Here is a 121,896-nt window from a genome sequence, read left to right as displayed (position 1 = left end):
CAGATCCTTGTCATTTGATTGGTGGAACTCACATCACGTGACATTCGTTATTGCTCCCATTCACGCCGCGGCTCAAAAAGTACTATCCGCCCATGGAGAATGGGAAATACTATTGAACAGTTAGGATCATCCTTGTTCCATGACGCGGTATTTGTGAGTAAATGCATGCTGGTGTGCGCGTTCAGCGTTGCGCGTAGCGCGTATTGTTCCAAAGAGCAGCGCTACAGCGTTGGGTTCAAACATTTTTGTGAAGGGGTGGTTTGGAAGAGAGAAATACATTTTCCTCCAGTTTTTATTGAAATAAAAGTTCATATACATCAAATGACAAGGATCTATATGTCAGTTATATAAAACAAATATTGAGCAACTTTAAATTGTGAAATGGGAGGAATATTATCGCTCGGCAAAATCTGGACTTTTCCAATTCACTCGGCTTCGCCTCGTGAAATGGAAAAGTCCCAATTTTTACCTTGCGATAATATTCCTCCCATCCCAAGCTGAGCCACTCAATATTTGTATATTGAGAAATAGAGGACAATAGAGTCCCCAATTCCCCAACACTTGTGTGTGTGGGTTGGGGGGCAGGTTGGGGTTGCAGGGGGGGGAGGGGCACATCTGTTTGACTTGAGTTGCATGTGGTCCATCACTGCTGAAGAGATGAAGGTTGGGTATCCGAACCCTGTGTGATTGCAACCCCTTGCGGTTGCCAAGTCCCGCCCTGGCTTGGAAAAACAACGGCCGTCTGCGCAGACAACTGCGACATGGGCACACTGTCCGCACTCTCAAAGTCGCAGACGACCTGCAGAATCCGGAGTTGGGCTGCGGTTTTGTACCGCTCCGGCAGTCTGCGCATCTTAGGCACCAGACTCATACAGAACATCATGTCTTCATCGTGAGTGTTTGAACTGCCTCTGTTTTCATCCGCGACTCTCCTGGGTGAGTTCACGGCCGCCAGCATGGGACGCTTGGCCTTTGACTTCACGTATTTCTTCATCGATGACGGGGAGGAGTGAAAAGTGCGCTTTGTTGCCCTGGGGGCCGCGTGGCTTGGACTTGGAGCGAGGCTCATTGCTTGGATGATGCTATTCCCCTCGGCATGGCCAGATACTGGAAGGTTACAAAGAGAGTAAAGAATAATAATGGATTGTTTCATCATGGAGATCTTAACATGTTACATTCACATGCCACTGTTGAAGTCAGGGAACCAGACCTAATTCCAAAATGCAGGTTTTTAAGTAAGTGTTTGAAACTTTGGATTTCTTTTCATCTCCGCCATCTTAAGAATCAAACCCCTGACCTGTCGAGAGACACATCTGCTGCTTCAGAGACGTACAATCCCAACAAATATGGGCAATTCTCCATGGGAGAGCAAAAAATGTCAAAAATAAATATTTACATATTAAACCTTTTTTGTACTTTTTCCAGACCTCAATTAAATGGGGAATTCAGTTCAACAAACGAAGTTGAAAAAAAATACATATTTCTGGTAAAAACAGTGATTTTTGCAATTTATGATTAAAAACGTTCAGATTTGGTAAAAAAATAAAATTTTGTGTATGTATTACTTTCTGAATTATAGGGAAAGATTTGATTTATTTTATGATGTTACAAGTTACTAACATTACTCAGGGTCATTAAAAAAATTAAAAATATAAATATATATATATATATATAGTGTAGGCCTTCATTTAAAAATGTCAAAATTACCACGTAATTCCGTTACCGAAAAAATGGCAAAAGTTACTTATTTCACAAATTTTCTTGTTTTTTCCCTTCAAATCATGTATGTTGAGAAAAGACCCTACTACAAACATAAATGAAAAATAAAAACTTTAAAATAGTAATTTCTTGGCATTTTTCCAAGTGGTAACGGAATTACGAAACGGTAACAGAATTACGGTAACGGAATTACGCATGCACAAAGTATGCACATTTCCTCCAGATTATGTACATGACATATTAAATAGGAGATTTGCATGTAACCTTGGACAATAACTTTAAATACTAAATTACTTGTTAAATCATTTCCCTCTTTAATTTGCTATTATACAATTAAAAATAATCAGGTGTTCCATTGATTTTTTTACTTTTACTTTTTCTTTTTTTACTATTTAAAAAATGCTAATAGTTGTTTGGATGCTTAAAGGGAATATACAACATTTGCAAACATCAGAAAATAAAACTACCAAGTTTTTACGAAATACCTTACTAGGATGTTGGTAAATGACAGTCTTAAGCATCCTGTAAAATTATGACACCTGGTATGAAGTAATTTTCAAGAAAATGATATTTTTGTATACATTTCCAAAAGTGGTCGGCCGACCACAGTTGGAAAAACCTAACTATTTTTCAACTACTGCTCCAACTTTACACTTTTTCCATTACAAATTTTGTTTGCTACCAGGTATTTGTTACATGTTCATGAACGGGTGTAGGCCAGCTAGTCTGGTTCCCTTACCCTCCAATTTTTAGGCATTTATAAATTGACCAATATTACCTTTAGTGGAGTCAAGGAACCAAACTACCTGAACAGTTTTGTTTTTCTTGATTTTTCCAGCATTTTCGAACACAAAACTTCAAACATGTCAATGTAACAATATTTGATCTATTATACTAACCCCTCAAATAGTTCACTTCTGAAAATTACAGCAAAAGCCAATGATGTACATTCCCTTTAAATATGTGTTGCCAAAGCCATTGTCTGGTACCCACAGAAAATATATTCGACAACAAGTACATGTATATGAAAGTTGAGTACTAGACTGTACTTGTACTTCTACATGTTCTACTTGGCATAACTTAACATCTTCCCTTGCTCAGAGATGCCAACCAGTTCAGTTTTATTGTATTTTCCACGATAAACTAGTGAAATACGATAATACAAATGTTCATAGTAAAATTCGATTTTCGGTAAAAAAAAAATATACGTCATTGCTAACAGGCAATGCAGCCATCACCAGACTGCTTTCATTTGACCTTGACCTTTGACCTAAAAAATGAAGCCCAGACATGTTTAGGCCTACATTTACATTTTGATCTGCTAATTTTATAAACTTCTAAAATTTGCATTGTGATGAGTTTATATTGAATTCAATGTTAATGTAGTGCATTTACCTATTACATGTAAACCTATGGCGTAATTCCGTTACCGCCCAGGCGTAATTCCGTTACCGTGATTAAAATGCAAATTATGAAAAGAGTGATTATTTTTTCAACTTTGTTCTGCATTGTAGTTAACAACACCCCTGAACTCTACAAATAACAGGAAGTGTCCAATTTTAAAATTTCCAAACTTCAGAGAGTTTTAAATCTAAAAATTAATGTGGCCTGACGTTGCGAACTTAGCAAGTTCTTCTTCAGAGGCTAAAACAGAAATGACAGAGGTACATACATTAACATGGGGGTGCACACAAACATGCAGGGATGAAAGAAGAAACACAAAAGGAGGATTAGGTGGGAAAGGTGTGGAAACTGGAAGGATGCAGGGGAGGGTGGATGAGAGAACAAAGAAACAAAGGGACATGGCAAACCACAAGGGGTCTGGTATGAACAGGGGAGGGACCAGAAAGGGGAAGGATCAAAGGTCACAGGGAGTGTTAATGGACAAAAGAGTGTGGGAGTGAAGGGGGATTATGCGGGGGGGGGGGGGGGGACAGTATGGAGGTGGAAAGGGATGAAAGATGGGGGAAGATGGGTAAACACAAACAGAGAAGACCAGGTGGATTATCTGTAACAGAAGACAACGGAGGAAGAAAACGATTAATCATTTCCAAGTTGGATGTTGAGACCATGTGGTTGAATAGTTCGAAGACGATTCATCCACACTTTCTCTCTGCTGAGGCGAACTGAGTCCTTGCGATGCCCAAGAGATTCAATGCCCTGCAAAATCATATCAGAAATGGAGTGGTTAGGCAGGTTGAAGTGATGACCAACAGGGGTGTCTAGTTTCTTGGTGTTGACCGTTGACCGGTGGGCATAGAAACGCTTCTTGAGCGTATTCTTAGTCTCACCTACATACTGCACTCCACAGACCCTGCAAGAAATGAGATATATGACATTAGGGGTGTTACAGGTGATGTTACCAATGGTTCTGTGGGTAGTGACAGAAGAGTGGCCAGAAAAGGAGTCAGACTCCTGGATATGAATCTGGCAGACAACACATCTGGAACTACATTTGAAAGTACATGTACCATGCTGGGTGGGAGGGGATGCATCTAAGGATGGAACTTCAGCTCGAACAATCAAGTCCCGTAGATTTCGAGGACGCCTGTAAGCCAATGTGGGGCCGTTGGGGATGGCGCGGGCAAGGCGATCTGAAGTATGGAGGATGTGATGATTGTCATTAGTGATTTTGCGAAGGGGAGGGAGATTGGGGTGAAACGTGGTAACCAAGGGAATCATGGGTTTGGCCATGGCATCAGGGGCCTTTCCCATGAGAGCTAGATTTCTGGGGATAGCTTTAGCTCTGGCAATGGCACGATGAACTTGGCGAGAGCTGTGACCCCTGGCCACCAATTTGTTCCTCAGTATCTGTGTATGGCGGGAGAAATCGGAATCATTAGAACAAATTCTTCTGAGTCTGAGTGCCTGGCTAAACGCTATGCCACAGAACCATCAAATTCACATCGGAGTTCTCGGCTCACCAAACCCACCAAACCCACTTTCTGGATGTCACCATCCGCAAGCAAGGCAACTCACTAACCACTGACCTGTATTCCAAACCCACAGACACCCACCAGTACCTCCACTCCTCCAGCTGTCACCCCAGGCACTGCAAAACTGGCATAGCGTTTAGCCAGGCACTCAGACTCAGAAGAATTTGTTCTAATGATTCCGATTTCTCCCGCCATACACAGATACTGAGGAACAAATTGGTGGCCAGGGGTCACAGCTCTCGCCAAGTTCATCGTGCCATTGCCAGAGCTAAAGCTATCCCCAGAAATCTAGCTCTCATGGGAAAGGCCCCTGATGCCATGGCCAAACCCATGATTCCCTTGGTTACCACGTTTCACCCCAATCTCCCTCCCCTTCGCAAAATCACTAATGACAATCATCACATCCTCCATACTTCAGATCGCCTTGCCCGCGCCATCCCCAACGGCCCCACATTGGCTTACAGGCGTCCTCGAAATCTACGGGACTTGATTGTTCGAGCTGAAGTTCCATCCTTAGATGCATCCCCTCCCACCCAGCATGGTACTTTCAAATGTAGTTCCAGATGTGTTGTCTGCCAGATTCATATCCAGGAGTCTGACTCCTTTTCTGGCCACTCTTCTGTCACTACCCACAGAACCATTGGTAACATCACCTGTAACACCCCTAATGTCATATATCTCATTTCTTGCAGGGTCTGTGGAGTGCAGTATGTAGGTGAGACTAAGAATACGCTCAAGAAGCGTTTCTATGCCCACCGGTCAACGGTCAACACCAAGAAACTAGACACCCCTGTTGGTCATCACTTCAACCTGCCTAACCACTCCATTTCTGATATGATTTTGCAGGGCATTGAATCTCTTGGGCATCGCAAGCACTCAGTTCGCCTCAGCAGAGAGAAAGTGTGGATGAATCGTCTTCGAACTATTCAACCACATGGTCTCAACATCCAACTTGGAAATGATTAATCGTTTTCTTCCTCCGTTGTCTTCTGTTACAGATAATCCACCTGGTCTTCTCTGTTTGTGTTTACCCATCTTCCCCCATCTTTCATCCCTTTCCACCTCCATACTGTCCCCCCCCCCCCCCCCCCCCCCCCCCCCCCCCCCCCCCGCATAATCCCCCTTCACTCCCACACTCTTTTGTCCGTTAACACTCCCTGTGACCTTTGATCCTTCCCCTTTCTGGTCCCTCCCCTGTTCATACCAGACCCCTTGTGGTTTGCCATGTCCCTTTGTTTCTTTGTTCTCTCATCCACCCTCCCCTGCATCCTTCCAGTTTCCACACCTTTCCCACCTAATCCTCCTTTTGTGTTTCTTCTTTCATCCCTGCATGTTTGTGTGCACCCCCATGTTAATGTATGTACCTCTGTCATTTCTGTTTTAGCCTCTGAAGAAGAACTTGCTAAGTTCGCAACGTCAGGCCACATTAATTTTTAGATTTATATATTTCAGGTCCATCCAGTCAGTAAGCAGTTTGCAGCAGTCTTACTTTTTTTCAGAGAGTTTTATTAATTTATGCGAGAACTCAAATATGCTTGTCCTCTGTCCGTAATTCCGTTACCGATATTAAGCTCCGCCCCTTAAAGGGAAATCTTGTGGGATTTTTTTTTTTTTAGCGGTCAATCAATTCTATTGGGTCTTGGCTCCCTTTCCATGTTTAGATTAGTTGCCTAGCATAGAACATATTTTCTTGGTAAAGAATAATCCTTGACAAAGTGACAAAATTCCGTAATTCCGTTACCAAAGAATTGCCCATATACAGCCAAACTTTAGGATAATTCAATTTGGGGAAAGAACGTAGTATCCAGACGCCAATTCAGCAGTTGTGTAGAAAGCCTATGGAGAGTCAAAAATATTTTCAAAGTATTTCCTAACAGAATTGGAAATGTTTCTCAGTCCCAGATTTATGTCTTTTCAACATTTTTGCAATGACTAACCCTCATTGAGATGATATATGAAAAAAAAGTGGCGTCAGGATCTGGATGCAACATTCTTTCCCAATTTGGTTTTAAAAAAGAAAGATTCCTTCCATTCTATGATTTTAAAGGGAATGTACATCATTGGCTTTTGCTGTAACTTTCAGAAATGAACTATTTGAGGGGTTAGTATAATAGATTAAATATTGTTACACTGACATGTTTGAAGTTTTTTGATCGAACTGCTGGAAAAACCAAGAAAAACAAAAATGTTCAAGTAGTCTGGTTCCTTGACTCCACTTAAGATAAAATGGATCAATTTCCAGATGCCGGAAAATTGTAAGGTACGGAACAAGTCTAGCTGGCCTGCACCCATTCATGAATATGTAACCAATAGCAAACAAAATTTGAACTGAATTAAAAATGGTAAATTTGGAGCACTTGTTGCAAAATAGTTAGGTTTTTCCAACGGTGGTCGGCCGACCACCACTGGAAACGTGTACAAAATTACCATTTTCTTGAAAATGACTTCACACCAGGTGCCATAATTTTACAGGATGCTTTAGACTGTCATTTACCAACATCCTAGTAAGGTATTTCGTAAAAATATTTTTTGATGTTTGCAAATGTTGTATATTCCCTTTAAAACCAGGGATGAAGCCAAATTTAGAGAATATAGCAAGGTTCTAAAAAAAATGTAGCTTTTACCTGAATCTTCAAATCCATCTGTGATCAAGACACCAGACCACGTAGCCGTGTCTTCTCCCTCATCAGATTCTAGGGGTTCTGCAATGATGGTAATTTGATCTGATTTTATTTCCAGACGCCAGGATATTATTTTGCAATAGAATTTCTGCGGGAATAGGCCTATATGAAATAACAATGTAGGAGTGGGGGAGATTTTCAAAGCTTGTACTTTGTAAGATACTCGGCCTTGCTTTCATAGATTAACAAAAAATATATTTCATAGATTAAAAAGGGGGGGGAATGCAAATAATGATACAATTTTTGAACGATAAATAAAAATAGGTAAATATTCTAGCACAACCACTACCAGTACCACCCAACCCCTATCCAACCCCTGTACTGTACATAAAATTACATAATGTGACTGCCCTTTCATTGTCATATCAGCCCCCCCCCCCCCAAAAATTGCTTTTATAAATAATAATATGCCATTTATAATGTACTGTTACTTGTTTGCATAATAAAATCTGGTACACCCCCTGCCCCCCCCCCATCCCACGCCCCCCCCCCCCCCCCCCCCCCCCCCCCCCCCGCCTCCTCGACTCATAGAGCAAGGAAGGACTAGCCCATGGATGGAGCGCCTGTCAATTAAAGTTTGCGTCAGAGCTAGGCTTTAGTTTTTTTCACAACTTTAATAGGCATACCTTGTTCCCCTACGCAGTTTCTTGGCTTAATGTGAGCGATCAGCCATCTCAGATATTCAAAACCATCTTTGATGGGGACGTCCTCCCCAAGTCTGTATGTCCCGGGCCCGCCCCCTCCTGTCTGTTGCCGCCTGATCGTCTTGAGATACCGCGAGAACACAGTCCGTATGTTGCCGTATCTGTTCTGCGCCTCCGCGATGTCGATGTTCAGCTCGTCCGCCACCGCCGCCCAAGCGTCCTTCTTCAGCATTTTGCCATTTTTGTGGTACTCCCCGGTCGAGTTGTAGATCGCTTCGTACTTGCGAATGGTCTCCATCAACTCGTAGTTGCTGACGTGCGAGTTATTTCGATTGTCTGCGGCCATTTCGGATGATGTTGCGATTGGATTTTTAGACTCTGCCGCTGCTTCGAGTTATCTTTTACGATTGTGTTGTGCAAAAGCTAGCGCGGCGCTATGCATTGTGAATTTTGTATACATAATGCATACACTACATGTACAAATTGTACATGTACATGTACAAGTACACATGCGGTATGCGTAATGTAAGCTATGCATACACATGTAATGGCTGCTCGCAATGCAGTCTGGGACATATCTGCGACGTGACGCACGACTCACGGTCATTATCTGCGATTGTACTATTTGCCCTACAAAACATAGACTTGACTCAATCGCTCCATCGCAAATCCGTCGACCTAGCTCAAGAATTTGTGCTGGTATAAAAATTTAACTAGGGCAAGTGGCGTGTAAAGGGCCTATGTATACTTTGCAGGGGATATGAAGGTGCACGCAATGGGTTTGGACAGTTTCAATAAATACGAATCTTAATTTTTGTTTTTCTCGGCGAGCAGCTGTAGGGTGCCTCTCGCGCCTACACCGAACGGAATATTACTAGGACCCGCATGATTTGTCAAACTATAATTATGAGCAAATTAGATTAGATTAAATTGATTATATTATAATATAGATTTTATGTTTTGGACCTTGTATTTTGCTGTCTTTATGTCAGTGTTGGAGTGTATTCCTCTTAAGAGAATACTTTGAGCTATTTAGGTTTTTGCTTTTGGCCTGTCGATCGACCCCATAAGCCGGTGGCTTTATGAGCTGGCAGACATTTTTTTTCAATTTTTGTGCCCTGTTTTGTTTTAGTAGTATACTGTAATTAATTGTGCTTTATTTTCTTGTGTTCTTTGTCTTTACGTGTTTAAATGTATCAATGTGTATTATCTATTTTTTCTATTTTTGTGTAAGTATCAAATTAATCAAACCAAGCCAAAACCAAAGCAAATCTATATAGTCCTCTATTGCATTAGAAATGTCACCCTAAAAATGTTGCAAGCATGTGATTCGTTTCACTCATATTCAGGGTGAGTAAAAAAACAAAACGAAACCCAAATGTCGGGACTATTGTTTTAGTGAAGTTCTGCATGTAGCACTTTCACAATCTAGCATATGAAAGCCCAATTCAGAAGCTTTCTTTTAGTACAAGAATCATTCAAATCACTCATGTACTTTTCAAGTTACAGAATTTTAAACACAACCACCGTTTTAAGGTTCTGTCCACGGATCACCAAAAAGTTCAGTGTTCTTTCAGCAAAACGAAAGCAAATCACATAGGGATGTGTGTGGAATTGTTTTCGTTTTGCTGAGAGAACGCACACCTTTTTTTGTGATCCGTGGACAGAACCTTGGACGGTGGTTGTGTTTAAAATTCTGTAACTTGAAAAGTACATGAGTGATTTGAATGGTTCTTGTGCTAAAAGAAAGCTTAAGAATGGGGTTTTAATATCCTAGATTTTGAAAGTGCTATAATATGTAGAGCTTCCCTAAAACAATGGTCACAACATTTGGGTTTCACCCTGTATATTATTTCCTTATCATATACTTAGGCCTATATATAGCAGAAAGTGTAGACCTACCCGTATTTTTGTAGAGCTTGAAGCATGAAGGCTGAGGTTTGCAAACATTCATCTCAAGGAGAAATATAAAGGGACACAATCAGTAATAGGGTCGGGGTTTTTTTGTGAGCCGGTTTGAGTGCGTGGTAGGTTTCTTTTGTGCGTAAAATCCGTACCGTAAATCCTGCGTTTGAGGCGTCATGGCTGAACGATTTTATAGAATTTGCAGATTGTGAATGTCGAAAGAAGCAAAAAGGGTTGGGCAAAGCCTATGCACTGTAAATGTTGCAGTTACGGCATATTATGGTTCGATTGTGGTCATGTCCAACTTGTGTATGAAAGTTAGTCGGCTAACGATCGTGATGAAATCCAGTTTGCTTCATACAAGTTAGTTGCCCATATATGGAATGGTGAGTGTACTATCTTTAATAGCTCTCAGTGCATTTTTGACCTCAGCAGATAATAATTTTAAGCACTATACTTCATGGTGTCGATTGAGGCAGCAGTTAATGCCGTTCGTACGCGTCCTGATATTACTTGAAAATCGCCCAGAAAGAATGTTGTATTAAACCTGACGCCACTTTTTTTTCATATATACACTTGGGTCACTCATTGCCAAAAAAGTTCAAGTGAAAAGACATAAATCTGCATGGGACTGAGAAACATCATTCAATTTTGTTAGACACTTTCACAATTTTCTTGATTTTGTACACAAACGCTGAGGGCAAACGTTGTACATAAACGCTATTCTGGACACTACATTGCATGTACTTTGTTGTGTGTTTCATCACCATTATCGCACTCACCACATCATGAATTATCATGTCACCACACCGCTGCCACACGTTCCGTTATCACCTCTGACACCAAATCACCACTATCTGTCTTCACGACTACCATCTTCATCACTAGCCCCATAAAATGTGGCCAATTTACTGGACTACCTCCGTAAATAAAGGCCACACTTCCACCATGTACACAAACATGTCGAACTTTGTCAAATTTTGATTTTCACATTCAGGCTTAGTTTGTAGTTTATTTTTGCTTTAGAAGCATACTCGCCCTCTTTATAGGCTAATCAGAAAGTGCTGCCTTTTTTCAGATGTCTATTTTTCGTAAAATGTCAATATCTGCACCGTCCTTAAATTTAATATGCACCATCAGTATATCACCAGCTATTCGCCCCGCGGCCACACTGTTATCACCCATTTCAACATCTGTCAAAAAAACCACTACTCTATCAATTCCAAAATGTTAATATCTTCATGATCAAAAACTAAAAAAGGACAAAAATAACCATGGTAATTATAGTTATATCCGGTCGATTAATCAATTACATCACAACACGTGCAATGCTATCATCAGCCTTGCCAAGTATTATGCTAATGACGCAACTACGAAAACGCAACTACAGTAATTAGAATAGACGAGTTATAATAGTCACAAAAATACAAGCTGCTACTTCGCATGTATTATGTACGGTGGCATTTTACAACCAAATCTGTCACCCATGACGTTTGACCTCCAGAATAAATGCCATTATTCTCACAACAATAACTGGCGCTTGTTAGTTGCCGAGCCACTGGTATTATCACACAATGATGTTATTGAAACGGTGTATAGAATAGACGTATAATCATGGTTGAGTACAGACAGCGCGAAATGGTTCATGATATGGCGTGGTCTTCAGAATCAATATCGTGACGGCATATTTTTGTAAGTGAGTGCATTGTTTTTGACTCATGTGTTGTTTATTGATCAGGTTTGATATTTATCAGATCGATAGGTTTGTGCATTTTTGTACGGGACTATGAGGAATAACAATTTTGTGAATAGCTTCGTTTTATTCTTTTGATCAACAGATAATTGTGCGTGTGCCTTTTGGAAATGTATATGGTGTGTTCTTCGTCAGACTCCATGCGTGTCGCAGGCTATGCGATAAAGTCATTCAGCATATCTTTGTGCTGTTGAATTTTAACTTCTACTGGTAGTACGGGGTATATTAGATATGACAAAAAGTAACGTGACTGAGCAGAAATATTGTGTGTTTGCAGTGCATTGCTTTGCATCTTGGTGTTGACTCACCACAATGCAGACACAAAGTGTGTTTTCCTGTGGCGTACGTGAATTGTAGAACTGTAGAACTCTGCAATGATCTGGATGTACATTTTCCGCGAGGTATTTCAATCTTAACATTTTGCATGTCATCTAGTTTTAGCGTATGCCTGGATAGGGTTACATCCAGTTTGCATGCACAGAAACTGGAGAATTGAGCTTCCAAAACGAATGGGACATCTTTGTGAGACTCTTGAACTTTGACCCAAAAGAGAGAGAGTGTCGCATTCAACATGGTTCTTAATCCGAAGAAGAAACAGGAGAGTATCCCTCTTGTTACCAAGGAGACGCCTTCCATCAATCATGGCGGTACAGACTCCTCCTCGGTCGACTCCTCCCCTGAGCACCACGCCCCTAACTCCAACCCCCACGCTTCGGAAAGCCACGCCCACTGGGAGTCGGACCACCCGCTGCACCGTCGGGCCTACACGCAGATCCTGATCTTCCAGAGTCTCATTTCAGTCGCTTTCCTGGCCGTCCAGGAGAACATTGTGTTGTACTGCACGGAGGTGTTGTTCTACGTGGATGGAGGAGCGCCTAAGATGATCGAGGTGTACGCGGCGCTGGTGCCTTGCTTGCCGGTTTTCGGTGGGCTGTTGGCCGATATTTACGCGGGAAGATACAAGATGATCAAAATTGGAGCCTTCACGACGCTAGCAGGTGAGTGTTTTACTGGTTTTTATTTCTGGATAAAATGAACAGATTTACCAAACTTGTAGTTTGCAGAGAGGCCATGTGGCAGCAAAATGACGAAATGACTTGCCCATTTTAAAACTATTCGCTGACGATATTTTTTTTGATCAGTTGCCTAATAACAAAACTAAAGACCTTTTTTTTTCAACTGAGCGATGTATATTTTGTCATGGGCTTTGATAGGTTATTCGACTGCATCAAAGTTAACTCAAGTCCTGGCTCTTTTAGCACCTTATCTGTCGTGAGTCTGAGTAAGAAGTAAACTTGTTTCGTTCACTAGCTTGGTTATATATGCGTCGAAATTCAGATTTGTGATCAAGTCATCACAAGCCAGTCACAAGTCATCACAAGTCAATCACAAGTCATCGCAATTAGTCATCGCAAGTCATTACAAGCCAGTCACAAGTCATCACAAGTCAATCACAAGTCAATCACAAGTCATCACAATCAATCACAAGTCATCACAGATCATTACAAGCCAGTCACAAGTCATCACAAGTCAATCACAATCATTCACAAGTCATCACAAGTCATCACAGGTCATCACAAGTCATCACAATCAATCACAAGTCATCACAAGTCATCACAGGTCATTACAAGTCATCGCAAGTCATCACAAGTCAACCCTCCGTCTATTCCCTTGTCACTTACTCACCTACTCTGTCGACCCAAGTGGCTGCTTGAGACGAGCGCGATGACGCACACGCCACACATCTCGACTGTTCATGCAGCTAGCAAGCTCATCAGTCGTCTCAACCCCTGCATCATTCTTCATCGTCCTCACCACGGTCTTGATTGGCCTCCCTCTGCTTGGTGTCAAGAGCTTAGGTTCCCACAGGATCACCCGAGCAGTTCGCAGCAAGGCTCAGAAGTTTTGACTCGAAAAAAAATCCCTTGTCACTGTTCAAACTTACCCGACTTGTGATTGACACGATTATTAAAATGCTGAAAATTCAGACCTTTGATCAAGTCATCACAAGTCATCGAAGGTGATCGCAAGTCAATCACAAGTCATTTAATGTCAACAAATGCCAATTGACCATGATAAAATACATTAACCCCCAATAGGCCTTATTCACGAGTTGGCCTTTTTTGTTGAGTTCCCTGAATGTATTTCATTAATTGTTAACTGTTGAAGGGGGTGTCGCCAGACTATTTATGCAGGCACAATGCAGTCTTATTTTACTGGGTTTTTTTATATGGCTTTAAATATTGGGGAATGTTTAATTACAAATTTTAAATATTTAATTGAAGCCGAGTGGAATTTATTATGAATTAATTTACTTTCATTTCTCTTCGCAAGTTCCAAAAATTAAGATTTTACCTAACTTTCAATTCAATATGGCCGACTCGTGACTAAGGCCCATTGCTTATGACTGCATGGCGATTGATTTGGATATTATTCTGATGACATTTCTAAATCCAAATTTCTTTCCTCTTTCTTCAAGGATTGCTCCTGCTGACTTTTGACATCATCCCCTTCGAGAACTGGTTCGCTCGCTCCATCTCCATCGAAGCCAAGCGAGGCATCTTCATTTTCGGCTTCACGGTCATGTTCCTGGGCTTCGCTGGGTACGGAGCCAACGTGGGACCCTTCGCTGCCCGCCAAGTCGAACAGGCTGGTGAGAAGGCAGTCAGGACGCTGTTCCACTGGTAAGACACCTTGACAATTGAGTCTTAGTCTGGTTCCCTGACCTGCTGATCCGTCCTGACGTCTCTTCATAGATTATCAAATTCACCAAAGAACATAACGCAGCTAAGCTCTTGCCTCGTCTGAGTGCATACTCAAGGCAAAAGGAGTGGACTTTCCTGGACGTTACGTCTGGTCTTGAAAATCGGCAAGAATCCGTGCCAAGCCTTGTAATTGGTGAATATTTCAAAACAGATAACAATGATGACAGGTGTTTTGTTGGTGTATACTTAGAATAAGCCAGCTCGGTATTCCAAAAAAGTCTGGTGCGCAACAAGATTCGACGATTTTTTTTCGGGATAAACGCAGCAGATAAATGCACACTATGCTATGGGAGATACGGGTTTTGGGGGGGTTTTTTTTGCAAAATGTTACTTCAGAACACGACGATCTCTTTAATTGTGCTGGTACCCGCTATGCTTTTACACGCATACGATGAAATGTTGATCCCGAAAGAAAAACCGTCAAATCTTGATGTGCACATGCGCAGTTGGAATACCGAACTGGCTTATTACTAATCCATTTTATAAGATCAGTTTTAAAGGTGCCATGCCATAAGTTCACCCGAGTCTCACAATTTACTTGTTCAAGAAGTTCATACACAATTGGAGGCCTTCACAAACTAAAGTCGAACTTTTTTTATAATCTCAATTTTTAGGTTTTATTGGTCAACGACATTAGGCCTAGCCATAGCCTTACCGATAGCTGATTACGTGGACAGAGTGATCAACTTCGGTGTCGGCTTTGCCATCCTGACTGTGTCGCTTGTCATTGGCATCGTGGTTCTCATGTGTCTCGGGAGCGACTATGTTGAAGTGCAGCCACAGAGTGAGTTGTTGAACACCGTGAGATATGAGCTTTGTTTTGGATGAGAATGAAGCCAATATAAAGGCAATATGCCTTTATGAACGTGTTGAGTAATGTAGTTGTTATTCTATAAGAGCTTAGCCAGCACTTAACAAAAGATGCGGCCTTAAAAGATTTACCGAACGAAGCACATTTTCCAAAATATATAATTTTGCCAAAATGCATATCAAAACTATTCTTCAGCAAAGATACTTTAACCCTAACCTTCCCAAATCCTCTTTGCAAAATGGAGAATTTGGAAGATTGAATTATAGCAAAAATGTTTGGCTGATTTTGGAGCATGCACTGTGTCAGGGTCTTTGGCCGGACCTTGTGCTGCACGTTGATGACATCACCACGGCCATGCATGGCGGACAAGAGAGTCTGGAAGAGTTTGGTTGCATCCATCTTGGCTGCGGCCGCCCAATGATGATTATGTGTTGTTTATGCTCAGCCGTGCATAAATTTAGTCCTATATTGTACAAAATGCACTTGAAATCCTCCGCACTGCTCCAGGATGTCACTGGCTCTGCCTCGACATATTGATAGTGATTGCTGGAGGATTTTGCAGGATTGAGGTTACTGGCCGAGACGGCAATATTCCTTTCAGACCTTCAACATTATTCATAGCCCTCGTAAATTCTCCAATTTTCAGGAGATGCTCTGTTTAGGGTCTTCAAGATCATCTACCAGGGTATCAGGAACCGCGTAATAAGTTCGCAGCAGGAGGAACGAGAGACAGACAGCAGCCGGGAGAGACCGGACGGTACGCTGGACTACGCCAAGCAAGAACACGGAGGCAGTTACTGCCGACTAAACGTAGATCAAGTCAAACACTTGCTGAAGACGCTACCAGCGTTCCATACTGTCACCATCTACGCCATCGTTTACTATTTTGTAAGTTTCACGATATTGTAAATGTTTTTAAGTTGTCAACTCCGCCGAGGAGGTTATGTTTTCATCGGCGTTGGTTTGTCTGTTAACAGGATAAACAATGAAAGGTTTGCGGAAACACCATATGCGAATAATTTCTCAACTAAGAGAATGGTTCTGAAAAGAACCAGAGGTATAAACTCGACGTTCCGGTCAGTATGCTCTGACCGTCTTCAGGAGAGATTCGGTCAGAGCATACTGACCGGAACGTCGACTTTATACCTCTGGTTCTTTTCAGAACCATTCTCTTAGTTGAGAAATTATTCGCACATGGTGTTTCCGCAAACCTTTCATTGTTTAGTATCTCCACCATGCAAAGTCTCAAATCTTACTTAACAGGATAACTCAAAAAGTTGTGGACGGATTTTCATGAATTTTGTTTTTTAATAGGGGTGGTCCTGGGTACAAGTACAAATCTATTAGATTTGGAAGCGATCCGGATCTCTGGGTCTGGATGCAGGATTTTTTTTTAGGATTCTTCACATTTTGTGTGTGCGAATATGCTATGTGTAGAGACGTGTGAGTGGGTAACGCAGCGTGCAGTCTATTATGAGCGCATTGAAACCGTTGAAACCAACAGGTCAATGGACTCGACCATTGATACTAAGGAGGAGTTGGGAATGTACAATAAAATATGGAAGTCCAGTGGATATGCGAGTATTTCTATTGGGTGTACTGATAATAATTATGGCGGGAATGGTTCAGCCTTGGTGGAGGTTTGCGCTCTCTGAGTGCTTTCTACCTTTCTAATTTAAAGCTGTTGTTGGTTGAAATATTCTTCATTATACATGTAGAATGATCCATATCATTGTGGTTTGTCTTTTGTTGTTCTTTTTAATGAGTATTCTGTATATTCCGATTTTTCTTTTGTCCTTTCTTACTACAAAACATGCTGATATCGAAGTGAATTAGCTGTGAGGTTGATTTACTGATTAGTCATACCCATTAATATTTTATCTCTAGTTTAAAGGCAAATATGATCATATGCTTTTCATGGATTGTGTTCCGTTTCCGTAATCATACCGCTCAAAATCCAAAGAAGAATGTTTAAAGCCTAACCTTTTGAAGTTTCAGCTCAGTAGAAACTACACTTTTTTCCAGAAAACAGAGAAAAGCCATGCACAACGTTTAATTTGATCACCATGCACACACGATTTCAATGGCACTCTTTATTATTAAAGAAAATAACACTCTTTATTATAAAAAGCAGTCAATGGACTGATCTTTAATCAAAGTAAGCGTTTTTTGATAATAATTCAGTAGATTACTTCCGTGATGAATGTATATGTTCCTGCATGTATGCCTTTATAAGGATGTCATTCCTCAAGACGAAATTAGGACAAGTTGATGTTGACACATTGCGTGTGTTTTAAATACATGTACAAAGTTCATGACTTTTGTGTCTGTTTTTTCTTCAGATGACAATAATTTACTACGAACAGTTCAAAAGGCTGAATCCTTACCTCGGTGATATTGGTGAATCGGTCCACCTTCCTAATGTGACCTTTGAACTCTACTCTACCGGGGTGGTTCTACTATTTACTCCCATCTTTTGCTATTTGTACCCCTGGTTGGAGAAAAAGGGGGTCAAGGTCACCCCTCTACGCAGAATAGGTATGTGCTGATGATATTTTGTTCACAAAACGTAATGATACATGTATTATTTTAAAACATAAATGGATCATCAAGAGATACAGATTGTTGATGGGAAAAATCAGAATATAACGGGCCCTCTATCCAAATGTTGGCAACACTGGCTCCCAGTCCCTCCATCATCTTCGTTTTATAATGAAAGCGGTAACCAGTCTAAATTTTGGGCCTGTATTACGCCCTCTTTAGTTCGGGCACATGCAGGCACATGTCAAAAAGACTGGAGATAGTTGGAGGATCGCCTTCCGTTGTACTCGTAACTTTTATAAACGGTGAACGTACACACAGACTGAAATTTGTATCCTTGTGGAGTCATTTCTTTGTTTTCGAGTACTAAAGTTTTCGAGTTTGAAAGTGTAGTTTCAAAATGCTCCTATTTTAACCAGAATTAATTTCCTGGGCCGATAATTCGGACTTAATAACCCTTACATAAAATACTTCAATTTGCGACAGACTTGGAAATTCCTAGGTTTTGAGTAAAATCCATATATCTATTTCGTGATAACCTTGTGGAGAGTACTATTTATCTATAGAAATTGCCCTGTGGACACGTATAAAGTCTTATAGTAATACCCATGTCTCCACAGGGTACCGTGTTTGTGACAGATCACTAGCGAATTGAAGTGCTAGGTTCTCCCACGCAGGGTAATAGTTGCCAAGTGCCACAGCGCCCTCTCTTGTTCATTCTCAGTTTTGAAAAGTCTGGCTTCACCAGTTTTGATCTGAACATTTTTATCCGTGATATTATAGCCTCGAAATTGTTGTTGTAGCTGTATAGATCATTTGCACCGCAGCCAGCTTGGAGGTGTGTTGTTTTGTGCAACAGGGACACGCATGAGCAGACCTCGTGTGCCTTTATTGTTAATGAATTAACATAACAAAACACACCTCCAAGATGGCGGCTGAATGCAGTCAATCTATATTTCGTAAGTCTTACAACATGAGTGATTCTCCCCCAGGTGTTGGTGTCTTCTTTTGTCTTCTGTCCGTCCTATCCGCCTGTCTGGTTGAGGTCCACCGCAAGGTGGTCATGGCTGATGGGGGAACTTTCCCCAACCCTGTCGGTAACACCACGTACGAGGCGTCCACTCTCAGCTGCTTCACGCTAGTACCGCAGTTCACGTTCGGCGGGCTGGCTCAGGCCTTCGTACGAGTCGCCGGTAAGGTTCCCGTAAAGGTTCTACGGGCTCCTCGCACTGCTGGTTCTAGAACCAGATTAAGTTCTAAAACCTTATCAGGACATGAAATCACAATACCTGTAATTTTTCCTGACAACCTCGACAATCCTACGTTGACTTTGTTAATGCATCGATCTTGGTTTATTTTTTTTGTAGCTAACACCACGTCTATTTTATGGGTATAAGGTGGTGTACATGTATATCGCTTTATGCATTACAATTAGATATGCCGTGTACGTATTTTATAACTCTATAGAATTATAACTAGCCGAAAGATAAACTTTGAATATCATTCGCAGCTTTCTAAAGATGTGAGTATTGACTACTTTGGGCGACATAATTTTCTGATTTCAGGTTTGTTATATTTTCTGAACTGCACTCCAGGTCTAGAATTCGCCTATTTGGAAGGCCCTGATAACCTCAAGGGTTTCTCCACCGGTCTGTATATACTCATGTCAGGAGTCGGCAGCTATATCCTCGCCAAGATACTTATACTTCTCATCAATGCGATGTCGTATGGTAAGTCCCGCCATTTTCTCCATACTTAACGAGCACCAATGAATGTCAATGGACCTTTTTTATCGCCGACGTGCGTTGTTGGCACATTTTGCCAACCACGGGTTGCCAAACTGTGGAAGGTCCAATTAACACTGCAAAAATGAAGAATATTTATTAGTGATAACAAAAATATTATTTGATTGTTGAAAATACAAAATGATCAATAAACGCTACAAAACATTCCTAAACATGCACTGCAAAAACTGTGTTACACTTTTCTAAACACGTTCTTGCTTTCTTTTCTTTCTTTCTTTCTTTCTTTCATGTTTACAGTTTGTAAACATGTTCAAATACTAAACATGTACACTGCAAAAACTGTGGTGTTATTTTAACACCATTTGGTATCTATATAAGATAACACCAGCAAAGTGTAACACCAGATGGTCCTATTATAGATACCAATGGTGTATATTTAACACCGCAGTTTTTGCAGTGTACATGTATAGAGTATTGATGGATAGTGTGTAGCAATGGGACATTGATGTTTAGGAATATGACACGTCATGTTTAACTTCTAAACATGTTTACAAAGTGATAGCAAGATTGTGTTCAATTGCTTATCACAGTTTTTAGAGTGTGCTTGCTTCTTTTGATTGTAATGAGGTGCTATATGAGGACTTTCTGTGGAACAATATGTTGCCAACCACGGCTACAATTTATAGCGCTTGCGGCAGCCCATACAAAATGGCGCTCAATGTTACAAACAATAAAAAAGGTCTATTTAATAGACCTTTTAATTAAAAGCAATTGAAGACTTCCCGTGTAAAAAGTCCTCGCTTCCTTTTTTGTTCTTTTTCTTTGACATGATTATAGCAAGTCCGTGGTACACCTCGGAAATCAACGACGGCCATATGCAATACTTCTTCCTCGTTCTCGTGGGAGTTCAACTCTTTGATCTCATCTACCTCGGTCTCATTTGCCGGAAGTACGAGTACGCCCACTGGCGCGAACGGGCCGTCCGGGAAGGGGCGTTCCCGGACGTGGTGCCTGGGAACGATCCCGTCACATCCGGGTACGCTGTGGTGCCTGACACGTCTGCCAGCGACACGGACGGATCACCTGCGCGCGGTGCAGAGGGCGCTGCTTAGTAAATTCTCACCGTAAGGGGCGCTATTCAGTCAAAACTGCGCTCATCTCCATCGCACTTATCAAAAACAAAACCTCGGAGATATTATTAGAAGTGGTTGCGTGGTCTTTGACGATCGGAACTGGAAACAAATCTACGGATACAAATGAACAAAGCTCCAAATTCAAAATTTGCCTTGTTCGTACGTTTGCACTAAGTAGCCTACTTACATTCAAAAACACAGTGTATTATGAGTATTGAATCAAACCTAATCCCTTATCGGAAAAATTGAGAAAGTTCTAGTGCCTGCAATTTTCTTCCCGAAATGAGCTCAATCCGTCCTCTTATGGCAGTAGTATTGTAAGCGCATTAGCACCATGAAAAGAGGCGTTAAGTTCTGTGTCAGTGTTCAATCATCTACCCTCGGGGGAAAAAAACCTAGGAGATCATGCACCCACCTTCTGCTTCTGGATCGCGTTCTTCACATGCGCAGGTCTTCATTGTCGGTTTCAAGACGTATGATTGATACATTGCATTTCTAATGAACTTAGTCTGTACATTTTAATGTGTGTGTGCTGTGCTGATATAAAGGCATCAACGCAGTGGAAGGCTAACATCTTGATCTGATACACCGTGCCCTCTGGAGACATGCACACAATAGGGAACAAAAGATTGTATACGTCTCCACAGGGCAATTTCTATAGATGAATACGTCTCCACAAGGTTATCACGAAATAGACGGATTTTACTCAAAAACTAGGCATTTCCAAGGTATGTTGATCCGTCGCAAATGGAAGAGTTTTAGAAAGGGGATATTAAGTCCGAATTTCAGCCAAGGAAATTAATTCTGGTTAAAATAAGATTATTTTGAAACTGCACTTTCAAACTCGAAAACTTTACTACACGAGAACAAAGAAATGACTCCACAAGGATATAATTCCAGTATGTGTGAATAAGAACCTTCAGTTCCTAATTCCTCAGATTAATGCTAAAGGTTTTGTTGCAAAGTTTAGTAGTACATTTGTATTGATAACTAATCAAGTAATGACGTTCTGTGGATTAGCATTGCCTGGCATGTCGAACTTCTACCATTATAGTAACAACCACAGACGTATTTTAACTCAACTTCTCCGAGAAAAAACATCATCGTTCATAGTTTTAAAGTTTTGAAGTTAGTCTTGTATAAAGAACAGAATAACTCAGTTTAACTTTATTTTAAGCAGCACATTAATTTATACAGATGGGATACGGGATCAGAAAGTTTTGATAAAAATTTAAGTTAAACGTTGGAAACTGAATAAACTGGTACAATGAGTACAGCATCACACGTTGTTCTTAATTTTCTTTACTAACTTAGTCTTTTAAACTCTGTCACTAGAAACATGATTCGAAACAGCAGATTCAGAATCGCGCCCCCTATCGTTTATTGGAACAAAGACAGTGAAGTTAGGCCGTCGACCAAACTGCACGTACATAGCTCGGAGGCTACCAGCATCTGGGTTTTAGTTTTTACCGTGTAGTTGATGCTGAGTGAACCCAATAAATGTAATATTTTAATGTAAATATAATGTATTTGTAGATCGTCAATATGCTGGGAGCCGATGGACTTTGGCTTTTTCCTTTCAATTCCCAAACAATAAAGAATCTGGCTATTAAATTTAATTGTAACCTTTCCACCAAAAACGTTATAGAAATTTTTGAATTATATTTCCATTTGCAGCTTTTAAAACTTATTTCTAAAACGGGGAGCGTGCAACGTGCAACGGCGGACCCAAGGGGGGGGGGGGCATGGGGGCTTGAGCCCCGCCCCCCCCCCCAGGTTGTCTTCATTTTTTTTTGTATTTTATTTTTAGTCTCACGATTTGACCTTGGTGATATGTATGTGGCCCATTTTCGAGTAGTCTAATAGGGGCTAAATGGTGCCACCAACGTCAAGTAGCACCCCCCCCCCCAAAAAAAGGATAAAGATAAACAACTTCAAACACATTTGAAGCAATAAAATGTGAGGGCCCCCCAAAAAAATCAAAAAAAAAAAATCCTGCGTGCACCAGGGGCCAACGGTGGCCATGCCCCCCCCCCCCCCAAAAAAAAACCGAACCCATTTTTGTTTTGTTAAGTGACGTCGCAAAAAAGACAGCCACTGCGTACACCACCATCTTTTGCCAATAACAATTTTGGTTAATTAAAGTGGTCAGAAATTTACGGCGCTCCATGAGTGCCATCCACTTATTTATTTACTGAGATAATTTATCACGCCATGTTGACAAATAGCGGAGAGTAAGGCGACTTAATCACATAAATTATCTCGTCAAGTCGACTTCCCGAAGTCGAGATGACGACTTATCGAGATAAATTATCTAGCCAAGTGAACTTCCAGAAGTCGAGATGACGACTTGTCAAGATGAATTATCTAGCCAAGTCGACTTCCCGAAGTCGAGATGACGACTTGTCGAAATAAATTATCTAGCCGAGTCGACTTCCCGAAGTCGAGATGACGACTTGCCGGGATAAATCATCTCGCCAAGTCGACTTTACGAATTCTAGATGACGACTTGTCGAGATGAATGTTCTCGCTAAATCGACTTCCACCATTAAGATGTCGGCTTGTCCAGACAAATCATGTCGCCAAGTCAACTTCCCGAAGTTGACACGATTTAACTTGTGAAGAAGTGATAACTCATCAAGTTGACTCACGGAAATCGAGATGACAACTTGCCGAGATAAATTCTTTTGAGTTTCACCTCGAAAACTAAATTTGCTTTTCAATTGCTCTTTTCCTAACAATTTTAAACTTATTCACTTTTGAATAAGACATCGGTCTCAATATCACTGTGACGTTATGCTGATGTCATCAAGTATGAAATTACAAGCGATTTTAGATCCCAAATCGACCTAAATCGCTAATGCTGAGAAAATTCCTCGGGAAGAATAAAATACGTTTTCTCACACATTAATGCAACTTTCCAAGAACCTAAACAGTGTCCCCATTATTAAGTTAAAGATACTACCTCCTCGACGATAGAAACCGGAAAAAATAAGACGTTAAAAAGAGAGTAATTATTTTGTTTACTTGGTGGTACAGTCAGTGGCGTGACTAGGGTTAAACCTAATTTTGGTGGGCCGGTGGGGGGGGGGCACCTGGTGCACATAATTTTCAATGACATAATGACATAATTTTGTTCATTTTAAGATTTTAAATGGGGAGCGCGGGGGGGGGGGTGTAACAGACATTCGTTGTTGAAAAGGTCCACTTTATGGTGAAAAGGTCCACTTCATGGCAAAAACTACCCTTTTCCACCAGGCTTTATCGCCAATTTTTTTGTTTTGTTGCAGAACAGAAAACAAATGGTAACCGCGGAATCTGGATCTTCTGTATTCAGAAGTAAAGATCGTGTTGCATTTCATTTGACTCCAAAGATTTTAATTGATCTTCCAGAAAGCAAAATAAAATATACACGTGGTACTCATAATGAAGTAAAAAAAAATGACTCATTTTGAGGTAAAATGGAAATCTTCATATAGTGGCAATAAAGAAAGACAAGGCAAGTCTAGCCAAGCTTTTCCCAAATCACACAAACAAAATTATATTCAACCGGTTCCGAATGGCTATTCACTGTAGGCCTTTGTGTGCCTCTGTGTAACAATAGCCCACTTATGTGGCGTTGCGGGGTAATCCTATACAATAGCACTGCCCGGCCCATCAGTGACAGTCAATGAGTCCGTGAGTCTATCCTCTCTGGGTCCAAATGGTTAGATTTCTGAGTCTATTTCTTTGTTGTGTTTATCCAGCTTACAAACTCATGGGGCATCGAACCGGGGACATCCGTGGTTTAGTCGAGTAAACACAAACAAAGACATGTAAAAGCAGGCCTACATGTAAACAGGTATATTGAATGTTAACGTTTGTGATTATTTTCGCAAGCTGACTTGATATATCTAAATTATTGAATAGCATTGCTGGAAACTAATATCCGACTCCGAGACTGAAAATGATATCAAAATGCAGCGTGGAGAGGCAATTAATGGTTGTGTCTCTTTTGTTGATGTTCATAAAATATGCAAAACGTCTGCTCGTCTATTTCCTGTCCACACATGAAGAGGTACATAGAAGGATGATTAATGATGTCATTTGAGTTGTTTTCAATGAAAAGGTATTGTTGCTTTGATCACCAACGGACACGCTGTTAAAAAAAGCTTGACGAACAGGCAGCGCGTGATTGTATAGTTTTTGAAATTTGAAAGGTCAAATGTTCTTTTCCGAACAAAGTTTAAAGGAATATAATGTCCTGTAACAAATAAATTTGCTTGTTTATTTTTGCAGGCCTTTATACAGCTTTAAAAAGTGATAATTTATGTGATTAAGTCGCCTTACTCTCCGCTATTTGTCAACATGGCGTGATAAATTATCTCAGTATATAAATAAGTGGATGGCACTCATGGAGCGCCGTAGAAATTGCATCAGATCGCACAACAGAGCATCTAGAATCCCAAAATTTTCCGGGAACCCCAGGCTGTAAAAGTTTTAATCAACTTTTTTGGGGAAGACAATTTTTTGGCAACCCCCCCCCCCTAAAAAAGGTGTTCTGGATCTGCCCTCATTCCAGAAAAAATGAAACAAATAAATGAACATCTACAGCCACAAAGGTTTATATTGCACACTGGCATAGTTACGTCATTTATTGCGAAAACAGTTTTCCCGCGCAAAATTGCATCCTATAGGAAAACAACTTATAATGTTACTGATAAGTGTATCTTTTTGGCGATACGAAAAATGACACAGAATGGTTAAAATAAACCAAGCATATTGAATAGACGTTGTCAAATAATACGTTATTGGGGGAGTGGACCAGCACTCTCCTATCCATCCTAGTAAAAATCATGAAATAATTATAGTAATTGAATTGGTCCGAAGTGCGAAATTTTCATTGGAATATGCTGAGTGAACACAGCGTAATCCAAAAAGGGGAAAGAGTGTAGTATCCAGACGCCACTTCTTTGGTTGTATACAGAGTCTATGGAGAGTCGAGTGCATTTTGAAAGTATTTATTAACAAAATTGTAAATGCTTCTCAGTCCCACATTCATGTAAAGACTGACCATCATTGAGATATCACATGTATATGATGAAAAACGTGGCGTCAGGATGTAACATTCTTTCCCAAAAAAATAACCTATCGCCACAGAAAATTTTATTTCTGCTTGTGAAGCAACAGTTATTTAAAAACAAAAAACAAAAAAACCAAGAATAAAACAAGGTACATGTTAATAAATAAATAAATAAAACTTGGTGCTTTCCCCCATTGAATCAACATAATTATTTACGCCATGAAGCAGGTTTAGTAAAGTAAATTTGAAAATGGTAAGATGGGAATTTTAAGGCACATATATGGTGTGGACAAGAAATTTACTGAAATCCATTCTTTAAAATTGGTGTATACGTGTTTTTTGGTGTGGCACCTTAAAAATTGATTTTCAACTTGAATGGATAATTTTCTATAATTACATTAGTTATGAGCTTTCCAATGAGACATCGCACGGAAACAAATTGACACACGACAATTAATCAATGAACTAATTTCAACTTTTGAATTAAGAGCGGCACTCTGCCAATTCGCTCTGAACAGTGTGCGCAATTTCTGAACTGGAGCGCGCCATTTAAAACCACTTGTAAAAACTGTATAAAGGCCAGCAAAAACAAAATGAAGCAATTAATTTGTTACAGGACATTATATTCCTGTAAATGTCGCTCGGAAAATAAAAACGAGATTTTGAAAAAGCACGTATACATGTACATGTAAACAAGATTAAAACAATTATTCTCGCAAATAAAAAAAAAAGGTTCCAAAAATTGAACTTCTAAACAAAGGAGAATTTCATTAACAAAATGGACACAATTTGGACCCTTTTCAAATGTAAAAAAGACACATCGTTGGCATGATCGATATCACCGTATGGATCAAAATGCCACCGTCTCGGCGGCAACAAAAAAACTATAAAACCAGCGTCGGCCAACACAGCTGCTCTGTACAAAGCGTGTCTGTATTTTATGTATGTACATGGAAATTGCATATTAACATAAAAACTCATTAAACTGTACACACGAATTCATACAGCGAGTAGATAGCACCGGTGTCAGCATATGTAATTGAGCTAATCAGGACGAGAGAGCAGAAACCATTTTTATGACTAGACACACGCCCCGTTAAACAGTCGTAGGAGGATAATCACTCTCGTACCAATTCACTTTTCGTTTACAGTGAAGTGTTGGGTTTTCTCCTAATTTCAATTTTGACGGGATTATTTTTCATAATCGCCGTCGAAATTCCTCCCCTCCTTTCTGATTTGCTCTTATTATTTTTTTTTTGCATAAAATGGTTTTCTTACTGGCGTGTAAAGGGGGAGTAAAAAAAAAACCAAATGTCGGGACCATTGTTTTAGTGAAGTTCTGCATGTAGCACTTTCAAAATCTAGGATATGAAAGCCCAATTTATAAGCTTTCTTTTAGTACAAGAATCATTCAAATCACTTATGTACTTTTTAAGTTTCGGAGTTTTAAACACAACCACCGTTTTAAAGTTCTGTCCACGGATCACAAAAAAAGGTGTGCGTTCTTTCAGCAAAACTAAAACAATTCACACATATCCTTATGTGATTTGCTTTCGTTTTGCTGAAAAACACTGAACTTTTTGTGATCCGTGAACAGACCCTTAAAACGGCAGTTGTGTTTAAAACTCCGTAGCTTAAACAGTACATAAGTGATTCGAATGATTCTTGTACTAAAAGAAAGCTTATGAATTGGGCTTTTATATCCTAGATTTTGAAAGTGCTACATGCAGAACTTCACTAAAATAATGGTCCCGACATTTGGGTTTCGGGGTTTTTTTTACTCACCCTGTAGATTGGCACCTTGTAATTATGTATCACATGAATCTGGAAAAAATAACTGCGGCACCTTTTCACAATTTTGCGGGCATGGGAATGTTATTGATACCTTGGGTTTAATTATTTTTAAAACCAAGTTGTTTTTGGCTCAATGCCAAATGGTGTAGCATAGTGGTATCCCACAAAGCATCAACTGGGCCAATAGCGCTGCTTAACAGTTAGCAGAAAAGTTGTGCTCATAGCAGAAAATAAGCACTGTTTCACGGCGTCGATGTGCTGAACGGTTGCGCGCGAACGGTTTACGTCACTGAGTCAAGCAACTTTTTTTCTACTAAGCGTGTTTTTTATGTGCTTACTGCTTACGTTTTCCGTAGACGGAGTAGGCCATCAGCCTCGGTCCATTATTTCACCGGTATCACATGAGGGGAATAATCGTCATAGCAATTTTTGGCAAGGTATACACCAGAGTTGGAAAATATGTGATAGCATTGCAGCGGTGACAGCTTTTTGGGTGTTATCACCCTTTTTTCAAAATGTCCATCAAAATGCTTGTTACCACTCTATCAGTAGGGGCAGTATACCTTGTGCATGTGCACTATAATCATTTATGCCCTGATTTGATACCGACCAAACCCCAGGCTGATGGCCTAGAGGCTGTGTCAGCAGAAAATCGTGTGCTTAGCAGGCCAGCACCATGACGTTTGGTCCAAGTTTGATGGCCCTGCTAAAAAAGAACATATGGCTTTATAGCATATTAACGTGTTTATACAACATTTCTTTTTGTTGTAATTTTCAGAAATGGATGGATTTGGGGGCGAGTATTTTATAGCAAAGTAGCAAATACAGGGTTACACTGGCCCGATTAGATTTTGTGTCCATAAATGCTGGGAAAACCAAGAAAAAATGCCCTTCTTCAGTCTGGTTCCCAGACTCTTCTTCAGACGAAACAATTTATAGACGTCAGAGAATTGTCAGGTCCGGGAACTAGACTAGCTGGCTTGCAAACAAAAATTTGGACTAACTAAATGGTAAACTGAGGGAGGTATTTGGGGAAAAAGTCAGTCGGCCGATCATCGTTGGAAATTGATACCAAAAAAGTCTACACCAGGTGCCATCATTTCTGTGATTTTTGAGATTATTATTCACCTAAGTAGTCAAGTAAACGTATTTCTTAATAATTTTGTAGATTGTTTTTTGATGATTGCAAAAGTTAATGTTCCGCTGGGAACAGACGCAGCATTAGCAAGGAACCCTGCATGGCAGTTTGACCGATGACCCATTTATGGTTTAGAAAACATTTTCTGCGCTCAGCAAAGTTTTGTGCTAAACATTTCACCGAGGTGGCCCCAGTTCCTTATTGGTTTTTGTTCATTAAAAGTAAAATTGCCAAGTAGTTATTTGAACAGTAAACAAGGTATTTTACATTTTACAAGTTATGCATTCGAACCTTCGATCTCAGGAATACCATATTAGTGCTTGACCAACTCAGCTTTTCCAATTGTCCCGACAGCTCAGATTAGGCAACGGTACGGCATTCCAAGGTAACAGGTTCGAATCCAGTTGTACTCAGTTATCTTTGTCCTGGGGATAACCCTTCCTGTCATCTTTCCGGTGACGATGCACGGATAGCCCGTCGCCTACGACTGGTCCATCGCTTCTCTCTCAAGCTCCGTATCCGGCCCCGGTACACGCCAAACTTCGACGCAATCTTGCGCGAGAGCAGTGTTAGCTCCATTGAACTGAGGCTCATGCACATGGAAGTGAAGCAGAGACCAACGAAGGAGTACAGAAACGAGAATATGAGTCCGGCATGGAGGTTTTGAGGTAGGAAGACCAGGTCGCCGAATCCGATGGTACTAAGTGAGATGAAAGAGTAGTAGAAACCATCTATGAAACTCCATTTCTGCATTGCGGCAAAGCAACCGGCTCCTAGTAGGAGATACATCAGGAGCAAAAGGAGGGCTAGCCAGAGCGGGATGCTCAGCATGGCGATATCCGCCTCGGATACGCGCATCAACTCGCGTCCAATCATGGACGGACGCGCGGCGCCGAAGCGCAGCTGACGGAGCTTCTCGAAGCTCTTCTCCTCCTCGGAGTCCATGACGTCATCGTCGCTGTTGACGTCATCCGGCCGCGCCTGGTTATCGTCCGAGCTGTCCCCGACCGTGAGGTGGATGGAGTTTGGTCGCCGCTTCGGGGAGCACTCGGTGGAGTTGGAAGTGGAAGACGCCACCCCGGAATCCGTGGCAGGCTTGTCTGTGAAATCACCGTCCGCGTCATCGTCCGCCTCGTGAGCGTCTCTGATGACGTCATCGTCGCGCTCGGTGCAGCGTTCCAAGTGTCGGTTGGGCAAGCGTCCGTTCTGTTTGGGCATGCTGGTCTGGAAACTGACGTTGGGAGCCGAGGTCCGGCGGGTGCGCGTCCCCCTGATAGCCGGCCGGTGACGGGAAGGCTCCGTGTCGGTCCTCTCCTCGTTAAATGTGTTGATGCCTTCTAAAGATCTGGATTTCTGTCTGGATAGTTCGTTGACATGCTGATCGTCCATGAGTGAATCGTGACGGAAGTACGTCGCCATAATTTGTGGAATTTCATCCTCCTTTCTCAACAACAGTGATTCGTAAAGCGGGGGTCTTGTTTTTATATCCATAGATAACGAATCAGTAGAAAATGTCTTTGTTATTGCTGAGTCTACTACTCTGCTGTCGATGTCCAGGGCAAGTTCGGTTTTTCTTCCTTTTTCCTCGGCAGAGTTTGAACACTCGGATTCTACGACATCGTCAGTTTTGACGTGTCGAGCATTTTGCATAGGTTGTCCGCATTTATCGCATGTACTTTCACCAATGGCCGTTTCCTTGCCGAGTGGTGACGTATGCAAGACGTCACTCGGCTCATATTCACATACATCGTTCCGAACTCCCAAAGACTCTGGGTTGTTAGTCATTGATGTTGTCACGTCCGTTTGTTGGTTGTCGACCGTCGTGCCTCCTCTTTCCCTGGAATCGGCGCCCTCTATAACCGACGGTTGGTTGTCCTTCAAAGTGTCAACACTCACTGTGACGTCATCTGTTGACGCATCCGAAGACGAAGAATCTGACGCCCTCTCGTTGGGCGAAGAGTCCAACTTCTCTCCACCGCCGAGGTAGGGATCAATCTCAACCTCTTTACTGTCTTCGATACTTTCCGTAACCGATTCTCTAGGCCTTGGCACTTCGAGAGTCGCGCTGGGCACGATTGCAGGAGCATTATCATTGGTGTCGATTATGCAGGCTTCGACTCCCGTGCTGGACCCGCCGTAATCGCTGTTGTCTCGACAGACGTGCAGCCCTGCGTCCCTGTATCCGTGGTAGCGCTCCTCCTCGCCGACAGCACCCTCTATGTCCTTGGTCTCCATCTCCCAGGCCTCTTCGTCCAATGTGGACATGGCAATGTTGATGTGGACCTCGGGGATGTTCCAGGCCCTCAAGCCCCCGTCTCTCAAACTTGAGGCGTCTCCTCCAACCTCACGACCGTCATCCTCATCACGGACCTCATCACCTCCTCCTCCTTCATCCGCCTGTGCCTCATCCCGTCCCGTATTCGACTTCCCCAAATCATTCCGTCTCCTCTCTTGGCAATAGTTGCACAGTTTGTATTTACACTTCCGGAATTTGATGATGGCGATCTTGGTCCAGCGAGCGAATTTGTTACCTGTGAAATCAATCGAGATAATGTTGTAATACTTGATAAATTGTGTGTGTTGATATAGGGGAAAGGACAGTTCCCTTTTGGACTTTAGATAGTTTGCACTGGCACTGCAGCTATGAGGCGTTTATTGTTAATCAATTAACGTAACAAAACACATCTCATAAATTGCTGTTGAATGCACTCGATCATATTGAGGTATTTTATCAGGGTATGCCCTGAAAAAGAAAAGTGCTCCTTGATTATTAATTGCTATGTACTATGGCACCGTGTGTTTATCTTGCAATGTAAATATGTTTGTCCTAATTTTCTGTTAAAACAGGAAATTTAATTCATAAGGTTGCTTGGCAGAAAATATCGCTTAGAGAATTCACATGCCGTGTATCTTATTAGTGTCTGGCAGGTATTTTTTTTAACCATTCAGTAAAATGTGACCATGTTATTTTGAGTATTCTTTCTGCGTTCATAGCCATATGGCCAGGCACAATTTGCCGAACCCTGGTTATGCAAAAAAAAATGTAACTGTGACGTACGTATAGCAAAATACTAATCAAGCGACCACATTCAGAAGTCAATACTTAGGTGTAATACCCAACCTCGTCCCCAGGGTGTCGAGCAGTACGCGCCCACCACTACCTGCTCTCTCACCCTGGTATTGGATCATTTGCATGTGCAAGATTTTTGCACACGTATGCAAATGAGGAACAGTCTGGTGCCTGGATATGCGTTACACATTAGCGTTTGTTTTTGTATGCGGTGTCCGGGGTAAAAACAGAGTCAATTCGTAGCAGCGCGAGCACGGCGTGAGTTACGAAAACACGATTTTTGAAATCAAACTGTTACGATCTTATCGAGACAACATGCAGTATCATATTTCATATTAATATGAGCAAATTGGAAAGGAAATTAGTATTTTCGAGAAGGCGTGGACGAATGATCGCGAAAACACGTACTGCACGTTGTGAATAATAGCCTAAAGTACACGATAAAAATCCATTACTAGCCAATTGCGGTATCCAATCAGGATACAGGAAGAAAGTTTCCTATCCAGGGCTTACTATTGGAAACACCGTTGGAAATAAAGTAAGCACTGGGGACGAGGTTGGTGTAATACCATGCTCGCGCGCAGGTGGTACGCGCACGCTCAACGCTCCCCCAACCAATACTGTGGCGCGGTGCAACTTGCAAGAATTCACGCGCACCTCAACTCAAGAGAGCAAGTGACATGCGCAGAACAGAAACACCTCAGGTTGCACTGGACCAGTAAATGGGACTAAAATTGCCTCGGCTTTCTTTCTTAGTGAGGTTTGTGGCCCTTGCACCTGAGGGTTTGTAGAAAATAAGGGTCCAATGTCTAATCCGGACCTGGAACTTAAAATTGTTGGGAAATTTGGATGAAATTGACCCGGAATGTCGCTTTATTTTGCATTGGAGTGGACCTATCATTTTCAAAATTGCGATGATTTCAGGTTTGATTTCAGGGGTGGTCATATTTGAAGAAAAAAAAATCACCCAAAATTCATCGGTCAACTCCACAAAATTGAGTGGAAAGTGAAACGGGGTTGATCAAGCTTCAGTTTGGTTTGTGTCTTGAACACCTTCAAGTCACACACCTAACTGATACTTAATTAACCCTTGATTAACCTTGTGGGGGTGTGGCCTAGTGGTTGGGATTCGTGACCCATAATCAAAGTTCCAAGGGTTCGAATCCAGCCGCTGGCTATATGCTGTGTCCTTGGGCAAGCCACTTCACCCCCACTTGCCTCTCTCCACCCAGGAGAATAAATGAGTACCGGCATTCAGCAGGGGAGTAACATGCGATGGACTAGCATCCCATCCAGGGGACTAGAAAATAATATTCTCAGTCGTTTCATGCTACCGTCCGATCCCGGAGATCCCGGAGATAAACTGGTCTGCAGCCCTCATGAACGTCTTCATATGACACGATCACTGGATATCAATATTTCATGTGATGCCTCAGTAGAAAACGCGAGGTCATTGACCTGTGACCTAATCCCTTTGAGTCAGTGTGGCGACTAGACAATGCAGGCTAAGCCTTCTTGGATTAGGCGACATTCGAAGGTGAGGCATTTAATTAAGGGGGGTTGTTTGCCCAATCCAACCAAATTACACAAACGAATTTGATTAACCCAAAACATAATGCATTGGTGAAGCTTGTTCTCCATTGACATTGGTCTGTAACTGCTCGGCTGGCAAAATGATTGATGACACTTTCATTTTATCCTGGTCTATCTTTTGGTTCTAATCATGACGTTCCGTTAGCGAAACGAATTTGATTCTGTCAATTGTTTTTTATTCGGTTGTTTTAGTTTTTTTTTCAAATGTCCAAGCTCAGCCTCGTCCCCAGGGTGTTGAGCAATACGTGTGCACCACTACCTGCTCTCTCACCCTGGTATTGGATCATTTTGCATGTCCAAAAATTTTGAACACTATGGAAATTAGGAATAGTCTGGTGCCTGCCTGTGCTTTAAGTTAGCGTATGTTTTTATAAGGTGTCTGGGGTAAAAACAGAATCAATTCGTCGCGGCCTGAGATACGTAAACACGATTTTCTTTTCAAAGTTTAAATGTTACAATCTTCTCCAGCCAATATGCAGTATTACATTTCATATTAATATGAGCAAATTGGAAAGGAAAGGATTATTTTGGGGTAGGTGTGGACGTATTAATAAAAATGAACATGAAAACACGTAATGCACGTTGATCATAACAACACCAAGTACACGATATAAACCCATTACTTGCCAATTGCGGTATCGAATCAGGGTATACAAAAAGAAAGTTTCCTATCCAGGGCTTACTATTGGAAACGAGGTTGAACATAAAGTAAGCCCTGGGTACGAGATTGGGCTAAGCTGCATTTTGCAAGCTTCAACTTATTTCAAAATCTTTATATTCTCTTCACTGTTGGTAACTTTGGAAAAATGTTCTTCTGAAAAATTGAGAAAAAAAGCTACGACAATCTAACTCATAAATATTTCACTAAACTGGGAAACGAAATTTGAAACTGAGCTTAAAAGTGAGCAACGTGGGTTGCAGATAGCACTCACCTATATCTGTAATGAACAACAACATCAGAGGAATCCCCACCACTGCGTAAACGACGGCAAAGAGTCGACCAAATACTGAAAGAGGGGTGACGTTTCCGTAACCTGTAGAGGGGAAAAATAGGTCAACTTTGTAGTCCGGGTTTTGTTGTTGTTGTTGTTGTTGTTGTTGTTGTTGTTGTTGTTTTTGCAAATGCAGTGAAAGTTACTCTCCAATCAAGAGTACATCCACGATTTGGTTTGAGCTATAACAATTGAAATGATGAGTAACCAGGTAACACCCATTGAAATTATGGTTTCGACGAAAATCTATAAATGTTGCCAAATTTCGAAAAATTCTACTATTAAAAAAAATGTTCGGAGATTTACAAAAGTATAAAATCTTTGAACTTAAAATATGGGTTTACTGCAAAAGGTTTTTATCACATAAAACAAACTACTTGTCTTATCATAACGATGTTCATGCCTCTTCGCTGTTAGTCGGTACTCCATGTTTGTTTGTTTGTTTTTCTGTCTGTCCGTCTGTCTGTCTGGCTGCCTTACCGTGCTGATGTCAAAGCTTTTGTTTGTACTGATATGTGTATCTTTCATATTTGCGTTTACTCGACCATCCTGTCATATTTTTATTGTCCAGTCATGCATTAGGTCGGTTATTCTACAGGTTTTACTAGCCCAAGCTGGTTGGACTTCGTTGTGTACATGCGTCAGTCGTAATGCAATGAAGACGTCGTCCTCCCTGGGCTATAGGGTTTTACAAGCCTGGGCTGTTATTTGTGGCGTTGGCATATACATGTAGCTTTGTCATGTTCAACCCATGTTAAATTTGGGTTCACGTTCGGCTGCAAAAACATCAAATCATTTGTGTTAAATGTGGCGTTTGTATGGGGTATAGGGGTAGCCCAGGTGGACTCCCGTACCGCACTACGTAGTCGTAATGCAATAAAGAGGGCGTCCGACCTGGGCTATAGGGGCAGGGTCATTGGTCAAGCACTGAAGACTGATCTGAATTATCCTGGAGTTTGGGTTGAACCCGAACCGGAGACGAGTTTTCGAAAATGGCTTTGTCTGAGTTTCTATATTTTTTTTCACCATCAACTTACCTATTGTTGATATGATGGTAAAGCTACAGTAATAAGAATAGATCCAGGACCAGACTTGTCCATCGATCTCCAGGTAGATATGGGGAAAGTTGATCAGATCCTTTTCCCATTTCCTCAGAAGCTGGTTGTGGCAGCTCACATTACCGGAACAATTGACTAATTTCTCGGCCACTTCGAGCCGCTGATTCGCCATCAATTTCATCTGTTTGTCCTCCTTGTCCGCCTCGAGCCACATGAAGCAGAACGCCCCGATGCACAAGTAAGTCTGGATGAGGAGGAACAGTCCAAGGGAGGAGGAGAGAACCATCTTGATGCGGCTCCAGACGGGATTCCCCTGGGGCTTCGTGGAGGCGAAGCCCCGGCGGGCCGGCAGGCTGCCGCTGCTCCGCGCTGCCGAGGTCTGGCGGCTGTAGTCCCCCGATCGGCGTGGTGGGATCTCGCTGGGCTGCGCCAACTCCACGCTAGCCGTTGGTGATGGGATGTTCACGCTGATATTTCCACCACTTCGGCGGGACCGTGAGCTGAAGGCGCTGGCCGTGGACATGCGCTTCTTGCCCGCTATAAACCACGGCGGTGGGTCCAAATAATACCCGTCCAACTCATTCTCTTCTGCCTCGTCCACGGCGTTACGTGCCGTGTGGGTTTGCTGGAAAAACATGGCTGTCTTTCTTGAACACAAAATCCTCAATGCACCATCGAACGTATTTCTAATTTACAGACTTTCTCATTGTTTATCCAAGCTTTATCCAGTCGGTTTAAGTGACTTAATTACAGATCCATAACAAAATTAGGCGCAGCAAATTGAAGCCTACATATTTCGGCCGATGTCAGCACACTGTCAGTACAGTAAGACTTGAAAATCAAATCTCTGGTATAGCTTCAGAAACATATCCAATAGTCTTAATCCACTTTCTTGCGTAGCGCAACACCGCACTTGGATGATCGAGAACTAGCCGAGGAGCACACTTATCTCCAAGTACCTTGGTAACTGCGTCATGTCAAAAAAAATCCTCCTGCGGCTCCGCTCATTTCTTTGAACTTGTAGATTACAGTTTAGTTAAGTTCCACAAGCAATTTGGAAGTTCCAGTTTATTTCTATCAGTTCTCAATAATCGTCTCTTGTGGCGTGACGACAGCAGGTTTGGCGATGACGTTGCAGCGTCTTTTTATCGGCAAGACCGTCCAGAAATGTTTGTTGGTCCACCCGGGGCGATCTCTTGCCTCCCCTGTCGGAGAATGTCAGCCTCATCCACTATCAAACAGTCTTGGAACTCCACACAAGTAAAGTTATCTTGCCGTCATCGAGTCAGTTGTTTTGGGTCCTTCACATATTCCAACGCTACTGTGCGTATCACACAACACGATAGCTTGTTACGTTCCAATGCTGACGTAACAACGACAGGACGAATGCATCCGATGCTGAAGTTGAAGACTCGAATCGCAGTTACTTGTTCCTTCTCCTCAATGACCACGACATATCCAGAATAACTCGACGTCCCTTCGTAATATTTCTAGAAAGTTGGCAATAAACCAGTCTTCGGTTGTGTTGTTAGGCTTCAGTGGCGACGTGAATACAGAGTCAAGCGTTACTCCACCGCATCCCATTCAATGATGTATCACTGGAGATGGTCTGAACGAAAAGGGAGACAGAAAAAAAATAAGAATAACAGACGCCGATCAATAACGTTGTTCTTATAATCTTTTCACACACAAATGCGAAACACAATGAGCTCAGCAGGAAATTCGATTAATCGGGGGGTTGTGCGGACGAGTACATAACATGGATAGGGTGTGGTGAGGTCAGTGCGGGGCGGTTTGGCCTGAGGTTAAACTTGCAAGTTGGAGTCCAGGCAAAATATCGTACGCCCTCCTGGTGCAGCTATTTTGAGCTGCACAACTCACTCTTTATGTTAAAACGTGTGGGCCGCGATGTTTTTTTCTTGTTCATTCAAAGTTTCTTTACTTTTTCGTCTCTTTCAATCAATGATTTCGAGTTGGAAGGCAACTGTTAGTGTTGCTTACATTGATAAAACGTAGAAAGTGAAAACACTTCGTATGCAGACAACATTCGGTCTCGACAACTGAAAGCCTAAGTTGTCGTTTTTAAGTTGGGTGTGTTATTTTTGTAAGCGAAATTGTATATCCAAGCGATGATTGGCAAAACACTCTTCGCAATTATTTGTTTGTGAACCGCCTTCCCGTATCAAATTCGATATTTTTACTGGTATTGTTTTTTACTCATCTTGCATGTAGTAGTGTAAATAAAATTCTGAAAGTTATAAATCATTTATATGCTACATGACATATTTTGTTTATATTATTTGTGTAAGTTTCGTGATAACAAGGTTCTTGTTTACAGAATGACAAGTGTGTGATAAAACATACCGTGACTCATGTACGGTATAATTGTGAGACATTTAGTATTCATGCCATACCTATACAACACAGACATGAAACAGTTACATGAGTAGATAAATGACACTGCAAGAGTATGCATTCACAAAAAAACGTCTCTAGGATTGAAAATGAATATACCATCATCTTCAAAACATTTCTAATCTGACCAAAATTCCACTCGTTCACATTGAAATATCAACATTTGTCATGGTCTTTCAGGTTTTATCCTCGCCTGAGTTGTCCGTACACGAAACAGCCGTCGACAGAAGCCAAACTTCCAACCAATCCATCGATTGGTTCCTTTATCCTTTCCTGCTACCGCAATGAATCATTGAAAGTTTAATGGCGCGACCGGGCTCGATCCCATTGTTCCTTGATCGTTGAAAGGATCGAGCCCCCCATCTGGATACGGATACGCTTGTCCCGGGTTGTTTGAATCAAGTCACTGAGAAGAGGTCGGTCAATATTTCCAATATGGCCGCGTAAACACTGACGAGCCTTTACTCTCTTACTTCGAACGAGTGCATGACAATGAACTGTATTGAATTGAACTTCCACTGACGACAACTGACACTATAGACCTACAGGGTGGTCAAAATAACACGGAACTTCATTTTCCGCTACATTGAGACTCAAACCACCTGTATCAATTGATAGAGAATCCTTTTAGGAGAATTATGATACCAAAATATTCCGATTCGGTCGAGTATTTTTTGCTATTTTGTAAAGGATACTTCTTTCATGTGGGTATTATTAGATAACAATCCGTCTATCAATTACAAGGTAAGTCAAATTCCCGGGCGCGGTTTAGTAGTTCATCGGGACAAAAATGACCCCCACCTTGCTTCGCAAAATAGCCTCTAGAATAAAAACTACTGGACCGAATCGGACAATCTTGGTTTCATTTTTCTTCTAAAAAGATTCTCCATCAGTGATGTAGTGCCTTGATGCTGGGCCTTGGCCTTAAGGCTGCCTTAGGGCTGGACTTTAGGGCCTTGGCCTCGAGGCTTGAGGGCAAAAGCCTTGGCCTTGGCCTTGAGGGATCAGTGCCTTGCAATTTTGAGTCAAGGCTCTTCAAGGCTCATAGATTTTTGCATTTTCCAGATAAATCTGTTTGAAATTTTGCTGTTACGATTTTAATCGTGTTACCTTGGAGGAGGAAAATACCCTATAGATTTGTGTGTTGGGCACACTTTCACTTTTATAGCATCACATTTTGTTACCATTGCAGTACATTTGCTGCAATAATTTTCTGTACACTTAGTAAGTAAAGCCACACAAAGTTTTAGTGAGCTACTTTTTTTTCTAACTGATGATCAATCTGATTGGTTGTTTATGTCTCCCTGATAAGTGCTAAAGATTTCTGACCATGTTGGCCAGCGAATAAAAATTCCCCAAATCAGTTTCATGGGTCCCCCTTTTGTTACACTCGGGAGAATTGTGCGTCAATATAGAAGTAAATCAATATTTTGTTTTAGTTAAACCATATTCATGAAGACCTGAACTTATACTTTAATAAATACATGTAAAATGCAGTCATAAAACATTGTATGTGAGCATTTTGATTTCAATTTAAGGCAAGTTGTTCTTCTTAATGAGCGATTCGTAATGATGTGTCATGTGACTATAATTAGTTCTATATTAGTGGTCATTTTATAAAACAGGGCCTTGGCCTTGGCCTTGGCCTTGAGGGTCAAAGCCTTTGCTCCAACACTGTTCTCCATGCATTGGTATATTTGGTTTGAGTCTCAGAGAAGAGGACGTTTTGGGTTCCGTGTTTGTTTGTTTATTTGGTGGTTTTTTTTACCACTCCACTCTGTTTAGGGACCAGACGTTTTAGAGTGAAATTCATTCAATCGAGTAGATTGAGTTTTCATTCGAGTTTCTACTGGATTGGTTCTTTTTCGGAGTATTTCAACATTAGAGCGAATTTTATTCTAAATCGTGCAGTCCCTTTAATTCACTCTTTGGAATCATTTACGGGTAGGTATTTGGAAAATCGTCGACATCATTGAACATGAAAATGCTTGTGGAAATCCATTGGCCAACTTCATTATTTCAGAATGGTCATGCTCGACTAAAAATGTGACAAGGACAGCTGCTGATGATTAATAATGAAATATACTTTGCAGTATTAAACTTATATTGTAATTTGTCTGATATTGTTCACTGCATTAAAGGGGGTTTCATCAAACTGGAACCTTGAATGCAAGGGCGGATCCAGAACCAATTTTTTTTGGGGGGGGGGCAAAAAAATTGTGGGTTCCCCAAAAAGTGGGTCAAAAAATCAGGGCGAGGGGTTCGGGGCCCGCCTAAGGGCCCCGAAAAATCTTTGGATTCTACATGCTCTCTGGTGCGATCTGAGGCAATTTCTGACCACTTTGACGAATTATTGCGACGTCACTTAAAAAAAATTGGGTTCGTGTTTGTTTTTGGTTTTTTTTTTGGGGGGGGGGGGATGGCCCCCGTTGCCCCCCGTCTTCTTCTTTGTTTTCCTTCTTCTTCAAGCCCCCCCCCCCCCCTCCTCTCGATCTCCCCGGTTGCCCCCTCCTTTCGACGCCCATGCACCTAAATGGCGACTGTTGTTGATTGTCTGTTTACTTACTTAATTATTTACCTTAATCTACCGTCATTTGATGCTTGGTAACATGGATCAGTTCACGCAACCCTCTACCAGTCAAATAATGAATTTGTTATGATAATGATATTGAAAATTACTAGTTGCCAATTATTCTACCCGCAGATGTGCCGACGGTTTGTAACGAAATGCAAAACTCCAATCAAATGATGCATTTTTGGTGCATGGAGGGCGAGGCTGCAATCTCAAACAATGGAAGCCCCGCAGACATGTTCGTGTCGTTATCGATTGAAACCGATTGTGTGTCATAGCCGATTGCGCATCAGCCGACTTGAACCCTTCTCGAACATTAATCATACCGATACTGTCCCAATCGACAACATGTGTTGGCAGAAACCCATAATATCCAAGCATAACGAAGCAAACGTTTCGCTAAAGTGTCAACAATTATAATCGCTAGGGCTGTGAACAGTTTCACCGAAATTAATTTCAATCGAAGGATGATGAGTACTAAGTTGATGGTATGTAAAGCGCACTGCCACGAAATTACGCTGTCTCGTTTCCGCAGAAACATACTCTGTCATCTCTGAATCATGCATTGTGAAATCTGCTGGTCCATTCCACAAGCGTACGCTAAACATCATCTACAACAAGCACACAGTCATGATTTTAATGTCATGGGCATAATGCAAATACGCCCTCTTTCACTTTAGGATAAAACACGCCCACACGTTTAATATTTGTGTTTTATGTGATGACATAAAGGTCGAATAATTAACCAGAAATTTTAGTCCGGAATGGTGTAGTGTTCCGGCATTTATTTATGTCCGTCGTGGGGTCGGCTACAATAAATATTGGCTTGCGCGCGATTTCCCCGAACCATAGGATTGTATATTTCTTATTTCGTATCTACCGCCCTATCTGTTTGGGGCTGGTTGCACTCTTGAGAATCCCTGTCATATACAAATCGGACTTCTATAAAATCGGACTCCTTTACCATACTATTGGCTAAACCCTCTCACGTGACCGGTCACTCTCCTAATGATTACGCATGCGCAATAGAACCAACGAGTCCGTATTTTCATGGAGTCCTAACTTCACGCTACACCGGGTCGGACTCGACACAATCCCGGTCAGATTTGACGTGACATTTTTTCCGAGTTAAAATGACACTTTCCTGAGTCACATTTCCGGGATTTTGACCCGAAACATTCTGACCTAAACAATTGTCATTTTGACGTAGAAAAATGTCGTTTTTACACGGAAAAAGAATGTCATATTGATCCGGAAGGGTGTCGGGTCAAAATCTGACCCCGATTCGACTAGAATCTGACACGGAACATTTAAGAATGTACGGTTAGAATTTCTTTGGGCTCTCATGGGATAGATTTTTGGTCGACAAATGACCCGGGGTCAACACTTCCGGCGCGTAAGCAATGAAATGTTCGTGCATTGATCATGGCGATAGGCCATCCAGAATGCATTGCGTTTCCCTCACGGTATTATATGTGAAAGAGACTGCCCGTTTTTGTTTAATACCAGCCTGAACACCCTTGGATCGGATGGTGCCAGGTGGGTACCAGCGAAGATCAAGGAGTGAAATCCCAAGCATTTTGTATTATAGTAACAGATAACAGAAGATGTGGGGAAAAACAGCCTTTTTTCTTTAAATTCTAAGCACAACTTTTGGCCAAAAATGTCACTGAATACACGTGCATGTATACTTACTTCTCTAAAATTCTGTATTATATTTAATAAAATTCTAAAATGTAACAAAAGAAATAACTGCACGTGCTTGTTTTTAACGCTGGGATTAACCATCTGACAAGGTGTGAAACTAAATGGGCAAAAAGGTGTCAACTCCAGCCTCATAGGTCTTCCACGTACCATAGAATTACAGTTCAGTGGGGGAAAAAAATCGAAGTGAATGTTGTGTCAAAGCTGTGAATTTCATGATTCAATCATGCACGCACGTGCGCGCCAAAACAATACGCGCCAAAACTAACGATCGCGCCAAAACAATACTGGGTTAACTCAGGATTTTGCATTCTGTGCATGATTTTTGTTTGAAGCAATAACTAAATAACTAAAGCTGCATATTGAAGTTTCAGCTCACTGGATACCGACATTTTAAGAAAACAGAGAGACTTTAAGCACAGTTTTGTCAGTGGATTCCATTGCTAGCGTTAATTCCGATTTCGAAAGATGCTGTTTCATAATTGTAATAGCACACTTATGTGTACAGTCAGCAAAGGCGGATTGGGGGGGGGGGGGGAACGGGAGTCCCCCCCCCCAAAAAAAAGCCCCCCCCCCCAAAAAAAAAAAACCACAACCATCTTTTCCTCAAAGAAAAAAATGGTTAAAGTGGTCAGAAATTGCCTCAGATCGCACCACAGAGCATCTAGAATCCAACAAATTGTCGGGACCTAGCGGACCCCGAACCCCACGCCGTATAGTTTGGGACCCACTTTTGGGGGACAAAAAATTGTTTCCCCCCCCCCCCTCCCCCCCCCAAAAAAAAAAAAATGTGTGTTCTGGACCGCCTTTGTAAATCAGTAACTGTAACATGGATGATTCTCATTATAAGTGCATGTGAATTTCGTCAAATAAAAACAAAAATCGAGAGCCCGTTCCGTTGGCACACTTTTTAAAATCGCCTTCAATGATTGTTTTCTTCTGAACGATATCATTTTGAGGTCAAAAACCTTCGTCGGATTGTGTGGTATACCAATGCTATCTTCACTTTGAGCTAGGATTTCTCATATATCGGTATGTCCGTTTCCGGGTAATGGATAAATGACCTACAGCTAGGGTGAGTCAAAAAAAACGAAACCCAAATGTCGGGACTATTGTTTTAGTGAAGTTCTTTATGTAGCACTTTCAAAATCTAGAATATGAAAGCCCAATTCATAAGCTTTCTTTTAGTACAAGAATCATTCTAATCACTCATGTACTTTTCAAGTTACGGAATTTTAAACACAACCACCGTTTTAAAGTTCTGTCCACGGATCACAAAAAAGGTGTGCGTTCTTTCAGCAAAACGAAAACAATTCACACACATCCCTATGTGATTTGTTTTCGTTTTGCTGAAAGAACACTGCACTTTTTTTGTGATCCGTGGACTTGAAAACGGTGGTTGTGTTTAACATTCCGTAACTTGAAAAGTACATGAGTGATTTGAATGATTCTTGTACTACAACAAAGTTTATGAATTGGGCTTTCATATCCTATATTTTGAAAGTGCTACATGCAGAACTTCACTAAAACAATAGTCCCGACATTTGGGTTTCGGGGTTTTTTTTATCACCCTGTATACACGTCTTATTATCCATGTGTTCGAAAAACCAAAGAAATTTTGCAAACCTGCCAGTGCGTTTTACTGTTTTATTATTTGCCTCCCCCCGATATCAATTAGTATAAGCGTTTATTTACTTTCAGTCCTCTTATGTACACACGCGCATCCGTCCGCGATAGCGATAAATAAAATATCGTTCTGAAAATAGCCGCGTGTTTTGTTGGAATTTGACTGCAAACGTGCGGTACAATCAACAACAGTGCTCAGTCATCGAGCCTAATATTAAAATATTTCGGCAAAATGATCATAAAATTTATTTCAGATATTAAAAAAAAGCCAAAAAGAAACAGAAGTCTAAAACACGAATAATTGTGAGTTATTAATAGCCTAGGGCATAATATTCTGGGTCCTACCCCCACAATTATAATTCAAACATAGTGTCCGCTGTGTACCTATGTCGGTGACTGACCAACTGATTGACTGCTCGACTGACTGACTGACTGACTCTGAGCCTGGCAGTGCTATTGTATAGGATAACCCCGCAACGCCAATGAATGGGAAACATCCGCCCACTGTGTAGACCAGATACATAAAATGACTTCCACAGAAAAATCATCCCGAAAAGATTCATAGAAGTTTTCAGTTTGGGTCCAGCTTTTCTACGGTTGTCTTGTTTTGTTTTTATTTCAATTTAAGATGTTTTTAAAAGGAAACAGAGCTCTGTTAACCATTTGGACGCATGGTAGTGTCTCTGTTGCGAAAGTATGCTAATCATGGCTTTTCACTTTAGTCATTGCGTGTAATAGTGAATATACTATATTACACTATCGTATAATGACACACGGCCGTTTTACGCATGCACTCATTGTAGCAGTGAAAATGAAATAGCCATTGATAATGTCTGTAAAGGCTTTCCTACCAACAGAACCAACTTACCGCACGTAAATTTTTAACCGAGTGTGGAACATCATTTCTTCGGTGTTGTCCATGATTCAGTTCTAAACCATCCCCGGGAAAACTTCTCACAAGCAGACGTTATGTCGTCCTCAGTCGATCTCACGCAGTTGTCACTCTTCCAGTATTCCAGCGCAAACCTTTTTTTGATGTATCATATATCATACCGTACACAATGATGTCGTGTGTTAACAATACGCAAATTAAAACTCGGCATGCATGACTTTCCGTTAAGTACCAGGCTGTCGCGAAAAACACAAAACATGCTGGTACTGTCAGCGCCAGAGCCCTAATCCTATATACGTTTTATCTGAGTAGGGTAATGGCGGTATTTGAGTCTTCATCTTTTTCTATTACGCTGACTTGACACAATACAGTCGATTCACGATCACTACCAGCACCGATATTTTGTCAGTTTTGTGGAGGTCAATTTTACTATTCCAATGCACACGCCATGAACCGTATATGTCATCCAACTCACTGAGGTTTACAACATATAATGTAATGATAACGTTTGGCCTTGGGTATTGTTTAGTTCGAGAAAGTGTTTGCTTACGGGTTTTCATTTACCCTGAAGCGGGGCAGCCCGACCTCAACTTTGACGAACTATGCATGAACTGTCCACCTCAGTCATGCACAACATTTAGCACCGAAGGAATGGTACTTGTGACGTCGTCAGTAGTCTCGTCTCAAGCCGGCCGCCGACCCAAATGAAAAACGTACTCATTCTTGCCATAACTAAAATGTAAAATGTTCCCTTGCACAAACAAAGTTTCCCTAACTCTGAACGATCAGTGACACTTTAAATACTATTTATAAGTGTACATTTCCCCCTACATTCACAATTCAACAACTTCAAACCTATTCAACAAAACTTCCAAATCAACTTTAATAGAATTCTTCCAGAAAACAAGGCCGACTCCAGGGATGGAAGTTGTCCTAAGAAGGCGATTGAAGAAAGATAAATTGTATCTCAATAGATCAACACCTTCCACTTTTATCTAAATAAACTCAATTTGCAATCAATATTGACCTGTGAATTGGTGAATGCATGCACCTGTTAATTATTGTAAGACGGACCAAATGACCCCAGCATGGTGCGTTAGGAGTGCGTCATGTTCTTCATGGTTGAGACACGTACAGGGGTGCGTCAAGTCATGATTTGGTGTGTCAAAAAATAAATCTGGAGTGCGTCACCTTTCCTCAGTAGGTGCATCACAGTTTGTGAAAGGTGGATCAAAAATGTTGCCAAATAGCGTCATAACAATACATTGAGTGCGTCACTACTCTGACACACACACACAGGGTGTATAGATGCCACAAAAGGATAACCCACTGTTGGACAATGACACACCATTCCCGGGGGTCGTGGGGTGTGTCATACAATTAACCTATCGCAGTAGAATCTCGTCAAAGCAGCTTGTGAATATCATTGTCCAATATGATATTGTCCAATTACATGATATACAAATCGACGCGGAACGTGCAAAATCTGAGACAAAGAAAACTTAGGCCTAACTACGAAATTTCACAGGTGAGATTTGAAGGTTTGCATGGTGGAAAGATACTAAGACAAGATTGCGGTAGCACCATATGAATAAATCTCTTTTGTGAGTATGTGTGGTTCTGAAAAGAACTGGAGGGACTCAACGTTTCGAACAGTATGCTCTGCCCGTCGTCAGGAGAATGTTTCACAGGGTTGTCTAAGGGGCGTGGCTAACTCGCAAATGGCGATAGGTCAATCAGCTCTTGCATCTGATATACAAAAACTAATCCAAAGCTATACTTTTTGAAAGTCTTGAAAGTGGCCATATTTGCTTGATTCTGTATCACACAAGTACATTGTACTAATTTTATTTTTGTTTAGACCCGCCCCTTTCAGCTGTAGTGCATAGACCCATATCGTCATTACTAATGGCGATCAATGCATAGACCTTACTCACGTAGGAAGCCATTTTCGATCGTGTTCCCTGAATCTAGTTTATAGATTGTAAACTGTTGAATGGGATGGTGCCAGACTATTTTATGATTGGAGTGCGTTCTAAGCCTCACTTTAATTTTTTTTAATGTGGCTTAAAATATTAGGATATGTTTAATCACAAATTTTTAATTTTTCATCAGAGCAGACTAGTATTAATTTATAATGAAATTGTATTTCATTGCTTTCATTTCTACTCGCAGGTTCAAAAAAATGAAGAGTTTACCTCGCTTTCAATTTAATGTGGCCGAGTCGTCAATAAAGTCTATACAATCTAGTTAATCGAGAAGATAGACTTGATGGCGTCCGAATATAATACTCCTTGTTTAGAGACTAATGCTTGAGGCGTTTATAACCGCAATATCAATTGGTGTTTGTTGAGCTTCTTGCTATGGGGGATTTCCTTGATACTTCGAGCAAACACATACCACATACCACTTCAAACAATTCGGTACATGCATCGTGTTTGTTTCTTAAAAACAAGTCTGGTTCTAGTCTCGGTTCAAGACGGAATTTGGGATTCACCACATGCACATGCATGCACATAATTATTAAGGCACTACAAACTATATACCCGATATACTCGTAGCCAGTGTAAATGGCGTGTGTATAAGGGAACACAATTATAATTCCCATCTTGAATCAAGACTAGTCCAGCCTTGTCTAATTAGAAAATGGCTCCAATTTGTAGTTCAAGGTGCGCATACGGTTATTGCTTTTTTCAAGGCAATATATCAACGTCTAGAATAATGATACTCTTGCCCATTAAATGTATATAGTTGCCAATTTAATATGTACTTACCCTCGATATACCAGCAAATATGTTAGAATGGCATCTCGAATGACTACACTTGACCGTATTGTTGTCTTGTCAAACTCTTAAGACATATAAGGTGATAAAAAAACGAGGGCCACGGCTGTATCTGTCCATGATTCAATTTACACACAATCCTTGAACCCGCCAGAATACCGATTGTATACAATTCGTCACCGACACCGAAGTATTATCCAAGTCCAGTTCAGTATTTACTTCGTGAAAACCGCTTAATGACAATTTTTTGTTTAACGAAGTGTGCGCGCGCACATCAGACACTGGCGGCCTCGCGAACGATTTTTCGTTTTCACAATTACAACGCGGTTACGGAAATACTATTTGGATAAAAACGTTTTAAAATGTTTGAGAGGAATGTAATTGATCCGTATTCTTGTAGGATTACAGGAAAAAAATACAAAGTAATAAAACAAGCCTTCAACTGGTGAAATAAAGATGAGTTTATGATTAAACAAACCCTAATGTTTTAAGCCACATTTAAGCAAAATAACTGAGTGAGGCTTAGAACGCAGTCGAATCATAAAACAGTCTGGCACCATCCAACTCTACAGTTTACAATTTATAAAATAGATATAGGGAACACGGTCGAAAATGGCTTCCCAAAACCTTTCTTTACGGATCTCTAAGAATCGGGGTATTGAACAAAAAATGTGGAATATGGGTAGCACGTCACACAATCCTGAATTTATACAAATGAAAAATTGACTTGAAATGGGATATTACGCTTTTAACATGAAGGGGTTGTGTTTATTGTAAAATTAAAATTTGGGACTCTCAATACTCTGTATGGGAGCCCGAAAACTTATGGTATTGAAAACTTGTAACACAAGAAAATTAAAACAGTCTGGCACCTGAAACAACCAGTCCAACAACCCATCAGTACGGCATCAATCAACTGTGCCAAAAGAAACATCTGGCATGTCTGGTACCGGTTTCCATTTGTACACATTTATCCATTACTCAGCTACCAGACTAATGAAGAGTCAGTCTTTTCAAACAGTTGGACCATGGTTGGACATGTACCAGTCTAGACTTTGGTCTCAAGTTGATATCACTTGACTTCCCTCTCAGGTGCAAAATATTGAAGAAAAATCTCCTTTAAAAATTGAATTGAGTCTTCAAACTTGGTTGGTGACATACTGAGGACCTTGTCTTTGCCTCATGATAATTTTGGAGAATTTTGTTCGCCAAAGAGTGAGTAAAGTTGGCCTGATTTCGTTTTGCATGTCCAGCACTCCAGGTCCCAGTCTGTGTTTATTGCATGGACATTTTTTTTAGTTTTGTGTATGAAAATCTTTTCAGACTTGTAGTTTAAACAAAGATAATACAATAGTACTCCCAAAGTTAAGGCCAAGTAAAAAAAAAAAAAAAACCAGTTGATCGTCCGGGTTTTTTTTTTCAAAAAGAGGAGGATGAGGGCCTTTTTATTTTGTTTATTGTTTATTAAAAAAATATGCTATTTAGCCACATTTAGCTTACACGATATGTGCCTTAAAAAGGAGAAGGCCCTTTTTATTTGATAGTTTTGGGTAGTTGTCTACTAGTTAATGACCACAAAACCTTCTTAAAGTACTTATTGAACATTAGTAAAGCTATAATATTGGAAGCATCTGAACTTCTGAAACATCTTTTAAAATAATTATGCCTGAAATATAAAAATATAAACAAATTGATGCAGCCTAAAAAAAAAGGAGTGGGCAGGGACGATCAACTGTTCTTGGCCTAAACTGAATAGAGGATAGATGAATTGTGCATGCATGCTTCAACTTAGAAAGTTGTATTCTTCCCATTTTTTTTGTTCAGTTTATCCTTGCTGTGACCGTCGGTCCGTGATAGACGGTACTGTCGCTTGGTTGCCAGACAGAGACACCAGGGTTCTGGTTTGGTGACTTGATGGAAAAGAAATATTCTATAGGGATTAAGAGATAGTAAATGGTGCGTTTTATGTGCCTGGCTAGCTATTGTATGCCAGGAATACCTATGTACCACGTGATTAGAGTCGGAGTTAACTTGTACTTTGGTGAACAAACAAGCACATTTTGCTGAGCCGAAATGGAAATACCGGCGAACATGACAACATTGCTTTGATTGATTCTCAGCAATTTTTTTTTTTTTCAAACTAAGTTCGTAAATTTGCTGATCACTTTATCCTAAGCAATTTCATGATGGCTTCTGAAAACGGAACCAGATTTTACATTACGTTCTTGCCTTTAGATCTGTTTATAGCCTGTTTTCGAGGGGGGGGGTCATGGAATATACAAACATTTATTTAGTATCGTTTTATGACCCTGTTACGTATTAACCATTCAATTTTTCATGGGTTTACCTCTAACATTTCATGTATGGATTCCCAAATGATATAATTCACCTCACTTCATTTTTTTAATATTATTATTCATAGCTATATCGATTCAGGTTATGGCGTTGTGTGTTTAACTCACTTTAAAATCGATAGCTAACACCAACCTTATTGACCAGGACTATAAGTAAATTAGGTTTTGTTTCTGCTTAACAGTTTCTCCATGTGCATAAAACGAACTCCTCTCTAATTTCTCTCTCTTTTTTTTTAACTCTTTACGCGACTGTTCTATGTTAATGTTTCTATGAACTGATCTAAGGTGGACGAATTTCTAGGTATTCGCAAAAAAAAAGTGGTAATCAATTTCCACCGCTAATCCGCGGGCTTATTTCCATCAATCTAAAAGTCATTAAATTAAGGCCGAGGCATCTAGTTATTGTCTCTTTCTCAGTGTCGACGGCTGTTCCTTGTGTATGAAAAATCAAATTACTGTTTCATTTGCCGAGGGTTTCTCTGCTTTCGTCGTCCGTCCCTGAGATTGCGCTGCCTGAACGCGTCCAAACACTGCGCGCATGCTCCGAGTTCGTCCGACATGAAAAGAGCCGTCGACTCGACACTTTCCTCGTCACCAAAACCCCCTTTAAGCCCATGGGTTGTAGGTGACGACGCCCCGTTGGCTCCCTCTAGTGGGTGGGTTGAGGTTGAGGGGTTCACGACCTCCGCTGTTACGTCTCGCGGTTGTGGGCGGTACCAAAGTTCGCAGGACGCGGATCGAAAGCCCAGGCCGAAATCTGACGTCATTAAGTCGTCGCATCTGACAGACGGCACCGCTTGCCCTAACCCGGGGCAAAACCGGTAGCCAGCCTGGGTGGTTAGGCTGTGCACGCACTCCAAGACGCTCTTACGCCAAGCAGTTGAGTCCCCGCCGCCTCCGCTAGTCAGCAAGGCGTGTACCGTGTTGAGTGTCTTGAAAGCCGCCTGGAATTCCACTCTACCTTCTGGTGATACCAAGATCCTCGCTGGGTGGCACGGGCACAGAATCGGGGTCCCATAAGCTCCCTGGTTACTACTGACAGGGCCAGGGAGAAGCGTGGCTTCCCTTGGGGTGACTTCGAGGTACTCCCTCCCTTCGGCCGCAAGAGGGCGGTAGATCAACTCAGGGAAGATGCAGTCTACGATCTCCTTGACGAACGCGATGCCAACATTGGTTGCGGGCCGGGGAGATGACCTCGATGGCCCTGGGGAGAAGGAAACTACATCTCTCGATCGAGGGTCGTTCTGAAAGACCTGGTGGGTAACAGTACTTGGCATTTCGTTTTGAAAAGGTCTGAATACGGGTGATTTTCTGGCGGGGTTACAACTGTTGATTTCTCGGCGAGGCGCGACAAAACTACAGCCTCTTTGCGTTGCCAGATTCAAAGGATTATTGACGCTATCTTGAAGACCGATTTGCTGCGATTTGATTGGCTCGAATTGAATGTTCATCTCATGTCCGTCCCTCCGCTTTTGGCTTAAATTCAAGAAGTAGTTTTCACTGGTCTCCTGTGGAAAATCATTCCTTTTCACAAGATCTACTGGACCCTGAGGAGCCTGGCTGTGCCGTATCACGTCATTGACCTCGTGACTGTCACGTGACGGGTTGTGCTGGTCAGTTCTATCCGGTAACGGGCAGTTGACGGAGGGAACCGCCGCAGCGGCCGCCGCGTAGAGTTGCCTGGCCCGCCCACGACCGCGACCGCGCCCTCTGCCTCTTGACCTGCTCCTGCCGGCTGTTCCCATTCCGCGGGTGCGAACCAGACCAGCCTTCAGCAGATTCATGTGCAGGTGATTGTACATCACCGTTCCCTCCCCGCATTCCCGGATCAGCTGCCTGAATTTCTTCATCGCAAAAACCTGATCTGTCCGTCACAACCGGAGTATGTCACATCGCTTACATTTTGAAAGTTTAAATAATCGATCCTCGAAAATTGCCCTTCCGTTATACCAAACCGAATACTTATCTCAGGCGTTTACAGTTCCTATCATACATCGTGAAGAATCGATTCTCCTTCAAGAGGGATTACCGACGAGCATTAATGAACTGCGTCCATGCTTGCAATCTTGTCACAACTCAGATGCTTATTTGGCACGTGTATCGCCCTCTGTTATTGGACGTTGTCCGGTATCTGTAACAAACAAGATCGAGATAATCAAAATTTATTGAAATTGAAATCCAAAAATGGATCCAGGTTCTTTTATTAATTAAGTATTAAGGAAGTGAGCTTGGCCTATAGTGGCGAACTTTGCAGCAGAAAACAACAACTACAAGTTGAATTCCGTTGACAAGTTATGGCTGTTTCAAGTTCGCATGTAATATCGACATTTCAAAAAAAGTAAAATACCGAGGAAAAAAACTTTGACATTTCGAGTTACGTATTCGTGAAAATGAAAGAGGACATGTTTTCCCTTAAAATACTTTTGTTCCACAACAATCTGTTTTTATACTTTTTTTCTTTATGGACGGATTTGCATGAACATTTTTTAAGGGTGGTCCTTGGTACAAGTACAAATCGATAAGATTTTGGAAGTGATCCGGATCTGGGTCTGGATCCAGGATTTTTTTTAAAGGATTCTTCACCATTTATGCAAGTATATCTTGTGGGTGTACTACTCACAATATGGCGGGGAAATGTTTAGCCTTGGCGGAGGTTTGCGCTCTCTGGGTGCTTTGTAGTTTTGTAAAATAAAAAAAAAATCTGTAACTTGTAAATACACAGACTCTTTCTACAACTGTGAAAATAAGGTAATCTGTTCTCTGCTTGTGTGAGTTGGTCGAACAGCGTGGAAGATAAGAAGGCTAATATCTAAATTGAGATATTATTTTTGAATGATGGCTTCATGAATATTCTATTTATCGTCTGCATTCTTGTGACTGTGTTTGGGAAATATCTGTGTAGTGCAAATATCCATCATACAATCACATGCAGATTCCAGTTACACTCTGATATCACGTGACCAAATTCTTTTCCAGCCCAAATATTTTCCTCATCTATAAATAGGCAGCAATGTGTTCAATGTAAAATCTTCCCGATGTGTATACACTCGCATGAAATTCCAAGTGATCGAAAACTTACCACTGAATTCAGTCCGTTGGGATTATTCAAAGGGAAATTTCGAAAATCATGAGGGACAAAATTATTAAAAATTCCCGTCTTTTAATTTTAAGTCGCCGATAATATCCCAAAAAAAGTGTCCAATTTAAACGTTTTAGCTTTTGACCGAAGAATGACCCGTACACTATGTATTAAACGGCTCCAATAATGATTATGCTGGATAGTTAATTTAATTACGTTGATTATTTTTGTCAATGAAAATTTAAAATACCAAATGCGTTTTAACATTGTGGACGAATGTTGCCAAAATGTGAGATCTTTTTTATTGATATTGTACAGTTTTAATCCAATTTGTTTTATTAAAAAGACGTCTTCCTCAGTGAGAACAGCTCGAAATCCGGAGAAATTGTGAGTTTTCAACAATTGCAATCATGGATAGTTACCTTTTTCGGTCAAGACGCTGTTTTCTTGGCGAAAGTCAAAAACTGGGAAGACAGGAGTTTCGAGGAGATTGATCTCATCACCACAAGAAAGTTGCTGCAACCTCTCGCCAACGGTCCATGGCCCTCTATCGCCCCTGTAGACCCGCTGAAACACCGAGCCCAAATCTTCCTCCTAAACTCCAAACCCTAGAGCTCCTCCTGAAATCCTCCTCCTCCAATCTCTCCAACTGATACTTTGATGTGTTTTGCGTCTTCATCATCTTCTTATGCATTCATTTTTTGCGATTGACGAAAGCAAGGATGCTGATGATGATAATATTAATATTGCAGCGCCGCGCGGGATAGCCAAATAAAGACAAACTGGTTTAAGGTTAGCGAGAGGGTGGTATCTCGAGGTATCTCGACTCGCACAGCGGGAGGAATAGACCGGAGGCCATCCGCTAGCTGCGTGCGAGAAATTCCTGTCCTCCTCAATCCGTAAGACATCTTCGGTCCTTGTCATGAGAACGGTACTCCTAAGCTGCTGACAATTTGTTTTTTTTGTGACAGGTCTTGGAGTGTGAACTGTATGTTTCTGAACTGATCTCATCTATTTTAATTGAATAAAATTCCAAAATATGCATTGGGCTGTACCTCAAAGTCATAATAGTATTCTTGTATAGAAGTATTGGTTCTGGAAAAAAGGGTTAAAAAGTGTTTTCGTTACTTTCGGAGAATACTATTATATTACCCTACCCATTCTTACGTGAATGCTCTCTAAAATATTTTACAGTTGTCGAATTGAAGCCGGGATAAACGTCTATTGAAAGAATAACTTGAATATTTTAAGAACCCAATTTCAAACAATTTGACCTCCGTGTGGTAGATTTTAGCAGTTACATGTATATCAAAAAGGATTTTTTTTTTTACGATTTCAAGTTTTTGATTTTGTCTTTTCATTAGGCCAGAGGTTTACTTTCAAGCAAAGACGGGTTTCATTTTTTTTAAAAAGTGTTTCATGAAATAACCTAGCGAAATGCCTTTTTGTTGTCGTGGTTTCTTGTGAGGTATATGTCCAATTTTATTAGCTATTGACTATCCTCAATATTGTCAACAGGTGTCGCCCTTCATTGTTAATGTCACTCTTTTCTCGTTTTCATCTGGAAACGGTCATTTTTCTCTAGCGAGCTAAGGAGTTATAGACGATAGAGGGCGCCCCTATACAAAGCCACTTCCGCACTCTTGAAAACCGATATATCCACAAGTAAAAGTTCATTTGCGGGCAACATTGCTGGAATTTCAAAGCCTAGCTCTGGTATTTCTGGTGATAACTTCAACGTCGCCGGGCCAGGGACAGTTTTCTTGAGGGGTAGGCCGTCTGGACTCTAACCCCGGCCCTTGTCTACGCTCAGCCGTTTAAATAATCGTACAATTTTTCCGGGGCACATCCCACCGAAGTTTGAGTAAACTTCGCGTGGAATCGAGCGGGCGGCGCTGAGACCGACACCGGTGGACCCGCCCACGGATCGAACCGGAACAACACGGTGAACTGAAAACACCGCACGCGGAATCTACCCGTCTTGCGGTGGTAGCCTACAGGAAATCCTTCGGACAGGGATAGTGCTCTGCATTTTGAAGGCAAAATGCCGGGGGGAAAGATGCTCAACATCACTATACAAGGGCCCGGGCCGTGGGGATTTCGTCTTGCCGGGGGAAAGGATTTTAATACGCCACTTTACATTTCAAAGGTGAGGTTTAATTTAAGGTTTTTTTTCCGGTATATAAAATGGAAGTATTTTTTTTTGTAGAGTGATATTAATCCATAAAGGAAAGAATGTTGCATCCTGACGCCCCTTTTTTTCATCATATATATTGTATCAATGAAGGTCAATTTATTGCAAAATAAAATAGTGAAAAGACATGAATCTGGAACTGACTGGAAATTTATTAGAAAATACTTTGAAAATGCACTCAACTCTCCATAGACAATGTACACAACCAAAGAAGTGGCGTCGGGATACTACATTCTTTCCAAATGGGGCAAATCATTGCAAACTAGTAATTAAGGGAACTAGAAGTACATGTACTGTAGGTCTATTCATTGAAAATACACGGTGATGGTGGGATGCATCGGAACTGAGAATTATGTAAAATTTGAAGATACTTTGGACACATAAATTTCTACATTTGTGTCGCCCTGTTGATAATGATAGTGTTATTGTTAACCTGCCAAGTATTAAAATGCTAGATCTGTGTTAACAGCATTTCTTGAAGAAAATTAGAATATCCCAAAACTACTCTTTTCCACATAAAGATAAATTTTGGCCTTGGTATAAAACCATTCACCCAAGTTGTAAATTCAGAATTTAGTTCGGTGTCCGGCCACCACCGCTTGCGCACCGCGTATGTCAGTGTACACGTACGTACACTTCCCAACAATTTAATGTGGCTTCCAACATAATTGGATACATGTGTACATGTGTGAAAGAAACCCACAAATATGGCTTAGAAAACAACTTTTCCTCAGATGATTTCAGTTTTCCCAAGCTGAATGGATTTGTCTTGTCTTAATGGAATGTATGGTGGTTGGATGTACATGTATACGGAACTCTGGCTGTAAATTCTTGTGTGATGTGTTTTTACATTAAGTTAATGTGAATCATTGTGAATGTATTTGCTTCCTGACCACAAATACCGTGCATACCATGCAGGAAGAAGTCAAGGCCATGGGTTATGCAAATTACACACATTGCTGAACCTGTCATCTGTCATCTGTCATCTGTCATTATAACATTTGACACATGTCATGGTAACTAAGTGGTTACATATTCTGTAGGCCTACATCATTGAAACAATGTATTAGGCCTAACTAGGAATGTTTCTTAGCCAATTTACATTAAGAAGTAGTAACTTGTTGCACATTTGACCCTCGGTAATCATATAACATGAAATTGACATTTGACCCTCAGTATTTAAGAAATACCATGGAGTCGACAAATAATTGTTCCAAAAATAACATCAAATAAGTTTTTATAATTCTACAGTTTTGGTTATGTACCGTTAGAGTATAGCAAAAGGCAAGGCCTACATGTACATCCGCCGTTTAATGTGAGGGAAGATTTCCATACGAAGTTCACTCATTTTCCTCTGTATTGACTAACAAGCCCCCAGATAGCAATTTCATGTCATCAAAGTCAATTTGAGCAGTGAGAAAATACAAGCATTTTCTTAGAAAACACTTAGAATATTTCAGTCCAATCTCATATGGTTTGTACACAGGGTGTTTAGTGAACTTCGTATATGGAAATCTTTCCCTAGTTTTTTCTTTCTAGCTCAGAATTGAGCCTTAAATGCTTCCCAGAACTGTTCACAGGTCTGAGAGTTGCGAGTAAAAAAATCCTGTCCGTACAAGAACATTTCAAAAGCTCAGTTTGAGTCCTTGGAAAATCCCTGTGTCCTTATCATGCCGAAGGGTGCAGGTGGGTCACGCAAACTGGAACAGTTACAATAGAGTCAATGGGCCTGCTCCTTAATAGAATCAAATTCCTGTGCCTTGTTATGTAAATTTTTCTTTCTAAATGGATGTTTACGTACATGTAAAGGCGCTCAATATTACTTGTGTACAGCACGGCCCATTCGACGTAAAACCACAGGGCTACTCTATGACATCATTGGTAGAGAATGCGGATTAACAACCAATCAAGCATCAAATTATAAACTTTGACGGCAAATTTGTTTTCTGGTTTGTTTTTGTGGGAACTTTTTGGAGGAGACTTGCTTCAGTTGCCAGTCATTGTTGCGGCTTTGCATGACTTATGGTACTTCAGTCTGAGGCCCCTTAGTTTGGTCAATGTTTTTCTGAGGAATTTGAATGATTGATTAAATTACTAATTAATAGAGATACTGACCATGTATGTATTGCCTTCAATTCCTTCGCCCAGAAATGTTTTCATACTATGCTCATGGCTGTCTGTTTGTTTTTGTTACATTTCTCAGAAAATCAGAATATATCTAGTGGAACTGAATCAGAATGAATGATTTTTAATTTAGAATAGCCAACACTGTTGGTTTTTTCACCTACCAATTCAACATACTGTACATGGACAGTCCTCATGTATTATAACGAATGACACTCACACTAAAATTGTCTGCCCCATCAATAAGCACAGTGTTTTACTGTGAACTTGTAGCAGCATATTGTCACAGACCTTGTTACTGCTGTGAGCAACCTTGGACCAGCTTTGCTCTATGATTGAACTGATCTGACCTCGTCATAAAATATTGATCTGTCTGTTGTCTGATATCTGCTACAATAACCATACTTTTAATATGCCAGTACGTACACACGCACATATTATTCTGCTATTTTTGTTGACCTTGTTGAAATGAAACAATATCCTTACAAGTCCATTTTTGAATGTCATCTTTGAAGTCCTTAATTGGGAATCTTTTTTTACCAACACAATTTTTCTAAGACAAGGCATTTACACAGCATTTCAAGAAAATGGTTTAAAATTGGTTGAGATCCTTAAACAGTTTTGGCCAACAATGTTTTCTGAAAACCCTTTTCACATGGGTGTAAAAAAAATTGCAGTCAGTGTGTTAGTTAAAAAAACTCATGCCTGGAAAATGGCACTAAGGGTCTGTGCCCAAAATGCCATTTAATGCTGTGGTCCAGAGCTCTTAACGTGTACTTGGCAAGTAAATATTACAAATATTTCTGCGTGTGAACAGACGCCATTATTTGGGCGTTCAGCATTCCTTACAAATTCCTCTACAGTTTTAAGATATTTTAACATGGCATTACAATGTACATGTGTCTGCATGTCACGCTCACGCACCAAAAAACTTCTTAGTGTCTAGTAAATTTCATTTTATGGTTTGTGTACTGAAAAAAGGTCCCATATAATAAAACTGTATGCACCTCCCCCCCCCCCAAAAAAAGAACTTGAAAGTTGTTTGCTGTCGGTGGAAAAACCTTGTTGCAGACTTTGCAGAGTTTTCATCTTTTGTTTTCAAAGATGGCGGCAACCGGCTTGGGATGTACAAATGTATCTGGCACTCATCAGAGAGCCACGTGTATTAATGATGCATGCACCAAGTTTTTAACACACTGAGTAAACAGTGTTTAGGCTATACGTCGGTGAAGGGCAAAACCTAATTTGATTTACATCACCCCGACGCAAACAAATTCCATCTTATGAATAGTTAATGCAGTACCCGCTGCTATGTACATCAGATTCGAACCAGCCAACCGATCCCGTTAGCTCGGTGGTCGAGGGGCAAGACATCTGCACTAGAAAGCAGGAGGTCGTGGGTTCGAGTCCCACCCGAGTGATTTTTTTTTCAATCTTTCACTCGGGAGGTAACACACTGAGTATACAGTGTTTATACGTCGGTGAAGGGCAAAACCTAATTTAGAGCCTTGTTGCTAGGCATATTTGTAATGTTGGAAAAATATTAACAATAACTATTGACCTGCAGAGCTGTGGGACTCATCCCTGTGTCAATATTGGTATTCCAGGGTTTGTGGTACAGGTGTACCAGTATAAAAATTGTACGTACCATTTTAGTAATCAACACGATACTTTGTGGAAAATGTCCAGACCTTTTATTTGGTCGGTATTCCTAAGCTGGTGAAACAATTTAAAATCAAAATAATTTGGTTCATTTCAAAACGGATTACAAAATTTGTACTAAATATTTATATTAGGCTATTTAAAGGTTATGTTTCATGGAATATTAGAATAAATAGAACATTAAAAATAGCAATTTATTTATTGTATACATTAAAAATTTATCGTGAAATTTCCAGTACAGATAAAAACCTCTTGTTGTGTAAGGTGTTTATCAAAACATGATCAGTGTACATGTAGTTTATGAATCTCAAGTGAAGTAGACTTTGACATTTGGTCCTTGTAATGTTATTTACTGCACATAATAGTCTTTTTAAACAAAATCTCTATTCTACAACTACATGTAGGCCTACCAATAATCAGGAGTTGTTTGTGTATATTTACCCATGACATTATATTGGTATCTGATAATCTTTTAGAGCGTTTGCTACATGTAAGTACTGCATTGCCAAATGCACCATTCAGTAATCACAGCAAGTCCCTAATTATTATGACAGTTAATCCTTTAATCTGTCTTAATCCCTGCTTAATCCCTGCTTCTGTGCATGGGATTACCTCCAGCTTATCAAGACTGGAATTTGGCAAGGGGCTGCATTGCATTATTAACCCTAAAAGGCCCAGGGGCGACTTTTTCCACGATATCCTTGAAAAAAAAAAAAATAATTCGCGACCCGAGCTGTTATGACTTTTCAGCCTCAAGCCTTGCGCATCTTTTGATACCAAAATTATAAAAATCGGACCACGGGTTGCTGCGCAGTGAAATTTTTTTCGCCGCTACACGCCGTGAAAACTGAATTTTCCCATATATACATGTACGTCGTGTACACAGAGCAAAATTACCATTCGTACATATGAATAATTAATAAGCCATAATTCCAAAACCCTTTGACCTAATTTGCTTGAGTATGTTCATGATGAGTTGCTCTGTGCATGTACCGGTACCGAGTTTAAAAAAAAATGTGTCACTCGATGGCCGAGATCTTAGGGGGGGGGGGGGGGGGGGGGGCGTTAGGCCCCCTACTACTTTTATTATGGAGGCCAAAGTGATTAACTTTAAAATATGTACACCTTAATATAATGAATACATGTTTACCACTTCAGGCCAAAACAGTGAACATTTGCTTCATCAATTATTTCTGGTCCAGTAAATTTTTGGAAGTATGGTCCAACTTCCATAATTTTCTTTGGAAAAATCCAGGTCATGGTTCATGCAATCAATATACACATACCGATATGAGGCAAAATATAAAATTGCCAAGTGTCGATAATTAAGGCAAATTTACTTAAAGCTAGTAATACAATGTCCAAACACAATCGAGTTGGCTTGCCAAACACCAATGTACCCCCATGTGGCCAGTTTATTGCAAAGTAAACATTTTGGCTACAGTAATAAACTCCCTGCAAATAAAGTGATGATAAACTCATTACATTGTTAGTTCGACTAAATCAGTTTAGGACTTAATCCTCGTACTGTTTGCTGTCTTCACATGAGGAATGTTAAATAGAGCATGGAGCTATAAAGCTCCATGAATAGAGTACCTTGAAATTAACGCTGCATTTGGAAAGCCCAAAATGGCACCACAATTTCTTGTTTCATTTTTTTGGGGGGAGGGGGAGTTTTCCTAATCGGACCTAACTGATTACATACATATGTAACATAATTGACTGATAGTGTAGTAACATTTACTTCAGTTACAGTACTAGTCAATTTATGTTACATTATCGGTTGGTGATACAATATCAGTCAATTTGTGTGACATTGTCGGTCTGGTGATATGTTATCCGTTGGTTACTACATTATCAGTTGTAACAGTCTCTCTCCCCCCCCCCCCCCCCCCCCCCAAAGAAAATTCAACTGGGGTTTCGTTCTTGTAGCTGTACACATTCATGTTACAAGCACAGTCGTACTATTGTCTGTGTGGAATGGGCGTCTATGCATAAAAAAAAAAACCACCGCTTTCAAATCTCCGTCTGAAAGCTTCTACCACTAAATCTCTGGCCGATTGAGCCAGACAATCAACCACAGTGGTAGACTCCCTAGTTCCTGACAGTTCTTGTTTATCCACTGTGCCTAGTATTGTGGTTCACCAATAAAAATGTGCCCCTTTCACCTCTAGTTGAGCTCAAGAATGCCTGGTTGTTCCTTTGTGATTTGCTGCTTTACCCCTCGAGTAATAGGGTTCAGTCGTAAAGACCCTTTTACACAAGTCTGACAACATGCTGCCAACATGCTGCCCACGCATTTTATCTTTAAAAGGGGGGTGTAAGATTTTGATCATTGCTAGTCTACAATGTGTGTTGAAGACTGGAGTGTTCTCTGATTACAGCTGGCCCTGACACATGCAGTAAAGACACCATACCAGTGGAGAGGCTGTTAAGATTAATCTTACCCAGTCTTAGGAACTCTGGCGCTTGGATCCGAGACATTTCCAGCATATCATGTCGTGCTCAAAATCTCATGAGTCTGAGTGCCCAAGTTCTCAATACTGGAATACTCTTATGCTGCAGTAGTCCGAAAATATTGAACTCTCAATATGAGAGTCCCAAAACTTAAAAGGCCATGCAATGTAATGTGTTTAATGCAATCCTTGAAAATGCACCTTTGTGTCCCATTTCACTCTATTGTAACAAAAGGGCACTTTTTAATAAAATTAACCAAAAAGGATGTCAAATTTTTTCATACATTTAAGAGGAGTAGAAAGTTACACAAAATATGTTGCTAAGAAAGATTCACTTGATGGCCCATTTAAGATATATTGAAAACATGCAAAACAAGAAAATAGACTGACACAAAACAACCAGGCCAAAACCCTTTTAGTACTGCATCAGTCAACTGTGTCAAAAGAAACGTCTGGTACTGGTCTCTGTTTCTAAGAGTCTGATCATATTGACTGCCACCTTACAACTGTAGAGGTCAGTCATTTCAATTTTCAAACAGTTGCAAGTCATGTACCAGTCAAGTCTTATTAGGCTTCAAATTGATATCAATTCAATTGGCTTCACTCTCAGGTGCAAAATGTTGAAGAAAACGGCTCCCTTAAAATTGAATTGATACTTCAAAGCTGGCAGCACCTGATTTCATCAAACTCTTCTTCACTGACGTTGCATCGCAGCGATGCGACGCGTCGTATCTATAGATGCGTCGCAGCTGTGACGCGTCCTGCGATCCATTTCACAAAAACACGTCGTACGTGCGACGTGTCGTATGTGTAATTTATAGCACAACTCGGTGACTGTGTGATGTATCTAGTCAGCGTACAGGAAATAGTCGTCTGATATTCAACAAAGAGTCGTCAGATATCTGCCCAAAATGTTGTTAAAACGTAAAATAAAAAGGCGGCCGTGTGATGCAATTTCAAAGGAAAACAAGTTCTCAGTGGACTGTATAGCTACTTTGAAATTTCAACTGCAATGTTCCAGGCTAATTAATAATTAGTTACGTTATATCGTTCTGGGGTTTTCCTCCCTCCAACGGGGTGCTGCAAAAGAACTGGCCACCCTCATGCAGGACCGAATTACTTCGACAAGCCCTACTCGAGCCTGTCTGTAGGTGAACGAGTCAGTGAGTGAGTGTCCTTCCACTAAAACTGTCATTTTCCTTTCATTTTCTACCAGAATCCACTGGAAATTTGTCAAAAAACATTCCTGGGCTATCCCGGCCAATGGCTGAATAATCACAAACAAGCAGACAACCCAACAAACAATCCGCTCCGTTCACAAGTACCCCCCTCACCGGCAAAGAAAGCACAGTTGGGGGTGACCGACCGACGCCATCTTGCCTGACTGTAATTTTGCGCGGCCGTATCATGTACCACTGCGTGTACATAGTACAAATCCCCTGGTGTACGTGTGTCACACACAAGGAACGGTGCTCGTCAACCAGCTAAATGTCCCGCCCATGGGACGTCGTTGCTAGGTAAAAGGGCGCCCTCTTTCATTGGCGCACGGAACCCATACCCTGTGTGGGCCACATGCATTGACAGTAAATAACTAATCTGAATGGATTTCAGTAGATGTTTGTGAACTTTGTGCGAATTCTCTTTCGTATTCTTTAGGTAACAACAGGAGGGAAGGCGTCTAACAGTAATGTTCTCATGAACGACTGCGTGACGGCGATCAATGGCATGGACACGGAGAGCATGACTCATCTAGAGGCTCAGGGTGCCATCAAGAACGCTGTGGGCAATTTGTCACTCAAAATCATGAGGTGAGCAACTTATGACTCACAAGTTACTGGTTTGTGACTCGTGAGTCACATCAGTGACTCGTGAGTCACATCAGTGACTCGTGAGTCACATCAGAGACTCGTGAGTCACATCAGGGATTTGTGAGTCACATCAGTGACTCGTGAGTCACATCAGGGATTTGTGAGTCACATCAGTGACTCGTGAGTCACATCAGGGATTTGTGACTCGTGAGTCACATCAGGGATTTGTGAGTCACATCAGTGACTCGTGAGTCACATCAGGGATTTGTGAGTCACATCAGAGACTTGTGAGTCGCATCAGAGACTTGTGAGTCACATGAGTGACTCGTGAGTTCCATCAGTGACTCGTGAGTCACATCAGGGATTTGTGAGTCACATCAGTGACTCGTGAGTCACATCAGGGAATACTTTCTCTTAAGAACGTTGTAGGGACTCTCACCCTAAAAATCTTGATGTAAATACGGTACTGTATTGTGTAAGACTCGGGAGTTACTATTTAGTGACTGCGTGACTCCTGAGTCACATTAGGGACTAGTGAGTCTAGAAGTACCGAGCACAAGCATCGAAATATCAAAATGTTCGATATTGAGGAATTACATTGTATATCGAAATTTTGCAGATTATCATCAAGATAAATCTCCTGTTTGTGCTTAAAACTCGGCATCAACTTGTGCTTGGTGACTCAAATAAAAACATTGTAAAAAATGCCAGGTGGCGTCGCTTTGTGCTCTACGTTCGCTGGATTTCGCTGTCTCCCCAATGTAAAACCTCAAAAGAAACCGGCCGTTCTGGACAAACTGTCAGTTCTGAGATTTGTTGTACAAAGTTTGAGCAATATGCTCCTGAGAAAGCCCAAAGCCGTGGAAAATTGGGACTTCAGATATTTTGTGTGTGTGTGTCTTCTTTTACGGTCTTTAACATTTACATGGGATAATCGATATATCACATTTTCTCGATGTAGGATTTCCGAAATATCGACCATTGAAAAGTCCAATATCGACGGCGCTTATAACACTGCTATGATTTATGTAAAAAAACTTTCACATAAATTTGTCAATTTAAAGATCAAACACAGCTGCAAAAACAGTTTGCATGTATACATGTGTTTACCATACCAAAAGGCATGTGCTAACATGTGGTACCTCTATATAGGTATTTAAGTTTCATATCAAAAAATTGTCTGTCTGAAGTCTTAACAACAGCCGAATTATAACACAGAATTGCATCTTTGTCTTGATGATCACACCATGTTCCTTGCTCTATGATCACACATCTGTCAGTTTACTACATCTGATATATTCAGGGTTACCGTATCTGTTGTGAGATCTGTGTACAAACTTGTCAGCATTGGTTCTGTGTGAAGGACGTAGCCAGCCCCAGATATTGAATCTAGCTGGTCTGGCCTTTTATGGTCGTGTACGTCTGTCTGGTCTAGCTGCCAACTGCATGGCATACCGACCTATTCAACAGGCCTGCCATCTACGGTTGCATGAATAAATACTGCTAACATTGGTACATGCATGCACTCATGTGATTCGTGTGTAAATACAGAGTTAAATCAAGTGGAACGAAAGTACGAAACACTAGCAGGAAGTCCCTGTACTATCTTTAAATTTCATCCGGAAAAAATAGATTCCTGTACTGAGTTGCTGTTTTACTCGTTATTCGCTTTTGAATGAGACACTGACTGAAAAACTCGGCCCACATTTTGTTACTTAGTTATTTCTGTACATAATTCGAATAACTTGCGGCTAGACAATAATTCCATTCTCGAAGGATAGGCTGGTTCCCGGCCCACAATTAGTATCGTTAATCAGACCTGGAGCGAGGAATTCTTTTGGCTGGAATTTAAAAAAACATACAAGTTGAAATTTTATCAAGAGAAAAAAAATTGAATGTGTTGAAATACACGGGGAATTAGCAACTTTAAAAACATGACAGCTACAAGACTTGAAAGCTTCATTCAGTGTGTTTCAAAAGAATGTTTTCCAAAAATGGAAAACATATTCAATGTTTAAATTTTCTAAATCTGCACACACAAATTCTGAACTAATTTTGAATGTTTGAAACATACTACTCTCATAATTACTTTGACAAAATGGGGAAACGCCAACATAGGGCCAGATAGCTCAGTTGGTAGAGCACTGGAACAGCAATCTGGAGGTCACAGGTTCAAACCCTGCCCCAGTCAATTTCTTTGTTCAACTTTATAAATGACACGAATCTACTTATTGTAAAATGTTTGGCCTGCATGAATTGCATGGACTCGAACCCTTGACCTCCTGTTTAAATTAGCACTAACATGTATGGTTCGATTCTCATTGATTTGACTTTAAAGTTTTTTCTCACAAACTGCCAAAGTAAGAAGCAAAGCTTTTTTCAAACATTTGCCTAAATTTCACATAACCTGACGTAATACTTCATTATAGATTACATATATTTTCAAAAATTGAAAAACAAAACTATTAAATTATTATGAAATACATGTGCCTTACTTGACTGTGAGTGAATAATCTCAAACATCCTGTGAAATCATGGCACCTGGTGTGCTGTCAATTAAAAAAAAGTGGAATTTATGTATCAGTTACCAACGATGGTCAGCTGACCATCGTTGGAAAAAAAGGGACTTTCAAATACTACCCCCAATTTACCAAATTTAGTTAGTCCACATTTTGTTTGCAATTGGTTTATCCGTGAATATGGGTGCAAGCCAGCTAGTCTGGTTCCCTGACCTGTCGATTCCCCGACATCTGTAAATTGCTCCGTTTCGTCTGAAGTTGGGTCAAGGAACCAGACTTAAGAGGAACATTTTTTTTCTTGGATTTTCCAGCATATATGAACACCAAACTTGAAACAAGTCAGTGTAATATTTGCTATTAAAAAAACTAAACCCCTAAAATGACCCAAATCCATCCATTTCTGAAAATTACAGCAAAAGCAAATTTATGTTGCATAAGAAATTGTACCCATGTACATGTACATTGTAGATGTACATACAATGTACATTAAAGAGGTTGTGGAATGCTTGAAGACATTTCCGTCATTTTTTCGGGTATACATATGTAGCCTAAGGTGTGATGAAATAAAAACGACTATTGTGTCTGTCATGAAATGAGTACAAAAGGTACATTTGAGAGCCGTTATTCGGGTCCTGTTTCAACCCGAACGTGCAATTTGTGTAAAGTCGTCGTTGGGGGCAGCAAACAAAACATAGTAAATCGTGACGTAATAAACAGGACTCCCGATGCAGCGTAGTTTAAACGAGTCCTGTTTATTATGTCATGATTTACTATGTTTTGTTTGCTGCCCCCAAAGACGACTTTTACACAAATTGCACGTTCGGGTCAAAACAGGACCTGAAAAACAGCTCTCAAAAGTACCTTTTGTACTTATTTCATGACAGACACAATAGTCGTTTTTATTTCATCATATACATGTACCCGAAAAATGACGGAAATGTCTTCGAGCATTCCACAACCTCTTTAACAGAGCTATAATGTATGACAGATCTACAGTAGCTGTCAAAATGGGTGGTTGAAGGCCAAGATAAAAAAAAACAAGTCTGGTCCCGGACCAATCACAGGAAGGAAGGGCAACCAGTATCCTCGTTCATGTAACAACATCCATTGGGGTTTCCGCCTCTCTAGGCATTGACAATGTGTTAGTTTCTGGTTGGTTACCCGGTAGTCCGTATCTGTTACACTTACAGATAGGCAGCAGAGGAAGCCGGTTAAATGTGCCACTCTGAAATTACAGAATGCATACTTGAAATATCTCGGGTGTATTTTGGATGAAACTTCATCCTGTTTTGTTTTATTGGGTTTCTGAGTGTCCATATAGAAAACAACTATCCTGGAATTTATTGGAGTTTACGCGATGCATGCTATAATAAAGTTTGACACCCTGTGTAAATGCATGCCCTGTGTTCTTCCAACATTTTTTCTTTCTTCAATTTCCAAACGAATTTGTGTCTGTTTCTGAAAAAAAAATTGGGGCCGAAAGAGGCCTTCATTTTGTGCATAAAAATTAGCCTGCCATGCAAGAGAAAATGATTGTCTGGCCTCAAAATAATTTGAATTTTGTAAAAAAATAATTGAAAAAAATGGTTAGTATGTAACTAAATGTCAATGGATATTTTTGTTCTCTGTCTCATTCAAACTTGAGAATAAATGTTACAGTTAGGCATACCAATTGAAAAAAAAATGTGGTTTTTTTTTGGGGGGGGATGATACTAGTTTCACTTATGCAGAAGTAATGGGCATATTCACATCTCCCACCCCCTCCCACGCCACCCTTCCCCCCCCCCAAAAAAAAAAAACTGGGGGGAAAAACAAACAAAAATGACATATTACTCATGTCGACCTGCCTAGAATGTTCCACAGCATGGTCGTGAATTTGCTCTATTTCAGTAATTTATTATTGGTTTATGCTAAGATTGGATTAGTCACTGTACGTAGATTTATAACTGTAACACTGTTAGGCTGGCTGGAAGCGACACGGGTGCACGTGCTTCGTTTGTGAATGAAAGCATATTATAAATGTGCGGTTTAAATTAAGGAGCCTGGTTGCAGATTATGTCTCTATAGGTGGTATGGTTGTGCATTTATGGGTAGAACGGGAATAGGGTACCCAATTGAACAAAAACACGACCCAAAAATCCCCTAAAACCCAACCCAAATTTGAATCTCGGAAGGTGCTTTCACATTGTTCATAAATGTACCAGTACCGGTAGGCCCCACGATAATACTACCACATCGGTGTGTCAGTACAGTTAAATATAAGTGGTACAGTGAGCTCTTTAGCTTTACGGTGTTAATTTTGTTTTCGCAAGCGTCATGAACGTGAATCTGTTCTGTTTTTCCATGCAGCCTGCATGGTTTTCATTTTGAAAATTCCCCATTAATGAAGTGACATTCAAAACCTTTCTCTTTCATTTTCTGAGAAAGTACATGTTACTAGTAGTATGTAAAGTTCATAATCTGGAAGCGCGGTTCCTAACGTCAGCGGTCTGGTACTTAATAGGTACCTGGTTCTGACGCATACTGGTAGTCCTAATAGCTGAAGGTACCATACATGTAGGGGTGCAACCCAAAAAACCCCATAGACACTAGTGCTAAATGCGCATACTTCAAAATTCTTTTAAAAATACTCAGAACTCTCACAGGTATTCAAGCTGCACAGAAAAATGATGATCGATGTGTCATCTTTCATTTTCTTTTCATTTTCTGGTGGGTTGACCATTGACTTTTCGAGATATTCTCACCCAAAGAAGACGACCCCTATTTTCCCAAAGCAGAAAAGTAGCCATCTTAAAAAACGATTCCTCCACAACATGGTAAAATAGCGCCACTTTCAAGCCCAATAGCATCCAAAATGCTCAGAATTGGAAGCTCCAAGTCCGGGCCAGAGGTTCATTACCATATATCTCTTCAATTCCCGAATTTTATGGCTCTCAGAACTCTCTAATATACAATATTTTGAGGGTATAACTTTTATTCATGAGCTTGGCGGACGGATTTTTGGCCTATTTACAGGCGTGCACCCGTAGGGCTATTATAGGTAGTCTGGGGCCAATTTCACCGCACTACTAAGCACAAAAATTCGCTTAGCACAAAAGTCTGGCTTATACATGTAAAAGCAGGTTACCAGCAAAAACGCCATGTGATGTATATGCTCGTGATTAGTATTCAGCTGTTGTTTGCTGTAGCATGAAAATCACACGGCGTTTTGGCTGGTAAACTGCTTTTATAAGCCAGGCTTTTTTTGTGCTAAGCAAATATTTTGCTTAGCAGCCCCCTGAAATTTTGACTTTTAACCTGCTAAAAGGATGGAACAATGAACCATTCTTGACAAAATAGTTACCGTCTACCCAAAAAAAGGTGGCACCTGACAATAAAGTGCAGCGCCGAAACTTTACGTTAAAGGGAATATACAACATTTGCAAACATCGAAAAATAAAACTACCACGTTTTTATGAAATACCTTACTAGGATGTTGGTAAATGACAGTCTAAAGCATCCTGTAAAATTATGGCACCTGGTGTGAAATCATTTTCAAGAAAATGGCATGTTTGTATACATTTCCAACGGTGGTCGGCCGACCACCGTTAGAAAAACGTAACTATTTTTCAACAACTGCTCCAAATTTACCTTTTTTCAGTTCAAATTTTGTTTGCTATTGGTTACATGTTCATTAACGGGTGCAGGCCAGCTAGAATGGTTCCCTTACCTTACGATACAATTTTCCGGCATCTGTAAATTGATCCATTTTATATTTAGTGGAGTCAGGGATCCAGACTGCCTGAACATTTTTGTTTTTCTTGGTTTTTCCAGCATTTTCGAACACAAAACTACAAACATGTCACTGTAACAATATTTGATCTATTATACTAACCCCTCAAATAGTTCATTTCTGAAAATTACAGCAAAAGCCAACGATCTTTTATATTCCTTTTAAGATAACATCAAACTTCGTGACAATTTGGATATCCAGTATATTCGAATATTCGGTATAAATTCAGGAAAACGCTAATATTCAGTTCCCAATGATTGAAGCATTTGGAGAGCACCAGACTATACACGATTCGCCTCACTATCCCTTAATAACTGAGGTTCTATCTCGGCTTTGTCACATTTGAGTGACGCACACTGTGTGGGTTTTAATGCTTTCCATTGTGAGCTTTGATTCGTCATGGAACGGCAGTCATTTATCATTTATCAAATTTACACAGACGGTCCAAATTCTGACATTAATTCCCACACAATGAGTCACAGTCTGAAAATACAAGGGAAATGCCACACAGAGTTTTGGTTTTGCAAGCTTCAGGTTTTTGGGTGAAAATATACGTACATTTCCTCCAACATTGCCTATACATGTATTTGGGTCATTTTATATTTGGAGTCCACTTTTTTCCTGTTACATGTACTTATGACATCTACGGTATGATTTTATAATTCTGGATTGACTCCTTAAATTAATGCAGTCATCCTCCAAGAGTGATTGCGAAAAGCAAATTATGTACCCAACAAATAAAAAAATCATTTGAAGTCGTTCTTACTGATACAAATATCAGTAAGAAAATTGACTCAGTACATGTATGAATGGCAAATTGCAAAGTTCAGCGGTAAACAGGGACAGAAAAAATGTCACACTTGGACCCTTAACAAGTTTGCGCTGGGATTATTTTTGCCCATAATATTAAGATTTTTTTTCGAAAAAGGTAAAATATCGGCCTTGCAGCCAACTGTTGATATACAGCCAAACGCCACAAGTACTGATTCGCAAGAGCCATTTCAACAGACTTTGTACGATATTTCTCGCTGATGTCTAATATTTTTCAACACTCCGCGGTGTGCAACGGAGCGTACATGTATATTGTAGAACATTAGGCCGTGCATAGCTGCCAATTCAAGCTCAACACACGGTCCGCCTCCACAGACTTCACGGACTTTGTGTGTGTGTACAAAAGACACGAGGGATTAGCGTGTTTAGACGTCACCCGGAGGCGAGTCGAGGCAATCTTGACGTTGAACCCGTCAGCAATGCCTGTGTATAAAAAACAGCCAGTGCGTGTTAACACGGCCTCCGACGTGAACTGGTTAATTTATAGAAAGACCCATATTTGTATGCAAAGAGATTTGATGGACTCTTTGTCATTTTCTACCCTTTATCTGACTTCCCCATGAAATCTAAGAACGCTATTTATTTATAGCATTTCTGAAACTTAAGCGCGAGTGGAGGCTAGAAGTAAATTCCATTGTACCATGTCCCAACATTGTAACGTTGAGTAAAACTTCTCATCAAACAAGAAACAAAAATCGTAAAATGTCTAGAAATCACACTTTGCACGAAATGTATTTTGAAAGTTCTAAACGGTAGGTTTTTACACGGTGTCCGCGGTAGCTACATATAACTTGTAGTGGCTCGTGCATGCCGAGCCACATCCTGGCCTCAACCAGACCGTACCTGCATGCTTCGTAGATTTCACCGGGAATTCTAACTGCATGTGAGCCTTATGGGATCATCTGGGAAAATTACACACTAAAATGAAAGTGCTGAACATTTTTGTGTACACTGTAAACATAATATACGTATGAAACTAAAAGGCAGAATCAAAATCGAATAAAGAAAATCGAACACAAACAGTTATTTGATTTACTTTGAAGGGATTCAAGCTCACACGCAAACTACATGTACCTTATCCATTCCAAAAATACTCGAAAATAAAACAAAAATACTCTCAAACATAAATTTAAAGGATGGTACATGTACATGTAAAAGCTGTGCACTATCTGCCACTCCCCCTGCCCTGCCCTGCCCCTCCCCCCACCCTGCCCCGTCCCTCCTCCTTCCCTTCCCCCAGGCCCATACGCTGGGGGGGGGGGGGGGGGGGGTTCGTGGGTTCGGTGATGAGTTCTGTTCAGAAATTAAAACAACAAAAAAGTGCCCCACAAAAATCAACCAACAAAAAGTGGTTAGGAAATGCCTCAGATTGCACCACAGATAATCTAGAATCCACCCCACGCCATAAGGGCTTCGCGCTCCGCGCTCGCATATACATTGTAAAAAGGTCCACTTTGGGATTTGAAGAACGTAGAAGACCCCCCCCCCCCTCATTTTATTAGAACTTTTCTCCTGAACTAGCGGCATCTTTCAAGTTTACAGTTTTCAAGCCGCTCAAATCTGGCCTTTCATTTTTGTAAAATGTCACAATAAAATGCTACCAAATTGTCCCATTTCCACTTTGTTTCGGAATCATTGCTGTGTATGCTGTCATTCACTCAACCAAAAAAAAAGTCCTCCATTCCAATACTTTTTTGCCTAACTCACAAACTACTGGGTACCTCTCACTCAAATAACGACTAATCAGTACAGAAATTCCTTAGCAATCCAGCCATACTCTTTTTTATTTGGCCTAAAACAGTGAGAATGTGTACGATTTTACACAATTTATGACAAATGATACCGAAACAGTTGCACTTTTGTGCAAGTTGTGGTTCACACTCACCTTGCACGTATACAAAAGTGCAACTTTTTTTTCGGTACCATTTGTTATAAATTGCATAATTTTGTATACATTAACACAGTTTTGGGCCAAACAAAGAGTATGGCTGGATTGCTCAGGAATTTCTGTACTGATCAGTCGTAATTTGAGCAAGATGTGCCCAGTAGTTTTTTAGTTAGACAAAACAGTATTAAGGGGGGACTTTCTGTTTTGGTTGAGTGTATATATTTTATGGTTAAGGAATTTTCCTTAACTTGGAAACTTTGGAAGTGGAATTACATTCACAATGTACATGTGAATTTACATAATTCTATGTTTTTTTAATGAAATATTGTTATGATGATATACACTCTTTGATTGACACTATCTGTTCCAGTTTCGATAACGCTAACAAACACTGCAAATATAATTGGCATTCTGGGAGATATTTATAGAATTTTTCTAATCCCTGACACTCATCCCAGTTCTGTGGCGCATTCCATTCTTCTTGCAGGGGTGAGGCCACTCTCTGGAAGCCAAAGATTGGGAGGGACGAGACGGACGCTGTCACCAACGTGTCTCTGCAAGCTGACAAACAGGCAAGTTGTCAAAAAAGTGGTTCAAGCATAACATCATGCAGTACTTTTTACAGGGTGATTCAAAACAAACGAAACCCAAATGTCGGGACCATTGTTTAAGTGAAGTTCTGCATGTAGCACTTTCAAAATCTAGGATATGAAAGCCCAATTCATAAGCTTTCTTTTAGTACAATAATCATTCAAATCACTCATGTAATTTTCAAGTTACGGAATTTTAACACAACCACAAGTTCTGTCCATGGATCACAAAAAGGTAAGTGTTCTTTCAGCAAAATGAGAGCAAATCACATAGGGATGTGTGTGAATTGTTTTTGTTTTGCTGAAAGAACGCACACCTTTTTTGTGATTCGTGGACAGAACTTTAAAACGGTGGTTGTGTTAAAATTCCATAACTTGAAAATTACATGAGTGATTTGAATGATTATTGTACTAAACGAAAGTTTATGAATTGGGCTTTCATATCCTAGATTTTGAAAGTGCTACATGCAGAAATTCACTAAAACAACATTTGGGTTTCGTTTTTTTTGTAATTGAAGCAATTTTTCATTTTCTTCGATGGTCTTTTCTGTCCCTTCTTTGTGTAGCCTTCACCATGGGTGGCCCTTGGTCTTGTGATTGGTGACTCTCATTAAAAAAATGTTTTCACACCTCTTATGGTCTGAATTTGTTTACATGTACATTTATAAAACTTTGTGATCAGGAACAGATGAATTGTTATGGTGGTTGACCACAACTTTCCTTTCGTCTGACCATTGTTGGTTACTTTACCAGGAAAATTCCAAATTTCCTTTCCTGAAATTGTAAAATCTGGCAACATATTTTATACAGACCTGAGGTTCCATCACTTTTCACTCTCTCGCCAATATCGGTAGATGTAGTTGGACATGGTATACCGTTTAACAATGGAAACCAAAAGTCAAAAAATTTCTAAAATACGATCCATCCATCTTGCTTTGTAAACCATGGATGTTATTATTGTAGCTTTAATAGTCTGTCAAATTCCGTGAAGGAAAATTTGAGGTATTTGATTGTGTCATTGTACATGTACTTCCATCCGCCTATGGGTTAAGCGCCACGGTCCACCGGTCACAGTGTTCGACACATGTGCCAAGGTTAATTGGGTTCGAATCCTGATGGCAGGCATGCAATTTTTCCTCAGATCCGCTGATTTCCTCGTTTTCTACTTCTCATGAATGCCAATTGCAAATTGAAAAACACTATACAGTGTACAAAGTCTCTTGCAGGTTGTAATTTACTCGTTTTTTTTCTAAATTCCCAATTGCAAAACACCCATGGGCGTCAATCGGTGGGGGACGGGTGGACAAGTCATATCGTATCATATCGTGTGTCCCCCCACCCCACTTTTTTCATCCCCGAATAAAAATTGTAGCCTACTATAATGATTCTGTACTCTCAGGATAGGTGATTAAATGTTTCAAACTCAAAAATTGTGTTTAAAAGATGATCTTTTGCTAAAAAAAAATGGGTTTTAGAAGTCAGATATTGCCTCAGATCGCACCACAGAGAGTTTAGAATCCAACGAACCCCATGCTGTTAGGGCTTTGCGCTTTGCGCTCGCATTAGTGCTCATCAAGGTACCGGTATGCCCCCCCCCCCCAACTTTTGAGAAGGGATTGGTGCCCTTGAAAACACTGATGCAAACTTACATTTACACTGTAAAAGTTTGTAAAGAATGAAAGTTGTAGGCCTAAGAAATTATCAATACATCATCATTATTATCTTAACTAGTGGGGCAAATATGATCGACCCTCCTGTCGTCTGAACAGTCACAGACAGTCAAAAACTCAATCCTCTTCCCCTGCCATGCCTTTTACACAGGCTAGTCACCAACAGTCAGATCGTATTTCCAACAAGCACTGTGACTAGTCAAATTCCATCAACAGACAAAAGCAAGTAACTGGTAGGTACAGCTGGCTTATCAATCACCTACTGTCAAGGCAAAGCTGTGTCAAGTTACATAAACAGTCACAGCCAGTCAATCCTGCTTTATGTAGGCTGGGAGCTCTTAACTGTTAAAAGCAGTCACTGATTTTGGCTACTGGGATAGCTCTGTTGAATTTGACAGCCAGAGAGAAAGGGTTAATGGCAAATAACGGTTTTAAGACGAACTATTTTCACTCAACACCCAACTTTTTTTTACCAAATTGCAGAAGTTCACCCACGCTGGTGCCCGCCACAATCAGACTGCCAAGCCCTTTGGGTCGCCGGGCGCCGGTGGAGGTCTAGGCACGGCCACCGTGGTCCACAAACAGTTCAACTCTCCGGCGGGGATCTACTCGGCCGAGAACATCGCTGATAGCTTCAAGGGGCAGACTGAAGGGATGATCGCGGGGCACGTTGGAGCGTGAGTTAGCCATTCTCGATTCCTCAGACAACGTTACTTGAATTTTTAGCTGCGAGTAGCAGCTCAAATTCAGCCCCACAATTATTCATTATTATCGTTAAGTTATTAAATTGATGAGATTTGAAGGTTTGCATGGTGGAAAGATACTAAGACAAGATAAGTTTGTGGTAGCACCATGTGAATAAATCTCTTTTGTGAGTATGTGTTGTTCTGAAAAGAACCGGAGGGACTCAACGTTTTGAACAGTATGCTCTGCCCGTCGTCAGGAGAATGAGGCATTCCAACGTTGAATGAGGGATTCCAATGGGTTCGAAATGTTGAGTTCCTCCGGTTCTTTTCAGAACCACACATACTCACAAAAGAGATTTATTCACATGGTGCTACTGCAAACTTATCTTGTCTAAGTTATTAATTATTGGGACAAAACGGTGTGCTCAAAATGTTTAAACAGTTGTCCACATTTTCCCAGATATTTCGTCCGTGTATCTGCGGTATTGCTAATGTTGACATTGAGCGTTGTGAATTTGGGCGTGATCCCTGGCTACATGGCACAGGTGTATGGCCTCTGACTAGCACCATTGATCAAACACATTGACAAACTGGGGAACCGCCATCATAGGTTTGATAGCTCAGTTGCTAGAGCACAGGAACAGTAATCCAGCAGGCCGAAAGCCTGCTCCAGTCAATGTCTGTGTTAAAAAAATGACCAAATATTAATTCAATTAATGTTGTTTTCTCCAGGGAGATCACACCGGCCTCCCAGGGCTACAGTCAGCCAGCCAAGGCCTACACCCCAACCTACCAGGAGCCGCCAACCTACAACCCCGGCCAAGCCAGCGCCCGGTACATCGACAAGCCGGACGATGAGGAGATGAAATATTCCGGCTTCATCAACCCAGGATCCCAGTCACGCTCCTTCAAGATGTTACAGACCATGACGGCGGATGAGGAGGCTAACATGCGTAAATTCAACACTTTGTTTTTGTTACAATCTGGACGCAGAGTAATGTTGTACAAGCCCAACCCGACCCAAAACCGACTTATGGTCGGGCACGGTCGGTTTGTCCATCATTTCAGTCGGGTCGATTCGGTTTTGTGTTTGCGATTTTCAGATCTGGTCGGGTCGGGTCACTTTAAGCCTTTTTTGGAAAAAGCTGAAATAAACCCCAAAAAACAAAAAACCGAAACAGTTTGGAAATTCACACGGTGCAATATTTATTGCAGAGTCACTCTGCCCGGTACAACCACATGTGGGTTGCGGTCAACAGAGATGCCACTTTTCTGGTTTTAACCGGAATTCCGGTTTTTAAAAAAAATCTCACAAAATTCCAATTTTTCCGGCCGTCAAAATAAACTGGAAAAAGAATGTTTTGGGAAATGCGTTGATTTTTATCTTGTTAGTGCTCTCGATTTAGTACATTTAGGCGCACGCACGGCACAACGTTGTTCGTTGAAGTAGTCATAAACACAAGTCTTTGTTGTTGCCGAGCCTGCATGCGAAACAGGCGGCCAACGTACTTGCATGCAGTAAACGTGTACAACGGCGCCTGGTGCATGCTTCACCGCGTGCGGGCGTGTTGTGCGCTAAGCACACGCAGCATTCAGTCTGGAAATCAGTCTATCATTTCAGTTATCGGTGGTTTCCGATCGCAGTGATGTGAATACAAAAAACGCCGGGTACCAACCATGTTTTCATCGATCGCATCGCATTGTGCAAAGGTCACGTACACCGACAGCAGTGTTGTGGAATCGTGCATGTTTCGTGTCAAATATTACGTTGGAAATTCGGGTAGGCAGAATAAATATTAGGAATATGGAAAAAGTCAAAGTGATTGAACGAACCGACAGTTTGGAAATTTCTGTTAGTAGTTTGTTTGAAATGTGACAAAGCTGTGAATTAGTGCACGCAAGCGTTGACATGACGCACACGCGGGCGCGGTTGCTATCATTCGTCAGCTCAGCACATGACATCGCGTAGCTGCAATCGGCTGAATGAGAACGTGTCCCGGATGCTGATTTCGGGCACAATTCAAAACATGACTCGGCAACATTTGAATTGAAATTGAGATCCTAGAGTATTGTTTTCTCAGAATATACATTATACACTTAGCTAAAATTTCATCAGGTTAGTTGTTAAGCATCCTTGTTTAGATTATGAGCTCTGTTGTTGCTTCAAACGAAAAAATGCACAGATGATGAATGATATGCCCTACCTTTAAACGGAAGGTTAAAAAATGCAGAGGGCTGATTTCAGATATTGGCTCCTCTTTTGACAATGTTGTTTTCTTACTAATAATGTGACATTTTGGTTATTCAATCAACAGCCGCTCCTCCCTCTGGAGTGAGAAGTGTCAAGGCTCCAGTGGCTGTCTCAGGCGGTAGTAAGCCAGCGCCTACGCTACCCATGTGTGTCCGCTGCAACCTTGGCATAGTGTAAGTGTCAATTTAAAGGGAATGTACAACAAATGGATTTGGAGGATTAGTGTGTTATAGCATATATTTTTTAACTGACTTGCTTCACGTTTTGGGTTCGGAGATGCTGGAAAATCAAACAAAACTAACCATGTTCTTATAGTCTGGTTGAAAAATTAGAAGCAGTTTTGAAAAAAAAAGCCAGTTTTCTCCAATGCTGGTCGGCTGACCAGCGTTGCAAAAATACAAGTTTTCTTGAAAATTTTAGCACACCAGGAGCCACACTTTTACAGGATGTTTTGGACTGTCATTCCCTAACGACCCAGTAAAATATTTTGTGATATTTGATCATTTCGTTTTTTGATGATTGCAAATGTTGTATCTTCCCTTTAAAAGATGTGCATGTACTGTTCGTGCACTCCCAACAAATTTTGATCAGTATTTTTAATTTCACATTTTTTTCATTTTAATTTTAAATCTACGTTCAGCATCTGCAAGTAGCTTTGATTTTTGATCACTGTTACAAACAGATCTGGGCCAAATTTCACGGCGCTGCTAAGCACACAAATTGGCTTTGCACAAAAAAGTCCGGCTTGTAAAAGCAGGTTACCAGCCAAAACTCCATGTGATTTTCATGCTAAGCAAACAGCAGCTGAATACTAATCAGGAGCAATGTACATCACGTGGAGTTTTGGCTGGTAACCTGCTTTTATAAGCCAGACTTTTTGTGTTTAGCAAATTTTTGTGCTTAGCAGCGCCGTGAAACTGACCCCTGCACTACGACAGGTTCCTTACCCCCTACATTATTGATTCTTATGGGTGCGGGAACCGGACCGGCCTACGCAGACTTTGTCTTTTTTGTGTCTCATTCAAAAGTGATAGGAAAATTGGTGATTTTTTTTTAAATTTCTTAACAGTGGTCCGGTACTCAAGGCCAAAGATAAAACGCTGCATCCAGAATGCTTTACTTGCTATACCTGCAGTAACTCCCTCAAAAATAAAGGTAAGAGTTTAATATCAGAGTCTTATATAGCGCACGTATCTACCAACTATTAGGTACTCAAGGCGCTGGAGATATGTCTATTATTAAAGAAAGGTAAATGAAGTTTATGAGAAATATGAGACCCATTATGTAGCACCTTATAATGGTTTACAAGATGCTGCGGTGCATATTGCAGCCACTGCCAGAAACACCGGGGCAAACCCCTTCTCTTAGCGATAAGTGTTACTGGGTTCTTTAACGTGCATTACACAACACACGGGACCTACGGCTTTACGTCCCATCCGAAGGACGAAGCAATAATGGTAAAGTGCCTTGCTCAAGAGCACAAGCACCATGTTGCCACGGTCAGGATTCGAACCCATGTACCACGGCACACGAGTCGAACACCGTAACCATTGGACCACAACACCCCAAGAGTTCCACAGTTGCTTCAATCTTGCCATGGCGTTTTGCCAAAGTGAACTTGAAGTGGGATAAGTGTCAATCTGTCCACTTTTTTTCCTGTCCCTGTTACATCTGACATCTATGATGTTATAATTCTGGCTGCATTCCTTAATGCAGTCGTCATCCAAGAGCATACTCCTTACCCAACAAATACAAAAATTGTTTGAAGTCATTCTTAATGATACGTGAATGGCAAATTACAAAGTTCAGAGTAACCCGGACGAGAAAATTGTCGCACTTTTGGCCCCTAAATTAATAGAATTAACAAGAAGGAAGAGACTTCGAGTCAATTAGACATGGTGGAGACTGTGCCACACCCTAAGGGAAAAAGGAAAAAAAAAATTATAAATAATTTAAAATAAAGACCAAAAAATGGCAGAGGCCCTGAACAAACACAACAGTTTGAAATCAACGTAACTTTTACAACAGGAAACTGTTTGAAAGGGGTCCGGGCTATCTTTCCTCTTTTTGAATTGTCCTCGACCATTTGAAAAATTCAGGTTCAACCTTCTCCCCCCCCCCAAAAAAACCCGGAAAAACGTATTTAAAAAGTGATTATGATTGATTTTTGTCACTTTTCCCCAGGATTTTTCACCGTTCAAGGAAAAGAGTACTGTGGGAACTGTGAGAGACAAGCACGCATCGATGCTTCACCTGGGTAAGTCATCCTAAACTCTTTGTTACAAGACATGTGATTGGCTATTATAACAAAGCCTGTGATTGGTCAACCCCAACTTAGAGTTGTGGAACTATAAATTAGGTCTAGGATGTCATCTGGAAGAATTGACTTTAATTTATTGTATACATAAGTTTAAATTTTATTTAGGGGCCATTAAAAATTTTTGATGTTTTTAAATTTCGAATTTTTTTTTTTTTTTTTTTTCCCGAAATTTTTTCACTGGTCCCCATGCAAATGGTGCCTTATATGTATACACAATACACGGTATTACCCGAGTTTATGTACCAGGCAAAGGGTTAAAAGCAAACCAATCGGAACACAGGGGGTTGAATTGGCAAGTCAAAAGAGATTTGTTTTCTTTTTTATATCTTTTTAATTGAAAAAAGTGAAATTCGATTTTCAATTTTCATTAATTTAACTTGACCCACCCACCCACATTTAAAAAAAAATAAAAAAATTGACATTTAAAAACATCAAAAATTTTGAATGGCCCCTTAGATAATATGTGTATCTGTTTTACTGGCTGCAACTTTTTTTTATTATTCCTTTGGCATTCTGATGAATTTTTTAGTGGAATGGTCTGTTATATGTCTTCTTCCTGCAAGTTACAGCTTCATATAATTCCCTCCCTCCTTAAAAAATACCCGTAAAAGGATATCTCTTTCCATTGGCTGGTCTTACAGAGAAACTTCCTGATTGGTCTATTTGTGTTCTCATCTTTGCCTGTTGGTATTGACTGCAGAAACACAGGTTTTGATTGGTTAACAGTTAATTTAACCTTTGACCCCTGTGCACTGTATTCAGGACTTCATGTTTAATAATACTCATAATATGCTGATTTTCCTTGGTCCCCACTCTCATTATTGTGCTGCGTTATTAACATACATGTAACATGAGAACCAGTGATGCACACTGAGGTCAGTTTCAGATCGCAGGTCAGCGAGAGAAGTTGAAAAACAGACCCACTATCACAATTTCTGACCCTGGAATAGAGGACCTGAGGCAATGTTGAAATTAAAATTGGAAGAACGACAGTTGTCCCCGACATCGACTCCGCATGATTCCTAATTGCAATTGACTCAAGATATTAAGAGTCCTGTTCAATATTAGCGGAGTGTCTATGAAGATGTTATATGTAGCTGATGAAGCCTAACAGATGCTGGGAAACTTCAAGGAATAAACTTGCAGGAGGTCATGATAATTTTGTCGGACCTTGGGCATACACAGTTCACACGTCAACTTCTATATCAATGTTCCATTATTTTCTGTTTTTCAATGAGTTTGAAACTTGAGGAATTATCTCTCTGGGGGATGTTGCGAAGTCTGTCAGTGATACATGTTTATGAATGTAATATAACTAGGGATTACCTAGAAAGGAATGTGGCAATGTATAAAAAGGATTTGGCAAGTCTTGATTGCTCTTATTTTCTTTTTTAATGACTGTTTTGACTTGACAGTTTTGACATCACTGTTCTGATGTGACTGTTTTGACATGACTGTTTTCAACATGATTGTTTTGACATGACTGTTTTCAACATGACTGTTTCCATCATGACTGTTTTCAACATGACTGTTTTCAACGTGACTGTTTCCAACATGACTGTTTTCAACATGACTGTTTCCAACATGACTGTTTCCAACATGACTGTTTCCAACATAACTGTTTCCAACGTGACTGTTTTCAACATGACTGTTTTCAACATGACTGTTTTCAACATGACTGTTTTCAACATAACTGTTTCCAACATGACTGTTTCCAACATGACTGTTTCCAACATGACTGTTTTCAACATAACTGTTTTCAACGTGACTGTTTTCAACATGACTGTTTTGAAATTGATTTGACATTGATTTGACATGACCGAATGTAAGTTCATGCCAATACACACAGAATTTTTCCAAAAGATTTACCTCTTTTTTGAAAAGGAATTGTGCAATACATTTTACGGTACCATAGAAAAATAATGAGTTACATGTCGATATATCCAGTATTTGGAACTTGTCTAGACGCTTGAAACTGTTTCATCAGAAATCGATCTCTACAGACTGGCATTCCAAAGTCACACTGAACCAAATTATTCTGACAATTTGACAGTTCATGAAAAGTTGGACATTTGGAAACAACAGGAGTGAGCATGTCCATAGACCAGCAGTTTCTAGTTATTCAGAAGGACTCTACGGTCTAGTCAATGGAAAATTAATGCATGAAGTTTTGCCCTTCTGAAGCTACAAATGATTTGGGTCGACTGGAGTCACTCAAAATGCTCTTTGGTTCAGCGTGACTCGGGAACATCATTCTGAAAACTTTTACTTCTGGTCGCTATCCTGCAGGTTACTGGATTCAGTGACTATCCTTTATCCATTTTTACTCCTTTTATAAAATATCCCCCCCACCCCTTTTGAGACTAAAACTGCAGTGACACCCGTGGAATTTGCCAGTCAGCTCCGAGTTGACATTTATGCTTGGGATTATTGTTAATCTCTTTTACCTGACGCAGCTGCCTGCGTGCAAGCTTATAGGAGTTCCTACTGACTTTTTATAGCTGCGGGATAGCAGCTCAACAAATCATCATATCTCTTCGTTAGTTAGTTAGTTAGTAACAAACGCTGACATTGTCTATTGCTCCCACATATTTTGACCGATTTCAACCAAACGTTGTCAAAAGTATCAGTAGCCTGGCCCCAACATGTTACATGACCAAACTGGGGTCAAAGGTCATCATGGGGTCACTGGGGTAAAAAACCTGATTTGTTTTTTGCTCAAAACACTACTCCTTCCAGAAATGACATGGTGCAATCACGTGACTCGTGCATGAACACGAATTTGTTGGCCCCCAGCTTCCGAGATTCGATCGAGCTTGTTTGATGTTTGCAAATGTTGTACATTACTTTTAAAGTTTTATCTTTGAAAACTATCGTATCTGCACCAGTAGAAAAAAGCTTTGTGAACGATTAGCCAATACATGTACATGTACATACATGTATTGTATAGGCTCAAAATGGTACCTTCTTGAGATGGCAAGTCTGTATATGTGCTGTTTTCATTGCAGAGTGCATTATTTTAATTCCAAACTCACAGAAAAATTGCTTTTATTAAATTAATGTACCGGTAGGAAATCAATTTAAAAATAAAATTTTAAGTCAGTTTTTAGGACCAAGGTGTTATTTCTCAGAAACTCAGCCAAATTTCCAATTTTGCAACTTTGGCCTTATAAATGAAAGATCTTTAAGATGAAACGCTCATCCACTACTCCTGGTCTGATAATAAATTTACAATTTCCCTACTCTCCGCAGATACATGTAGATTGGTTTCCTTTTCCAGATCATTTAGACCTTCCTTCTCTTGAAATCAGGCCCAAACTTCATCAATCTTTGACCCCCCCCCCCCAAAAAAACCCAAAATCTACTTCACCATTTTTTTTGCTGACTCTCTCCCCTCTTCTGCCTTCTGTTGGCAGGAACTGGTAAAGACGCTTATGCTGGTTCAGGGGCCCCCTCCATCCAATCATAATGCAGATGAGAAGCTTATGCTGGTTCAGGGGCCCCCTCCATCCAATCATAAGGCAGGAGAGAGGAAACCAAGGGGAAACCAAGAACCAATCAGAAGAGAAAGCAGAGAGTCAGCAAAAAAAAAATGGGGAAGCCATTTTTTTAAATAGCAAATTAAGACAGCTGTGTGATATTTTAGTACCTATCCGTCTGCACGGTATACACCCGTAGTTTGTAGACCAGACTATTTTGGCCCACATAATCTAGTGGTCAACATTATATTAAAAAACAAGCCTTATTTTAGGGATGTTTTTGAGAGGTAAAGCCCCCTAAAACTGATAGTCTTTCATCAGTTGCATTTAAAATTCAACAAAAGTAGACTAAAAGTGTTTGAATATCAATCAAATTTATATGCGGGACATGAACCTGAAGCATAAAAAGTAGAGGTTTGTATCTGGTAGACAGTAGACATCCATCAAATCAGGCCTACAGGTGTTTGCCAGATTTCATAATAGACTAAAGCCCTTTTCACACTAGACAAATCTCGGGGTTGACGCAGGGTTGACACAGGGTTGAAAACATGCATCGTTTCACACTTGAAGAATTTCAACCCTGCGTCAACCCCGAGATTGATTTCACCCAGGGTTGAACTCAACCCTGCTCTAGACCAGGGTTGAGATTTTCAACCCGGGTTGAAATTCTTGCCAGGGTTCAAAACAGTAGTAACTGAGCATGAAAAGCTTGATTTGCATGAAACAAGTGTGAAACGATGCGGGGTTGAACGCGGGGTTGAAAAATCAAAAACTCAACCCGGGGCGGCACTGGGTTCACCCAGGGTTGAGTTCAACCCGGGTTGAGAGGCTCTAGTGTGAAAAGGGCTTAAAGTACCTTTGCATGCTAGAAATTTACGAATATAACTCCTGAGGATTGTTAAATTGGTACTGCTGTGACAACTTAACCCGTATTACATTATATGTAATAAATTTATAATTTGCGGTTACAATTAACGTGGTCGAGCCGCAGGCATGTAAAGGCGCCGTTGGCAGCCAGCCACATCGACCCATGTATGACCACGCAGCACAGCCTTAGATCGAAAGGGCTGGTCAGCTCAGTTGGTAGAGCACCGTTTACTTATTCTGGTGGTTGCAGGTTGGAGCCCGCTCCAGTCAATTTCTTTGTTTAACTTTTTAACACATATGCGACTCTATTCAGTTTGTCTTTGCGGTTTATTTAAAGGGACACTGGGTCCTGGAACAGCCCAATCGGGCTACAAAACGCGCTTTGAACGAGATGATGTTAATCGGAAAGAACATTTAAAAGTAGGACATAAATATCCAAACAACTATCCTTTAAAAACTTGGCGTTTTTGTGTTATTCCTGTATTATGCGTGTGTGAATGAATTTCGGGCTCCACTTTTGCGACCCCATAAATTTGAGCTGTTTTGATGCTAGTTGTGATTTCATTTGTTACATGTAAAGTGTTCGCCTTTTGCGGACGTTGAAGAAACCATATTTTTTTGCATTGGTGATTGGTCACCACTGTTTCCGAGACACACAACGTGTATATCGTACACTGAGAATGACACGAAAAACGTATTCGTACTCCGTCGTGTCCGATGTAAACAACCAGGTTTTTTTGTTGTCTTTTCTCGGGAACGGTAAGACATTAGTTTGGTTTCCTTTCAACCAGATGTTTGAAATAGGCTAAGTAAACAATCCAAAACATGACATTTTCGGGGATTTCAGGACCTAGTGCCCCTTTAACTCCATGGCTAGTCATTTCTGGAATACTTGTCACACATTTGAATGTCACCTGGAAAAAATCACTGAGTGAATGCTTGTCATTCCCTGACATGGACTGGTGCCTGGGTCACAATCACATACCAATTCAATTGCGGATAGTCAAGATGCATGACCCAGATATCGGCTAGAAGTTTGTCATGTGAATGAATGTATGTGTGACATTAAAGGGGCACTGTGTCCTGAAATCCACAAAATGTTCAAGTCTTGGATTGTTTGCTTATCCTAGTTCAAACATCTGGTTGAAAGGAAACCAACCTAATGTCTTACCGTTCCCGCAAAAGACAGAAAAACCCTGGTTGTTTACATCAGACAAGACAGAGTACGCATACGTTTTGCCTGTCGTTTCAGTCAATGTACGATACACGTTGTGTTTGTCACATAAAATTACACACAGCACGAATACACAAATGTTTCTTACACGTCCGCAAAAGGCGAACACTTTACTAAATCACAACTAGCATGAACAGCCTGACTTTTTGGGGTCACAAAAGTGGACCCGAAATTTGTCCTCGTGCGAACAAAAGAATAAAACAAAACGTCCAGTTTTTAAAGGATAGTTGTGTGGATGTTTATATCCTACTTTTAAATGTTCTCTCCGGTTAACAGCATTTCGTTGAAAGCTCGTTTTGTAGCCCATTTAAGCTATCGCCGTTTGCGAGTTAGCCACACCCCTTAGACGACCCTATAGAGTTTTTGCTCACTATAGTTTTGTTTGTCTCAGATTTGATGCGTTCCGCGTCCATTTGTATGTTTCACAAGCTAACAATATTTCACAAGCTGCGTTGGCGCGATTCTACCGCAATTCTGCCGCGATAGGTCAATTGGTCTCATTCCAGGACGCAGTTTCCCTTTAAAGGGAAAATACAACATTTGCAAACATCAAAAAATAAAACTACCAAATCATTTTGAAATACCTTGCTGGACTGTTAGTGAATGACAGTGTAAAGCATCCTGTAAAATCATGGCACCTGGTATACTGTTATTTTCAAGAAAAGTGCTATTTTTGTATCAATTTCCAACGCTGATCGGCCGATCAGCGTTGGAAAAAAACTGGCTTTTTTTCAAATACTGGCCCCAATTGACCATCGCACTTGTTTGCAATCGATTACACACCTATGAACGAATACAAGCCAGCTAGACTGGTTCCCTGACCTTACAATTCCCCAATGTATGTAAGCTGCTCTGTTTCTTCTTATATGGAGTCAGGGAACCAGACTACAGGAAAATGATTGTTTTTCTTGGTTTTTATAGCATTTTCGAACCCAAAACCTCAAAAAAGTCAGTGTAACTATATTTGCTATATATTTCCAACCCCCCAATTCCATCCATTTCAGAAAATTACAGCAAAAGCAAATGATGTATATTCCCTTTAACATGTAGCTCATGATTCCGATGTTTCATTGCGAGTGCTTGCAAGCACATTCTTTTGATGACATTTATACATGAACATGTTTCTGCAAGTGGGTTGCAGATTTTTTAAGCTGTGCCATGACAGATGCCAGTTAAAAGCTAAGACTTTTCAAGCTACATTGTATCTGAAAAGAATTTGGTTTGTCGTCGTTGGGGATTTCTGAATTTTTGTAGTAGGCCTATACCTCAGTTATTCAGCTCATATCTTTAAAATGGAGCTTTAGAATTATATTTAGTGCAATACTCTTGTATTCAGCTTTTTATGTAGTCATTTATTAATATCTTTGTGTATTATTAATTTCATAATTTAGTCGTCTATGTATTTTAAAGGAACTTATTTCATAGGGAAATATTCATAACTGTACTTTTTCTAGAAAATATATCAAAACTGTATTCACATAAAATTGCTATGCAAGTTGATGCCTTTGTAGGTGACAGTCATTTACATATCTTGCCAATTAACATTAGTGTTTTTGAATATCACTGCCTTATATGCCAAAGTATATTTAGGATTGCTGGTGCCTTCTTACTGTGTGGTGCTGTTTTTGTACAAAGACGTGTGTTTTCAATTATTAATCTTCAAAGAGTAGAACAATATATTTTAAAGCTATAGTCCATCATTTGCAGCTATCCGAAAAAGTAACTGGCGTATTATTGTTGAAAAACATACTTGGTTGAAAGATAGTAAGTGGACTAAACTCCCTGTGAAATTAATCTTTCTGGCAAGCTATCCTTTTGAAGTAATCAACGAAAGAAGGCCTTTCCATCGGTGCGTCTTAAGACGCACCGTAGGAAAATTTAAATTAGTAGTTCGTTTTGTTATTCGGCGCAGCGCGCGCAAGCATTGGCACGACGCACAGGCGCACGCGGTTGCCATAATTCGTCGGATCAGTGCGCGACATCGCGTAGCAATTCAAAACAATTCAAAACATGATTCAGCAACTTTTGATTTGAAATTGAGATCCTAGAATGCTGTTTTTCTCGGAATATACAGCTGAAGCTGAGCTGAAACTTCATCAGGTTAGTTGTTCAGTATCCTTCATTAGATTTTGAACACTTTTGTTGCTTCAAACGAACAAAATGCACAAATTACAAATGATGGACTATATCTTTAACAGTCCTGTCCACAAATGCTACCTTCATATTTGTAATCATAATGTCTACATGTAACTTGCCAATAGCCTACTTGCCATTATTATATTAATGCACTTAGCCAGTTTCCCTTTGAGATTTTTGTGTTGCCTAAACAAAGTTGTGCGAGACACTTCTTAAATTCTGTATGACTGTATGACCGTATCTCCATGTGTATGTTAAAGTTTAGGTTCAGTTTTTGAAAGAAAGGTATAGCTTCTACATACTTTCATGGATTTGGATGAAACTTGGATGCAGTGACTCTTAGTTGGGAAGACACAATTCTTCATCGGATTACTGAGGGCAAAGGTCATGTAGGGGTCATTAGAGGTCATTGTTCAAATATGCTTCAAATGTTTCTTTGTCTACAGAATTTGATGGATTCTAATGTGACTTGGATGGAATGATCCTTGGTAGGGTGTTCATTACAAATTACTGAAATAGGAGGTTAAATGCCATCTAGGGGGTCATTTGAGGTCGTTTATAAATACACAAAAGTTTGATTTTTTGAAGAAGACAAAACATATAGGGATCGACCGCAAAAATGTCGACACGTGATCCGGGGATAACTTTGTTTAATAGAAAATGTGTTATAACAAAGCTGTATTATGTCTGAGTGATCCCGTTTGCTATTTCCTGGGTTTGCAGCATTGCTAATGTTGCTAGCATCGTCACTTTGGGTGTGATCCCTGGCTACGTGGCATAGGGTTTATGGCTTCTGACTAGCGCCCCTTGAACAAAGACATTGACATAATGGGGAACAGCCAACATAGGGCTGGATAGCTCAGTTGGTAGAGCACCGGAACGGTAATCCAGGGGTCGAAGGTTCAAACTCCGCTCAAGTCAATTTCTTTGTTCAACTTTAAAATGATTTCCTTCACCTTGTTAGAAATATAGATGGGGTTTATATGCTAGGTTTCCTTATAATATCTTTCTTCATAGTGCATCAACAACTGAGGGCGGTGTGTCCTTTGTCATCAATGCCAAGAGAAGGCTTTGCATTTCGCAGAGCTTATTGACAATTTTGCCTGTGTGGGAATTAAACATGTAATGGATTGTTACCCTGAAGATGGTCGTAATCAACAGTCATCCTTTTTTGTTATGTGTCAGTTTTGAATTTTTGTCTTTTGATGTGTTGGACCCGTAACTTTCAAAGTTACAGTTTTTGTGTCGTGTCGGGTGATTGGTACAGTGGCTTGTTGGCTTTTGTTGTATGCACGTGCAACTTATATCTGAGAACTAGCAAGAACCTGTGTATATATTATACCCTTTTCATGCTGACTGACTCTCATTTGTGAATTTGACTGGCTACCTATCTCACTGAATGACTGTCACGTTGAATTCGACTGGTTACCTATCTCACTGAATGACTGTCACTTGTGAATTAGACTGGTTACCTATCTCACTGAATGAGTGTCACGTTGAATTTGACTGGTTACCTATCTCACTGACTGTCATGTTAAATTAGACTGGTTACCTATCTCACTGAATGACTGTCACTTGTGAATTAGACTGGTTACCTATCTCACTGAATGATGTCACTTGGGAATGCGACTGGTTACCTATCTCACTGAATGACTGTCACGTTGAATTCGACTGGTTACCTATCTCACTGAATAACTGTCACTTGTGAATTAGACTGGTTACCTATCTCACTGAATGACTGTCACTTGTGAATTCGACTGGTTACCTATCTCAATGACTGACTGTCACTTGTGAATTAGACTGGTTACCTATCTCACTGAATGACTGTGACGTTGAATTCGACTGGTTACCTATCTTACTGAATGACTGTCACTTGTGAATTCGACTGGTTACCTATCTCACTGACTGACTGTCATGTTAAATTAGACTGGTTACCTATCTCACTGAATGACTGTCATGTTGAATTAGACTGGATATCTATCTCACTGAATGACTGTCACGTTGAATTTGACTGGTTACCTATCTCACTGAATGACTGGCACGTTGAATTCGACTGGTTACCTAACTGTCACTTGTACATGTAAATTAGACTTGCTATAAGTCTCTCACTGACATACATGTGAAGACAATAACTCAAGTCTCTTTGAGTACGGCAAAAGTGGATGTTTCACTTCCATGAACCATTCTCAATCATCTGAATAGAATTGTGTTACTTCAGAATTGTGAATAAATTGTGTTACTAGTGTGACAGTGGCGGATCCGGGGGAGAGGGGTGCCCCCTACACCCCCCCCCCCCCTTGGCAAGTACCGAAATGTTCTCAAATAAGGCAATTTTTCACTTGTGAGGTCCCTTTCGCCCCCCCCCCCCTCTCTAGATCTGCCGTTGCACGTCGTCTTGTCTCTATTAGATATATGCACAATCGTGCTAATAAACAAATTTACGTAAACAGAAGTGAGGCGCTTTCTTGCTTGAATTGAAAACTCATGACCAATTTTTGAGAAGTTTCCATGAACCATTCTGTGTGTGTGTACTGGGAAGGATTCCTTTGCCGTTTACGTTTCAGGCCACAAGGAAGCTACACCAATGGATCATCAACTGCGGCCCATCACCCCGCAGCTCATCAACATAGCGGACCCCCTCCGCCTCCGCCACTAGCTCATCAGCGGAGCGGACCCCCTCCGCCAGCAGTTCATCAATATAGCGCACCTCCTCCGCCAGTTGTTGACAAGTAAGTCCAACTTTGAACGCTTTTTCCCTTCTCCAAAAGTTCCATTTATGATTTCACAGACTAATTCAGAGTCATGACCTCTTTTTAACCAGTTCGCGCCGGTAGATTTTGATAAGAAGGGAGCGAGGCGCAGGATTACTTTTCACTGGACCTCACGCCATCGGGTTGAAGCCATCACCCTTAGGCAGCACGCTCATATTTCCGGCCTCGCTCACTGCGAGCGGGTTGCTGGCGGATAATTCCAGCCTCGCTCCCTGTGTGTCTACCCACCATCCGTTCCGAATACCACAAAACCTTTGCGGGATCGCACGCAAACTGGTTAAAGAAGAGAGTTTGGGACTTTGGCTGCATAATCTTGTCAGAAGGTGCAGGACAAAAACTTCAAAGAAATAGTTACGTTAATTCTTTTAACCATAAGCTGAACTCCATATTGTTGGACTGATTCTTCACTCATGGGCTATGCTTTTGAAAGACAAATCATCAAATTTGCTGCTCAACTATCTTTTTGTCGCTTGGTGGTAGGTCGGTCCTGTCTGTCTGTCCCCGGACAATTTACCGAAAGTATGGTGTTCCATATGTGCCATGACGTCGCATTTTTTCGGCGTCGCATTTTTGAGCTCTGGCAGGGTTCATTTTGATCGATTTCATGCAAGACTTTCATGCAAGATGGCCAGAGCTTATTGTGCACTTGCACTTGTTTCATTGTACTCTTATTTCAGCATGTTTCTGTTACAGTGAAGATGTTGCAGTTATTCCACACTTTCTGACGATTTTTAATCATCAACTTTTGAATCATGCACCACACACTGCTGACTGTTGTAATTTTAAATCATGGTTATCGGTGTGTTGACCAGTTGCCGAGGCGATGACCTTTTGCTAAGGTCAAGTCCTGTGTGTAACGTGAACGAAATAATCTTCACTTTTACATGTACATGTACATGTACCTCACCTTTTCATTTTTGCAGATATTGTAAATAAAATTATGATTCATCGCTAACATTAAAGACTTCACGGCAAAAAAAATTTCATCGGCGGAACGTTATTCATCATTAAATCATGTAACATAAAGTGCAATGACCATATACAGAATGCATGATAGCACGCTACATGTATAAAACGATGCTATTCAAAACATTCATTAATGTATCCAATATTTTTCTCTGCAAGTACACTAGCTAAATTCGCTTCTGGTATCATTGGCTTTACAAAACCGTCTTTACTTAAAAGGATCCTACTCTTCTGTGATATATTCAAGAAATTCAACCCATTTTGTTTCTCACACTCCGTTCTGCCTGTGTTTAATTTCATCTGCCATTTTAAGGTCATACATACATAAATTCCTCCAAGGGAGTACGTGTATTTTTTTTTCTTGTGGAAGACGACAGGAATTCTCCCAATTCCTCCCATCTGTGTCCACCATTTGTCAAGTATTTGAAGAAAACCAAATCATTTAGGAATAAAATTTGTCTTAATCAACGAAAGGTTTTTCCTCAGAAAACACGCGTGCATGTGATGTTAATCCGAACTCCGGGTAGCTGCCTACCAGCTCACATTACTTCATTTTTTACTGGTCCCAGGAGGCCAGCCTATGGTCCACTTTGTACCCAACTGACTGATTGACCGACTGACTCCCCGTCACTTGTGAATTAGACTTGCTTAAAGGGAATATACAACATTCGCTTTTGCTGTGATTTTCAGAAATTTATGGATTGGGGATTAGTATTTTATAGCAAATATTGCTACACTGGCCTATTTAAAGTTTTGTGTTCAAAGATGCTGGAGAAACCAGGAAAAAAGTGCTGGCCTTGTGGTCTGGTTCCTTGACTACTTCAGACGAAATGGACTGCTTTATAGACGTTGGGGAATCGTTAGGTCTGGAAACCAGACTAGCTGGCTTGCACCCATTCATGGATGTGCAACCGATTGCAAACAAAATGTGGTAATTTGGGGGCAGTACCGGTATTTGAAAAACTCCAGTTTTTTTCCCAACGATGGTCAGCCGACCATCATTGGAAATTGATAAAAAAATTGCACTTTTCTTGAAAATGTCAGCACACCAGGTGCCATGATTTACAGGGTGCTTTAGACTGTCATTCACTAACAGTCCAGTAAGTCATTTCATGATAATTTGGTAGTTTTGTTTTTTGATGTTTGCAAATGTTGTATATTGCCTTTAAGTCTCGCCTTGGCCCAAAAGTCTGATATGCGATTATCCAATTACGCCAATGAATGGGCTCAATCCAGCCTATTGTGTATGTCGCATGCATTGAAAAGATTTCCAGTGAATAACCATTCCGAATAAAGAGAATTTTGTGCTCTCTGGGACCGGCTTTACAAGGCTTGCTTTGGAGTCAAATTTAGTTTCGCAAGTATCATCCAAATATGTAGTTATGGTTAAATTGTATAAATTGTCTTTAATTTTAATAGTGCATTGAATCATAAGAAATATTTTTTTTGGGGGGGGGGTGTTAATTGTTTCATGAGAATATGCCTTGATGGTCTAAGCTGCCAATGGATTTTAACAAGTTCCTAGTGGAACAACCCATAGCGGCCGGGTAACGTGTGAAGACGGCTTACGTCACAGACCGTGCGCGCACCCGGGCCTTACCGGTACCTCAAGAGTACAGAAAACGAAAACGAATGGGGCGTGATCTAATATGCAGAAATATGCAAATTAGATACATGCGCATCAGTGTTATCAAAACCGGCCTTCAGAAGCAAAGCCGAGTAAACTGTCCACCACCCAACCCACCCACCAACCAATCAACATGAGTCCACGGCGTGTTTCACACCCGCCGTGTGAAAAAGGAGTTAATCAAGATATTTTTACTTTCCTCAAGGATAAACATTTAAAAGTCAAAAAGTACCTTTAAAGTTTGGAAGAATAATCCAATGCTGTCTTTTTCCCTCAGCGACCTTCCCCGCAAAGGAATGGAATGCCCTCAATTATTAACATCTTGCTTCCTACAACTATCGCTTTAACAAACTAAAAAAAGTACCAGAAAATAACTGCATATCAAAATATTGTAGGAATGATAAGTGTGCTCATTTTTAACCCACAATTTTTAAGCTATCTGAAAGAGCCAATTTGGAAGGTTTACAAGTTGACGGTGTATAAAATGGAACTTGTATAGGCCGTGTAAAGTTCATTTGTAATTTATTTAACTTAAATTCTTGATCTCTCATATTTTGGTGGGAAGTTATGGTACCACAAGCAACAGTTCACGGTATTTTTGTACTGCGCGTCCATGGTCCAACCAACCAAAGTCATTGGGAGAAGTAAGGGGATAAAAGATAAAAGTTTTGTAGAAAAAAAAACTAGAACTGTTGACTCAGCAGCTGAACCTCCAGTTCTTGGTCACTACTTTCTTTCAAGAAAACCTCTTTTGTTACTTGTGTCTCCAGCATTTTCATTTTCTTGTTCCGTTTTCCCTCCAAAAGTTAGTTTTGGCATCTCTTTATCTTCCATTGATGAACATGAAGTAGTTTGGCAAAAGGTGAAATGTCCTGAAAATGATATCCACGCCAAAAAGTGAAACATATTTCCTTCTAAAATGTTTAATAATCTAGGCTTCTTGTGAGAACTTTGAGGTTAAATTTTTTTACAAACAAAATTTTAGTGTTTCTGTTCTCATTAATGGTGTACAGGACTTTTTCCCAAATTTAATGGAAGTGCATAAAGATTCACATCATCACCATTTTAACTCTGAGTTTAAATAATGAGGAAATGTCATTACTTCATATTTGAAAAAAAATAATATCAATCATGTGAACTGGGAGCATCAAAACCCAGTTATTTATTTAGACAACTGTGCCATTGATTGCAATCCGTCAATGAGACATTAAACACACGAAGCCCTGGCGAGGAATCTAGCATACCCAGGTCTGTTCAAAGCATTCTCTTGGAGAGATTATGCAGTGAGATTACGTTTCGGGCTCAGGGATGGGCTGTAATTGTCTGGATAGAAATGTCACGCTGGTACGGTATTCCTTATATATTGGGACATTCAAAATGTGTAGAGGCGGAGCTATGTCAGAATTGGGAAGGGGGGTAGTTCTTTAACCAGCATGTTTCACACCATGTCCGTGCTACATTTTTTTTCACAAAATGCTTTAATTAGCTTATACTATTTGTTGACATCTGCCCAAATTTCATGCCAATTAAAAAGTTGTGACAATTAATTCAGTGATAACGCTATTATTTGACGAGAGATATATTAAGGCGGAAATTCACATGTTAGAAGATGGTTTAGTAGCCAAAACTTCTTTACAAAAATCCTTTTCCTTTTTTACAAAAGAAATTAAAGTGCCCAAATAATCCTTCATATTGGAATCACAAAAAAGCAAACAAAACAAGAGTCTAAAATGGAAAATATAGATTGCAATGAAAACGTTATTTGTCAATGACTGCGGTATTTCAGGAAGATTTTCTGCACTTTTTTGAGCGGCAAAATACCTTAAAAGGGCTACGGGTTTCAGATGAGTTAGTTCTCCGTCAGCGTACGTGTAGGGAGTACAGTGTTTATCCCGCGCATGCAAACCCCGTGTACCGCCAGCTTGCATGCCTAGCATTCATGGAATGCTTGCATGGTCTCCCTAATTCACTCAAAGAAAAAGAAAAGCTTTCAAAGTGTTTTGTTATGTCTTACAACACTTATATTTGTTTTTATGTTTGTAAGATGTTAATTTACATGTAAGCTTATTTTTATAATCAGTAAATGTAGTAATTAAGATACACCTCGTTAAAAACTGGTCAGTCTAAATTTTTGATGTTCTACTTTTCTTTAATGTGCATTTTCGTTACTTTGTATTTTAACGCGTTCAAACTGTCGTAGTCATGTTATAAATGATTGATAACGAAATCTGTATGAACAATTAAGTAGAAGTAATATTTGCACAACCCGAGAAATTGGTTTTGCTGATGATTTTTACTGTCCAATTTGGGGCTAGCCCCTCAGAGCAAAAATGGAAGAACCCAATCGGTGACGTCACCCCGAGAAAATTCTGGTATGTCTTCCTCCCTGACTGGTCTATCTTAAGTGTTGAAGCCATAGGCTGGTATCGCGAGCCGCCATTCGTGTTCACCGTTAAAAAAAGGGGGTTCTCCTTTTCTGCTCTGAGGGAACGCGGCCCTGTTGGGCGGCACAACTTCGTCAGCTGAGTTTTTGAAGAAGTTCACGTAAGTCCGTTGCAACCACATATTTGGTTTCTCTTAACATTTTATAGTGTCTACATACTTAGCATTCTTCATATGACTTAAGATTTGAGCTTACAAATGCCAGAAGCTGAATGCTTTTCTGATTTTAGAAATTCATGTACGTATTTTCTGTCAGAGAGAAAACCACACTTACATGGAAGAAATCAATTACTGAGTGGCCTTGTGAGTCATATTCAGTCTTCCCTGGCAACTTCTGGTGCTAGATTTTGAAGTTCAAGTTCAGAAAACAGGGCAAAGTTTGATTGTACTGCTCAACTGTCAGTTGAACGTTCATCCATATATTACAGAAAAAAAGCTGCTTGGATGACGTGATTTGTGTACCAATGTCTGTGCATGCATTGGGACGGTATAGCTTTTCATGGCAATTTCAGGCTGTGGATTATGTATGCTCTTTGATGTGCATACCACTTTTTTTTGAAAGGGTTTCGATTTTCTTAGCAGCACCATTAAATTTGCCCCTGTGTACTACATATTATACAAATATTGAATGCTTCGAGTGGTGTAGTAAAACTAGCCTCCCGAGGTGATCCATGGACATTCTATTCGCCTCGGGAAAATAAAATGTTCCATGGATCACCGAGGGAGGCTAGTTTTACTTCACCACGAGATAAAGCATTCAATATTTGTTTTATAACATTTCACCCACAGATTCTGCTTGGTTTTAATATTTTAGATTATTTAAATCTGAACACAGTTGAAATAAACTTCAATTTCAATACAAAGTTGGTGGAAAATGTATTTCTCTCTTCGATACATACCCCTTCACGAAATGTTTAAACCCAACTCTGCGGCGCGCTCTCTTTGGAACAATACGCGCTACGCGCAACGCGCACACCAGCGCAGTATGCATTTGCACACAAATACCGCGCCATGAATATAGTACTTTGGTTGCTAATGGTGTAGTACTTTGGTTGCTATGGGTATAGTACTTTGGCCGTGCACAGAAAGATAGCAAAAATAGAAAGTATCATGTGACTCGCTCTCGGCCAATCAAGACACAAAATCTGTGGGTGAGGTGTTATAATGCAAATTACACTATATATGAGAATGATTCAGTGTTAAGGATTGTAACGCTAAACAAATGTTGCACAAAAAGAAAACAAAAACCCACTGTATGAAGGGTTTGAAAAGATCTGACATTTACGACCTCCACCCTCGTTATGCACTTTGATGGCAAAAAAGTCCTGTCAGCAAAATCGTGTGTCTTTTGGCATGATTTGCCATTAGCAATAGCCCCATCTATTGTCAGATAGTGTCCAGTCCGCTTAAACAGTACTCCTGGAGCACGTTTTGGCGGCCCTTGAACTGGAACATGTTTCTGACGTCACAACCGTGACCTGAAACATGTTTCCTGTGCACCACGAAAACGACTGACCAGAAAATTGTTCATGACGTCATGTTACTGCCTACGTGACTGCACACAACCCCCCTAAAAAACACACGGCGACTGGACGTGATTAACAATAACATTCAAAGCAAAAGTGGGAGGTTTGATTGAAGGTAAAAACCCACTATTTAAACCCCATTTATGGTAAAAAGTAACATCGTCTGCTGAGCTTCACCTTTCTGCCATCTTGAAACATAAGTGAACCGACCGGAAACCTCGGTTCAACTTTGGTCGAAACAATGACGTCATTTCAGTGTAACCGAAGCGCCAAAACGGCCGCGAACCAGAAACATGTTTACGGTCACAGCACCAAAACGTGCCCCTGTTGTCAGATGGTTTCAAGGCCCCCCCCCCTCCCCCCGATCTGAGCTTGAAATACTTACTGTTGATGTCAGATCTCTCAGAAACTCATACTGCATATTCATGCTGCCAGTTAATTCATTGAAAAAAAGTTCATTAATAACCAAGCTTGTCTCCAATCCACCGTGTGTGTGTCTGTGTGAAGACCGAGACAGCCACGCCCGTCTCCTGTCAAGCCACCGCCTCCCAGGCCGCCTGTGATACCAATGTACAGATCCCGGTTCCAGCCTCCCAAGAGGGAAGATCCCAACGCCATCATTGCCAAGGCTCTTTCCCAGAACCCAGGAGCGGTCAAGTCGTACGTTATATTCAGAATCGTGGTCCAGTCCACACATTAGTCCTTACAAATCTTCACAAGTTCATCACAAGTTTAGTATAGACTAATTGGGCAAAACAAGTAGACGCCAATTTTTGAGGTGGAACCAGGCTTGCCCTCAGCACCCGATTTCATGAAACTCTTCGTCACTTACGATGCATCGCAGCGATGCGACACGTCGTATCTCTACAATGTGTCGCAGTTGCGACGCGTCCTGCGATCCATTTCACAAAACATGTCATAAGTGCAACGCGTCGTAGGTGTATTTATAGCACAACTCAGTGACTGTTTTATGTATTTAGTCAGCATACAGTAAATAGTCGTCTGATATTCAAAAAAGAGTCATCGGATTTCTGCTCGAAGTTTGTTAAAACGTAAAACAAAATGGCGGCCGTGCGATTCAATTTTGAAGGAAAACAAGCTCTCAGTGGACTGTATAGCTACTTTGAAATTTCAACTGCAATATTCCAGTCTAATTCATAATTATTCAATGAATTTTCTATTTACAACTTTACATACATTGCTTCGGTATTATAATCTCGTTTAGGTAATGTTTATGGTATTAAACTGGCTAAGAAAGAGACTCTTCTTATTTTGTGATGACCACTAGACACGTCGTAACTTGCGACGTGCTTTAAGCCATTGTCAAGGAACTTACGACGCGTTCAACACATCGCAACTTTCGTGAAATGGATGATACGACGCGTCGCCAGTTGCGACGTGTTACATGTCGTAACTCGCGTTGCGACGCGTCGCAGCGCTTCGTGAAATCGGGTGCTGGTACTACGCACACACTCTGGGTTCCTTTAACCAATATGGTTACCAACATGCGCGTGCCCCTTATCTTGAAGAACATGTGCGGAATGCGCGCAGACGTGGTTCCAACTCATAAATGGCTTCTAATATTCTTCGCTGATTTAGTCTATATGAACATTGAACAACAATTCTGAAAGTTTGGGGGCCCTGTAGGGAATGGGACCAGTCTACTCACAGGGGGGTCTATTCGTGCGCAAAAGCAACACACAAAGAAACCATATTTCAAAGCATTTTTTTTCTTTAAACTAACACATGTTTGGAGGAATTTAAGGTTATTTTTTAAAGAATAGACATTACATCTTTAAGTTCGTGAAGTGAGACACAATTATAGAAAAACACCATTAACTTGCCCAAATTTCAGCTTTACCGATATGTAATAGAAAATTTATCAGATGGTTATTGGCCGAACAGCTAACAAAATTAAAAATGTAAAAACTTAATAGTAATTTGCATTAAATTATGCAAACTTTCCGATTTTATTTCAAAATGGGGGTCAAATCACATGCTGCTCCTTCAGAAAATTGTCTCACAATAAATTTGTTTCAAAGTAAAAATCTAAGCTATTCTGATTTTAGAGGAAGATTCATTTGAACTAGCAGTTTGACATATTTATTTGAATCTGCATAATTTTGCATAATTTTCTAAACAGCTGATGCATATTCATATTTTCATCCCTCCCCCCACAGATGTCAGGGTATCGTGCCTATTTTCACAGTAGACGAAACGGTAAAACACGAAATAAAAATGGGGCCCGAGAGCCCCACGAGTCCTCTACAGAGATACCCACGGGAGCCAGGGTAACAAAATGGTCCCCTCAAATATTTACTCCGATTGAAGTGGTTTCACATTTTTTTAAAAGAATGTCTCCATTATTCTCTAACTTCACCTATTCATTAGATTCATGACTTATAACAATGTGTCTTAAGGGATTGTCAATAAGCAATCAATCCACATAAGTAATAACTTTAATACATGCATTCCCTACACGATCACCGATATTTAACCAATCACAAACCATGATACTGCTATAGTGACTTTGTTAGGAGTTGATTTTGGTACACTGCACCTGATTGGCTGGTCCAACTTTTTCTTTCCCAAAAGTCGCTCTCTGATTGGTTGGACTTTTTTCATGGTAGCGTTCATTCCAAATCAGAAAGAAAATTTGAAATTTATTCCTCGTATGATCACCGATAATAAACCAATCACAAACCATGATACTGCTATAGTGACTTTGTTAAAAGTTAATTTTGGTACACAGCACCTGATTGGTTGGTCCAACTTTTTCTTTCCCAAAAGTCGCACTCTGATTGGTTGGACCTTTTCCATGGTAGCAATCAATCCAAATCAGAAGTAATAACTGAAATTTATTCTCCACTTGATCACTAATAATAAACCAATCACAGTCCATGTTAATGCTATAGTGACTGTTGTTCAGAGCTTATTTTGGTACATTTTGGTACACTGCACCTGATTGGTTGGTCCAACTTTTCTTTTCCAAAAGTCGTTCTCTGATTGGTTGCTTTGCCAATCCCTTCAGACATCCATATATCTACATGTATTTTGTGTGTACACATTATCTAGCATGCAGGTAGAGAATTTTACATCCGTTCGTAATTTTTAGTGTCACAGTTATTAATTCTTTTCCATTGTCGGTTGATAATGTGCATTTGTAGAAGTTGTGTAACACGTACAGTTGTCGAATAAAGTTCGTATAGCTCAGCATCTGTGTCAGTTCAATTGTAGCATGGGTGTATGTAACATTATGGCTGAAAATATAGGCTGCACACGGTCATTCGCTTTGTTAACATTAAATAATATAATAAACTTACAATCACGGTTTTGGATGAAGGATCCTATTTGTACAAATGTGTGATACAAAAGAAGGAAAAGCAAATTGAGGTATTTTTAAAATTTTGAGAATTAATTTTTATATGTTGAATTGTTACTGTGTCAACTGTTTGGGTTATGGTTGCCGACATGGGATCCACTGTGGTTTTTGTTGATATAAGTATGGGATCTGATATGGGATTTCCGATATTCTGTATGGGATGAATGTTGGCTATGGGATCTGTAGTATCTGTGTGTTCTGAAATGGGATCTGTACGGAATTAGGGAAAGGATTGAAAGAATGCAACAATGTATTCCATAGGATCAAGCATATAATCCATAGGTTCCGAGAAAGGATTTGTAGGATTCGGGAAATTTGGATGCCATATACCAAAAAGTTTTATTAAATTACTATATTGCTATAACTCTACATTCCCTCTCATAGAAAACTTTTGGAAGCATCTTACGCGTTGTGTGTGATTTTTTAAGAACATATTGGGAAAAAAGATTTAAGGAAATTTCAGCAGTGTGCTCTTAATACAGCTCAAGAGTACGACAAAAGTAGCTAAACATTCTATACAAGCCGTGGTTTAAGTATGAAGAAGCAAACAAATTCTGAAGCACATACACGTATACACATTTGTGCACTGTTTGCGCAGAGCTAACTGAAACGTTCATAGACTGATTGTGCTTTTTGGTTTTGGGCATATCAGCTTCATTGATGCAACAATTTCAAATACTAAGATGCAGATGCAGATAGTCGGACAAAAGCCTCAAGTGCAAATTTGTGCGCAAACGTGCAAGTGTCCGGCAGACTAAAGCCCGGTTCATACTCGGCGCGAGAGCGAACGCGAATTTGTGACGTCATGGCAAGTATTGGTGCTGCGGATTCGCAAAAGTTGAACACATTTCAACTCGGGCGAATTTCGCAGCGAATGTTTCATGACGTCAAATTCGCTTCGCATTCGCATTCACATGAAGTATGAACCGGGCTTAAGGCTGTATCCAAATCAGCTGTCTAGAGCTAGATCTAGGTGTGCGCCCATTGAAAATACGCGGGGACGCGCTGACAATAGATGTAGACGTATAGCTCTGGAAGTCCGTTTTGGAGACGGCCTAAATTGTGTACTGCTCATTTAGCTCTCTAGTATATCAATATCTGCATCGTACCAACTATTGCTGGTTCGTTGTGATCGTTCTCATTATCCAGTGTCATACGTGGGCCCACATTTGTTTCTTGTTAGTATGTGCAGGTACATTGTAGATAGATTCCTATGGTTCCTTACAGTATAGACCATTAGGGCAATTCCACGGTTACTCACGTTACATTTTGAGTTTCCTTGGGCTGTAATTACCTTACTGAAAAGGTTTAATAACTGTTATCCCCATGGTAGATAGAGTAGACCTAGACCTACCTAAGCACCAAAGATAACATCAGAAAAATGTGTTATGTATGATAAACAAGATGCACAAAATCGGTTACTCACATTACATTTTCGTAACATGAGTAACCGATTTTGCGGTCTTGTTTATCATACATAACACATTTTTGTGGATGCTTAGGTACATGTAGGTCTAGGTCTACTCTATCTACCATGTTAACAGTTATTAAATCTTTTCAGTAAGGTAATTACAGCCCAAGGAAACTCAAAAGTACATCAAAAATGTAACGTGAGTAACCGTGGAATTGCCTATTAGATATCATAGGATCCGTTCAACTTTAATAGATATGTTATGGTGTAGATTTCTCCACATTAAACAGTGTCAGCATGCAACACTAAGCTTCCTGCATGAAATTCCCTCTGTCCCCTTTAGATGCCAATCTGTAAGAGCAGCTTTTTTGGGGTGTTTTTCTCCTTTGAACTCAAGTATTGGGTTTATTGCCAAATTTTGCATATTTGACAAACAAAAATCACAGAACATTTCAACTTTCAAGTCATTTTTTTTGGTGGTAAGTCACTGAAGCTGATGTTCTTTCGTTTTCATTCATGTTGAACACCAGTTTGTAATATCATTTTTTGTTTGGGTAGTGTCAATTTATCATGTCCATCATTTTGGTATGGATTTTTCTTCAACAAAATTTCTTCAAATAGTTCAGAAGCTCTTCCGTATGGTTACTGTACCTAACTATTGTTGTCATCGAATGTTGTTTTGATGGCACAAAACTCTTGAGGGTGCTGTGTAATGACCCCTTTTGGAGGTGTGCGCTTGTGCGTGCGCGTGCGCGAGACTCAGTGCACGTCTTTCAGTGGTCAAATTTCTGTCAGGATGCCAGCTGTCTGCGATCATTGCATGCGCGCATTGTTCTACATGTTCTCTTCGTTGTTCTATGCACCGACTTGGCATATCACGCAAGTAGACAAACCGTTCCGTACATTTGTACCGTACATATAAGCCCAGATGAGTCGTTTATCGTTGTTCAGAGCATCCATGCTTGTTACAAACCCTCAAGTTCAAGAGCTAAAAAATTCACTCTAAAGTGAAAAAACTGAGGGCAAACAAGCAGTGATTTGGTTGGCGTAGGCACTTGGGCCTGTTTATTGGTCTTCAACGTTCCAATCATATTTTACTTGTAATGCATCCTGCTTTTTCTCGTCAACACCTTTTCTATCTTCTCAGAGAGCTCTGAAAGCTACCATCCATTGCTGTATTGCTCATGATACTCATACTTTAGGACAGTTTTTATACTCGTACTTGTATTCGTATTAATGAGAATGTATACATGCTCACACTGGTACTCGCAGGAAAAAACTACCTGTACTTAAGCACTCGTACCGGTACCCATGGCAAGATAAGTACTCATACTCAAGCTCATAGAAGAGTACTCAACTACAACTCTGGCCAAGTTCGGGCAAGGACCATTAGTCGACTAGTGGTTGATTTGTGACGTACCTTACGCCTGCGCACTGATAGCAACGTGCGAACGTCTCTAGTCAAATGCTGGTCAAAATGTCATCGCAAAACTTCTGGATCCTGGCTCTCTGCTAGCGTTATGAATGCGCGCAGCTATTGATTACCAGCGATGCAACCAGCCCCAGTAGGTTGGTTCCAAATAGTCGACTAGCGTAGTCAAGCATCGTCGACTGGACAGAGTTCAGGCAAGCGTTAGTCGAACTATGGTTAACCATTGGTCAACTATAGTCCTTGCGCGAACTTGGCCTCTGTTGCCATCAATCTTGACTGAAATGTGCTGTTGGCTTTTATGGATGAGAGCAGTCAACAGATGAGACATTTTGCTGAAGCTATTGGATTTTGTAGGATTTTGTAAGATTTTTCCTACCCCTTGTTAAGTTTTGTTGAATAGCCCATTTTGATGGTTTTTTTTTGTAATCCAACAAGTTCCAATTCTTTTGTTGGATTTTGAAGGATTCTGTACATGAATGGGTGTCATGCTTTGCTTTTAGGGGTTATCTTGGAATCAGTATGCTTCTTCACAGAATTTCTATGGGGTATGAAGGGTTTTGTTGGGTTAAACAAATCTTGCTTCATCAACATGTATTTCTGATCCAAGCTATGTTTTGTATTAATTTATATATCTGTCTGAACTGCCTGTACAGTTTACTAATCCACAACTATTTAACCCATTTAAGATTATTGTTAGCAAGCTACACCATGCCTTGTTCTGATGATTGCCTGAACCTTTGTAAATACAGGGTGAGTCAAAAACAACGAAACCCAAATGTTGGGACCATTGTTTTAGTGAAGTTCTGCATGTAGCACTTTTAAAATCTAGGATATGAAAGCCCGATTTATAAGCTTTCGTTCAGTACAAGAATCATTCAAATCACTGATGTACTTTTCAAGTTACGGAGTTTTAAACACAACCACCATTTTAAGGTTCTGTCCACGAATCACCAAAAAGATCAGTTGTTCTCTCAGCAAAACGAAAACAAATCACATAAGGATGTGTGTGAATTGTTTTTGTTTCGCTGAAAGAACACACCTTTTGTGTGATCCGTGGACAGAACCTTAAAACGGTGGTTGTGTTTAAAACTCTGTAACTTGAAAAGTACATGAGTGATTTGAATGATTCTTGTACTAAAAGAAGGCTTATGAATTGGGCTTTCATATCCTAGATTTTGAAAGTGCTACATGCAGAATTCACTAAAACAATTGTCCTGACATTTGGATTTCTTTTTTTTTGGACTCACCCGTATTGTTATATTGCATCAAACAACAGAGCAAAAATGTAATAAGTAAACTAACTATATAACTGTATGTTCAACAGCTTGCTGTTCTAGGCCCATTTGGCAAATAATTTTCTTTGTTTATTTAGTCTAACCACAGCATTTTAATGAACCACTAACACTTTCCACTTTTTGGAATGATAGTTTGATTCAGCTCTTCAAATGTTATAATCAAACTGATTTTCTTTCCGTGGTTTTAATTAAAATTTTGACTTCAGTGTAAATTCTGTATTCATTTTGCTGTCTTTGCCATTAGTGTTCACACAAATTTTTATTGAAATAGGAAATTTTCCCACAAAATTTCCATTTTGTGCATCATTTCATTTGAGACTATAGGCTGAAAATCGAAAGGTAAAGGAAAAAACAGAAAAAAAGTACAATTGAACAATCTACAATCACTGGAATGTTTGAACCCTATTGGCAGTGACTTTTCCATCTCCTTTCCTGAGTTTCATCCCTCTATAATTTCCTTTTCCCCTTCTGAAGTGACTCTATATAGCCAAAATGCAACTTGATATATCTCCTTAAAGTTTTTAAAGCATTGCTCGAATTGGCCATCACCCATTTGTAAGAAGAATGTAGACGAGGAGAAACACAAGAAAAAGTCATTTAAAATTCATCCTGCGAAGCTTCCATATAGCCAAGAATTCCAAAAAATATGTATTATGTAGCTCATCATGAAGAGTAAAATTTGGTCAATATTTATTCTTTGCTTGCATGTTTCATCGATGGCAAGTTATGAACAAAAGCTATGAGCAACAAACTTATCTTTTAGATATAAGCAGTTGCACAAAAGCATTTGACACCAAATTTAAAGAATGAAAAGCTTGCGGAAACACCATGTGGGATAATTTTTTCAACCTACATGTAAGAGAATGGTTCTGAAAAGAACCAGAGGTGTAAGCTCGACGTTCCGGTCAGTATGCTCTGACTGTCTTACGGAGAGTGCCTCAACTCTAAGAAAGAGTTTAAGCACTCTTCTGGAGAAGGTCAGAGCATACTGACTGGAACGTCGACTTTATACCTCTGGTTCTTTTCAGAACCATTATCTTAGGTTGAGAAATTATTCGCACATGGTGTTTCTGCAAACTCTTCAGCCATTAGTATCTCCACCATGCAAAGCCTCAAATCTTGCTTACCAAATTTAAACCAACCTCATAACTTTGATTGATACAGGGAATATAATGAGAATTAAATGAAACTTGCCTATCGGTATCAATGAGCTTTAGTAAAAATAGAAATTCTTATATAATTCTTGTTCTGCAGGAAAAATTCAGACTTCATTTTTCTTCAGAAGCCCCCCCCCCCCGCCCCACCCTGCCCCTCCCCGCTCTCCCTGAGCCCCGCCCGCCTCATGTTTCATTTCCAAGGTTGCCATGGATTTGAATGACCTAATTTCTCTGTATTTCAATATTTTTGAGCGTTTGTTTGTTTGTTTCTCACTCACCGACTTCTCTTCTCCAGTGCTCCAGATGACGGTGTCAAAGTGATGTTCCTTCCTAGTAATATGGCTGGGTAATTGAATCATTAACACAATTGTCTCAGTCAACTTAATCGTTAATTAGTTATGTTGAAATAGTTCCAGTCCTAGTAGTTTTGTTTTTGCTATATTTGTGTCAGTAGCAGTAGTTTTGTCATAGCGATGTTATCAAACCTAGTTTTTTACAAGCAGTTTGAGTTTCTGCAACAAAGGCTGGCAAGACGTTTTTCAGCATGCAGCCAAAAATGGCTTTTTATTTTTGTTTTATTTTCTCCCCGCCTTTGGACAAGAAATTACTGCCAATCATAAGCAGGCTAAATGGCTAAAATAAATAAATAAAAAACAAAACATTCATGAGATAGAATTCAATATCCGGTGTTGCCCTTCACTGACGTATTTTTTATAAACACTGTATACTAAACGGCGGATCCAGGGTGGGGGGGGGGGGATGGCCAATGGGAGCCATTGGCCACCCATTTTTTTTTTTAAGTGACGTCGCAAAAAAGACAGCCAATTATACATACACCACTATCTTTTGCCCCCCCCCCAAAAAAAAATGGTTCAAGTGGTCAAAAATTGACTCAGATCGCACAACAGAGCGTCCAGAATCCCAACAATTTTCCGGGGCCCTTAAGCGGGCCCCGAACCCCATGCTGTAAATTTTTGAATCAACTTTTCCTGGAACAAAATTTTGTTTTGGTCCCCCTCAAACAAAAAAATGTGTGTTCTGGATCCACCCTTGTGTATACTCAATGTAGTTCCGAGTGATTGTGAGAAAAAAATCACTCGGGTGGGACTCGAACCCACAACCTCCTGCTTACTAGTGCAGACTTCTTACCACTCGACCACTGAGCTTGCCGTGGTCGGCTAGCTGGTTCGAATCAGAAATAGCAGTGGGTACCGCAACCAAATTATTCACAAGATGGAATTTGCGTCGGGTGATGTAAATTCAATATTTGATTTTGCCCTTCACCGACGTATTTTTATAAACACTGTATACTCAGCAAAATTAGATTACATGTAGGTGTCAAAAAAGTGCCAATGCGTATTTTGCATGATTTTTCAGTTAAGCATAAAGACTTAACTCAATCACCTGGCCACATGTTTAGTCATCAGTCTAAACAAATTTGCTCAACGAAGGACAAAACGACTTGCCCCTTCTAAGACTCTATATTCGCCTCAAGACTTGATCGACAGTAGTTTTTCTTGTTTGTTAGCTTTCATTTTTGGACAAGGGAATTAATTTCTGCTTTAAAAAAATACATCAGTATTCAAGCTTAATCTGGAAGGTAAAAAAAAATATTTGTCTTTTATTTTTGCTACATGCATTCTGTTGTTTAAGTGTCCCATTGTAAAGCAGTGGTATACTATAGTTTACATGTCTTTTGTTTTTAGATCAAACATCTGTCCACGTCATGTCACATTAATAGTTATCAAATTAATTATGAGCTGTTCATTTTGGTACCATTTTTTCAAGAACTTTTAATTTTTCAGCTACAGAACCATGACATGACAAATACAGGTCACATGACGCAAGTAACATGACTATTAACATTTACAGCAACATTATACCTGACATGACAAATACACGTCACAGGACGCAAGTCACATGACCAATCCACATTACTACATTTACGGCAAAGCAATACTTGGACTATTTTATATTTTATGTTCTTGGTCCAAAATTTCTTTCGCTTTGTGAAATCAGGCAGCAGATGTAAAAATGCTTCTTTGTTGACATCTCAATTTTGTTTGGGGTCTTTACAACGTCTTTATTACCAGGTTTTTGTTTTTAGATTATTTTGTTTTATCATGCCAGTGTTCTTGTGCAAGATATGGCTTTGTTGAAAGATTTTCTTTATGTCTTATTTTTTGGTCAAAACTCCAGTTCTGTGTAATATTGTCCATCGATTTTTGCTTCCAACATTAATATAAGAGTTTCATTCACAGAATATTAACATTGACTTTGTCAATTCAACAAGTTTATGGACTTTTTAAAAATATTCTGTGTATATATTTTTACACATGTAGCAAATTTTTAATTATTGTTTTTCACTTTATATTTGTCAGTGGATAGTTCATCAACTACACTATATGACAATATGTTTTTTTCATTCAAGACAATACTAATTGAGCTTCTTCGTTCCTTCCTATTCCCCGGTTCCCATTGGCCTCATTTACAGCAAACAGGCTCCAAGTCAGATCGCCAGCCAGGCCCGTAGCAACCCGGTAGCCCGCCCAATGAGCAGCCAAGTACCAAGAGCTCCAGGTAGGCTAGCCTCACAGTCCTCTGGAGACCAGCTTGGACAGGATATAGGGAACTTGTAGTTAATTATTAACGTTTGATGTGCGGTTGGGTCATTAGGTTAATTATGTTTATTAAAAAAAATATGTGAAATGAGGAGGGGGCTATAACCATGTCTTAAATAATCTCGGTTTGTAAGTGCCAGGTTTTGTAAGTAGGTGATGTTATTAACAGGACTCCGATGTAGCACACTGTATAAACGCGTCCTGTTTGTTACGTCATGATTTACTATGTTTTGTTTGCTGCCCCCAACGACGACTTTTACACAAATTGCACGTTCGGGTCAAAACAGGACCTGAAAAACAGCTCTCAAAAGTACCTTTTGTACTCATTTCATGACAGACACAATAGTCATTTTTATTTCATCACACCTTAGACTACATATACCCGAAAAATGACGGAAATGTCTTCGAGCATTCCACAACCTCTTTAAGGTTTGCGTGGAGGACATGATCAATGAATGGGAGGTTTGCGGTAACATCATGCGAATGAAAGATATCTCTTAGCGAGTTGTGTGGTTCTGAGAAGAACCAGTTGGTTGAACTCGATGTTTCGAACAGTATGCTCTGTTCGTCATCAGGAGACTGTTTTGACCATTTGTACATGTACGTACTTGGGTACCAGTTCAATCCTTTTGTCCTTAATATCTTCCAATCAGTATATGCTAGGTATGAACCTGAACATCCACTAAGGGTAAGGCTAGGACGCGCCATTTGTTTCCATATAATCCCTATCTAATCCTGCCACAGTTGAGAAGCGCTCGTTGAAGGAGTAAATCATCAAGAAACGTGCGTCATTTCCTGCCGAAAAAAAACAACTGTCTGACACTTTTATCTAAATTTATTAGTGCTGAGGTTTGTCCTTTTATTGAACCTAATTGTGAAGTTTGACAGACTGAACCAGGCGTAGAACCTGCAACCGGTGGAATTTCATATCAGGGCTGTGCCCATGCAAGCGTTCATGAGCTTTTTTGTTGGCAGCCTGCCAGTTTTTCAGGTGGCATTAAGACTGGTTCATGCTTTATTTGATGGACTTGTGATTGACTTGTGATTGACTTGTGATTGACTTGTGATTGACTAGTGATTGACTTGTGATTGACTTGTGATTGACTTGTGATTGACTTGTGATTGAGTAGTGATTGACTTGTGATTGGCTTGTGATTGACTTGGGATTGACTTGTGATTGACTTGTGATTGACTTGTGATTGACCTATGATTGACTTGTGATTGAGTAGTGATTGACTTGTGATTGATTTGTGATTGACTTGTGTTTGGCTTGTGATTGACCTATAATTGACTGGTGATTTGACTTGTGATTGACCTGTGATTGACTTGTGATTGACTTGTGATTGACTTGTGATTGACTTGTGATTGACTTATGATGGTCTTGTGATTGACTTGTGATAGACTTGTGATTGACTTGTGATTGACTTATGATGGTCTTGTGATTAAATTGTGATTGACTTGTGATGGACCTGTCCACAACTCTGACAACCACGTAAAATTGATACAATAAATAAACGTAGACCTAGTGTCACCAGTGACGGCTTGCTGACTAGCAACCAACAGCCAAAACAAACATGTGCAGTTTGCTGAAAGTCGGTATACATGACCACAATGCTCAGCTGTGTAGTGTGGATTGATACATTCATTTTCCTTTACTGGTTTATAGTCCAATAAATGCAGGCTATCAGTTTACATCCAATAGTAAAAGCATGGTGCATACTATCGTACACAGCAATGCCCGATGAATGCTTATCTGAACAATAGCTAGCACTTAACTGTTGCCATTAAAGGAGGCCTCAAGGTTTGTATAGCGATAACATGCCCTAAATGGTGTATCTAATATTTCACACGGTCTCATTCTGGCATTCTCTCATACTTGTTCTCAACCCAACTCCAGGTCCCCCACCCGCCCCAGCCTATGCCAAATCCTCCCCTCGCCCGGCCCCCATGAGTAAGCCAGCGTACCAGCAACACCCCCCTGCCCCAGCGGCATCAGCAGGGGGCGCGGGGGCAGCGGGACGCACCCCGATGTGCGACGGTTGTGACAGCATGATCAGGTGAGTTCGCTCAGCCCAAGAAAATTGAGCTTCGGTCTTTTCACAGATCACTTTATCAGACAATTTTTGTAACCAGTGCCGGATTATTGTTCCGTAGGCCCTAGGCCCCAGTGTTCCGTAGGCCCTAAGCCCCAGTGTTCCGTAGGCCCTACTCCGCCCTAGCCACCGGCACAAATTTCATGTTGATGCTAAGCTGTACTATTAGCAAGCCAGGCCAAACTGGTAGCTCTAAAAGCCGATTGGCACACAGTGGTATTTTCGTAGGCCCTCAATTTATGTAGGTCCTCAAATCTTTCGTAGGCCCTCAAATTTTGCGGAGGCCCTAGGCACGGTGCCTACTTTGGATAATCCGGGACTGTTTGTAACTTGTCGCCAAGTGTGTGCGAAGGATGACTTTTTAGGATGTGTAGCATCGATGTGCCTTTGAAATCCCAGATCGCCAATAGCTGTGGCATTGTTCAATGGAAGTAGCTCCCAGTAGAGAGGTTTCGTTAGCACGCCAGATAGGTCATGGCAGTTTGTGTGGTCCTGTGACGTCATGCGCAACTTGCTATCCACTACACGTGTGTGCACAGCATGAATATTGCATGTATGCTACGCGTCGGTGAGAAATGCATAGGAAATTTTCCAATTTCCCCCTCTTTTTCAAAAAAGTTATTTACTCATGTATGATAAGATTAGAAGGGGATGAATTGCTGAACATGTATGTATCATTTGTCTGTGCTTCCAAGCAGATTAGTCACATACAAGGTGGTCCCCCCAAAAAGTTTACACTTTTTTAGACGCCGATTTCTCAAAATTGAAGAGACATGTTGAAATTGTTTTAAGATATTCCTAAACTACAAGATCTTGGTCGAATATGGTGAAAGCAGCGTTGAAAATATAGCTCAAGTTAAGAAATGGCGGCCTTTTGCAGAAGCATGTTTAAAAAAACTAGTTTGCCTGCGTCTATGGCAGTCAAGTAGACCTAGTTACAATTGTTGCAGTTATTGTCAGAGCAGTGCTATTGTGTTGACCATATTTCATAGACTTGCGTGTGGATAAACTGGTTTTTACCATTTTTCTGCAAACATTGTCATTTCTTAATTTAGGCTTTATTTTCAGCGCCATTTTCACCATATACCACTAAGATACTGTAGTTTAGAAATATCTTGAAACAATATCAACGTGTCTCCCGAGTTCCAAGAAACCTCTATCTGAAAAAGTCTTGAAACAATATTAACGTGTCTCCCGAATTCCAAGAAACCTCTATCTGAAAAAGTTTACACATTTTTTGGGCCACCCTATATATGAGGCTTTTATCGGAGACTGCAATTTTGGATTGCTGCTTGGTTCTGATGACCAAGTGTATGCGTACACACACTCAATGTAAAACAACGGAATGGTTAATAAAGGTTACAAATAGCTACATGTACATGTACAATGGATATATCCCGGATGGAAAAACCTCACTAGTTTCTCAGAATTGGCACTTACTTTGATGATTTTAATAGCTGTGTCGCTATTTTTGTTCCGTTCAGAGGTCCGTTCGTGTCTGCCGTGGGCCGTAATTGGCACCCTGAGCACTTCGTCTGTGCTCACTGCCATCAGAACCTCTCCACCCAGGGCTTCGTGGAGCAGAACGGTAAGGTGTACTGCGAGAGGGACTTCAACAGCCTGTACGCACCCAATTGTGCCATCTGCAACAGGCCTATCTCCCAAGGGGTAAGGAGACACTCTGAGCCACGTCTAGAAGTAAGGCCAAAAAAAAAAAGTCTCCGGTTTCTGGTATGGAGCTTGTCCAAAAAGCGGTGCGGCGACGCGGCTTTTTTTTTTTTTTTTACCCGACTTTTTTGCTTCAAATGTCGGCTGATGACTGCAAATGGTGACCGACTAAACTTAGTGCAAATATATGGGAGTCCAGAGAGGCCACATAAAGCTTATTCTCGATCATAACCCCATCTAAAAACACGTTGAAATTGCGCAGCAGCAGAATTCCAGTCAAACCAGTGAGTTTGGCGGTTTTGAGACATCATCTTTCATTGAAAAAAAAACTTTTTCATTTTGCCGACGCGCATGGCTACGGCGACGCGCGCGCATACCAGAAACCGGAGACTTTTTTTTTTTGGCCTAAAGGCTGGTTTTTACTCAGGCCTGCCAACTATCACGCATTGAGCGTGAGAATAATGCGTTTCGGGTTATTCTCACACTAGTTCTCACGCACACACGGGATTTCCGACGCTGAGGAAAACCACGGAAGAATTTTCTGGGGGAAACCCACAGTATCAGGCGGGGACTGAAAACCCAATCCATATGTGGCCAAGGTAGGAATCGAACCCGGGTCACAGCGGTGGAAGGCGAGGAAAGTACCGCTACGCCAAGCTGACTCCCTACACCAACCTGACTAGTATGACTTGATTACAGCTGGTATGGACCGACATTGGAAATGCAGAAAAATTTCTTGTAATGAAGTACGTCAATATAAGATGTCAAAGATTTGCATGTTTGGGTCAGCAGTAAGTGGAGAAACTCGCAGTGACATTAGGTGACAATGAATTTCTGGAACTAGTTCGTCAACTTCCTATTTTGAGGAGAGGTAGTACAAAGATTATGACTGTTTATGAGTGCAATGGTAAGAATAATTTCATGAGGTGACAGATGGAATGTTCCATTTGACGAGTGGAATGGAACACTCCATCTGTCATCGAAAGTAAATTATTCTTTCCATTGCACTCATAAACATGTATTATTTGTTTATACAACACCTGACATAATCCTCGTCATCTGAGAGGTCAGAGCCACCAATAGTGTGACCGTGCAATGGAAGTTCTACTCACCGTTGAATGAAGCTTCTTTTTTTGCGGTGTGGCCGTGCCGGGGGTTGGAAAGAATAATATCAATGACATGTGATCAACGACTTACCAATCAGATGACGGGGATTTATTCACGCGTTGTATAATATCGGCTATCTACTCCTCTAACCATGATATATTTTTGATACTATTCTTTCTGCTGACTCTACAGGGCTGCGTCCAGGCCATGGGTAGCCAGTACCATTCTGATTGCTTTGTCTGTCATCATTGCAAAGACCCTATCACTGGGACTTCCTTCCATATCAGCGAGGGCAAACCATACTGCAAGAGAGGTATATAATAATAATAATAATAGTGGATATTTATAAAACGCACGTATCCACCAGGACTGGTGCTCAAGGCGCTACATCATTATTACCCTGCTCATTGGGCACATGGAACATTCCAAATACCATCTCAGCTCCCTGGGGAGTATACAGCTCGATGCTGCCTGTTAGGCGCAAGGAAGCTAATTCAATCACATTAACCATCTCTGCCCTCACAGGTACCCATTTACTCCTGGGTGGAGAGAAGCAATGAGTGACAAAGTGCCTTGCCCAAGGGCACACGCACCATGACCCCGCCAGGACTCGAACCCACAACCTGCAGCTTTACCCACAGACCACGAATCCAGTACCCTTAACCACAAGGCCAAAGCACTCCACAATAAACAAGTCTCAATTCTAAACATTATTAAACCTTTAAGCCCCTGTCACGCAGTGCGGTTCTCTAGCCCCGTTCTCTTGCCCCGTGTGTGATACGATGGTCACGACCAATGTATTGAAGCGTGGCTAGGATCCCAGACCATAATCCGTGTGTGCCATGTCCTCATCCAGTCCAAGCCGTTCTCAGGCAGTTCTATTCAAGACAAATGTGGCTCACACTCTTGTCCCCACCCCGTCCTCTCATCCAAGCCGTATTAAACTGTCGGCCATATTAAATTTAAATTGAGGCAAAATCTTCATTTTTGAAACTTGCGAAGAGAAATGAAAGCAATTACATCAAGTACATGTAAATTACAAATCGATACCAGTCTGCTCTGATAATGTTTAAAGCTACAATTTAAAAAAAAAATTGAAAGTGAGGCTAGAATGCATAAATAGTCTGGCACCATCCCATTTAACAGTTCACAACTTATAAAATACTCCTGGGAACATGACCAAAATGGCTCCCTCGTGCATAAGGTCCATCAGGCACTGTTTTATATCCTCCTGTAACTACCCACATCTAGCTAACACTTGTTGCGTTGATTTTTCTCCTTTGTTTCTTCCTGTTACAGACTATCAGAAACTGTTCTCTGTTCGCTGTGCCGCCTGTAACTACCCAGTTGAGCCCGGTGATGCCTGGGTGGAGGCGCTGAATAAGCAGTGGCATTCCAACTGCTTTACCTGCTCCAATCCGGTAAGTCTCCTCATAACATACATGTTAAAGGGAATATACATCATTTGCTTTTGCTGTAATTTTCAGAAATGGATGGAATTGGGGGGTTGGAAATATATATCAAATATAGTTACACTGACTGTTTTGAGGGTTTGGGTTCGAAAATGCTATAAAAACCAAGAAAAACAATCGTCTTCCTGTAGTCTGGTTCCCTGACTCCATATAAGAAGAAACAGAGCAGTTTGCATACATTGGGGAATCGTAAGGTCAGGGAACCAGTCTAGCTGGCTTGTACCCGTTCATAGGTGTGTAATCGATTGCAAACAAGTGCGATGGTCAATTGGGGCCAGTATTTGAAAAAAACCCAGTTTTTTTCAACGCTGGTCGGCCGACCAGTGTTGGAAATTGATACAAAAATACCACTTTTCTTGAAAATGACAGTATACCAGGTGCCATGATTTTACAGGATGCTTTACACTGTCATTCACTAATAGTCCAGCAAGGTATTTCAAAATGATTTGGTAGTTTTATTTTTTGATGTTTGCAAATGTTGTATTTTCCCTTTAATATACCTCATACATATTCATGAGCAAGAGCCAAATTCTCACTGGTCCATTCACCATCATGTGTGAGCTGCTATACAACCTCGTTTCCATGGATACGATCGTACTGCGCCATCTTGGTTCGCATCATGCCTTGTGCGATCTTAACCCCTGGAATTGTGTAATTTAGATGTCCCACTATTTGGGACACAGTCAATGTATTTAAAACGTGACGCAGTGCTTAACATTTTGAAAGGTTTGTGTGTGTAGAGTCAATCCTTTCAAACATGAGATTTCGCACTGCGTTGTTTAGCAAGGATCTATTCAACGTACGTAAATCTGTCGTCTCTTTATAACAAGATAACGCTTTTTGGGGCAAAAATATGAGGCATCCAGAATCCATCGTACAGGCAACGTGCAGTTTTGGAAAAAAAAAAAAATCGCACGTGACATGCCACGCAGTAGGTGAGGCGTGAGCGTAAATAGGGCGTGCAGTCTTCGAAATAAGTGCGCAGTACGCTTTGATTAGCTGGTCAGCGTCGTTTACGTTTTCCTCACGGCCATGGGTTAGTGAAGGAATGCGCACGCACCCATTGATCAAGGCTGGCTGCTATAGTTTCGCTATTTACCAAGCAGACACGCGAGGATGCACACGCAGGTTAAATGCGCACGCACATCTGACTATCACATGGGTTGCTCATGTAATAGTGTACTACGAATGCGCTTGACTAAGCAATGGTGGAACTATTGAACAGGTAGTAATGTGCATGTGTGAGCATCGCCCAAGGTACACCAAACGATGGCGTCACACGCACAGAAATGTTCTGCCAAAAAAACTGTTACATAACTCGAATGATGGTGAATATGTTTGAGCTATAGTGAAGCAAATATTACATGGTTTACTCCAGGTGGTTCGTCAGTATTACCTCCCCTTAGTATTTGAAGTTGACAAAGTAGTTCCCGAGGCGAAATTTGTCAACTTCCCCCAAGGTATTGGACGTTGACAAATTAGCTCCCTCAGCTTTGCCTCGGGAACTAGTTTGTTAACTTCCAATACCTCAGGGAGCTAGTTGCAACTATCCACCCACAAAACATGTTATATTTGTGTATTAGTTCACAACCAATTTTGGCATGTCAACTCTAGAGAAACCTCCCTCTAACAAAGATCTTGTTGCTTTTTTTTTCTCCAGTCATGCGGAGTTCCTTTAGAAGGCCAAGCCTTCTACGCAGATCGAGGACAACCGTACTGCAAAATGCACGCTCCATAGGAAACACCTACAGAAACAAGACAGGACAACAGACAAACAGATGGGGATAGACCAACTAGCTAGAATTTGGGAAACAACCCGGTTTTTGCTAAGTTCTTTGGTGAACCATAGTGAAAGAAGAGCAAGGCTGTAGGTGTTGGCAATTTTTTCTTGTGCATTGGGTTGCATCTGAAAACTCAGAACAGAGTTGTAACGAGTCACTGATTTTTGTGACTCGAGTCGAGTCGAGTCATTTTAAAGAAGTGACTCGAGTTGAGTCGAGCCATTTTAAAGAAGTGACTCGAGTCGAGTTGAGTCGAGTCATTACGTCAAGAAAGTTGAATCGAGTCAAATATTAAACTCAAGTCAATTCGAGTCACGAATATTTGAACACTATATTCCAAAATTTATGAAAGGAGGGCATAGGCCTACATCTAGCTGGCGTTCGAATCCAAGAGCTTTATAAGAAATCGCCCAAAGCCAATGATGAAACAATGAATCGGAAAATGTGTTTAAAATCTGGTTCCTGGATAGTATTTTGTGCGTTCTAGAACCATGAGGTGGGAGTCTGTGACACATTGTATGTTTGTACATGACAAGCGGCTGCTGTACCGTACTGTTTTCGCAAAGTGACGTGAACATACCTTTTGCACCGTAAGTCATTGCAAATACTTTTCGTAATGTTTTGCTTTCATTTTTGGGACTCGAGTCTTATTAGCCTTCCTCGAGTCAAGTTTTCTGATGAGGGACTTGAGTTGAGTCGAGTCATTTGCTTGCGGCGATTCGAGTCGAGTCATTTACCCTTAGGGACTCGAGTCGAGTCGAGTCATCAAAAATTGTGACTTGAGTCGGACTCGAGTCGAGTCATTGACTCGAGTCATTACAACTCTGACTCGGAATAACTCATATTGCATTTTAATGGTCCATAATGTGTACCAACCAGCACTGTGCCTAGCAGGTGACCAGTCAATAAGCCCCTGCCCCCTGAGCCCTCGTGGGCAACAACATGCTCGTCTCTCCAATATCTTAATTCTTGTTCCTTGCATGTCGGACATTAATCACAGCCGTGATTGGTCAAAGAAACCACGGGGCGGAGCCTTGTGGATCGGGGTCTGTTCTCACGTTGGAATGCTCTGAGTTTGGCCAGGTTATTACTGAAGGATCTCAACACAGCTGGTGAAGGTGTTGGTTAACATTTTTTGTGACTTGGTTGATTACCAACTTAAAAAAAGAAAAGGAAAAAAGATTTTTTGGAACAATTGGGTGAAGGTGTAGAAACGAGTAATATTTTGCTGGATTCTAAAGTTTTCTGTTAAATTAAGGACATTTTTTTGTTAAATATTAAAATACTAATATTGGAAAGGACTGTTAGCTGTATTTGTGGTATATTTGCATATTAGATGGAATCTTTGCAATAGTAATGTATAGGAGTAACGCAATCAGCCACGCTAATTGTATTTTGAGGTATGCTGTGGACTCAATATTTATGTGTAGGTTTTCGGCCAAAATTTATTTGACTTGAGCTCAAGGCTATCATGACACATGTACTGTGCCTTACGGAGGCTACAACCATATGACACAAGGCTTAGTAAAAAAAAATAATCGCCGTGCAGTTTTCTGTATTATGGGTTTTTGAAGCATACTTAAAGATGCACTCCGCACCGCGTAGCAATATTTTAGAGTATCTTATGATAATGACAATTCGATATAGTTTATATGAAATTTGAATGAATATGCAAAAGTGTATTATATGATTAAATAGCTGTGAATAGATAAAAGCGAGTGTGTACGCATAGTGTTACATCCAAAAATGGTGTAGTTATTTCTACACCCAAAATGACCTCATTTGCAGTGTCCGAATTGAGTTTAATAGGGCTAAGGCTATTTTGGCTATTGGCACGCCACAGTGACTATCCATAGCCATTGACAATAGTGACTGTGTCGGGCTAAAACCTTATTTAGGTAGCAATATGAACATATAGGCAGGTACCTGTGATGTCATGGTCAGCCTCATAGGTATTTCATTACTTTGCCTTCAAGGAACTTGACCAACAAAGATGGCTGCTCCCATGAGGTCTATCAACAAAAAAAATAAAAATAATGCAACTAGTAAAGCTTTTTGAAAATCATTGTCTTCCAGTTTTGATGTTAGGCTTGTTGTATTAAGAGCTAGAAATATGTAAATTAGTAGGAATTTTTTGGTGGTTTCAGTTGTTTATTTATCTTTTTTTTTGTGTGGACATTTTGTTAAAACTTGCGCATTATTAGATTGCATGTTAGCCAAAAATTGTGATAAATATTATATGTATAGTGATTTTCATAAATACTTTACTTTGTACTTCGTTGCAGCGTTTCATGCTCGGATAATGTCGAAGTTACATTTTTTGATATTGATGAAAAATCAAGGTTTTGAATTAATACCCTCAGTAATCAATTTGTAACATGTTCAGACAAATGATATTGATGTTCTGTTTAAAAAGGTGACAACAAAATTACAATGATAACCTTTTTTTAATCACGTTGCAGCTTTAAGCAAAAACCTTGCAGTCTGTTTTACTAGAATTTTCGGCGTTTCAATATTCAGTTTGGTTTGAATATTTATTAAATTTTGGGGTAAATTTGTCAGGATTTGATGTTATGAGCTTTTGTTAGCGACACATTTTTGATTTGTAGTGCAAATTCAAAAAGGAAAAACACTAATAACTTATTGAAATAAATTATACCTGCAACATCTTTTTTCTTATATTTCTACCCTTTTAAAAAACTTGTTATGTTTTGCTTTGTAGCTAAAATTAATTCATTATGCCGTAAAATATATACAAACTATTATTATGAGCTTAGAAATTAACAAGATAAACTTAACAGTACTTCTTTTTGTATAGTTGCTTAACATATTTAGCATTTCTCAAGAGCCTTTGCAAATTTATTTTTAAAACTTCATTTGACATTGCAAATTATAATACTTTTTCTTTCACACTTTAAATGTGCTTTGATTTTTTTATTTAATTTTGCTTTTAAGATAATCAATGTTGTATTTAATATAGTTTTGTGCCTGCTTTTGTGTACATGCCTAATTTCTGTGAGTATATAAGTGCAACCGTAAAATGTATATATTTTACCGCTCAACGACTGTTGCAATTGTCGTACATTAAATAGCAAAACTCTAGAAATCTTTTTAGCAAACAGAAACAAAGAAATATTACTAATACAGGAGAAAAAAACCACAGTTTGTTGTTTAAGATGCGTAGTGTTGAAGCACAAAAATTAAATCAGTGTAGAATCTCATGCAATTTTTTTTTACTATTGACGAAAAACAAGTAATGAAATTGGTGATGGTAAATATTAATTTGTGTTCCGTTTTCTGGTCAGGGTTTCTGGACATAATTCATTGTTATATACCTATGATATATGGCAATAATATTATTTATTCCTAATACTAAACAAAGTAGATATCGCAGATACATTTGATTTGTTTGGCATTTATTACATGTTTCTCTTGAAAATGTAATGGTTATTTCATTTGTTTCTTGATAACGAAATATTTCTCTGTATTTTGTAGATTAGTTTTTGTCTTCACATCAGTGCCTTCATTTTTTCCCCTCAAATCTTGACATCTTGTTAAACTGATGTTTTCACAAATATTTTCCAAACATTAATATTGTGATTTTGACACTGAAGTAGATATGCAACAATAACCAGTATACTTAGTGCCTTTAAGAGAAAAAAAATGTCTGCACATATTGTAATACTAAAATTCTTTGTACCCTTTGAAAAAAATTGTTGATTTTCAAGTTATTTGTCCATAAAGCCATTTTCAGTACATAATTTCACAAACCACCATTCTTGTTTTACATTTCCCATACAAATCATAGTTTCGAGTTCTACTGCACTATAACATTTTCAAAAATATAGAAACTTTGCAATTTTGTTCAGTGAATAAAAAAATAATAGGAATGCTCAATTGGAGCTCACATAAACTAAGCATTTAAATTCACATCCTCAAAAACTGGTTTAAAAAGATTTTCTTTCTTTGAGTGATATGAAATAAACAGCTTTGAAACAAATTCGAAGTGGAAAATTGTGTTCATTTATGGAGTTTATTCGGTGAAACATTCTGCAGGGGATAAATATACAAAAAAAAAGAGATGAAAACGGAAAAACAAGGAGGAACTGAGGACAAGTGAACAAGTTTAGGGCTAATGAACATTGAAAATTTGAGTTGGAGATTGCGAAGACATGGACTTAAAACTTTGTGTTTGTTTGAAGGGAGACAATACAATATGTACAATCATCGACATTCTTCGTGTAATCTTAGTCATAATGGGAAAAAAGTGGAGCAGTTTTCAACTACAGTTTGAGACCTTTCTTGACGTAGAGGGCGCTATAGCGAACCTCTGGAAAGAGTCTAGTGGTGTGTACGTATGGGGTTTGATCTCAAAACCACGACTCGTAAAAAAATGGAAAAATAAATATATTAAAAAACAGAATTTGCCGACATGGCGCGAAGCTAGTTCCTGTCTTCATCTTGTCTTGATATGGATCACAGTTTTTCCCAAAAAATTTCAAAATGTCAGTCTCCAAAAATATCATGCTTTAAAAAGTGAATAAATAATGACCAGGCGATGTCAGCAGTTTTGTTTGTTGGGCCTTTTTGCTTTTAACACAAAAGTTCTTTGGCCGGGAGACAAACGTATTTTTCCCCCTCTCTATTTGCATGGAACCATGGAGCTATGTGTTTTATAGACCATCATGGATCGATGGAGGTCTAGTCCTTCCTAGACTTCCATGACGGAACTATGGATTTTTTTATGCTGAATTTATATTTTCTTTACTTTGGAAAATAATGAAAACTAATAAAATTGCTGCAAACTGGGCAAATAATGCTGTTATTTCAACAAAATAAGCAAAATTGTACGACAGCAAGCATTTTGTTAACTTGAAGACCGCATCAATAAATGCTGTGATAATAAATAAAAGAAACTTTTCTGGAAATGGGTGTTAAAAAAGTACCCTTGTATTTCCTTATATGGTAATATCATTTCCTTGTATGGCAAAAGTTCTCCGCCTTTCTTGCCTTATATGGAACAAGACGTCATTTTGATTGACAGCCAGAGAGGGAGCTGTTGTCATAAAATTGTTCAACATTCAAGATGGCGACTATCGAATGGGTAGCAAATAGTTGGCACCCATTGCAAATTTTCACCCAAGTCGACCCAAACTGGGCTTAATATTTTCTCGTTCGTGACATTCAGGTAAAGTGTCAATTTCTTTATCAACTTCAAGTATTTGAAACGAAATAACGTGGTTTGTTTCTCCATAAACGAACCAGGAGTGTGACGTTTCGAGAGTTCTCGAACAGAATCAAAAATGGCCGACCGCACAGCTGTTGTTGAACACAAATCGACCAAGCGTTTTGGTTTTAATAACAAACATGTCTGAAAACGAAAAAGGTTTCAGGCTGAAGTGATGCCAAACTACCAACAAGGCAGTCTGTAGATAAACTCTTCCCGGTCAGCCGAAGCCATGGAGGAGAGACACACTCAGATTCTGAAGTTCCACCGGGCCAAGTTTGTGCAGTCGGTTGAGGTCGAGCGGTTGTACCCAATGCTTCAGCCCAGCGTGCTGAGCCAGGCAGACGTGGGGGAGATCGAGCAGCAACCCGGCCCGCAGGCTAAGGTTCAGAAGCTGCTGGACCTACTGCCCAGCCGGGGGAGCCAAGCCTTTCAGATGCTGTGTCTTGCCTTGGAGACTACCTATCCACATCTGCTGACTGTCATGTTTCTGGGCAGTGATTCTGTGTCTGTTTCTGCAGTTGGGAAAGGTTTGTACATGTATTTTGTAAACAAAAATTGTGTTTGTTGATTTTTTACATATAAGTAGATTTTACTAGTATTATTAAGTTGTTTTTCGATGTTATAATTCTGTAATAATTTGTGGTGGGATAGGGGTTTGGAAAA

At 40.3% G+C, this 121,896-nt stretch overlaps 6 protein-coding genes across 9 annotated transcripts in view; 3 read left to right on the top strand and 3 right to left on the bottom strand.

The window, feature by feature from the left end:
* Nucleotides 1-484: 484 nt before the first annotated feature.
* Nucleotides 485-8,537, bottom strand: LOC119731210. The gene is made up of 3 exons (XM_038204288.1): nt 7,963-8,537; nt 7,280-7,357; nt 485-1,107 (listed from the first exon to the last, which is right to left on the bottom strand). The coding sequence occupies exons 1-3, from the start codon at nt 8,324-8,326 to the stop codon at nt 644-646; spliced, it is 906 nt and encodes a 301-aa protein (XP_038060216.1). The 5' UTR covers nt 8,327-8,537; the 3' UTR covers nt 485-643.
* Nucleotides 8,538-10,136: 1,599 nt separating this feature from the next.
* On the top strand, nt 10,137-21,332 carry LOC119731209 (solute carrier family 15 member 4-like). 2 transcript variants are annotated; one of them, XM_038204287.1, is made up of 9 exons: nt 10,137-10,248; nt 12,074-12,636; nt 14,118-14,322; nt 15,018-15,187; nt 15,861-16,102; nt 17,557-17,752; nt 18,748-18,948; nt 19,351-19,485; nt 20,338-21,332. In XM_038204287.1, exons 2-9 carry the CDS (start codon nt 12,210-12,212, stop codon nt 20,610-20,612), a joined length of 1,851 nt encoding a protein of 616 aa, XP_038060215.1. In that variant the 5' UTR covers nt 10,137-10,248; nt 12,074-12,209; the 3' UTR covers nt 20,613-21,332. The 2 variants fall into 2 exon arrangements, with proteins under 2 accessions (XP_038060215.1, XP_038060214.1); XM_038204286.1 differs by lacking the exon at nt 10,137-10,248 and having other exon boundaries at nt 12,001-12,636.
* Nucleotides 21,333-28,104: 6,772 nt separating this feature from the next.
* LOC119731208 lies at nt 28,105-45,044 on the bottom strand. The gene is made up of 4 exons (XM_038204285.1): nt 44,526-45,044; nt 35,320-36,949; nt 34,223-34,324; nt 28,105-31,158 (listed from the first exon to the last, which is right to left on the bottom strand). Exons 2-4 carry the CDS (start codon nt 35,975-35,977, stop codon nt 29,072-29,074), a joined length of 2,847 nt encoding a protein of 948 aa, XP_038060213.1. The 5' UTR covers nt 35,978-36,949; nt 44,526-45,044; the 3' UTR covers nt 28,105-29,071.
* Nucleotides 45,045-48,743: 3,699 nt separating this feature from the next.
* Nucleotides 48,744-53,551, bottom strand: LOC119731096. The gene is made up of 2 exons (XM_038204111.1): nt 53,188-53,551; nt 48,744-51,817 (listed from the first exon to the last, which is right to left on the bottom strand). The coding sequence occupies exon 2, from the start codon at nt 51,534-51,536 to the stop codon at nt 50,139-50,141; it is 1,398 nt and encodes a 465-aa protein (XP_038060039.1). The 5' UTR covers nt 51,537-51,817; nt 53,188-53,551; the 3' UTR covers nt 48,744-50,138.
* An 852-nt stretch (nt 53,552-54,403) lies between these two features.
* Nucleotides 54,404-116,682, top strand: LOC119731133 (PDZ and LIM domain protein 5-like). Of its 3 annotated transcripts, XM_038204154.1 has the most exons (18): nt 54,404-54,914; nt 62,858-63,009; nt 72,507-72,591; nt 74,763-74,956; nt 75,698-75,918; nt 77,281-77,389; nt 78,286-78,371; nt 79,401-79,473; nt 89,817-89,981; nt 97,092-97,244; nt 98,765-98,875; nt 105,557-105,607; nt 107,756-107,841; nt 109,780-109,939; nt 111,460-111,643; nt 112,943-113,063; nt 114,050-114,171; nt 115,883-116,682. In XM_038204154.1, exons 1-18 carry the CDS (start codon nt 54,810-54,812, stop codon nt 115,958-115,960), a joined length of 2,256 nt encoding a protein of 751 aa, XP_038060082.1. In that variant the 5' UTR covers nt 54,404-54,809; the 3' UTR covers nt 115,961-116,682. The 3 variants fall into 3 exon arrangements, with proteins under 3 accessions (XP_038060082.1, XP_038060083.1, XP_038060084.1); XM_038204155.1 differs by lacking the exons at nt 97,092-97,244; nt 98,765-98,875; XM_038204156.1 differs by lacking the exons at nt 97,092-97,244; nt 98,765-98,875; nt 105,557-105,607 and having other exon boundaries at nt 115,883-116,681.
* A 4,402-nt stretch (nt 116,683-121,084) lies between these two features.
* LOC119731353 overlaps nt 121,085-121,896 on the top strand; it is a 15,756-nt gene continuing 14,944 nt past the window's right edge. Inside the window, exon 1 of the mRNA XM_038204532.1 lies at nt 121,085-121,777. Coding sequence (XP_038060460.1) covers nt 121,463-121,777 — 315 coding nt within the window. The 5' untranslated portion in view covers nt 121,085-121,462. The remainder of the gene's footprint in view (nt 121,778-121,896) is intronic.

Source organism: Patiria miniata, unplaced genomic scaffold (assembly GCF_015706575.1).
Source record: "Patiria miniata isolate m_02_andy unplaced genomic scaffold, ASM1570657v1 HiC_scaffold_23, whole genome shotgun sequence".
Lineage (NCBI taxonomy): Eukaryota > Metazoa > Echinodermata > Asteroidea > Valvatida > Asterinidae > Patiria > Patiria miniata.
This window is presented reverse-complemented; position numbering and strand designations above follow the sequence as displayed.

What these genes read in the sequence shown, in the direction of transcription:
- LOC119731210 (XM_038204288.1), bottom strand. Translation starts at nt 8,326, where the DNA reads ATGGCCGCAGACAATCGAAATAACTCGCACGTCAGCAACTACGAGTTG. An exon ending in AAACTGCGTAGGGGAACAAG is followed by an intron (nt 7,358 to 7,962) that starts GTATGCCTATTA and finishes CCATCATTGCAG; the next exon opens with AACCCCTAGAATCTGATGAG. An exon ending in AGATGGATTTGAAGATTCAG is followed by an intron (nt 1,108 to 7,279) that starts GTAAAAGCTACA and finishes GTAACCTTCCAG; the next exon opens with TATCTGGCCATGCCGAGGGG.
- LOC119731209 (XM_038204287.1), top strand. Translation starts at nt 12,210, where the DNA reads ATGGTTCTTAATCCGAAGAAGAAACAGGAGAGTATCCCTCTTGTTACC. An exon ending in ACGCCATCGTTTACTATTTT is followed by an intron (nt 16,103 to 17,556) that starts GTAAGTTTCACG and finishes TTTTTTCTTCAG; the next exon opens with ATGACAATAATTTACTACGA. An exon ending in CACCCCTCTACGCAGAATAG is followed by an intron (nt 17,753 to 18,747) that starts GTATGTGCTGAT and finishes ATTCTCCCCCAG; the next exon opens with GTGTTGGTGTCTTCTTTTGT.
- LOC119731208 (XM_038204285.1), bottom strand. Translation starts at nt 35,977, where the DNA reads ATGTTTTTCCAGCAAACCCACACGGCACGTAACGCCGTGGACGAGGCA. An exon ending in TACCATCATATCAACAATAG is followed by an intron (nt 34,325 to 35,319) that starts GTAAGTTGATGG and finishes TCCCCTCTACAG; the next exon opens with GTTACGGAAACGTCACCCCT. An exon ending in GTTGTTCATTACAGATATAG is followed by an intron (nt 31,159 to 34,222) that starts GTGAGTGCTATC and finishes TTGATTTCACAG; the next exon opens with GTAACAAATTCGCTCGCTGG.
- LOC119731096 (XM_038204111.1), bottom strand. Translation starts at nt 51,536, where the DNA reads ATGAAGAAATTCAGGCAGCTGATCCGGGAATGCGGGGAGGGAACGGTG.
- LOC119731133 (XM_038204154.1), top strand. Translation starts at nt 54,810, where the DNA reads ATGCCGGGGGGAAAGATGCTCAACATCACTATACAAGGGCCCGGGCCG. An exon ending in CCAAGTACCAAGAGCTCCAG is followed by an intron (nt 107,842 to 109,779) that starts GTAGGCTAGCCT and finishes ACCCAACTCCAG; the next exon opens with GTCCCCCACCCGCCCCAGCC. An exon ending in GGTTGTGACAGCATGATCAG is followed by an intron (nt 109,940 to 111,459) that starts GTGAGTTCGCTC and finishes TGTTCCGTTCAG; the next exon opens with AGGTCCGTTCGTGTCTGCCG.